General features: G+C 32.7%; 5 protein-coding genes and 1 pseudogene across 31 annotated transcripts; 5 read left to right on the top strand and 1 right to left on the bottom strand.

The window, feature by feature from the left end:
- The first annotated feature begins 10,947 nt into the window (after positions 1-10,947).
- LOC125419052 (disease resistance-like protein DSC1) lies at positions 10,948-21,220 on the top strand. The gene is made up of 7 exons (XM_060817990.1): positions 10,948-11,008; positions 18,206-18,359; positions 18,682-18,866; positions 19,305-19,436; positions 19,553-19,746; positions 19,925-20,239; positions 20,327-21,220. Exons 1-7 carry the CDS (start codon positions 10,948-10,950, stop codon positions 21,218-21,220), a joined length of 1,935 nt encoding a protein of 644 aa, XP_060673973.1.
- A 9,580-nt stretch (positions 21,221-30,800) lies between these two features.
- LOC107435894 (TMV resistance protein N-like) lies at positions 30,801-48,785 on the top strand. Of its 8 annotated transcripts, none has more exons than XM_048463388.2 (12): positions 30,801-30,964; positions 31,038-31,554; positions 32,774-33,558; positions 33,641-34,872; positions 37,032-37,135; positions 38,025-38,136; positions 38,316-38,838; positions 44,470-45,586; positions 45,755-46,102; positions 46,200-47,267; positions 47,354-48,146; positions 48,430-48,785. In XM_048463388.2, exons 5-11 carry the CDS (start codon positions 37,133-37,135, stop codon positions 47,984-47,986), a joined length of 3,804 nt encoding a protein of 1,267 aa, XP_048319345.2. In that variant the 5' UTR covers positions 30,801-30,964; positions 31,038-31,554; positions 32,774-33,558; positions 33,641-34,872; positions 37,032-37,132; the 3' UTR covers positions 47,987-48,146; positions 48,430-48,785. The 8 variants fall into 8 exon arrangements, with proteins under 8 accessions (XP_048319345.2, XP_048319348.2, XP_048319347.2 ...); XM_048463387.2 differs by having other exon boundaries at positions 30,804-31,554; positions 33,641-34,356; positions 34,755-34,872; XM_048463386.2 differs by having other exon boundaries at positions 30,805-31,554; positions 33,641-34,356; positions 34,749-34,872.
- A 6,790-nt stretch (positions 48,786-55,575) lies between these two features.
- LOC107435895 (disease resistance-like protein DSC1) lies at positions 55,576-64,856 on the top strand. Its single transcript, XM_048464526.2, has 8 exons — positions 55,576-56,397; positions 57,623-58,742; positions 58,947-59,258; positions 59,355-60,293; positions 60,376-61,176; positions 61,436-63,600; positions 63,900-63,976; positions 64,113-64,856. Exons 1-5 carry the CDS (start codon positions 55,919-55,921, stop codon positions 61,030-61,032), a joined length of 3,507 nt encoding a protein of 1,168 aa, XP_048320483.2. The 5' UTR covers positions 55,576-55,918; the 3' UTR covers positions 61,033-61,176; positions 61,436-63,600; positions 63,900-63,976; positions 64,113-64,856.
- Positions 64,857-82,000: 17,144 nt separating this feature from the next.
- On the top strand, positions 82,001-98,806 carry LOC107429745 (protein VARIATION IN COMPOUND TRIGGERED ROOT growth response-like). The gene is made up of 5 exons (XM_060817989.1): positions 82,001-82,509; positions 96,195-96,720; positions 97,217-97,315; positions 97,485-97,570; positions 98,311-98,806. Exons 1-5 carry the CDS (start codon positions 82,001-82,003, stop codon positions 98,804-98,806), a joined length of 1,716 nt encoding a protein of 571 aa, XP_060673972.1.
- Positions 98,807-115,469: 16,663 nt separating this feature from the next.
- Positions 115,470-123,550, top strand: LOC107429747 (disease resistance protein RML1A-like). Of its 20 annotated transcripts, none has more exons than XR_009639321.1 (9): positions 115,470-115,936; positions 116,686-116,831; positions 118,036-118,162; positions 118,508-118,930; positions 119,369-120,482; positions 120,632-120,943; positions 121,030-121,839; positions 121,933-122,839; positions 123,062-123,550. XR_009639321.1 is itself a non-coding variant. In XM_048463902.2 (6 exons), the coding sequence occupies exons 1-6, from the start codon at positions 115,923-115,925 to the stop codon at positions 122,632-122,634; spliced, it is 3,459 nt and encodes a 1,152-aa protein (XP_048319859.2). In that variant the 5' UTR covers positions 115,470-115,922; the 3' UTR covers positions 122,635-123,043. The 20 variants fall into 20 exon arrangements, 1 of the variants encoding a protein (XP_048319859.2); XR_009639320.1 differs by having other exon boundaries at positions 116,686-117,746; positions 118,036-118,148; XR_007237961.2 differs by having other exon boundaries at positions 115,471-115,936; positions 118,036-118,148; positions 118,424-118,930.
- A 15,867-nt stretch (positions 123,551-139,417) lies between these two features.
- LOC107403332 (disease resistance protein RPV1-like) lies at positions 139,418-141,257 on the bottom strand (annotated as a pseudogene).
- Between the last annotated feature and the right edge of the window lie 2,922 nt (positions 141,258-144,179).

The raw sequence follows: 144,179 nt of genomic DNA, 5'->3' as shown, positions 1-144,179 counted from the left end.
AGTCAACAATAAATAAGTGGTAAAATGATATAAAGATAAATAAAATAAAATAAAATAAAAAGTTTTTTTTTTTTTTAAATTTCGGCTGCTGATGTCAGCAGATGACACATCATGTTGATGTCATCAAGCTGACGTCAACAGACTACCCCAAATGACAAGTCGTGGAACTTGTCTTCTTCTTTCAACTGGGTCTGTTTTGACCCGATTCTCTGCTAAACGGGTCACCGACCGGTCAGTTTGACCCGTTGGTTTCTCTCACCTCCAGCCACCGTTTTCAACGATTTTGGCAGGGTTTGAATCCTCTTTTTCTTGGGCAACCATAATCCAGCCTCAATTTTGGTCAATTTCAACTCAAAAATGAAGATTTATCTTAAAGAACATATACGGGTTTTTATAATGGGTTTCTATTGGGTTTTCATAAAATTGTGTATTTTAGAACAAAATTAGGGCTTAGATAATATTCTATTCAAGATAGTAATCAAGATCCCACAATACCCAGGCGATAAATTCATGCGAAACAAATTTTTTTTTTCTCAATATTTTACAAAAACTTTAAACGGTTGATACTTTATATATATATATATATATATATATATTATTGGAAATAGCAGTCGTACATGTATATATATTCACAGAATATGTAATTTTGAATCCCACAAATTCATGCACAAAAGAAAACAAAATAAAGAACATATATTTGAATTGCATAGATTATTCAATGGCCACATACAGTTCAATCCAATCATCATAAATATAAACTCACCAAGAAAATTTATTATGTATATTAACCTTACGCTCTGATACTAATTGTTAGAATTAGCGGATCTAAAACATACATAATAAATTCCATTAAACATAAATTACTAATCTCCAAACGCAGCTATTGATAAATTAAATCTTTAATCCTGTAAAATGGAAAACAATATAAAGTAGTGTTTATGGACATACTACTTTCAAACCACTCTCAGATCTCTGAAAATCCTAATCATAAAATACCGTATGGCATATATCTGTTTGCTTACCCTAGACCTTATATAGTCTCTGTAAGTCAAACTTACCCATTAATTTTAACACACACAAAATAATAATAATTTAATAATATAATAATAATAGAAAAAATATGGGTAAGTCAATGGGCTTATAAATAAAGTTGGTCCTCCAGTTTAATGGGCCAATTGGAGTCTTATAGAGAGTATGTGACCAAGAGTCCTACTACAAAATAATAAATAAGCCAGTCCCATTAATGGTATAAATGGACCCTGTAAGTGAATAATTGATTATGCTAAGTCCACAATTATTTATTTATTTAACATAAGCTATATTGGATGCATGATTTGTTGTGCCAAATGGGTCGGGCAATTATACTTGATGAAGATAATGAACTGGGCAATCGCAGTAGGTTATGGGACACTATGTACACATTACTCTTAAACTACTCTCAGATCTTTGAAAACCCTAACCATAAAATACCGTACGACATGTATCTGTTTGCTTGGTCTAGACCTTATATAGTTTCTGTAAGTTAGACTTGCCTATTAATTTTAACATACACAAAATAATAATAATAGAAAAAATATGGGTAAGTCAATGGGCTTATAAAGAAAGTTGGTCCTCTAGTCCAATGGGCCAACTGGAGTCTTATAGAGAGTGTGTGACCAAGAACCCTATTATAAAATAATAAATAAGCTAGTCCCATTAATGACATAAATGGACCTTGTAAGTAAGTAATTGACTATGCTAAGTCCACAATTATTTATTTATTTAATATAAGCTATATTGGATGCATGATTTGTTGTGCCAAATGGGTCGGGCAATTGTACGTGATGAAGATAATGAACTTGGCAATCGCAGTAGATTATGAGACACTATGGAAGTCTGCGAGGTATTGGAAAATAGTATGGTAAGTAGAAATGCATTATCGATTTCTTTTAAAATTATTTGATTAATTCTGCTTACAAAACCATTTCAAACAAACAAAATTAGATCCATACCAACAAGCTCTGAATAAATTTCCCTTTATTGTATCCTTATATGTATATGCTATGAATTTTAAGATGAAAATTCAAGAACCTAAGTCTAAAAAACTAACATAAAAAATTTATCAGTTAGAGTTAACCTACGTCCTCGTGCTTCGGTGTGAAGCTTCTGCACTATATGAAAAGTATGTGTTTACAAGCTCAATTTAGACCAACAATGTAACACCCCGTCCCAAGGTACAACGGAAATTTTCCAACTTTGACCGTTGACTTTGACTTTGACCATTGACAATGGGTTAAAAGTTGACTTTTTTGTTTCGGTTGGAATTCTAGGTTGAATGAGGTACCGTTACGAAGTACACGTTGGCACGAGTTCGTAGACTAGTAGCACGTTGAAAACGGAGCTACGGTTTGAAAGTTATGAGCAAAACAAGTTGAGGTCCAAACTGTCCAAGGGGTGCCGGAGTTGACTTTTTTATTCATGCAAATTTGAGCTTTGACTCATGCATATTTGTGAAGTACTAGTCTATACGAGTCTGTAGACTAGCGGCACGTCTGATTTGGACATGTGGTTTGAAAGTTATGGATCTGTAGAGTTTTTTAAATACTGTATTATTTTAATATTATTTTTAAACGCGTAACGATGTGCCACGTGTGACTTAATAAATGTGACCATGTGTCACCATGTTGAGATGCCACATGTCAACCATGCTTAATATCATATTATTTTATTATTGTTATTTGTTATAATAATATTATTTAATTAAATTATTTTATTCTCTTTTATTTCTTTTTTCTTTTCTTTTTTCTTTTTTTCTTCTTTTCCCCCACGTGGGAAAAAAGGCCACGGGGCTGTTCTTCTTCTCCTTCTTCTTCTTCTTCTTCCTTCTTCTTCTTTTCTTCTTCCTTTCCTTTCCTTTCTCCCTCTCGGCCTCACCGTTTTTGTTCTCACGGGCCACCGGGAGGAGTCATGCGCCGACCACCATCTAAGACCACACACCGGCGAGCTCACCAGCCAAATTTGGCTGCCGGCCGGCCGGCGACGCGTCCAGATCAGGCCGATGAAGTCGGTGGCGGCGGCTTGAAATTTTCCAGCGATTCCGCCGTATTCCGGCCAACCCAGCCCAAATTAAACCTCTTTTTCCCCTATTGTGGGTCTTCTGATCCCAAATATGGCCTCCAATTTCCAAAATTCGAAGCGGTTTACGAGATATGAGGAATTGAATCTCGGTCGAAACTTTCCGGCCACCGCCGGTCGAATTGAGCCCAATGGAGGTCGGTAATGTGATCTTCGTCTCACAAGCTTTCCATAGACATATAATTTGTCAATTTTAGTTAACGTTTGTGTTAGACTCCCCGGGTACCGGGTATTATTTATCCGAATAAAATATTAATTTATTTGACTGTGTGTGAATTGTGTTCTAGGAGCACGGGTGAGTCGTGGAATTGATCTCATGGAGGATTTTAGATTAATTGCGTGCTCCAGGTGAGTGACCCATCTTTAAAAAATGTTTTGGGGTAATTAATTATAATTATTTGGTGTTTAATTGATATCTGCAATTATGCTCATGTGGTGAAATTTAATTATAATTATGCAAAATATTATTTTATACGTACGTGTATGTTATTGGTGTTAAATGGAATTTTTGGGTTATTAAGAAATTCCCGATTATTATTTTATTGTGATTTAATTGTATTTATTATACATGAGCAAGTATTTTCAGTAATTAATTGTGTCTAGATTTTATATTATTTTGGGCATAATTGGTTTGAATATTTTAAGAAAATTATTTGCTTAAATTGGTGGTTTCGAATTTTATAATTATGCCCGTAGAATATTATTTGTTGAACCTCGTGTTACGAGAAAAATTATTGTTTTACTGTTATCGATGTTTTCGTACCGGGTTTATTAAAAGAAAATATGTGGGATGGTAAATGTGAAAATTGGTATATTTTCCACGGTGATTTTGGAAAAAACGGTACGGTTATAATTAATTTAGTAATCATTTTAGACGCACTTATACAGTATTGGTGTTCTGGTGTATATGTGGTTAGCGCGCAAGTTATTATGTCTCCCGTGAGTTGCCATTGGACCGAGGGCAGGTAAGTCTTATATATTGCGCATCAGTCGCCCCCCTCCTTGGCCGGGATGACGGTTTCAGCAGCGGTACTGTCGGGACGCCAAAGTGCCGTTTGCAAGTTTCTCTCTTTAATCTCCTCGCCAGTCGGTGCTCGGGACGCTGGGTATCGGAGGGCATCACTGGTATATGGTGTGGTGCGTCAAGTATAAATTTTTGGATGGAAATTTCAAACCCCAAAAGTGTTCAAAAATTATTTGTTATATTTATTTACATTTTATTTATATTTGGGGTATTTATTTATTTGTTGTTTATTAAATTATTTGATCCCTTGGTTTTCGGGAAGTACGAACATCGGGTTTTGTGAAAATGTTTTAAAAGGGGAACATTTTCAACGGAGTGAATAGTGAGAGTTTTGAGTGAAAGTATTACTTTCAATTGTTTATTATTTATTTACTTATTTAATTGTTGATATTAATTAAATTCCTTTATTTGGTATATTATTAATATTAAAGGTGTTCAGTAGATAGGGTCACTCACTGAGATGATTAGCATCTCACGTTTTTAAATTCCGTTCCCCTAGGTCCAGGTTGGGAGACGTTGATTGTCCGGGACGAGCCCAACGTCTCAGTTCGTTGCCGAAAGTCCAAAAAATATTTCTTCCCTTTTTCCTCTCCATCTTGTATTGCTTCTTTATCTGTCATTGTATTAATTCCATATTTAATTGTATAATGCTCTGTATACTGTATTGGACATGTAGTTATTATTTGAGCACTGGTTTACTGTTATTCATTTGGAGTGCTGTAAATTTGTGGAATCAACTTGTAGTAATGTGGGAGGAATAAGGGGACGATTATAGAAGTGTGTTTTCAGTGCAGGAAATTTGTGGTAAGTCCTACCCTTAGGGGAGGTGCTGTTGGATTTTCCATTGGAAGGTTCGGTGGTATTTCCCTCTAATCAGGGCTTGTCTAGGGTTCCGGGGAGGAATCTTGGACGGGTCCTGACAAACAATGGAGGTCTCACACAAGAAACCCAAGAACCAATCCCAAAGCCCCAATTACTCATGTGTTTCACAAAGAAACCACTCAATCTCACATAGAGACGCAAGGTGTAGAAAAACCCATACAAAGAACTTTGGAATTTCTCTTTCTAAAAGTTGGTCTGAAACTTTCTTTCTCTAAAACTCAGAGTATATAATAATATGAATGTTCATCTTAAATGCCAGGGAACCACAGCAGTTGAAGTCATATCATTGGACATGTTTAAAATGAAAAGAAATGTGATTGTATGTCGTGGAGCCTTCTCAAATATGAGCAACCTACGAATTCTCAAAATTTATTATTTTGATGATATTATTGGAAATTACTTTAAGCGCAACATTATTGGTGGTGTCAAGTTCAAACTATCCATTCCTCGAGATCTTGATGCTTATCTTTCAAATAAGATAAGCTGTTTTCAGTGGGACTTATACCCTTTTAAATCGTTGCCATGGAACTTTATTCTTAAGAATCTTGTAATTTTTTTTAATCCACAAATTATGTTAATAAATTGTTTTGTGTGCTTCATGTTTTGCCCTATAAAGTAGCAGTGAAATACAAAAACTGCAGCCATCACTTTGCTATATAAAACCGTAAGTTTATCTCATGAGCCAAAAATGAGATAAAGAATTAATTTCTTAGAGCATATCATAAGCAGAGAAGACAAACATACAAAAGCAGAAGCTGCTCTCAAACAACTAAGTTGCTCTCATACAACCAAGTATATAAAATCGAAGATCGATTAACTTTGTTTTGCTACAACACTATACTGGACTTTTTGAAGTTCCTGACATAGGAAAACAATCTAGTAGGTCATAAAAGTTGATCCACTGCAATGAATATCAAAAGTATCAGAAATCGTTTGCCTTGGAGACAATATTATGATTCCAGCAGCATCAAAATCAAAATTAACAATAGCTTTCCTCTTCTGAGCTTCTGAACTTGTTTTTTCACCTCAGCGATGCAACTCAAGGGCTCTGCTTCCTTTAGGTGGTGGGACACCATGGCTTGAGCTTCAGCTACCACTGTTGCATCATCATCTGTAGCATACAAAATCTTCTTTATAGCTTCAAAAATCTATATGTTAAACAGAAGTCATATAATATCACCACCATTCTATAGTCTTGTAAAACATAACTTCTTATTTTAACATTTTATCATATATGTATATGTGTGTGTATGTGTAAATGTATGTATACAGAAAAAGGCCCCAAAATATAGTACCAGAAGGTGTTCTATTTCAAGAATCTGACATTGTATCTCAATATCCCTCAACTTAGCAAAGTAGAAATCCTTTTCCTTAAAGGCTATCCACTGACAACTTCAACTCAGTGATCTCCATCAGGATTAATGTTAGAACTGAACAATCCGAGCGGAGCGGGGGCCTCCTCTCTCTCTGATTCACCTTCGGGATTGTTAAGGAGAAATTCAAGACTTGAACTGAAAGAGACTCTACAAACAAAGCTTTCCGACTAGGCCTTAAGAAGCTTGTATCCTTTGGATTATTGGGACCTAATGAGTTACCTTAGTCCTTATATGGGCCTATCCCTCAGTCCGGTATGCCGGTAATCTTGTTTTCGGTCTAGCACCAACTATTTCTTCATAAGTGAGGTGAGGTACTTCTTTCGGTTTGAATAGGGGTAGCCCTTTTTTTGGTTGAAGTAGACCCGACTTTCCCCTTTTCATAATAATAAGGTAAGTAGTCAAGCCCAGAAAGAAAAGGCCTCACTATGGGTAGCGCCTTGTAAACACCAAGCTATAAAATTATCGTTCCTGAACTGATTAAAAGTGTACCTTTTCATCATATGCAGTAAACCAATTTTCTCAACAAAGATGAAGCAAAACCAAAAAAATAGAAAATTCACTAAAGCCATAGCTCCTGATTCTCTTCAACTATCCAAAAGCAAAATTGTAATCAAAAAGTTAAAAAATCAACAAGGTAAGTAATATAGCATGTATGAATGAAAAAGTGTCTATGAAATGACTATGAAACGAGCATTTATAGAACACATTTTAGACACTAATTATTCAAGTGTCTTTGAAACACTAGACACTAATTTTTCTTCTTTTGCTAAAGCTCAAACACCAGAAAACTAAACTAACTTTAGATTTAATAGCAACCAGTTTCAATTTTAAGGAAATTAAGAAACAGAGAACAAATAACTTCTCAGAAGCATTTCATCAAACACATAGCAATCATAGGCGAAAATAAAACAAAAAACAAAAATAATTTAGTTAAAATGTAGATGACCCACATAAAAAATTTCTAGGATGCATAATCAAGGAAAAAAAAGAAAAAGAAAGAAATATGCCAGATCAAAGGAGAAGAAGAACGAAGAAGAGGAATATGGCAGATCGAAGCCCTAAAAAGAAATTAAATGAAAAACGAAGAAGAAGAAGAAGACAAAGGTAGGTCAAAAAAGAAAAAGAAGAAGAATGCAGATGAAGAAGAAGAACACAGAAGATGAAGGAGACATTACAGATTGAAGAATGGGAAGAAGAAGAAGACAGAGAAGAAAAACTCATGAATTCAAGAAGCAGAACACTACTCATCGGGGGGTTTCAACTCCGAGAGCTGCGAATAGTCTGGTAAGCTTGATCTAGCCAGAGATACCAGCGGGAGACACCAACGAGAGCCTTCGATGAGCTTTGGATAAAAACTTGACACAGGGGGAGGGGCGAGTCAGTTTAATCCTCCTTTAGGGGGATTATTTCACTGTAGCGGTTAAGTTATCCGCTTCTCCATTGCTGCTACCAAACACCCGATTGGGACACAATCCTGTCCAATACGGTGAAACAAACATGCCCTTGGTTTCAAATAGAGACAATTGTGAGTAATTGAATGATAATTCGACACTGCAGATAAAATTAAGTAAAATCAAGCAACTTTAAAAATTATTAATTATATATATATATATTCATAAACATTCTTCTCTGTTTTTTGTCAATTTTAATGAATATTATTTTACCAAAAAAATTTAATGAATATTAATCCAATGTCATCGGGTGGGCTTGGAGTACCGATTGCATAGTTAAAATGCCAATTTTAATATTTAAATCTTATTATTATTATTTTTACATTTTTCGTTTACACATTTAGGTGGGAGCATTTTTTATTTTTTGAAATGTTTAGGTAGGAGAATTCAAATTTTGAATCTTTATAAGAGGTAATAGGTAATAGTTTCTTAAAGTTACAATCTTACGTTAAGTAATTTTCTAAAATCAAATCCGAAGCAAGAAATATACTTTATAAATTTAAATAATTTTTCATTACTTTGTTTAGGTGTCAATGTTTATTTTTTTTTAAATTCTTCAAATCTTATGAAATTTACAAAAGATTTAATAATAGAAAATTTTATCATATGGATATCCATATTTTATTAATATGCTTGATACTGTAGATTTTTGTATTTTTTTTACTGGATTATATGTAATTATCCTATTTTATTAAACTATGCTATTTTATATGTTAACAAGACTATTCAACAATATGTTGCATCTTTTAAATGTAAAAGTGAAACTAATCACGGGATTAAATTTAAGTCACCTTTTTTTTTTTTTTTCCTTTTATAAAATATGGAACAATAAAATGATTAGAGAAACGAAATATTTAATCAATTTTGCTAATTAGAAAATATTGTTAAAAATACTTTAATGGGTTTGTTTTTTTCGAGGCTTCCAGTTTCAAGGAAATTGCTTGAAAGGAGACACATGATGAAAGATTCTCGCAATGGCGGGCTCCTCTTATAATTCACTACCGCGTGACCACGACAACATGTAAAATATAGTTGGTATACCAGAGCTTAATTTCCAACTTTCTTTCTTTTTTTTTTTTTTTTTGTGGTGTTTACCAAGGAGAAAAGTGTTTAATAAATTATATTTTCTTTGATCTAAACATTACAGTGCCATCATATTTTGATCATCTTTCTTTATCCTTCTTCACTGAGGAGAGAGTTTCTGGATCTGGCATAAGTATGCTATTCATTCAAAAGCCAGCTAATTAGAAAACTTTAATTTAATTTTCATCGATAATTACTGTTTTACATGTGGATTTGCAGGTTATATTGTGAACATGGCCTCTTCTCCTTCTTCTTTTTCTTCAACAATCTCCCTTTTAAGAAAAATACGATGTGTTTATCAGTTTCAGAGTTAGGATACCCTGCAGAGGAATATACTTTATGAATTTAAGGGAATATTCCATTTAAATTTTTTAAATTGTTTTTAAAGTGTGTGAGTGAAATAATAAAAGAAGAAAATAAAATTGCTTGTAACCTAAAAGAAAATAAATAACATTTTAAAAACTATAAGAACCAAATTATATTTAAATCAAATTTAAATATATAAATAAAATTAATTCTAAATTTAAATAATTTCTCATTACTTTATTTAAGTGTCAATTCTTAATTTCTTTTAAATTCTTCAAATCTTATACAATTTATTAAAGATTTAACAATACAAAGATTTATCGACATCCATATTTCATTAAAATGTTCGATACCGTATATTATTTTACTGAATTATACGTAATCAACCATATTTTATAAAATTGCACTATTTTACATGTGAAAAAGACTATTTAATAATATGTTGCATTTTTTAAATGTAAAGGTGAACTAATCAAGGATTAAATTTGAGTCACCCAATTTTTTTTCTTTTATAAAATATGGAACAATCAATTCATTAGAGGAACGAAATATTTAAATAATGTAGTAATTAGAAATTACTGTTGAAAATACTTTTTTCGATCTTAGATCGTCCAGTATCAGTTAAGACTAGTGTTGAAATGCTTTAATGGGATCGTTTCTTGAGGCGTCCAGTTTCCGGGAGAGAACTTGAGGGATACACACGATGAAAGATTCTCGCTATGGTGGGCTTCTCTTATCATTCATGTAAATTTTCAGTCAATTTCCCATAAAATAATGTTTTTTTTTTTTTTGGCTGTCCCCTATGCCCCAACCCAAATGTCTCGAATCCGCGCAGCTGAGGCGCCGGCAGCGGCGCTCGACCACGCGAGCTAAGTACGCTTCGTGCCTTAAAATAATGTTTTTTTAATCTTGAAGCAGAAAGACATCACATATTTGATATGACAGTTCTGAGAAAAAGAGTATTCAAATGGGTTTATTAGAAAAATAAGGATATGCAAGCGTATATTCTTGAACTTTGTACAAAAACAAACAAACAAACAAGCACAACAAGATCAAAAAAAAGAAAAAAAAGAAAAAAAAAAGTACTTTATGTTGTATGTAGCAAAAGAACCTTAATTACTAGAGCTCTCTCCGTTGAACTAAAAATATATTTACAAAAATTTGTTCATCCTTTAATTTACTAATTCAACAAAGTTTTTTTTTTTTTTTTCGCAGTTTTAATGCGTCATGATACTCTATCCATCTCTACTACTTCATGGCACTCCATGATACTCTCTAGAGAAGGTTTTCAACCTTCAGCTTTTTGTCTGCCTCTATCAATCCCCTTCCAAACATCTTCCAAACTCTTCCCTCTGATCTTGTGCTGAAGCATCAATCACTCTAGCTCTTCTTTTGTCACAACAATCTTAACCCTCACTCTAGCTCTTCTCTTTCCTTTCTTCTTCTTCTTCCTCTTCTTGCTGATTCTGCTTCATTTTCATTTCTCTGTTTTCTGACTCTGTCTCCATATTTCAATGCATTTCCTCTGTTATCTCTTCCTTCACAAACCCATTTTCTCCGATTGATCTAGCTAGTATATAGTAAAGTGTAACTATTTTCTGATTAACTCTATCTCTGCCATTCTACACTGAAGAGAGAGTTTCTGATTAAGGTTTAATTTTCCCATCAAATTTTCCTTTTACTCGTGGATTTGCAGCCGGTTATAGCAAGCATGGCTTCTTCTTCTTCTCTTTCTTTTCAAGACAAGTACGATGTGTTTCTCAGTTTCAGAGGTGAGGACACACGCAATACATTCGCTAGCTATCTTTATGCAGCACTTTCAGCAAAGCAGATCTTAGCTTTCATGGATCACGAGCTCAAAAGAGGGGATGAAATTTCACCAACACTTAGCAAAGACATCAAACAATCCAAGTTTTCGGTGATCATTTTCTCGAAAAATTACGCTTCATCTGTTAGATTTTATGGATCTAAATATACATAATAAATTCCATTAATCATAAATCACTAACCTCCAAATGCAGCCATTGATAAATTAAATCTTTAATCCTGTAAAATAGAAAACAATATAAAGTAGTGCCTATGGACACACTACTCTCAAACCACTCTCAGATCTCTGAAAACCCTAATATCAAAATACCGTATGGTATTTTCTTTGTTTGCTTGCCTAGACCTTTTATACTCTCTGTAAGTCATACTTACCCATTAATTTTAACACACATAAAATACTAATAATTTAATAATATAATAATACTAGAAAAAATATGGGTAAGTCATTGGGTTTTTAAAGAGAGTTGGTCCTCCAGTCTATTGGGCCAACTGGAGTTTTATAGAGAGTGTGTGACCAAGGGCCCTACTACAAAATAATAAAATAAATCAGTCCCATTAGTGGCATAAATAGGTCCTGTAAGTGAGTAATTGATTATGCTAAGTCCATAAATATTAATTTATTCAACATTCTCCCACTTGGACTGCATAATCATCATCATATAAAATCCAAACTCACTTACTATATAATCTCCCAAACCATAATGCCATTTCATCCAAATATATAGTATACCGACAGGGCACAACAATATACTAGACTAGGCAGTAGAGATTCTCTCAGTAAATCTCCCAAAACATTATACCATTTCAACTGAGTACTTTGCATGCCATAAACTCAGTCTAGGTAGTAGAGATTTACCTAACCATGTGCAATCCTCAAACACACAAAACCATTTCATTCAAGCACATTGCATATCGATAGGATACAACAATATATCCAAACTAGGTAGTAGGGATTCACCATGGTATCTGTGGATCAACATACATATACATAGACTAATAGTCTCAATAGGCCTGTAAATACAAGGAACAATAATATGTATAATAAATCATCTCATAAATAAATAATGATCTACATACATCAATGTATTAAAATATTCAAAAAAATAAATAATACTCAACATGGATATTACTACAGAAAACATAACAAACTCCCACTGACCCACAGCAGTCTCAACTGTCTAACAATCCCATACGGGACACATGCTCCTCAAATATGCCTACCGGTAAAGCCTTGGTCAGTGGATCTGCCACCATGCTATAAGTCGGCGTGTGAATAACAGTAATGAGGCACTCTTCAACTTTCTCCTTTACCACAAAATATTTCACATCAATGTACTTCGAACCAGGAGTACCTTTTAAATTATTGGAGAAAGACACCACCGCAGTATTATCGCAATACATCATAATAGGCCTCTCAATGGAGTCAACTACTCCTAAATCACGGATAAAATTCCGTAGCCAAACTGCATGACGGGTAGCTTCATAACATGCCACATATTTTGCCTCTATAGTCGAGGATGCTGTCACTGACTGCTTGGCACTCCGCCAAGACACAGCACCTTCTGCCATGATAAATATATAACCAGTGGTAGATTTCTTATCATCCACACAACCTTTATAGTCTGCATCACTATAACCCACTACTTCAAGAAAGTTGATGCGACGATATGTCAACATATGATCTTTAGTACCCTGAAGATACCTAAAGACCTTTTTAACTACTTGGTAATGAATAGGATCGGGATTGCTTATAAATCTACCAAGCACACCCACAGCAAAAGCTATATCAGGCCGTGTACAAACTTGAGCATACATCAAACTACCCACTGCTGAAGAATAGCGAACATTCTTCATTGCCATCCTTTCTCTATCATTCTTGGGACATTGATCTTTAGAAAACTTTTCACCTTTCTTAACCGGTACACTTCCAGGAGAACAATTATGCATATCAAATCTCTTAAGGATTCTATCAATATAAGCTCTCTGAGATAATTGCAACACATAATTAGTCCTATCTCGAACAATCTTGATGCCCAAAACAAAAGAAGCCTCACCAAGATCTTTCATATCAAAATGGTTGCACAACATCTGCTTTGTCTCAGCTAATAGATCAGTGTCATTAGTAGCCAAAAGTATGTACAACATACAACACCAGAAATATAAAACTGCTCCCACTGACCTTCATATATATGCATCTATCAACAACATTCTCCTTAAAGACATTTTTGGTGACAACCTCATCAAACTTAAGATACCATTGTCTTTAAGCTTGCTTAAGACCATAAATAGATTTCTTAAGCTTACAAACCAAATTACCATTCCCTGTTTGTTGGAAACCAACTGGTTGAACCATATATACATCCTCATATAAATCACCATTCAGAAAAGCAGTCTTGACATCCATCTCATGCAACTCCAGGTCAAAATGCGCCACAATCGCCATAATGATTCTAAAAGAATCCTTTATGGATACAGGAGAGAAAGTCTCTGCATAATCAATTCCTTCATTCTGGCTAAACCCTTTAGCTACAAGTCTAGCCTTATACCTCTCCACTTGACCATTGGAATCCTTTTTAGTCTTAAAGACCCATTTGCACCCAATAGGCTTGCTACCCTCTGGTAACTCAACTAAATCCCAAACTCCATTTAATGCCATGGATTTCATTTCATCTTCCATTGCATCCAACCAAAAATTTGAGTTTGAACTGCTTATGGTCTCCTCATAAGTGACTGGATCTGAATCATCACTTATGTCAAACTCATGCTCCTGCAAGTAAATCTCATAGTCATCAGGAATAGCTAATCTCCTAGTCCTTTGTGACCTCCTCAAAGGTACATCAGCATCTGCAATAGCTGGAATATCCTGCTCTTCAACAATGAGTTCATTCTGACCAACTACTGGTTCATCAACTACTGGATCAACAATATCTCTATCAGGAACAACTATACTGGGAATGAAAACACTTTCTTCTCTAAATTGAGGCACCCTTGTTCCATTATTATCATTAAATCCAAAATCATCTTCAAAATAAATGGCCCTGTCTGATTCCATGATCCTGGTGGTGCGAGAAAGACAAAAGAATCTTGAACCCCTAGATCCTATACAATAGCCAACAAAATATCTACTAATGGTTTTAGGATCCAACTTCTTAATTTGGGGATTATAAATCCTTACTTTAGCTTTGCAACCCCATATTCGAAAATGGTGCAAATTAGGCTTTCTTCCTGACCAAGACTTAAAAGGTGTCTTAGGAATGGACTTACTTGGAACTTGATTCAAAATATAAGCCGCCGTCCTTAAAGCCTCTCCCCACAACTAATCTGGCAACCTAGAATTTGCCAACATAGACCGCACCATATCCAACAAAGTCTTATTCCTTCTCTCAGCTATGCCATTTTGCTGAGGTGTACCAGGCATCGTATATTGCGCATCAATGCCACACTCACGCAAATAAATAGCAAAAGGCCCTGGGTTCCTTCCAGTCTCATCATATCTACCATAAAACTCACCACCTCTATCAAACCTTACAGCTTTTATTTTCTTATTCTTTTGAAGCTCCATCTTTACTTTAAACTCTTTAAAGGCAACTAAAGAATCTGATTTCTCACGAATAAGCTCAACATGTCCATAATGAGAGTAATCATCAATGAAGGTAATAAAATATCTATAACCACCCAAAGTAGTTGGTGTAAAAGGTCCACATATGTCAGTGTGTATTAACTCCAAAACATCTCCACACCTAGCTAACTCATCCTTTTTTACCTTGGCAGTTAACTTCCTTATCACACATTCAACATAAGTCAACAGATCAGAGAAATCAAGATTAGGAAGTATCCCATCCTTCACTAACCTTTCCATTCTGTGCCTAGAAATATGTCCCAAACGTTTATGCCATAACATTGAGGAATTGTCATTAACTCTTGGGCGTTTGGAAGCAACAATAGGAGCAACAATAGAATTAACAGAGAAATTGAGACCATTATTAAATAAATAAAGCTTATATAAATTGCCACATAAAGTTCTAAAACCAACAACTTTACCATCATTAAATAATTCAACTTTGTTATTTCCAAACAAAAAACTATAACCTTGACTATCCAAAACAGAAATAGACAACAAGTTTCTTCTTATTGAAGGTACATAAGAAACTTCTTGCAACTCCAAAGCATATCCAGTGGCAAGCTTCAACTTGATTGTTCCCACAATGTTCACCTTCACTCTTGAGCTATCTCCATATAAACATGCTGCTCAAGATTGGTTGGGCCCCTTCGGCTTATCATCCCCTTTCTTCTCTTGCTTTCCCTTTAAGGTCCAACAGTCTATCTTATTGTGTCCAACTTTATTGCAGTATCCACACCTTCCATTGAAGTACTCTTTCCTTTCTCTAATCTGAAAAACACCATCCCTCGGCCCTTTAGGCTTTATACCAGAATATTTCTTCCTATTGGGGTTAAAACCCTGCCCAGGCTTGAAACCTTGTCCTGGTTTGAATCCTTGTCCCTTCTTTTGGAAAAACTTCTTGGACTTATCTACCTGATGTGAAACCATAGCAACAGACCTAGACTTACTTAATTTAATATCATCCTCTTCCTTGACAAGGATAGCAGTCAATTCCTCCAAGCTACAACCTTCTTTCTTAGTTTTCAAACTCGACCTTATATTATCAAACTGTGATGGAAGACTCCTCATTATAGAATAGGTCAAGAACTCCTCTCTAATGTCCATCTTAAGATCCTTCAGCTTATTATAATGGGGGGAAAGTAGCATAATATGGTCCCTTACTCCTTTAATATCATCATACTTGGTATTATTCAATAGATCCAAATAATGATGCTTCTCATTCACATCAAACTTGATAAACTTCTCTCATATCTCCTCAAGAAGTCCCTTTGCAGTATCCACTTTAGGAATACTAGCATATATGGCCTCATCCATGTAATTCTCCATCATTATCATACAGCACTTATTAGAGTGCTTCCAATCCTCATAAAGTTTCTTAACTGCTGCAGTACTCTCATCAGTCGGTATCTCTGGTGGATCTATCTCCAAAGCCAAATCCAATTTCATGAAGGTCAAATTCATAACTAAGGTTTTCTTCCATTTCTGATAATTTTTCCCATCCAATTTCATCATAGCAGTCATGGGCAGAAGGTTTGGGGTGCTACTAGCTGTAAAAATAGTAAACAACAAGACATTCAAAAATTTAAAACAATTCAATTACTATTTTCTAACTTCTCAACACAAAAACACAAACATAACTATCGCTTAAGGTCTTTGTAGCACTAAAGATACCCTTACGCGGCCCAGGGACAGTCAATCAAATAACAACAATCAAATGCATTGAACTGAATCAGCGACAGGGCAACTTAGAACCTGCAATACATGGCATTTAATTAACTTCCACTGCCATTCCAAGCGTTATACAAAGCAACTAAAACTACCGACAGGGTAGCCTAGTTACCCGTATAGACCCTGATTAATAAGTGGGAGAATAATAACATATTGGCAATTTCATGATATAGGTAAATAAAAGATAACCCATCCACTATGCCAACACACATTACATTGGTACATATGATGCAGACAAAATAAGTCTCACGGCAGGTGAGTACCTAAAATCCCACACTACTATACCAACTAGGTACAAAGCCTCTTTGGGTAAGCTCACACAATCCAATTTTCCAATCACAAATATTTAATTTAATTTAATAAAATTGGAATGTGATAATTAAACAAATAAATAAACAATAAACAAATAAATTGAACAATTGAATCATTAAATTAATTAATAAATAAACAACAAATAAATTAATAAAAAAAATAAAATATAAAAAAAATAAAGAGAATAAAAATAAATAAGGTTTTTTTTTTTCTTGGGGTAATTTAGGTTGCTGACGTCAGCAAAAGGGACGCTGACGTCAGCGTCTTCTTCACTGAGCCAGGTCGCACTTCCTGGTTAACAGGTCGCATGACCCGCTTCCCCAACCCGGTCGAAAAACCACAAAAATGCCCACCGTTTTCTTCAATTCTGGTGTCTATAGATTCCTTTCAGTGTAGAAAATATTATTCATGGATCAATTTGGCCTAAATACCCAGAAATTTTAAGACCGAATCATAATGAAATTCGGCCGCCGAACTCCATTTTTGTTTTCACCCAAATTAACTCAAAAATATTCCATTCAATCCATAAAAGAAATTCCACAAAGAACCCAGGTCACAATTCGAACTAAAAACAAAAAATTCACATAATTTGCACAAACTCAATATAAACCAGATATTGCGCAAGAGAAAAGAAATTAATCAATAAAATTCAAAATTAAAATTTGGATCTCCAAACAATCAATAGCCGCAAACACAAATGAATATCACATATTGGATTTCAGGAAACAAGCATGTAATAATAGAATCACGAGGACGAGAGAATAATTATAAAATAAATATCATGTCATCAATATACATGATGAAAGTTCAATGGCCGCATATCAATATAACAACAAATTTCAAAATAATTTATTATGCATATTAACCATGTGCTCTAATACCAATTGTTAGATTTTATGGATCTAAATATACATAATAAATTCCATTAATCATAAATTACTAACCTCCAAATGCAGCCATTGATAAATTAAATCTTTGATCTTGCAAAATAGAAAACAATATAAAGTAGTGCCTATGGACACACTACTCTCAAACCACTCTCAGATCTCTGAAAACCCTAATATCAAAATACCGTATGGCATATGTTTATTTGCTTGCCCTAGACTTTTTATAGTCTCTGCAAGTCACACTTATCCATTAATTTTAACACACACAAAATACTAATAATTTAATAATATAATAATACTAGGATAAATACGGGTAAGTCATTGGGCTTTTAAAGAGAGTTGGTCCTCCAGTCTAATGGGCCAACTGGAGTCTTATAGAGAGTGTGTGACCAAGGGCCCTACTACAAAATAATAAAATAAGTCAGTCCCATTAATGGCATAAATAGGCCCTGTAAGTGAGTAATTGATTATGCCAAGTCCACAAATATTAATTTATTCAACATCATCCACATGGTGTTTGGATGAACTTGCGCAAATCCTTGAATGCAAGAAAATAAGAGGGCAGATTGTTATTCCAATCTTTTATGGCGTAGATCCATCAGTTGTACGAAAGCAGACGGGGAGTTATGCAGTTTCATTTGCTGAACTTGAAGAGCGTTTCAGAGATAGAATGGAGAAGGTGCATCAGTGGAGGGCTGCTTTGACAGAAGTGTCTAATCTTTCTGGGTTGGATTCAAAGGAATTCAGGTAACTTCTCTATTCTACAATCATTAACTAAATTTCTTTAAATGAATGAAAAAAATAGAGAAAATTGATAAATTCCATTTTATGATGATGAAAGATATTAAAATATAATATAATAATAATGAAATGCAATCGATAAAAAAAAAACAAACTCGGTTTTCATTCTAGATTGGTAAGAACCGCAGTGAAAATATATAAATTGTGTAATTCAAATAAATAGATAAATATACTACTAAAGTTGCTCCATTTCCTTTTTCATATAAGACACTTAATGTATATCAGTTCTACTTTTTAACAATTATATTTTTCTTGATCATTTTTTTAGGCCTGAAAAAAAGTTAGTTCAAATAATCTTTGAAGACATTACAAAGAAATTGCCGAAATATCTTTCATCAAATATGCATACGAATGGGCACCTCACCCGAATTGAAAAAGAGATCAAGGAAATTGTATCAATATTATGCATTGGCACAGAAGATGCTCGGATTATAGGTATTTGGGGCATGGCAGGTATTGGTAAGACAACCCTTGCTAGTGCTGTAATTCAAAGATTGTCATATTTTCAATTTGAAAGTTCTTGCTTTCTTTGGAATGTTAGGGAAGAATATTTAAGGCGTGGGCCAGATTATATGAGAAAGAAACTTCTGTTTGACTTATTAGGGGGTGAATCTATTTTCAGTATGGATACCCCGTTTGCAGTATTACCTTTTATTTATAACAAATTCTGCCGCAAAAAGGTGCTCATTGTTTTAGATGGTGTGGATAGTTTAGACCAGTTTGAAGCTATAGTTTGACCATACGACCACTTTGCACCTGGGAGTAGAATCATTGTCACAACTAAAAACAAGCAAGTGCTAGAAATAAAAGAAGTTGATGATATTTACAAGCTTGTAGGGTTAAATGACATGGAATCTTTAGAGCTGTTCAATTTTTATGCTTTTGGAAAAGGTTCTCCTGCAAAAGATTATGAAAAGCTGGTAAACCATGTGATATGCTACGCTCATGGAAATCCACTGGCTCTTAAAGTCTTGGGTTCTTCCCTTTGCTCCAAAAGAACAGATGTATGGGAAAGTGCATTAAGTAAATTGAAAACAATTCCCCACAAGGACATTCTAAATGTGCTGAGAATCAGTTATGAGGGACTAGATAAAGGGGAGTAAAATCTGTTTCTTGACATTGCATGTCTGATTGATCAGCCTTTGTGATAACAGAATTGACTGCTCTTATTGATAAGTCTTTAATCGAAAGTCATATAGACAACAAGCTACGGATGCATGATTTGTTGCGGCAACTGGGTCAAACAATTGTTCGTGATGAACACATAGAACCTAGTAAACGTAGTCGATTGTGGGATGTTAAAGATGTTTGCCATGTCTTGGAAAAAAATATGGTAAGTGCTAATACGCCATTGATTTCTTTTAAAAATAACTAACATCTTCTTATAAATGAAACACTAGATCCAAAATTGTTTGCAAGAAAGAAAATTACCAAGTGTATATAAGAGTTCTTAATAGACATCCTTAATTATATTGTATCCTTAAATATATTAGTGTTCATTTGATTTTCAGGGAACCGCAGCAGTTAAAAGCATCTCATTCAATGTGTTTGAAATTAGTAAAGATGTAAAATTGTGCCATGCAGCCTTCTCAGAGATGCATAATCTACGAATTCTCAAAATTTGTTGTGACAATATTGGTAACGACAAGTTCAAACTGTACCTCCCCCAAGGTCTTGGTTCTTATCTTTCTGATAAGTTAGCATATCTTCGATGGGATTTATATCCTTTAAAATCTTTGCCATCAAATTTTTCTCCTGAAAATCTTGTTGAGCTGGTGCTACGTGGCAGCCATGTTCAAAAACTTTGGAATAATCATGAAGTTAAGGTATGCTTAATATATATGCTGTACTGTAATAAGATATTATGAACTTGCATACCAATAAACTTAACCATTTTTCTCCTTCTATTACAGTCTCTTCCAGTATTGAGGAGGATCGATCTTAGTTGTTCCAAGTTCCTCACTCAACTACCAGATCTGTCACAGTCTTCAAATCTGGAAAGTATAAATCTTGAAGGCTGTAAGAGCTTGGTTCAGGTGCTTTCATCTCTTCAAAATCTTGAAAAGCTTACATATCTAAATTTGAGAGGCTGCTCCAAACTTAGAGATTTTGAAGAGATATCAAAGAGAACAGAGGGGTTCCTGGATGTTGCAAGGTTAGGAGGCATTAAGAATCCTTTGAAGATTTTCACATATCTCAAACGTTGCATCCAAAGTTTTATAGGCAACTTAAATCTCTACTCATCTCCGGATCACATTTCTCAAAAGTTTGCACCCAATTTAAGATATTTAATTTTAAGGGAGACAGCAATAGAAACAGTGACCCCATCAATTGCGTATCTATCGGTTCTTGTTCAATTAGATTTGCGGGATTGTAAAAGACTTAAAAGTCTTCCAACAAGCATTTGTCATTTGAAATCTCTTGAATTATTAGTTCTATTGGGTTGTGCGAAACTGGAAACGTTTCCAGAAATCTTGAAGCCCATGGAACACTTGAGAGAACCTGCGTTAGATTTCTCGGGGATTCAAGAGTTGCCGGAGTCCATTGAAAATCTAGTATCCCTCAAAAATTTATCTCTAGGAAATTCCGAGGATCTTGAGTTTCTCCCCAACAGTCTATGTAACTTAAGGAACCTTGAGTTGATATGGCTTTGCTCCTGTTCAAAAATTCAAAAATTGCCTGCCCTTCCACCATCTTTGCCCGAGTTGGTGGTGAATGATTGTGAGAAATTGAAATCTATAGCAGAGATTCCATCCCTATGTTTGCGTTTGTCTGCAACTGGCTGCACGTCACTGGAGAACATTTGAAACTGGAGGGCTCCACTATTAGATCATCTGGCCGATGCCATTGTAGATATGGCATATAATGATGCTGTTGATTCAATTAACCTTTACGGGTGTGAAAAACTGGATCAGAATACACACAGCACCATGATAGCTGATCGTGCAGTAATTCAAATTTTGGCTCGTTTAAAATCTGGAACTGTATGTATATCTATTTCTCTTCATTTGCTGAGATGGTTTATTAATTTTTGAGCAAGTTGACTAATTTCCCATGTTCATGAAACAGCTCATGCGTGATAATACTATTTGCTATCCAGAAGATGAAATTTCAAAGTGGTTCAACCATCAAACTTGTGGGACCTCAATCAATAATATTGCGCTTTCTCCATATTGGAATAATGACGACTTCTTGATTTTGGCTTTCTGCATTGTTTTTCGTTGGAACAACAATGGCAAAAATGCACGGTTAAATATTGGTTGTGAATTGAATTTCAAAACAATCGATGGTGGTAGTCATTACGAATATGAACGTTGGAATTGGAGCAAGCATAACGAGTTTAGTTCCGATTACGTGCTCATATGGTATGAAACAAGACATTTTTTGGAATCTTGCAAAGAAATGGATGGACCAGATTGGCCCTTTACTTGTAGCACTGAAGCCTCTTTCCATGTCTATCGTATTTGTCATATTTTTGACAATGTCAATATCAATGGAAGTGAGTATGCCGAGATTAAGAAGTTTGGGGTTCGGTTTGTATACAAAAAAGACGTGGAGAGATGTGATCAAGAAACTGAAAGAAAGAATAAGAGAAGCTTCAATGAATGTTGTGAATCAAGTGGAAGTGAAGCTGTTGGCTCTCTTGAGGAAGAAGACGATGATGAATACTACAGCTTATGTGACTGTTTAGAAGATGCAGAGCAATTGGAAGTCGAGGAACCAAAGAAACAAAACAATTTTGTGCTTCAACTTTGAGACATGCTTTGCTGCTAATTATGAAATAATTGTTGGCTCTGATGGATAGGGAAGAAAAAAATCAAAAGCATATTCCGTGTCTGCTAAGGTAAATCCTTTTAAACTGGTTCTTTTTTCTTTTGCAAAATTTTGTAGGAGTTAGCATACTCTGTTTACAACATGCATTTTGTAGTATTTTAGTTGTATTAATATATAAACTAATAAGTTTAGAAATTGTCAGGTAATTTTTTGAGGAAAATTTTGTTTTTTGTTTGGAATTTTACGCGGAGGGAAAATAAGAATATTTGTTACGGAAAGTACTTTGATGGATTTTTCATGTATATGTTGGTGAACTTTGTTTATCACCATTTGGCGTGTCTTTATTAGTTTCAGGCTTTGAAAGATATGTGCATAAGCTATGCAGACACCATGGCACGTAGCTTCAAATGAAGTTCTCTTAGTCTCTTGTCTTTCTTCTTATTTTGGCATTGGATTACTTGTTTTTGTCATATGGATATGAATTTCTTTAATAACGTCTATGGGCCATTTTACATAGATTTGCAGAGAAAATTGAATAAAATAAAGGATGAATTACCTTAGAATTATGACTCTTGAGTTTTTCATAATGCATTTTATGGGTAAATACATGTTTACATCTAGTTGAACATTCTTAACTGGCTGAGTATAATTCTGTTTCTGAATTGTTTGACAAAATGAATACACACTAATTAAATGGTATGTGTTTGTCCTATAAAATAAAGTAGGAGCATAAATGTTTTTGATTAGCCAAGCTGTATAAAGAAATTCTAAAGCAATGTCGTTATATTTGTCTGGCATTTTCTTGAGATTCTCGTAGTCATTGACCTTCAAGATAATGAAAAATAAATAAATAAATAAAATTGGCTAAAAGATAAAGAAATCAGCAACTACTTTAAGAAGCATAAGCTTTAATCGAACCTTCCATTTCAATTTTTTGTTATTGTTTTCATTATTTCTTCTTAATCTGGGATAATACTCTGGGACCTGTGCTCCTTCATTTATACATATACCGTTATGTTTTTTCAATTAAGAGGCTTTTATCACTTGTGGAGCTTTTGATTTTTCTTTTTAAAGTATGCTGGGGGAACTATATATATATTTCCTCATTTCACTTTGACTAGTTTTGTTACTGATAATGATTGTGAAAGTATGAATTGTATTTTTTTTTTTTCCCCTTTGAGGGAAATGGATTATGCTCATTATCAAGATTTTCCCCTTTTTCCTTTTTGAGGAAAATGGATTATGCTCATTGTGGAGTCTTGATTATGTGTCAAATAAATAGTATAAATATTATGGTCCATGGAACTGGCAATGCTGCATTGCTTAAGACTATATGAAGAAGTTTAGCTGTACTTGTTCCAGCATGGTAGTAATAGACTCAATAAGCAGCACTGGTTACTATAATGTAACTTAATTACAATGTTGGCATGCCAAGTTTAAGCATTTTTCCTATTTGTCATGACCAATATGGTATGAACTTTCCAAGCGTAATGGTATATAAAGTTCCTACAGATTTTAACCACTGCTTGACAATGAGATTCAAATATCAAAAGTGATATTTTGGATATGCAGTGGGAATTTGGTCCATATACACTAGAAATGGTCCTATAGGCTTTCAAACTGGTATTAAATCCTTCCCATTGTTGGACTCTTTATTCCTTGGGTTCTTTTCATTTCCTTTTTTTTTTTTTTTTTTTAGTATCCTAGAAGTACTTGGTTTCCCATGGAAAGAATGCCTAAGATAAAACAGGCCCCTAATAGAAACTACCTTCATTACTGTAAGATCTGCAAAAAGGCCTCTGATTCTTCAAACTTTGCGTGTATAACATGTGATAAAGATGAGCACAACTAAAGCAACAATCACCGGTCTCAGCTTATTCATTATTTCACTTTCTTTCCTTTTGTATCAGATTGAACATCGCATGTGATAAAATTGCAGATCATCAAAATTCTAGAAAATCATATCTATGATCTCAGTTTGAATCCTGATCCAACTTGATCGGTAAGTTAATATGATTTTGAATTGTCTGACTTTTATCATAGCTATAATTCAATTCCACATATCCATTACTAGATATGTTTTGACTACTTGACCATATATTGACGAGAGCTACAGTTAATTGTCTCTTATGTAGCTAGCTTAGAAATTTTTATTTAATTTTTTTTCTTTTAAGCTAAGATGACTTTTAGTATGTATAAAAACTAGTTGTCTAACTAATATTCTGTTTGAATACTAATGGACGTAAACTTAACAATAGTTGAAATCTTATGAGAATGATAAGATAAGACAAAAGTTGAGTTTTGTGCTACTTTTTCCTCTCTGCCTTAAGGAGCCCAGGATAAGATTATACAAATTATAGTATCATCAACTTCCTCTCTAGTTCTTCATAGAACTCTGTTACACTCTGCCTCTATCAATCTTCCCATAAGAAACAGAGATGTTACTGACTATTTCAATATATACAAATTTTGTTAATCATAGCTTAAGGTTCATTTCAACAACACCTAGTCCTACCTAGAAACATAAGTTTTGTCTATTTCACACTTTTGGACAAGTTTTTCTTTAAAAACTCTAAGGTTAAGTTTGGTAGACAGGATTAAGTGATGGAATGGAATAGATAATCTTTATTCCTTTGTTTGGTTAAATTTGTTGATAAGGGTTATCTATTCTTAGGAATTACCTATTCCTATATTTAAGCAATTACTAATCCTTCTATAAAGAATGTCAAAATATCTATTCCATATGATTATGTGAAAAAAATAATACGCTTATCTTTAAAAACCTTTTAAAATCTGTTCAATCTGTAAATATATATATATGAATATATATTTTCTATTGTATCTTCACGTTATTATTCTTATTATTTGTCATCTTTCTTCTTCATCTTTTCTATAATGGGTCTTTTTTTTTTTGCCTTTATTTTCTTTCTTCTTGTTTTGTTATTTCTTCATCACATGTATATATATATATATATGAATATCCTTTGTCATCGTCTTCATCAGTTTCTTCTTTTGGGTTTTTTTTTTTTTTTGGGTGCTATTTTCAAAATTAATAGAGCTCCATGTGGATGTTGATTATGCAGAGACGGGTGAATGGTTTTTAATTTTAATTTTGGATTTGAAAGAAGAAAATCATGTAGAGATATGGAGATTGAGAGGAAGAAGATAACATATCTCCTTTTATTTTTTTATTTTATATTTTTTCCCTATCCAAGGTTAAAATCCTTTGTTGTAGCCAAACTGAATAATAATTCTATCCTTTTGCTTTTTATTATTAGAAATAACTAATCCCAATTTATCGGGAATAATGAATCTATCTACCGAAGGTACCCAGTGTACAAAGATTTTATTTTAAAGAGAACCTTATTTGGAAAAATAATTAACAAAATTGAACAATAGCTTCACCCTCCTCACTAGCGGTGTACAAAATCCAATTTAAACCATTTAAACTTACAAATTCAATCCATTTGTAGCGGTTTGGATTGGATTTTTTATATAAATAGATTGGATTGGGTTCAAAATATCATTGGATTGGAAATACAAACCTAATCCAATCTAAATCATATATTATATAATTAAAAAATTATATATTTTTTATATATTAATTTTTAATATATCCCTAAAATCTTCAAATGAAATGAAACCCTAAACAACAGCCTGTCATATCATTATGTTGCCTTGCTGCCGCTCCCATCATCATAACCATTAACCAAGTTTCGACCATCATAGCCATCAAAACTCACGGCACAACAAGCTATTAGTTGCTGTTCATTCTTCATTTCTTTGCTTCAATACTCAGCTACTAGTTGCTTATTTTTCATTTTCTGCTTCAAAACTCACGGCAGCTTCAAGATTCATGGCAACTTCACAAGCAACACGTATTCTTTGCTTCAATACTTGGCATCAACTTGCTGTTTTTTATCAGCTTCAAGACTCATGGCAGCTTTACAAACAATACTCATTCTTTGCTTCAATACTCGACATTAGCTTTGTGAAATTCCACATCTGTTGGAAAAGGAAACGAAACATCCCTTATAAAGGGGTGTTGATACTTTTCCCTTAAAAAGCCTTTTAAAATCTTGAGGGCTGGGTTGTAAGAGGATTCTTCAGGTCCAAAGAAGACAATATCTCATGCGGGTGGTCTGGGTTGTTACAGTTAGTATCAGAGCAAGTACCCGGATCGGTATGCCAGCGAGGACCCTGATCCCAAAGGGAGAGGATTGTGAAGTCCTACATCGGTTGGAAAAGTTCCAAAGGAAGAGGATTGTGAAGTCTCACATTGGTTGGAAAGAAGCTTTTTAAAACCTTGAAGGCTAGGTTGTAAAAGGATTTCCAGGTCCAAAGAGTATAATATCTCATGCGGGTGGTCTGCGCTGTTACAAGCTTGTTGTTCAAAATCGATTAACCAATCCAAACCAAACCGATCATAAATTGTTTGGATTTGTTTGGGTTTAAAGTTTCAATGGTTTGGATTGGATTGTATTTTGATTCAAAACCGATCCAACCAAATCCATGTCCACCCCTACTCCTCACCTTCATTCTTCAAATCCTATTTATCTAATCGTTTTCTGTAACACCCCGTCCCGAACCATGTTAGAATTTTTGTACGTTGATCGAGGTTGACTGTTGACCGTTGACCGAAGGGGTCAAAAGTTGACTTTTTGACTCGGTTGGAATTCTAGGTTGACTAAGGTACCGTTACGAAGTACACGTTGGCACAAGTTCGTAGACTAGTAGCACGTTGAAAACGGAGCTACGGTTTGAAAGTTATGAGCAAAACAAGTTGAGGTCCAAACTGTCCAAGGGGTGCCGGAGTTGACTTTTTATTCATGCAAGGTTGAGCTTTGACTCATGCATGGTTGTGAAGTGCTCGTTGATATGAGTCCGTAGACTAGCGGCACGTCCGATTTGGATATGTGGTTTGAGAGTTATGGACCTGTAGAGTTTTTCAAATACTGTATTATTTTAATATTATTTTTGAACGTGTAACGATGTGCCATGTGTGACTTAATGAAGGTGACCATGTGTCACCATCTTGAGAAGTCACATGTCAACCATGTGTAATATCATATTATTTTATTTTTATTTTAAATAATAATACTATTATTAATATTATTTAATTAATTTTAATTTATTTCTTTTTATTTTCCTTTTTCTTTTTTCTTTTTCTTTTTCTTTTTTTTTTCTTCTCCCCACGTGGGAAAAAAGGGCACGGGCCCTTCTTCTTCTTCTTCTTCTTCTTCCTCTTCTTCATCTTCTTTCTTTTCTTCTTCCTTTCCTTTCCTTTCTCCCTCTCGGCCTCACCGTATTTTTCAAATTCCGGCCACCCATAAGCTACACGCGCCGGCCAGTGATGAGCGGAGGGAGGAGGTGAGCTCGGCCGCCAATTTTCACGGTCACCGGCCCCCGGAGGCGCCCCGATCGGGCCGGAGAACCCGCCGGCCGGAAAAATTTCTCTCTCCTCTTTTCTTGTGTTTTCCGGCCAGCCCAGTCCAAATTGCCACCCCTCTCCCCCTATTTTGGGTCCTCTGAGTTCAAATATGGCCTCCAATCTCAAAAATTCGAAGCGGTTTGCGGCCAAATTCCGGCCACCTCCGGTGGAATTGGGGTCGATGGAGACCGGTAATGCGATCCTCGTTCCACGAGCTTCGATTCGGTATATTATTCGACCATTTTGGTTAACGTTTGTGTTTGACCCCCCGGGTACCGAATATTATTTACCCGATTAAAATATTAATTTATTTGACTGTGTGTGAATTGTATTCTAGGAGCACGGGTGAGTCGTGGAATTGATCCCATAGTGGATCGTGATTTAATTGCGTGCTCCAGGTGAGTGACCCACCTTCAAATTAATTTCGGGAATTAAATTTGTGATTATTATGTGTGATTTTAATATTTGGAATTTAAATTCTATGTGCCAAATATTTAATTGATTTATTGTGGAATTATTGGTGAATTTATTTTGATTAAAGAAAATATGCATTATACAAATTTATGCAAATGTGAAAATTATTTTATGGTATTGAGAATTGCAAAATTCTTGTGGTTTTAACATTAAATTGGGCATGATTTGATTTTCAAATATTTCAAGGAAAATATTTGTTTATGTTGGTGACTTCAATTTTATAAAGTATGCCCATGGAATATTATGTGATTTAATTATTATATTTCGAGAATTATTTATGCTATTGGGAAAATGTGAATATTTAAATTGGTGGATTTGAGAGTTGGTGAATTTGAAAATCATGAAATTTATGATGATGATTATAAGAAATTGTGGAGAATTTCCGGGTTCAATTGGATGGAATAAATCCGTTATGTTTATGAAAAATTTGCGATTTTAATATATAAATTAAATATGTGGATTTTATGATTTTTAGATACACCGTACACGTACTGGTGTTTTGTTTATATGTGATATGGTTAGTGTGCACACGGATGTGATTAGCGCACAGGTGGGTGTGAGTAGCGCGCGGGTGATTTTATGAGGTCGTCCTGTGATTGCCATTGGATAAGAGTAGGCCGCCCCTCCATGGCCGGGACACCAGTTAGCAGCGGCGCGGTGGGACGCCACGCGACCGTATGCCGGTTTCTCTCTATAACCTCCTGTCTGGCGGTATCTTGGGACGCTGGGTACTGTTGGCGCCACTGGTATATAGTGGGTGCATCAAGTGATTTTCAGAACTGGGATTTTAAAATAAATATTTTGAAACTGTATTGGAATTAAAAATATAATTATTACTGTTTCTGGTATTTATTTGATGTCTTGGTTTTCGGGGAATACGAATAAAGGGTTTTGTGAAAATGTTTTAAAAGAGAAACTTTTCCAACCGAGAGAATTGTAAGGGTTTTGAGAGAAATTATTATTTCCAAGTAATTATTATTTATCTACGTTATTACCGTGATATTATATTGTATAGTAGATAGGGTCACTCACTGAGATGATTAGCATCTCATATTTTAAAATTCTGTTTCTCTAGGTACCAGGTTTGTCGGTATTCATCTGAAGCGGACTTGATCTTCATCGCTGTCTTAGTTAGTGAAGCATCCTGTTCTTCTTTTATTGCAGTTGTAATATTTCTTTCATCCATGTTGTATTCCATACTTAGTAGTACTTCATGAAGCTCTGTATACTGTATTGGATACTTATGTATTTATTACGCAATGAATTACTGTTATTTATTTTGAAGTGCTGAAATTTGTGGAATCAACTTGTAGTATTGTGGGAGGAATAAGGGGATGAATATAGAAGTGTGTTTTCAGTGCAGGAATTTGTGGTAAGTCCATCCTTTAGGGGAGGTTCTGTCGGATTTTCCATTGGAGGATCCGGTAAGGTTTTCCTGGGATCAGGGCTTGTATAGGGTTCCGGTGAAAAATTTTGGACGGGTCCTGACATTTTCTCTCATTCATTCTCTAGCAATGTTGAACTCTTTTTTCTTGCTTTCTCCAACAAGTTTTATGTGGTTGAGAGATTTGACGGTAAGAAACCCCATGCCACAAACATTAAATTCAGAGATCATCAGCTAAGGAAAAAACTTATCACCAAAGACAAAAGAAAGTCATATTCTTGAGTTTAATGATTCGGGTTTCAAGATTGTATAAATCCCATCGAATCATGTTAGTATTCTGCCCCCAGCAGTGGCAGTGGCAGTACCAGTGTAGTGCTTAAGACTGTCGCTGAAGAAGTTTAATAAGTTGTATTTGTACCAATGCAGCTTGTCACTAATTGTACTCAAAAGTAGCAGTGCTGGATCAATTCTAAGCGACAGTTTCATTTCTGATTCTTGTTTAACATGATATAATACTAGTTTTCTTTGTTGCTTTTTTAATAGTACTAGGCTTTAATAAACTTTCTTAATTTGGAGTTAAATTTATAATTTTCTGTCATTAATGTGTGTAACATATTTGAACTGGGCAGTCTTATAAATATATGATTTTGTTATAAAATACATTCAAAATATTCAAAAATTTATATAAAATTCATTAAAGTATAAAATATTATTTAATTCGATTATATATAATATATCAAAGCCAGAGATGCTGTTGATGCTAAAAACATACATGCATTTTATAGGAAATTTCTGCATATATACATATTTCTACAAAAAAAAATTTATGAAAAAATTTTAATACTGAATATGATCAAATAAAAAATATAAAATTATCAGTAGTCATAATTTATATTGACATAAAACAACGCTTTAGCAAAGCTTTTGTCGGAAAGAAGACAGAGAAAGTTAATAATTGAGAGACTTTTGCCGTTGAATGAGATACGGGATTATTCCTCATATATGAGGTACACATGCCCGGTAAGCGAAGACAAATATTGCAACGACCAGTTTATCATTTGTCTCGAATATTCCTCGATTAAAACGCCCTTTGCATCCATATTAATCAACCATACTCAAAAAACGAAAGAAAAAAAAAACTCATACCACGGACAAAATTTAATTTATTTATTTTTACATTTAAAATAAGTCACTTTTTTTATTTTTTACTGTACCTTTTTTCATTTTTGATGTGATTCTTCACGCGTGGCATAGGAAAGAGAGCACTAAGATACAAAACAGCACTGTTACCCTCTAAACGCCCGAAATCGAGACAAATTCCACGGCTGTTGATGCTTTTTAAAAAGACATTATGAGAGACTCTTGATGCAGTCGGCTCCACTTTTCAGTTTATTATAATCACAACTACATGACAAAGTCAAAAAAATCTTGCTTTACCTTTCTTCGCAGAGAGCGAGTGTTCGAAGTTTGGTTCTGTCATTTCTGAAAGTAAAGCTAGCTAATTAGAAAACCTTTGTTTTCATCGATTAATTACTCTTTTACTCGGTTGTTTTGCTTGCAGGTTGTATCGTAAACAATTGCTTCTTCTCTATCTTCGGCAATATCCCCTTAAGAAAAGCATGAGATTCAAGAAAAATACGATGTGTTTCTGAGTTTCATGAGGTGAGGACACTCGCAATACATTTGCTAGTTATCTTTATGGAGCTTTATCAAATAAGCAGATCTTAACTTTCATGGATGATCATGAACCTGAGAGAGGCGATGAAATTTCACCCACGCTTCGCAAAGCTATCGAGGAATCCACGATTTCGGTGATCATTTTCTCAGAAAACTATGCTTCGTTAACATGGTATTCGGATAAACTGGTGCAAACATTTGAATGCAAGAAAGCAAAGAGGGCAGGTTGCTATGCCAGTCTTTTACGGCATAGATTCATCAGTTGTACGAAAACAGAATGGGTGTTATGGAGTTGCATCTGCTCAACCTCAAAACCGTTACAGAATGGAGAAGGTGAATCAATGGAGAGCTGCTTTAACTAAAGCGTCCAATCTATGTGGGTTGGATTCAAAGGATTTCAGGTAATTTAAATGTTCTATCTTAATTATTAAATTAAAGCTTGCTTGGTAAATGTTTTTTTTTGTTTTTGGAAGCCCTGCAAAAAAAAAAAAAAAAAAAAAAGTGTATATCATCGTTTCATTAATTATTGTCCCAATTATAAAATACCAATCCAAGATATCCGTACACTTTCCATCTTTCATTGCATTTTTTTTCCTCCCCTTTTCTTTGCTTGCTGATTATCTATCTATCTGTAAGTTTGAGAACAAAATCTGTGTAAGTTCATACTAAAATCCTTGGTTTTATTTTTTCTTCTTTATTTATATATATATATTCAGATCACTAAGACAATCTCTAAGCTAGCAAAAATTGACTTTTTTTTTTTTTTTTATCCTTTTTTCTCTTCTGTGAAACTCTCTCTTAATTACAATATCAATGGGGCTATAGGCACCAAGTTTTATAACTTGTTTACCAAGTGATGAAGCAAGATAACTTTGTTATTACAGTATTGGTTGAACATATATATATATATATATACACTCTGCTATTATGCACGCCAGTCCCGCATCATAAAGCAAGATTTCATCGTGATTGCAGTATTGGTTGAAAAAATGTATATATATATATATATATTTACAGCTCTGCTGCACATTGTTTTAGCAAATGTGTATATATATATAAACTATATATAAATAAATGAATTTTTAAAAAGATAAAGTGAAAGTGATACAAACCAATAAAATAATAACATAATGTCTCATGGTAACAAGTTGGTGAACAACTTAGTGTCCATAGCATTTTTTCTTTTTTTTTTTTGGCTGATAAATTGGGGAGGAGGATTAATTATGTCCATGGCATTGTTGATTACCATATATTCTTCTATATTCTTTGGGAAGTTTTGCACGTACTTTGGTCAATTTGCTGTGTAACGAATTTAATCCCAACATGATACAAAATGGGCGCCACTAGAAAATGAGATCCAATAATGTCTTAATATTTTACACCTCTAATTAATATATATGCATACTTTTCTTCACAAAAAAAAAATAAATAAAATAAATAAATAGCTAGCACGCACCTTTTAAGTTTCGTCACAGGTTACAAACAAAATATGAAAAGTTATCATTAAGTACGTTATCTAAGTGAATTAGAAAAGGATGGTGGTTCTATATATTTTTTCTACGAGTTATCATTAAGATGTTAGTCCTATTTTTCTAACTGTTTTTTATTTGCTTTATGCAGGCCTGAAGCCAAATTAGTTCAAAGAATTGTTGAAGATACCTCATTGAAGTTACCTAAATATCTATCTCTAAATCATCATTTCAAGGGGCATCTCGTTGGAATTGAAAGAAATATCGAGAAAATTGAATCATTACCATCCATTGGCTCAAAAGTTGTTGGAATTATAGGTGTTTGGGGCATGGGAGGTATCGGGAAAACCACCCTTGCTACTGTTGTATTTCAAACATTGTCTAATTCTCAATTTGAAGGTTGATCTTTTCTTTCAAATGTGAGGGAAGAGTATGAAAGACATGGAATAAATCATTTGAGAAAGACGTTTCTCTATGAGTTATTAAATGATAAAGCTATTCTAAAGATGGATACCCCATTTGTAGCATCACCTTATATTTTTGACAAACGTCATCGTAAAAAGGTGCTTTTGGTTTTGGACGATGTGGATAGTTCGATTCAATTAGATGCTTTAGTTGAAGGATATGGTCAGCTTGCTCCTGGAAGTAGAATCATTGTTACCACCTGCTTTGTTAACATTGGAGGTCCAATATTGTGACAGCTTGGAATCACTAGTGGATCTTCCATTATTTTGTAGAAGTTTGAACGCAAGACATTGCACATCACTGGGGAAAATATCAGATTGGCCTGCATTCCAACATGAACTGATGAGCTCTGGTTTTTACAACTTCCCTGCATATAGAAGATCTGTTGACTTTTTTGGTTGTGGAAAGTTAAATCAGAATACATGCAACACCATCATCGCTGATTATGCAATTTTTAAAATGCTTGAACCTGTATGTTTATCTCTCTCCCTAGCTAATTTCCATTTAACAAGTTTTTTGTTACCCAGTTGCCTAATTTTCATTCCTGGTACAGGACAAATCAGATTTCAAAATTTATTATTCGGGTGATGAAATTCCAAAGTAGTTCAGCTATCAAACTTCGGGGAGTTGCTTCCTACATTATGGAATAATGACAACTTCTTGGGTTTGGCTATTTGCTTTGTTCTTGATCTGAATAAAATTAAACCTTCTCTAGATATTTTAATTAATTTTAAACTCAATTTCATAATAAATGATTATGATTATCCTTTTGAGTTCTGGTCAAGGTTGTCTTTTAAGGCAGACAGAGCATGTTTAGATCAACAAGTGATGCAGTATTTCTCAAGAGGGTTATGGCAAAATTTAAAAAATCTGCCTGAACTAAATTGGCCCTCTAGTTATAGCAGTGAGGTCTCTTTGCATGTCTGGCCTTCGTTCTATGATGACTTAGGACTAGGGGAAGATGTCATCTTGGGGAATGATCATTGCAAGATAAAGAAGTGTGGGGTTTGGTTTGTAAACATGGAATATTTAGAGAGACTTAATGCAGAAACTATTAAAAGAGAAGGAGACGAGGCTTTGATGGTGAATGTTGTGAAACAAGTGTAAGTGATCAATTTGTATCTTCTGGCTCTCGTGAGGAAGAGGACGATGATGAATCACATCCTACCGGTGAATGATGAAGATGCAGAGCACTAGGATTCTAAATACAGGGACATAATATCCTACGATTACTTTGAAGAAAATGATGCATATTCTATGACTCCTTGGGTAAATCAATTTAAAGACACAAATTTAATTCTACAAGCTAGTTTTCTTTATTTTCTATAAGCATTTTGAGGTATTTTAATTATATTAATTTGTATGCTAAGTTTACAAAATTATAAGGTAATTTTAAATGAAAAGCTTATTAATTTTCTTTCATTTGAAATGATACTGGAAAAAGATAATGCTTATGAAAAAGTACTTTTTTCAAATTTTTTTATGTTAAAATGCTGAACATTCTTATCTTCAATTTTACTTATTGGAAGCTTTTATGGAACCATTATTAATATTTTATATAAAAATGATAGTTTTTTCAAAATTGTTATCTTTTTGGATATCCGCATAATAAAAACATGTAGATGTCCGCATTATAGAACTGTCCTCTACTTATCTTTCAGTTTCAGGTTACGAAGAACCTCTATGAGCTATGCAGGCACCGCCACACATAGGAAAGCCCTCTCTCTTTTCTAGTCGTGGTATTGAAGTTGGGATTCTTGTTTGTGTGCATATATCGGTATTTCGGTATGAATTTCTTTAAACACTCTTAACTTGTCTTTCTTGGTATCATGTTGCTACAAAAAAGATTTAATTTTTCTTTTTTTCATTAAAAATTGATTCAGTTTATCAACAATTCTTTTTTATGTGGACTTTCATTTCACACGTCGCATAGAAAAAAGAGCAATAATTTGATAAAAGAACACAAAAAAAAAAAAAAAAAAAAGAGCAATGAGAAACAAAATGACATTCTCACCTTCCAAACACACCAAATGGGGACAATTGGCTCCAAACGGAGACAAATGGTGAGTAATCGAAATAAAATCAAGCAACTTTTAAAATTATTAATTATGTATATATATATATATATATATATATATATTAATGAACATTCTTTGTCTTTATCAATTTTAATTAATATTATTTTACCAAAAAAAATTAATGAATATTAATACAATTTCATCGGGTTGGGTTTGGGGTACTGATTGCATAGTTGAAATGCCAACTTTATTATTTAAATTTTATTTATTATTATTATTATTAGCATTCATTCGCACGGGCATGTATAATCATAATAGATATATATAGATTTTAAAAATAATCTATAATAATTAATTATATTTGAAAACTTATTTAAAAATTTTATTGTTAATAGGTATAATTTGATTGTTTTTTTTTTTAAAATCTATAATATAAAGGTTTGTTAATAACTATAAATTTAATTTCTCTATATAATATTATTCAATTATAGAATTTATATTCAAAAATATTTATCTATATATTTTTTTTCATTTATGAAATTTTCTTATCTAATTTTTTCTATATGTGAAATTTAAATTCAAATTCAAAAGTATTTATATAATTTAATTTAAAGTTAAATGTTTTCTATTTATAGAATTCAAATTCAAATATATTTGTTGATTCTGTATAAATAATTAATTTTCATATATTAAATACTCATAATATAATTTAATTATTTAATTATTCATTTATTTATTTTTATTTTTATTATTATTATCTTGTAAATATATTTTTATCTTATAAAATAAATTATTTATGAAATTCAAATTATAAAATATTTACCAATTTATTTTTTTCCATCTATAAAATTGAATATCAAATTCAAATAAATTAATAATTTGTTTTAGATATAAATCTTGTTTTGTTATATTTATAATATTGTATTTTTTATATCCAAATAAAAATATATCTTTATTAATTTTCATATAATTATATTTGTATATGTAAAAATATTTGAAATATGCTTAATTAAAGAAACTATATATATCCAAATATATTTTAGGTATTTAACTTATTTGGTATATAAAATATTTTATTTATTTAAAATTTATTTTAAAACAAAAATTGATTTTATATATAATTAGGTACAAACATAAAAAGTAAGATATTAAATAAACAAAATAAAACAAAATAAAATAAAAATAGAATAGATGATTTTGGAGAGAATTTGGAAGAAAAGTATATTGACACGTGACACATATTCTTCTTCTTTTTTTTATTATATAGATTATTTCTATTTGTTATGTAATTCACTATTTTTTTTCAATTTTGAATAAGTAAATGACATTTTTCTTTTACACATTTAGGTGGGAACATTTTTTTTTTTCAAAATATTTAGGTGGGAGAAATCAAATTTTTAATCTTTATAAGAGGCAATAGTTATTAAAGTTACAATCTTAAGTTGAGTAATTTTCTAAAATCAAATCTGAAGCAAGAAATATACTTCATAAATTTAAATAATTTCTCATTATTTTGTTTAGGTGTCAATGTTTATTTTCTTTTAAATTCTTCAAATCTTATAAAATTCACAAAAGATTTAATAATAGAAAAATTTATGATTCATACTGTGTATTTTTTTTTTACAGAATTATACGTAATTATCCATATTTTATAAAATTACAGTATTTTACATGTCAAAAAGACTATTTAATAATATGTTGTATTTTTTAAATGTACAAGTGAACTAATCAAGGGATTGAGTTTTTTTTTTTTTTTTTTTTTGGCTAAACATCAAGGATTAAGTTTGAGTCACCCTATTTTTTTTTTTTCCTATTATAAAATATGGAACAATAAATTCATTAGAGAAACGAAATATTTAATTAATTTTGTTAATTAGAAATTATTGTTAAAAATACTCTAATGGGTTTGTTTTTTGAGTCTTGCAGTTTCAGGGAAATTGCTTGAAGGAGAGACATGATGAAAGATTCTCGCTATGGTGGGCTCCTCTTATAATTCACAACCGCTTGACCTAGTCAACATGTAAACTATGGTTGGTATACCAGAGCTTAATTTCCAACTTCTTTTTTAAAGTTAGTGTTTAATAAATTATATTTTCCTTTGATCTAAATATTATATTGCAATCATATTTTGATCACTTTCTTTATCCTTGTTGATTAAGGCAATAAATATATGATTCATTGCCATCTTTTTAGACAGACTCTGAAAACTTTTCACACCCCTACCAAACAGATTCGCAAATTTGAATTATTTTTTAGAAGGGCTCCGAAAAATTTATTTGCCCCTTCTAACAAATTTTTTTTCTAGTTTGCTATTTTATCTTCAAGAAGGGGTTGGAAAATTTTCACCCCAGCTAAAAGCATTTGCAAATTTTCACACCCCTTCTACCAAATATTCACAAGTTATAAGAGCCAAGGTTTACTTAGTAAAAATATCAATTTTTGAAAAGGTGGCTAGAGTTAAAACAAAGGTTACCACAAACTATTTTGGATTGTATAATATTTTGAAAATTATTTAAAAGTAACAAATAAAAATGAATAGATGAGAAGTTAAATTTTTCTCAAAATTCGATTGAAATGCAATTAGTAGAAAATCAAAGGTCTAAATGAAAATTTTTCAAAATTTTAAATTATTTTACATTAAAAATTGTCACCTTTTTGACTAAACCTTTTTTTTTTTTTTTTTTTCTTTGTGGAATTTTCACGCGTAGCATTGGAAAGAGGGCATTAAGAAGCAAGAAGACACCGTTACCCTCCAAGTGCCCTTAATCGAGACAATTAGCACTTAATTGAATTGAAAATTCTACGGCCGCAGATAAACAAACAACTTTAAAATAATATTCTTTTTCATTTCTTTATCATAATATTTTAATCAGCATCAATTCAATATGATCAAGTTCCGACGTGGCAAAAAATTTTTAGGTCGAGTGCTCTTTAAGTCCTAGACACATGACGAGGGATTCTCGCAGCGGTGGGCTCCACTTTTCAGTTTATGATAATCACAATGGCATGACCAGCAGAGTCAACATACAGAGTATATAGTTGATCTAGTTTGTAGAGTAATTTATATTTTGATAATCTTTCTTCACCCTTCTTCACAGAGAGGAGAGTTTGGATCTGGCATCAGAGAAAGTATGCTATACAGTCAAAAGCTAGTTAAGAAAACATTAATTTTCATCGATTAATTACCTTTTTTTACTTCTGGATTTGCAGGTTACGTTGTAAACATGTCTTCTTTTTCTCTTCCTTCGGCAGTCTCCCCTCAACAAACGCATGAGTTTCAAGAAAAATACCATGTATTTCTTAGTTTCAGAGGTGAGGACACTCGTGATCAATTTGCTAGTTATCTTTATGCTGCTTTATCTGCGAAGCATATCTCAACTTTCATGGACCATCATGAACTTGAAAGAGGCGATGAAATTTCATCCACACTTAGCAAAGCAATTCAGGAATCCAAGATTTCGATAGTCATTTTTTCCGAAAACTACGCTTCGTCCACATGGTGTTTGGATGAACTGCTGCAAATACTTAAATGCAGAAGAACAAATGGACAGATTGTTATGCCAATCTTTTACGGCATAGATCCATCCACTGTAAGAAAACAGAAGGGGAGTTATGGAGATGCATTTGCTCAACTTGAACAACGTTTTAAGAACAGAATTGAGAAGGTGCATCAATGGAGGGCCGCTTTAGTAGAAGCATCCAATCTGTGTGGGTTGGATTCAAAGGATTTCAGGTATTTTTTTAGTTCTCTCGTGATTATTAATTAAAACTTATTTAAATAATTACATATATATTTACAAGAGAAAACAGTACTGTTTTTTTGAAACCCTTGCAGAAAAGAATATTTGTTTATCATCATTTCATCAAGTATTGTCTCAAGTTATAAAATATCAATCCACAATATATGTATATGTACACATAGAAAGTCTTGTTCACGTAAAGAGACTTAATGGATAACATTAGCTCCTTTTTTATTAGTGTTTAGATAAGTGTTATGATTTAAAATTTAAAGTGGTCAAATAAAACTTTAGTGAGCTATATTAATAAATAAATAATGTTGAGATCGATGATTTATAAATGTGTAAAATATCCAGATTATACCTCATAAGTTGAACATTACTAAAGTAAGTTGAGCATTACTAAAGTAACTACTATTTACATAAGAAAAATGTAAAAATTTTAAAACTTTTCATAAATAAATTAAAAATCCTATTTAACTCTCATACCCTAAATGTAAAATAACATTTTCAAAATCATATTTAAATTAAATCAACAAGTGACTTAAAAAATTTAAAAAATAAATAACTAAATATTTAATCTAACTAAAAATTTAAGACAATTAAATAGGAGTAACTTTAAGCAACTTTATTTCCTAATATAAAATTATTATATAGTGGTTTTCAAGTGTTGCCAAAATGTTCTGATGATCTAACAAGATGAAAAATCAAGCTTACTCGATGTCATTAAATAAAAAAAAAAAAAAAGAAGAAGAAACAAATAAAGAGTTAGCTTATAAGTAAACTCGGTAATTTTTCAAATTATAAAGAAAATATATATATATATATATATCTATCTATCGTGTAAACATACAAAAAAATAAACAATATAATTCTTATTATATAATGCATGTGACATAATGATAACATAAACTGACCATAATAATTAAGTTAATAACTGTTCCATATCATATGTACACTAATATGAATCATTTTAAAACATATAAAGTTCGTTATGCGTACAACGTATATTCCACGACATGTACAAGTCCATTTGATCCATATAAAAGTATAAGTAAACACAATCTAAACAATGCAAAGACTATTAAGTCAAAATAACATATGAATACTAGATCAAAAATATATATATATAACACATCCTAACTATCATCTATAACAAGAAAAAATATCTTGGTTCTTCACAAATCAAAATCCCTTCAACTATGAAAAATAAAGAATAAAAACCAAAATAAAATAATATTAGTTTCTATACTAGATTAAAGCATCTAAAACTTTAATCAAGATTCTAAGGAATAAAAATTCACCTCAATTTTTCTATAGACCTTCAAACTTCTCTTATCTTCTTTTGGAAACCCTAGAAAACTATCAATTTTTTTGTTTTCTCTCTTATGAATTCTCTCTCTCTCTCTTCCTACTTAGGTTTAAAAGGAAATGAGAGCATCATCATAACTTTTAAATGCCCTTAAGATTTTCCAAAATCTATTCCTACTAGTAATAAGAAAGACAATTAAAAGAAAATAATAAATATTTCTTTTTTGTTATCTTATATCTACTAATTAGAATAAAAAAAAAGGTGAAAAAACGTTTTTTTTTTTTTTTTCTAACCAAAATCATCCAACCCAAATACCACATAACCATGGGTCATATGAATCCAAAACCAACTCTAAATCCCATCCAAAATCAGGTAAACCCGTCAACAAATACATACAGGCACTAAAACCATCAGAACTTCCTCTAGAAAGCTCAAAAAATCAATCCCTAAAATTATTTGGAATGCTGACTTCTGGGTCTAATGGTCCATAACTTATAGGTTTCTTAATTCCTTTTGTAGCCTTCTAGAGAAAATCATGAAATTGATTTATATGCATAAGTTTGACCAACTCTACTCGTGCTTACTTGGTTGCAAAATCATGAATTTACCATTCAGACTTGGCCATTTGTTCACTCATTCCCACATCAAGAAGCCTAATTTGAAAATAAATACAAATAAATAAATAAATATATAAAAAAATCATTATACCCCTACTATGTGTCAAATAGATGAGGCAAAATCATCTTTTTACACAAACACACAATAACACTCCTAAAGAACCTCCTACCATAAACATTCAAATAGAACAACAAAATATTTAGTTCTTCTGATTTTAAGATCTACAAAAACTGTTGATCTTATAAAATGTAATTTTAAATTTTACCACTCCATGCAATCCAAGACTTAAAAAGAAAGTTATGATATTAAGGATTTGATTTTAGCCAAACTATATATATATATATATATATCTGTATGCTCTCTATTTCATTGCTTTGTTTTTATTTTTATTTTTATGTACCACAATAGAAAGCACTTTTAATTTTATTTTTGGTATTTTTATATTATAATTAATGCATTGAATGTCTTTTCCTTCTTTTTTTATTTAATACAGAAAACACTTCCTAATGTTTTGCCAAACATTTAACGATTACTTTTTCTATCTTCATAACACTATTTTGGCTCAAATAGCACTAACAATATGCCGTAAATTTTTTTAAAAAAAATTGGCATAAGTTCATACTAAAATGCATTTTTAAAAAAAAAAATAAATAATTTTTTGTTTCATTTATATATATATATACACACACACACACAATCAAACTCCTATGAAGTTGACTTGATGGTAAGCTCTAGACTGGCAATGTATCATGTTATATCTTGTTTATATTGTGTTGTCCTACTTCAAGAAAACTTAATACTTTAAATTTTCATATTGAAATAAACAAAGCCAAACATGTTCGTTAAATTATTATATAACCTCTTACTTGACCTATTAGCCATTAAACTTAATTAGAAAATTATTCTAAGAAATAAAAAATTATAACAAAAAAATATTTAAATGAATACAAACTAATATAAATTGTACTTAATTAATAGTTTAGACTACAAAAAAATAATTAAAAATAATTATATTTACAAAATTAAATACAATAGAAAATATAAAATTAAATAAACAATAATAACTATAATAAATCCAATGGATATACTTAATTGTTAATAATTGCTGGAAAAAATAGCACATACACATACACACATACAACAACAATACCTTCAAAAGAAACAAAACACACAACACACATACTTAGTATTTAATACTTATATCCTTTTATAAACTATAAGTACAATAAAAAAACTAAAACAACATACTTAATATTAATTCCTATTAGAAAAAAGGAATAAAATATATACACATAACTAATATTTATATTCTCTTACAAACCAAGGTACGAGAATAAAAAACTAGTAAGATTGTTTGAAATAAAAGAATGATAATATATAATATGTATAAACATATTCAACCAACTGGAGATTGAGGAATCAGTCTTGTTCGGTTGGTTTGGCAATGCCCAAGTTGGTTGATTCACCTAGCTCGTGGGAAAATAAAGATGCTTTAGTCCTGTTTAAGTGGGTTAACACCTTAATGACCTGTTTGTTATGTTAATAGGTCTTAACAGGTTGGCCTGTTATTGTCCTACTCGTCATACCTAAACCTAACCCCTTAAAAATGCAGGTGGGTTTGTGTTGTGTTAACGGGTTAGGTTGAAATTTGCAAGGTCTAGGTAAAACTATAAGAATTTCCTTTTTTAATCATTGATTAAGATTTAAAAACACAAATATGGTTCACTAAGCCCCAACAGGTTTCACTTTTTTTATAAGATAAGATTTTAGTTTGTTACTAAACTCATGTTTAACGAAAAATTAACTTTAAATTTTAACTATCGATGTGATCTAATGGCTAGTAAAGCAATATCTGATTCTAAATCCATCAAGTTAACTTGATGTGAGACTGATTGTGTGTGTGCATACAAATTTACTATAAAGGTTAGGCACCTTTTGTTACTGAATGTGTGTTTGGCCAATTACATGTAACCTACCAGCTATAGTAGGTTATATAATAGGATTACATGTAATTCATTGGTTATATTCAATGAATTACATGTAATTGACTAGGTACGCTTTTGATACCAACTGTGTGTCCATTTTTTATAGCAAAAATATATGTATATATATATATAGATATATGTTTATATTTCTAGATCACTAAGACAATTTCTAAGCTAAAATTGAATATAGTTTTTTTTCTTTGCTGTGAAAGGCTTATCTCTATTACAATATTAATGGAGTTATAGCACCAAGATGTATACTGATTTGTTTATCAAGTCATGAAGCAAGATAATAGTGTTATTGTTGTATTAAGTTTAAAATATATATATATATATATATATATATATAAACTAGGTATGGTTGGAAGAAGGCTCTCACTGGGTACAGGCATTCTTGGATAATGATGTAACTACTCTAGTTTATCAATAGAAATAATTGTTTTTCTTTTTTCTTTTTTTTTTTAAAAAGTGAACTTTTAAAAGAGATAAAGTGAAACAAATACAATCAATAAAATGATGACATATCATCACATGTTAAACAAGTTGGTAAAAAACTTATGCCCATAGCAATATATATATATATTTTTTAAATTATGGAGGTAATGATGCTAGAGATACTATATAAATCTATCAAAATATATGAAGTATCATTTGTTAATATTTGATTGGTTTATCTGATAAAATATATATATATATATATTTATATTTTATTAGCTTATATGTTTAGTTGGACTTGTCTCTTCAATGGTTCATTTATCTATAACTAGATTACAATTTAATAAATTTATTTGATAACTTTAGCATTCTATTTTGGAGGACTTATGTCCATAGCATTGTTAATTACCATATATTCTTCCATATTATTTAGGAAGTTTGTCAACATAATTAGCTCAATTTGGTGTTGCAAACTTAATGCCACCAGTATACTATAAAATGGGCTCCACTAGAAAATGAGGGCTAATAATAGTGTATCTGACACTTCTTATTAATAAATATGTATTCTTATCTTCATAAATAAATAAATATATATATATATATATATATATATATATATAGAGTTCTGTTATATTATAGATAGCATTTATCCTCTTTTATATTGTACATGTCTAACATCAAATAATATACTGCGAAAATCTCTATCAAGTTCAAACAACATATTTTCTAACTTTAGACACTCGTACTATGGAGGGGACCATGTGCTTTTTATAGCAAAATAATATATATGTTTTGCTATGAATATGATCAGATTTACTCAATAAATCTTCCATGAAATTAAAGTTCTTAAAATGATGTTTAGCGTTAAATTCTAAACTTATAAAGTAAACATGGTCTTCTTTATAGGAAAATCGATATATATATATATATATATATATATTTATGCAAGGTAGTTAGTTAGCACCCTTTAAGTTTGTCAGAGTTTTACAAACGTAATATAAAAAGTATCCATTATCTAAATGAATGAGAAAAGGATGAATGGTGAATTCCATTTTACAATATAATAAATCAATGAAATAATAGAAATTTATAATGAAAATCACTCCAAAAATAACACAATTAAATATATAGAGCAGAAAACTGAATAATGCAAATAAATTACTAGAGTATTTATTCGTATTGTTCCATCTTTTTTAAATTATTATTATTTTTTTGGAAACATATCTAACTTAGATTAAGATGTTTCTAACAACTGTTTGTTTCTTCATTTTATGTAGACCTGAAACCAAATTAGTTCAAAGAATTGTTGAAGATATTGTATTAGAATTGCCTAAATATCTATCTTCAAATCATCATTTCAAAGGACATCTCGTTGGAATTGAAGGAAAGGTCAAGGAAATTGAATCATTATTATCCATCGGCTTAAAAGATGTTCGAATTATAGGTATTTGGGGCATGGGAGGTATTGGTAAAACCACCCTTGCAAGTGTTGTATATCAAAGATTATCATATTCTCAATTTGAAGGTTGTTGCTTTCTTCGGAATGTTAGGGAAGAATATGCAAGACATGGACCAAATCATTTGAGAAAACAACTTCTATCTAAGTTGTTAAACGATGAAGCTATTCTTCAGATGGATACCACAATTATAGATTCACCATTTATTCTTGATAGACTGCGATGTAGAAAGGTACTGATTGTTTTAGATGATGTGGACACTTTAATCCAGTTAGATGCTTTAATTGAAGGATGTAATGAACTTGCTCCTGAAAGTAGAATGATTGTTACGACTAGAAATAAGCAAGTGCTTAAGAAAGTAGCCGACCATATTTATAAGGTTGATGGGTTAAATGACATTGAATCTCTTGAGCTCTTCCGTTTGCATGCTTTTGGTAAACATTCTCCAGCAATGGATAATGACTTGGTGTTAGAAGCGACAAGTTATGCAAGTGGCCATCCATTAGCTCTTAAGGTCTTGGGTTCTTTCCTTTGCTCTAGAAGTAAAACAGAATGGCAAAGTGCATTGATGAGGCTGAGAAGATTTCCAAACCCAGAAATTCAAGATGTGTTGAGAATTAGTTATGAAGGACTAGATGATAAGAAGATGAAGGATATGTTTCTTGACATTGCTTGCTTATTTAATTCATCTTTTAAAAGTGACCAAGTAGAAAGAATGTCAGATGATTGTAATTCATCTGTGAAAATAGAAATAAGTGTTCTCATCGATAAGTCTTTAATTGAAAATATCAAAGGTCACGAGGACAATGAGCTATGGATGCATGATTTATTGCGCCAAATGGGTCGGGCAATTGTACGTGATGTAGATAATGAGCCTGGCAATCGTAGTAGGTTGTGGGACACTATGGAAGTCTGCAAGGTATTGGAAAATAGTACGGTAAGTAGAAATGCATTATCGATTTCTTCTAAAATTGTTTGATTAATTATACTTACAAAATCATTTCAAACAAACAAAATTAGATACATACCAAGAAGTTCTGAATAATTTCCTTTTATAGTATCCTTATATGTATATTATAATATCAATATTCATCTTAAACGCCAGGGAACTATGGCAGTTGAAGTCATATTATTGGACGTATCTATAATGAAAAGAAATGTGAAAGTGTGTCGTGGAGCCTTTTCAAATATGCGCAACCTACGAATTCTCAAAATTTATTATCGTAATGATATTGTTGGAAATGACTTTAAGCCCAACATTATTGGGGGAGTCAATTTCAAGCTATCCATTCCTCGAAATCTTGATTCTTATCTTTCCAATAAGCTGCGGTATCTTCAGTGGGACTTATACCCTTTGAAATTGTTGCCATCTAACTTTGTTCCTGAGAATCTTGTTGAACTTGTTCTTCGTGGCAGCCATGTTGAAAAGCTTTGGAATAATCGTAAAGATCCGGTATATATGCTTTATTTACTTATATTGTATTAGATGTTAAAGTATATGCACATATGGATGAAGTAATAATTAACCCATTTTCTCCTTCATTTTACAGGCTTTTCCTGTGTTAAGAAGGATGAATTTTAGTCATTCCAGGTTCCTTACTCAACTACCAGATATGTTGCAGTCTCCAAATCTGGAAAGTATAAATCTTGAAGGTTGTACAAGCTTGGTTCAGGTTCTTTCATCTCTTCAAAATCTTGACAAGCTTACTTTTCTAAATTTGAATGGATGCTCCAAACTCAGATATATTTTTAAAGAAATGTCAAAGAGAACAGATGGGTTCTGGGATGTTGTAAGTTTTGGAGGCATTAAGAATGTCCTGAATAATTTCACAAATCTCAAAAGTTGCATCCAAAGTTTTACAAGCAATTTATGTCTCTACTCATCATCGCAGACTCATATTTCTCAAAAGTTTGCACCCAATTTAAGACATTTACTTATGCGTGAGACGGCAATAGAAACATTGCCCCCATCAATTGGGTGTCTATCGGGACTTGTTAAATTAGATTTGGGGTTTTGTAAAAGACTTAAAAGTCTTCCGAGAAGCATTTGTCTTATGAAATCTCTTGAAGAACTTGATCTGTTTGGTTGTGAGAAACTGAAAACATTTCCAGAAATCTTGGAGCCTATGGAACACTTGAAATTACTTTTGTTAGATTACTCGGGGATTAAAGAGTTGCCAGAGTCAATTGAAAATCTAGTATCCATCAGAGATTTGTATTTAACACAATGCAAGGACTTAGAGTTTCTCCCAAATAACCTTTGTAAATTAAGGAACCTTGAGAGGTTATGGCTCGAGGCCTGTTCAAAATTTCAACATTTTCCTTCACTTCCACCGTCGTTGCTCGACTTGTCGGTATCCGGATGTGAGAAATTGAAATCTTTACCAGAGCTTCCATCACAATGTTTGAGCTTGTCTGCAAATGGCTGCATGTCACTGGAGAGTATATCAAATTGGAGGGCTCCACTATTAAAAGATCTGGATATCATGGGAAATAGGTTTTCCTCTGGACATATCGACTTTTTTGGTTGTGACAAACTGGATGAGAATACAAGCAACATCGTGCTTGCTGATCATGTAGCAATTAAAATTCTGTCTCGCGTAAAAGTTGGAAGAACTGTACGTATATCTATTAATTTCCCATAGTTTGTTGAGATGGTTTATAATTTTTGAGCAAGTTGATTAATTTCCCGTTCATGTAACAGGACCTACATTCTCATTTTCGATATACAGGAGATCAAATTCCAAAGTGGTTCAGCTATCGAACTTGTGGGACTTCAATTAATAATATTATGCTTCCTCCATATTGGAATAATGACGACTTCTTGGGTTTCGCTTTCTGCTTTGTTCTTCGTGGGAATAAAATTGACCCTTATACATGTCGTGGTATTGATGTCAAACTCATTTTCAGAACCATCGATGATAATCGTCTTTATGGATATTCTGGTTGTACTGGTTACTTGTGGGATTATAATAAGGCTTTTAGTTCAGATCACGTGGTCATATGGTTTATAGGAAAGCTGTCTTTGCAATCGGAGGGTAGACTAAATTGGCCATTTGTTTGTAATACTGAGGCCTTTGTCCATGTCTGTCCTGCTTATTTTGATAAAAGTTTCGACCATGTCAACAACATTGAAATTGAGTATGGCGAGATTAAGAAGTTTGGGGTTCGGTTTGTGTACAATCAAGACATAGAGAGATGTGATGCAGAAACTGAAAGAAAGAATAAGAGAAGCTTCCATGAATGTTGTGAATCAAGCGGAAGTACTGAAGCTATTGGCCTTCTTGAAGAAGAAGACGATGATGAATCACATTCCAAGAAACTCAAGTTTATGTGACTGTTTTGAAGATGCAGACCAATTGGAAGTTGAGGAACCAAAGAAAGAAAACAATTCCGTGCTTCAACTTTGAGTCATGTTTTGCTGCTAATTATGAAATCATTGTTGGCTCTGATGGAAAAGAAGAAGAAAATCAAAAGCATATTCCGTGTTTGCTAAGGTAAATCCATTTAATTTTTTTTATTTTGCAAAAATTTGTAAGAGTATTTTTATATACTCTGTTTACAACATGCATTTTGTAGTATTTTAGTTGTATTAACATACAAACTAATTAGTTTACAAATTATAAGGTAATTTTTAAAGGAAAATTGTCTTTTGTTCGAAATGTTACACAGAGGGAAAATAAAAATGTTCATTATAGAAAGTATTTTGATGGATTTTTCATGTACATATTGGTGAACCTTTTTTTTTATCATCGTTTGGCGTGTCTTTATTTCTTACAGGCTTTGAAGAGTATGCGTGTAAGCTATGCAGACACCGCGGCACGTAGCTTCAATGAATGGTGTGGTACCTTGGAGAAGTTCTCTCATTCTCTTATGCCTTTCTTCTTATTTTGGCATTTAGTTACTTGTTTTTGTGATATCAATATGAATTTCTTTAATAACGTCTATGAGCCATTTTGCATAGATTAGAAGAGAAAATTAAATAAAATAAAGAATATGTTACCTAAGAATTAGTTTTTTTATGATGCATTTTATGGGTGAATACATCTTTACATCTAGTTGAACATTCTTAACTGACTGAGTATAATATTTGTATATTTTATTTAATTTGCTAGTTTGTTGTTATTCTCTGCCAAAGTGTTTGATAAAATGTATACCTGGCAATTCGGGTTGGTGGGTTGTGTTCGTGTCAACCCGTTTAATAATCGTGTCAAAAATGCTTAACCCGAACACGACCCATTTATTAATCGTGTCAGGTACCTAAAACACTAACCCGACCTGTTTATAAACAGGTCAACACGACACGATCCGTTTAACACGATTATTTTAACGGGTCGTGTTGACCTATTAACCCGTTAACCTGAAATTGACCTATTAACCCGAAAACTAACCTATTAATCCGTTAACCCGAAAATTAACCTATTAACCCGAAATTTTTTTTTATTTTATTTTTATTTTTATGTTTTTGTTTTATTAAAGTTGTATTTTTTGTTTTTAAAAAATTAGTAATAGAAAATTATTTTTATAAAATTTTTAATTTATAATATTTTTTAGTTATTAAATATTATATTAGTGATAAAATATTAATTTAAAATTAAATTTAAATGGGTTGTAATAGGTATATAATCGTGTCGGGTTGAAACTGACACGTTTAATAAATGGGTCGTAACGGGTCAATTTCGAGTTAAACAGGTCAACCCGAAAATGACACGATTAATAATCGTGTTAAACGGATTGACCCGATTATGATCCGAACCCATTTATAATAAATTCAAACCCATTTATTTCGTGTCGTTTTCGAGTCGTGTCGCCGTGTCATGATCCAAATTGCCAGGTCTAATAAAATGTGTTTACGCATGGTGGTCATTTGTTTGTTTTTGAACTATACTTTGCCATAATGAATACTCTTTTCATCACCAGCTAAATAGTAGATTCTGACTCAGCATATAGATTTGCTTTTAAATTTGATAATGTCAATTTGCCAGGATATATTCACTTTTTATGATCAGTTGCTTCTAGTATGCATGCATTAATTTGAAATATTTATTTGATTACTACCAAGAAGTTAAGCACCCAAGTATGATATCGGTATGAATTCCTCTCTTCCTCGGTCCTTTTTCTGGTCGAAGCATTTGAACACCCTGTTTATGTGATATCAGTATCAATTCCTTTAACTAGTATGCTTCTGAATTGATTATGTTGCAGTTTGCAAGTACATACATAATCTTTCTGAGTATAATTTTATATATGTGTATTAATTTGAAAGGTTATATAATTCGGTTTCTTGAAAAATATTGTTTAAAAGGAAATGAAACAACATTCTTCATTGAATTTTCTTTTTCCTAGGTTTGTACTTATATATCTACCAAGTGTGACTGCGTTTACGATGGGTAGCCATTTTTCTGTATGAATTGTTTGACAAAATCAGTACGCACTACTTAAATGGTATGTGTTTGTCCTATAAAATAAAGTTGCAGCACAAATGTTTTCGATTAGCCAGGCCGTACAAAGAATTTCGGAAGTAATATCATTGTATTTCTCAGGCATTTTCTTGAGATTCTCGTAGTCTTTGATCTTCAAGATAAAAAGAAATGGCTAAAAGATAAAGAAATCAGCAATTACTTTAAGAAGCATAAGCTTTTAAATAGAACCTTCCAGTTCAATTTTTTGTTATTGTTTTCAGTATTTCTTCTTAATCTGTGATCATACTCTGGAACCTGTGTTCCATTTATACGTATATGGTTATGTTTGTTCAATTGAGAGCTTTTATCACTTGTGGAGCTTTTGATTTTTCTTTTTAAAATATGGTGGGGGGACTTTATATATATTGCCACATTTCACTTTGACTTGTTTTGTTACCGATAATGATTGTTAAAGCATGAATTGTATTTTTTTTTTTTTTTTGGGCCCCCCTTCTTCCTTTTTGAGGAAAATGGATTATGCTCTTTGTCTTGGTTATGTGTTAACTAAATAGTATAAGTATTATGGTCCATAGAACTGGCAATGCTGCAGTGCTCAAGACTATCTGAAGAAGTTTAGCTGTACTTGTTCTAGCATGGTATTAATAGAATCAATAAGCAGCACTCTTCACTACAATGTAACCTAATTACAATAGTGGCATGCCAAGTTTAAGCAGCTTTCCTGTTTGTAGAGACCAATATGGTATGAACTTTCTTAGTGTATTTGTATATAAAGTTTCTACAGATTTTAACCCCTGCTTGACAAAGAGATTTAAATATCAGAACTGATGTTTTGGATATGCTGTGGGAATTTGGTCCATATATACTAGAAATGGTCCTATAGGTTTTAAACTTCTATTAATCCCTCGCATTGTTGGACTCTTTATTCCATGGGTTCTTTCCTGGTTTGTTAATATCCTAAAAGTACTTAGTTTCCCATGGAAAGAACGCCTAAGATAAAACGGGCCCTTAATAAAAACCACCTTCATTATGTAATATCTGCAAAAAGGCCTCTGAGTCTTCAAACTTTGCATGTCTAACATGTTATGAGGATCCGCACAACTAAAGCACCAATCACCGGTCTCAGCTTATTCATTACTTCACTTGCTTTCCTTTTGTATAAGATTGAACAACACGTGACAAAAATGCAGATCATCAAAATTCTACAGAATCATATCTATGATCTCAGTTTGAATCCTGATCCAATCTGATCTGTAAGTTAATATGATTTGAATTGTTTGACTTTTATCATAGTTTATAATTCAATTCCACGAGTCCATTACTAGATATGTTTTGACTACCTGACCAGATATTGACGAGAGCTACTGTTAATTGTCTCCTGTGTAGCTAGCTTAGAAAATTTTATTTAATTTAATTTAATTTTATTTTTTTTAAATCTAAGATGACTTTTAGTATGTGTAAGAACTAGTTGTCTAAATAACATTCTGTTTGAATCCTAATGGACCTAAACTTAACAATTGTTGAAATCTTATGAAAATGATAAGGTAAGACAAAAGTTGAGTTTTGTTCAACTTTTTCCTCTCTGCAGCCTTAAGGAGCCCAGGATAAGCTTACACAAATTATAGCATCATCAACTTCCTTTATACTTCTTCAGAGAACTCTGTTATACTCTGCCTCTATAAATCTCCCCATAAGAAACAGAGATCTTACTGACTATTTCAATATATACAAATTTTGTTAATCATAGCTTAGGGTCCATTCTAACACACCAGTCCTAGCTAGAACATAAGTTTTGTCTATTTCACGTTTTTTGGACAAGTTTTTCTTTCAAAAACTCCAAGGTTACATTTCCTAGGTAGGATTAAGTGATGGAATAGAACAGATCATCTTTGTTCCTATGTTTAGTTAAATTTGTTGGTGAAGCTTACTCTCCTTAAGGGCTAACTATTTCTGTATTTAAGGAATTACTAATCCTTTTAAAATGAATATCAGAATACATATTCCATATGTATAGATGAAAAAAATAATGCGTTTATCTTTGGAAGCCCTTTAAAAACCGCTCAATTCTTGTATATATATATATATATATATATATATATATTTAAATTTTTTTTTTTTTCTATCGTATCATTACGTTATTATTATTACTCTCATCATTTTTCATCTTTCCTATAATCGGCCTTTTTCTTTTCTTTATTTTATTTTTTTTCTTTCTTTTGTTCGCTATTTTCAAAGTTAATAGAGATCCATATGGATGGTGATTATACAGAGATGGGTGAATAGTTTTTAAGATTAATTTTGGTTTTGAAAGAAGAATTCATATAGAGATATGGAGATTGAGAGGAAGAAGATAACATATGTCCTTTTATTTTATTTTATTTTGTCCCTATTCAATTTTTAAATCCTTTGTTGTAGCCAGACTCATGAATAGAAATAATAACTCTATTCTTATGCTTTTTATTATTAGGAATAACTAATCCCATTTTATTTAAATTGGGAATAGTGAATTTGTCTACCAAGGGTATCCTGTGTATTCTAAGACTTTATTCCAAAGATAACCTTATTTGGAAAAATAATTAACTAAAAAGCTCATACAACGGACAAATTAAATTTTTATTTTTTTTACATTTAAAATAAGTTACATTTTTTACTATATATGTATTTTTAAATTACAAATTATTTTAAATTTTATTTTTATATATTTTTATAATATAGATAAAAATATTCAAATATTAAATCAAACATTAAACATTAAGGGATTTTCTTTGTCATCATACTTTTTTTTTTTTTTTTTATGTGATTTTCGAAGCGTGGATAGGAAGTTAAAAAACAAAACGGCACTATTACACACTAAAAGCCCTGACATATTCCACGTCCGTACATATAAAAAAAACTTTAAAATAATTATTAATTAATATTCTCTTTTCCTCATCACGTGCTGACGTGTTGAAAATAATTTTTTAATTCTAAAGATGCTTTTAAAAAAGGCATTATGAGAAACTCTAGCTGCAGTGGGCTCCACGTTTCAGTTTATTATAATTACAACTACGTTATCCAGTCAACGTGTCGTGTAGTGTTTGGTTGACGTGATGTATACTTCACAGTGCAATCACGTATCATGGCAATTCAGATTGGTGGGTCGTATTCGTGTCAATCCGTTTAATAATCGTGTCAAAAATGTCTAATCCGAATACGACTCATTTATTAATCGTGTCAGATACCTAAAATACTAATCCGACCTATTTATAAACAGGTCAACACAACACGACCAGTTTAATATGATTATTTTAACGGGTCGTGTTGACCTATTAACCCATTAACCTGAAATTGATCTATTAAGCCGAAAACTAACCTATTAACCCGTTAACCCGAAAATTAACCTATTAACCCGAAATTTTTTTTATTTTTTTTAATTTTTATGTTTTTGTTTTATTAAAGATGTATTTTTTGTTTTTAAAAAATTAATAATAGAAAATTATTTTTATAAAATTTTTAATTTATAATATTTTTTAATTATTAAATATTATATTAGTGATAAAATATTAATTTAAAATTAAATTTAAATGGGTTGTAATAGGTATATAATCGTGTCGGGTTGAAACTGACACGTTTAATAAATGGGTCGTAACGGGTCAATTTCGAGTTAAACAGGTCAACCCGAAAATGACACGATTAATAATCGTGTTAAACGGGTTGACCCGATTATGATCCGAACCCATTTATAATAAATCCAAACCCATTTACTCCGTGTCGTTTTCGAGTCGTGTTGCCGTGTCATGATCTAAATTGCCAGGTCTACACATATCTTTATACCGAGAAGAGAAATCTCCCTTCACTTTAGCCAAAATAAGGGGAAAAAAAAAAAAAATCTTCGCAGAGTGAGATAACTTTGGTTCTGTTATCTCTGAAAGTAGGTTATGCAGTTAAAAGCTAGCTAATTAGGGACACTTTTGTTTGCTTGCTGATTATCTATCTATCTGTAAGTTTGAGAACAAAATCTGTATAAGTTCATACTAAAATCCATGGCTTTATTTTTTCTTCTTTATATATATATATATATATATATATATTCAGACCACTAAGACTACCTCTAAGCTAGCTAAAATTGAATATGCTCTTCTCTTAATTACAATATCAATGGAGCTATAGGCACCAAGTTGTGTAACTTGTTTACCAATATGAATGGAGCTATAGGCACCAATTTGTATAGCTGCAGTGAAAGGAATTAGGAGCAAATCTGTGCTGTTTGATGCTTGTAAACTCTCGTAGCAGCTCCAACATTTGACGGAAGAAAAGTGGAAGCTGATGAGCAGTGTTTGGGTGGAAGTAATGTCCTATGAGCTATTAATTGCAGACCAATCTTGGTTGCTCATGAATCATTTTGGCTTGGGATCTCAGTTTTATGAACAGGGACAGCAAGCAGGAAACAAAGTTCTAGTGGTGAAGTAAGGATTCAAATTCATGCACCCAACATAATATTATACATGATCATTAATAATTTGCAGTATAAGATAAGTGGAGTTGCAAAATGTAGTATTTGCTTAAATCATTTTAAACTCCTTTACGTTACAATACGTTTAATTAGTGCTTAAAAATTATTAGGGAAAAAGTTTATAAAGATCATTTATAACCTTGGAAATGAGAAACCAACATTAAGGCAGGCTGTAATGCAATGCTTGAAAATGTGGCTTGCACAAAAATCATCCTGAGGGACATTTCACAAAATTTTGCTAAAACATTTCTATGTTCCGAATCTGAATGATTGATCCAACCAGAACTTGAAAAAGAAGGAACCACTCTGTTTAAAGGTTTCCTATTAGACTAGTTTTGACCTGAAGTTACATAAATCGAGACCCAGGTAGCCAAAAATTTGAGTCAGTGAGAGATGGCGTGAATTTGAAAGACATAAACACACAAGCAGAGAGGCTTAAAAACCTTTTTGGGACATCTTACAGATGATGCGTTTTGACCATTTCAGTGAAAAAACATGATTTGAGGTTGATTGGCATTTTTTTTTTGGCTGGGGACCGTGAGATTAATATACAAAATTTACAATGTTTTCATCAATACATATATATATATATATATATGAAATCTCCAAGTGTTTCCCTATATAAAGTTTGAACAAATTTCAACTACTGCTTGACAATGAGAAGTCCTACAAATGACAGTTTGGCTATGAACTTAGATATTTGGTTCATTCATGTGGGCCGGACCTACAGGCTTTTCAAAATTCCAATTCCTTCAACTAGAAGTACTGGATTTTCAAATCTTATAAAAATAATAACTTAAAACCTCATCATTTTGATCTGCTTTTTCCTCTGTGTATTGAGAAGCCCTGAGTGGTTCAATTTGGTGGAATGTAGGAGAGATATCCCTCCATCCCCACAAAAAAAAAAAAAAAAAAAACAGTGATCTTATTGACCATTTTCAATATATATAAATTTAGAAAATCTTAGCTTAAGCCGTGCACTTCAGGTCCACAATGGTAAAGGTAAAGGGGAAAAAGGAAGAGAATCTTTTGCAAAAAGTCGAAATGCGTGGAGAAAAACCGAAAAAGTTGGTAACGATAACCCCACACGGACTGGTTTCGTAGCTTAATTTCTACGTTCAGGTCCAAACCGAATCAATAAAGTACTAAAAGTTGGTCTGCTTGCAATGCTCATGCTAAGCTTAAGCTTTATTATATTTTCTCCGATTGATGTAGCTAGTTTATGGTAAAGTGTAACTATTTTCTGATCAACTCTATCTCTGCCCCTCTTCACAGAAGAGAGAGTTTCTGAGTAAGGTTTAACTTTCCCATCTATATTTTCCTTTTACTTGTGGATTTGCAGCTGGTTATAGCAAGCATGGCTTCTTCTTCCTCTCTTTCTTTTCAAGAAAGGTACGATGTGTTTCTCAGTTTCAGAGGTGAGGACACACGCAATACATTCGCTAGCTATCTTTATGCAGCTTTATCAGCAAAACAGATCTTAACTTTCATGGATCACGAGCTTGAGAGAGGGGATGAAATTTCACCCACACTTACCAAAGCCATCGAAGAATCCAAGATTTCCGTGATCATTTTCTCGGAAAACTATGTTTCATCCACTTGGTGTTTGAATGAACTCGTGCACATACTTGAATGCAAGAAAACAAGAGGGCAGGTTGTTATGCCAATCTTTTATGGCATAGATCCATCAGTTGTACGAAAACAGAATGGGAGTTACGGTGTTGCATTTGCTCAACTTGAAAACCGTTTCATGGATAGAATGGAGAAGGTAAATCAATGGAGGGCTGCTTTAACTGAAGCGTCCAATCTATGTGGATTGGATTCAAAGGATTTCAGGTAATTTAAGTGTTCTATCTTAGTTGAATTAAAGCTTACTCGGTAATTTTTTTTATTTTTTTTTCCTGAAAGCCTTGCAAAAAAGAATTTGTATATCATCATTTAATTAACTATTGTCCCAATTATGCAATTCCAATCCAAGATAACCGTACACTTTCAATCTCTCATTGCATTTTTTTTTTTTTCCCCTTTTTCTTTGCTTGCTGATTATCTGTCTATCTGTAAGTTTGAGAACAAAATCTGTATAAGTTCATATTAAATCAATGGTTTTATTTTTTCTTCTTTATATATATATATATATATAGATATATCTACATATATTCAGACTACTAAGACAATCTTTAAACTAGCTAAAATTGATTTTTTTTATTTTTTTCCTCCAATCTCTAAGCTAGCTTAAATTGAATTTTTTTCTCTCTGCTGTGAAACTCTTATCTTAATTACAATATCAATGGAGCCATAGGCACCGAGTTTTATAACTTGTTTAACAAGTGATGAAGCAAGATAACTTTATTATTATAGTATTGGTTGAATATATATATATATATATACTCTGCCACAGCAGTCCCGCATCATAAAGCAAGATATCATTGTTACTACAGTATTGGGTGAAAAAATGTGTATATATACAGCTCTGCTGTACATTTTTTAGCAAATGTGTATATATATAAACTATATATGAATAAATGAATTTTCAAAAAAGTTAAAGTAAAAGTGATACAAACCAATAAAATAATAACATAATGTCACATTGTAAATAAGTTGGTGAGCAATTCAGTGTCGATAGCATTTTTTTTTTTTTTCTTTTTTGTGATGAATGGGGGAGGAGGATTTATGTCATGGCATTGTTGATTGCCATATATTCTTCTATATTCTTTGGGAAGTTTCCCATATACTTTGGTCAATGTGCTGTGTAACAAATTTAATCCCAACATGGTACAAAATGGGCGCCATTAGAAAATGAGATCCAATAATATATTAATATTTTACACCTCTAATTAATATATACGTAAACTTTTCTTCACAAAAATATATATGTATGCTAGCTAGCCAGCACGCACCTTTTACGTTTTGTCACAGGTTACAAACAAAATATAAAAAGTTATCATTAAGTACGTTATCTAAATGAATTAGAAAAGGATGTTGGTTCTATATATTTTTTCTACGAGTTATCATTAAGATGTTAGTCCTATTTTTCTAACTGTTTTTTATTTGCTTTATGCAGGCCCGAAGCCAAATTAGTTCAAAGAATTATTGAAGATATCTCATTGAAGTTGCGTAAATATCTATCTCTAAATCATCATTTCAAAGGGCATCTCGTTGGAATTGAAAGAAAAATCGAGAAAATTGAATCATTACTATCCATTGGCTTAAAAGATGTTCGCATTATAGGTATTTGGGGCATGGGAGGTATTGGGAAAACCACCCTGGCTAGTGTTGTATTTCAAAAATTATCAAATTCTCATTTTGAAGGTTGCTCTTTTCTTTCAAATGTGAGGGAAGAGTATGAAAGACATGGAATAAATCATTTGAGAAAGACGTTTCTCTATGAGTTATTAAATGATAAAGCTATTCTAAAGATGGATACCCCATTTGTAGCATCACCTTATATTTTCGACAAACTTCGTCGTAAAAAGGTGCTTTTGGTTTTGGATGATGTGGATAGTTCGATCCAATTAGATGCTTTAGTTGAAGGATATGATCAGCTTGCTCCTGGAAGTAGAATCATTGTTACAACTAGAAATGTCCAAGTGCTCAAGAAAGTTGCTGATAATATTTACAAGGTTGAGCGATTAAGTGACATTGAATCTCTTGAGCTCTTCCATTTACATGCTTTTGGAAAAAATTCTCCTCTGATGGACGATGAAGTACTATCAAAAAGGGTGGCAAGTTATGCAGATGGAAATCCATTAGCTCTTAGAGTCTTGGGTTCTTTCCTTAATTCCAAAAGCAAAGAAGAGTGGGAAAGTGCAATAAATAAATTGCAAATATTTCCAAACAAGGACATTTTAAATGCGTTGACGATTAGTTATGAAGGACTAGATGACAAAGGGATCCAAAATATATTTCTTGACATTGCATGTTTATTTAATCAATCTTTTTCTAGAGATGATGCAGAAAGCATATTAGGTTTCCATGATTCATTTGTGAAAATAGGAATAAGTGTTCTTATTGACAAGTGTTTGATTGAAAATGATGCAATTTCCACACACGGTGACCTACGGATGCATGATTTATTGCGCCAAATGGGCCGGACCATTGTCCGTGACGAGCATAAAGAGCCTGGAAACCGTAGTAGGTTATGGGATGCTGAAGACGTCTGTCGCATTTTGGAAAGAAATAAGGTAAGTGCAAACGCCTTATTGATTTCTTCTAAAAATGACATAAATGTCGTAAAAAAGCAAAACTCTTATGTACTAAATCATTTCCAACAAACAAATTAAAATAGATGTGCAAACAAAGAGTTATTATTTATTTATTTTTTTTTTTTTTAGTGAAATTTTCTTATATTGTTTCCTTCTCTATATCAATTTCCATGTGATTGTCAGGGAACTGAAATGGTTGAAGTCATATCATTCAATATGTCTGACATTAGCAGAGATGTGAAAATTAGTCGTTCAGCCTTCTCAAAGATGTGCAATCTACGAGTTCTCAAAATTTATTGCGATCGTATTTTTGACACCAAGTTCAAACTATACCTTTCTCAAGATCTTGATTCTTATCTTTCGGATACATTAAGTTATTTTCAATGGGACTTATACCCTTTGAAATTGTTGCCATCAAATTTTAATCCTGGAAATCTTGTTGAACTGATACTACGTGGCAGCCTTGTTCAAAAACTTTGGAGTCATGAAGTTCAGGTATGCTTAACTTTTAAATTTTTTTTATTGTATTAAATGTCAAGTACATGAATTTATGCTTAATAAGTAGCCATGTTTCTCCATGGTGCGTCGCAGTCTCTTCCAGTGTTAAGAAGGATGGATCTTAGTCATTCCAAACTCCTTACAGAAATACCAGATCTGTCTCATGTGGCTCCGAACCTGGAAAGTTTAAATCTTGAAGGCTGTACAAGTTTGGTTCAGGTTCTTCCATTCCTTGAAAATCTTGAGAAGCTTAGTTATCTAAATTTGGCTGGTTGCTCCAAACTTGGAGATTTAAAAGAGATATCAAGGAGCACATGGTATTGGGATCTAGTAAAGAGTGGAGGCATTAAGAACTTTCTGAGTAATATTTGTCAGCAGAAGTTGAGATTTCTCAAAAGTTTTACAAACAATATTTTGTCTGTCTCGTCACCCGAAGCCCACATTTGCAAAAAGTTTCCGATGAATTTAACAAGTCTAAATTTGTCTGGGATACCAATAGATGCACTGCCGTCATCAATTGGGAGTCTCTCTGGTCTTGTTCACTTGTATTTGTCTGAATGCGAAGAGCTTAAAAGTCTTCCAACCAGCATTTACAAGCTGAAATCTCTTGAATCACTAGATTTGTCTGGTTGTGTAAAACTGGAAAAGTTTCCTGAAATCCTAGAGCCTTCAGAACACCTAAAAATTGAGTCTATCTCAAACAAGTTGTGTGATTTAACGAACCTTGAGTGTTTGTGGCTCGAAGGTTGTTCAAAACTTGAAAGATTGCCTCCCTTACCACCTGCTTTGTTATCATTGGACGTCCAAGATTGTGAGAGCTTGAAATCACTAGCGGATCTTCCATTATTTTGTAGAAGTGTGAATGCAAGACATTGCACATCACTGGAGAAAATATCAGATTGGCCTGCATACCCACATGGACTGTTCCCTGAGTATAGCAGAGATGTTGACTTTTTCGGTTGTGGAAAGTTGGATCAGAATACACGCAACACCATCATAGCTGATTATGCAATTTTTAAAATGCTTGAATCTGTATGTTTATCTCTCTCCCTCGCTGATTGCCATTTAACAAGTTTTCTGTTATCCAGTTGCCTAATTTTCATTCCTGGTACAGGAGATATCAGATTTAGTATTTTGTTATCCGGGTGATGAAATTCCAAAGTGGTTCAGCTATCAAACTTCAGGGAGTTTACTGAATATTAAAAAGCTTCCTCCATTATGGAATAATGACAACTTCTTGGGTTTGGCTATTTGCGTTGTTCTTGATCTGAATAAAATTAAACATCCTCTAGGTATTTTAATTAATTTTAAACTCAATTTCATAACAAATGATGATGATTGTCCTTGTGAGTTCCGGTCACACCAGGTTATTGAGACAGACAGAGAATGTTTAGATCAACAAGTGATGCGGTATTTCCCAAAAGGGTTGTTGCAAAATTCAAATAAACCGTCTAACCTAAATTGGCCCTCTAGTTGTAGCAGTGAGGCCTCTTTGCATGTCTGGCCTTCTTTCCATGACTTTGAGGAAGATGACATCTTCGGGAATGAGTATTGCAAGATAAAGAAGTGTGGGGTTTGGTTGGTAAACAAGGAAGATTTAGAGAGACTTAATGCAGAAACTATTAAAAGTAAGAGAAAGAGACGAGGCTTTGATGATGAATGTTGTGAAGCTAGTGTAAGTGATCAATTTGTATCCTCTGGCTCTCGTGAGGAGGAAGGCGACGATGAATCACATCCTACCATTAGTTCAAAGAAATTCAGGCTTATGTGATGTCACTAGTGGCTTAAAGTACAAACAACCGTGTGAGCTTGAGTTGGTGAATGATGAAGATGCAGAGCAATTGGATGAAAAGACAGAGACATAATATCCTAAGATTACTTTGATGAAAATGAAGTATATTCTATGACTCCTTAGGTAAATCAATTTAAAGACAAATTTAATTGTACGAGTTAGTTTTCTTTATTTTCTATAAGCATTTTGAGGCATTTTAATTATATTAATTTGTATGCTAAGTTTACAAATCATAAGGTAATTTGAAAAGAAAAGCTAATTACTTTTCTTTCATTTGAAATGATACTGGAAATAGATAATGCTTAGTTGTTTAAGTACTTTTTCCAAACTTTTTATGTTAAAATGGTGAACATTCTTATCTTCAATTTTACTTGTCTTTCAGTTTCAGGTTATGAAGAATATGCAGGCACCACCACACTTAGAAAAGTCCTCTCTCTTTTCTACTTGCGGTATTGAAGTTGGGATACCCTGTTTGTGTGCATGTATCCGTATGAATTTCTTTAAACATTCTTATCTTTCTTAGTATCATGTTGTAAATGTGTACTTTAAAGGCTTTCCTATATTTCAAGAAAACTAGAGTTAAAGGAAAAAGAACTGTATTCTTGATCTATTTATTATTTATTTTTTTTCCTACTTCCTATCAATTTGGTGTTATTCTCTGCCTAATGGTTGATAAAATGTGTTTGTGTATAGTTGGTGATCATTTTTGTGTTTGGAAGTTGTTTGCTTGCATGAATACTATTTTCATCACTAACAAATCGTAGACTCAGCATATGGCTTTGTACTTGAATTTCATAATGTCAATTTGGTATATGCTTGTTCTCTAAAACGGACATGGCCTTTCAGAAATGGTCCAATAGGCTTTTAACCTTACATTAATCCTTCAGATGGTGGGATTCTTAATTCCATTTGTTCCTTGTTTTTTTCACATCCTAAAAGTACTTAAGATATATAAGACAGGCCTTAAAAATAAATTAAAAAAAAACAAAAAAAATCAAGTTCACTGATGCAAGATCTGCAAAAAGGCCTCAGATTCTTCAAAATTTGCATGTGGAAAGGATAAGCACAACTAAAGCAGCAATCACCTGTCTCTGCATATTCATTATTTCACTAGCTTTCCTTTAGTGCCATGGAAAACAGAAATCAACAGAATTCTACAAAGTTATATGGATAATGGGTCTGGTTGTCTAAAACTTGACAATTTAGAGCCTATGGAACACTTGACAGATCTTTGGTTAGATGAAACAGGGATTAAAGAGTTAGCTGAGTCAATTGAAAACCTAGTTTCCCTCAGAGATTCATATATACAAACGTGTAAGGACATTGAGTTTCTACCCAATAGCCTGTGCAATCTATGGAAACTTGAGAGGCTAAGCCTCGCATCATGTTCAAAGTAAAGAATTGTCTCCCTTCCACCTGCTTTGCTGACTTTGCGGTAAGTGGTTGTGAGAGCTTGAAATCAATACCAGTGATTCCATCATTACGTTTTGGGCCATTTTCAAGAGGGTGCATGTTATTGGAGAACATATAAAATTAGAGGCCTCCACTCTTAAAAGATTGAAATGTTAGTAACCGTAGTTCTTAATCTTTTTGACTTTTATGTTGTGAAAAATGGATCAGAATACATGCAAGGGCATACTGGCTGATCATGCTGTCATTAAAATTCTTTCTTGTACAAAATTTGAAAGTACTGTGCTTTAATCAGTTATGAAATGTTTATATTTTTCAGCATGTTGATTAATTTTAGATATTCTTGATACAAGGCCCAAATTCTCATGAATGCTGTTATCCAGGAGATGAAATTCCACAGCAGTTAAACTATCAAAGTTGTGGGACTTTGAGTCAATAATATTATTCTTCCTCCATTTTGGAATAACGACAACTTCTTGGGTTTGGCTTTTTGTATTGTTCTTGTCCAGAATAAATTTGCTACCGGTTTACGTCTTGGTAGTGATAGTAAACTCAGCTTCAAAACAATCCATGATGAGCATCCGTATGAATATCATGATTCTTTGGATCCTAAGGAAATTGGGGATGAGGTTGAGTCAGATCACTTGCTCATGTGGTGTTTCCCAGAACCAACTTTGCAACATTCAGACGAAATGTTTGGTATAAATTGGCCCTCTACTTGGAGCACTGAGGTCTCTTTGCAAGTCTGCCCTGCCTACGGCCCTACTGTAATTATAGAGTTTGGGATGATGTCAACAACTTTGGAAGCGAGTGTGATAAGAAGTTTGGTACTCAATTTGTATACATGGAAGAAATAGAGAGATTTAATGCAAAAATTAGAAGTAAGATTAAGAGATCCCTTTGATGAATATTGTGAACCAAGTGGAAGTGTTGGCTCTTATGAGGAAGATGACATTGATGAATCACGTCCTACCATTAAGTCTAGGATACTCAAGGTTATGTGACCGTGCGCAATTTGATGTTGATGATGATTGTGGAACCAGTTTATAATGTGAATTTGATGGCTTTGACATATGAGGAAGAAGAAAATACTATGAATAATTCGAAGAAAATCAAGCATATTCTGTGATTCCTTAGGTAAACCAGTTTAAACTGATTTATTTTCTTTGCAAACTAATCTGTAGAAGTAAATTTATATACTCTGTTTTGAACTTGCATTTCTAAGTATTTTAATTATATTAGTTTATAAATTAAGCTACAAATTTGAAGCTAATTTCTAAACGAAAGTTTGTTTTCTTTTGTTTGAAATGAAACAAGCATGACTGCTCCTGAAAAAAAAAAAAAAATCCCTCATAATTTGTTACAAAAATTGTTTTGATGGATTTTTCATGAATGTATTGGTGAATTTTGTTAATCCACAATTTGGCATCTATTAGGTTCAGGGCATGAGGAAACTGTGTGATACATGCAGCATGACCTGATGACCACTCTTTAGCTTCAAATGAATGATGTGGTACGTTGGAAAACTTCTCTCTTTCTCATATTTTTCTTTGATTGCTTGGGAAATGTAGGGAGGCCTCATTTGTTTATCATTTATTTATTTATTTTTTTTCTGTTTTCTGGTTTTAACAAGTCGATTCTCTCTACAGGATCTCATCAATATCTTTGTTAAAGCTTCTCAGCACTACCATTGAGTTAATACATGGACAGCATACCCTTGGGACCCTCAGATTTATTCTTTCTAAAATATGGTGTGGGACTCCATATATTGTTTCATTTCTCTTTGACTGATTTTATTAATGATATTTTCTAGCTTTCTTCAACAAGTTTCTTTTGGATGAGAGAACTTAAGGAATCCAATGCTTGAAACATTATATACACACGGAGATAAGCTAAGGAAAAAAACCATCATCAGAGAAGACAAAGAAAAGTCAGATTAATTCTTAGAGGCTTCTGAAGCATATTGTGTAAGACTACGTCAAAAGAAGTGAAAATCTGTGTTGGAAGAAACTGTGGCAACTCTGCAGAAGAGAAAGGAGGAATTCGGATTAAAGTAAAGACGACAAAAGAAGAAGCAGCTCAAGTGCTATTAAAGTGTAAGAATGGCGGTGTTCTTGAGTTTAAGGATTTGGCGTCTGAGCTCGTATAAATCCCATTGAATAGTGTTAGTGCTCTGCCTCCCAGCAGCGGTAGTGGTGTATCGCTTATGACTATCCCTAGAGAAGTTTAACTTTAGTTCTATCTATACCAGTATGTATATATATATATACATATATATGCATGTATATTTGTTGCTAATAAAGAGTACTCGAAAGCAGTAGTACTTGATAGATTCCTAGTGCGACGGTTCTCATTTCTGAGTCATCTTTTATATATAAGCTGATTTAGTTCGAGTTTTCTCTGTTGCTTTTTGCTAGTACTGGCCTCCAGAAAAGCTTTTGTTGTTGTAGTTCATTTATAGGAACTAGGCAGTCTTGACAAGTCGTCGAGGTTAATTACATTATTGGTACATGTGTCCGATTTTAGTTGTGCTACCAAACTGATTAATTACATTTTACTCATTCATATAAACAAGAGAAGACCAAACTGATTAATTACATTATACTCATTCATATAAACAAGTAAAGACCAAGACCAATTCAAGGGGTAAACAAAATTTAAGTCAGCCAGTACTCTTGATTGTCACTTTGAAAAGAGTGAAGATTAAGACTGGTAAAAGTAGCCATCTAACAAGGTTGATAGGCAACCAAATTAGGACAAAGGAAATTGACATGAATGGAACTTCAACATATAAACTCTATCCCTTGGAATTTGATTGAGTCAGGATTAGAAAGTTCTCTATATTTATCGCATAGCTAATATTTCAAAGTATTGACTGCTTCGTCAATTTTGATTATATAGAAAATATATATTTGATTTATATATATATATGTTCTTTTACTGCTTCAATTATAAAAGTATTATTATGATCTAGTCTTGACTTAATTAGTCTGGTGGTTGAAGGACTTTTTTCAGTCTTAATTAAAAGGAAGGTTATAATACATAACTAAATGGGCCAACAGTATATGGCATATACTTTGAACTTTCAGTATTCAATTAATTTAATTTTAATTGATAAAGTGCAAATTTCAGGATTGTTAAAATATAAACAGGATTTAAGTGGACTCCTTGGTATTTTGCATGGTCATGATGACATCATTGACTAGTCAAAAAATATTTATACGTAAAGGTTTTTCTAATTGCTGTAATCGATAATGATAGAACTCTGTAACTTAAATTTCCTCTGACCAAGTCTAGTCCTTGACCGCGTTATTGATTCCAAAGCGCGTAATTATATGTGTATTACTAAACATTGGAAAGACTACGCGTAAATTAATCATGTCGCTTTCTTTTATTTATTCTTAAAATAAATACGCAGTTAATTTAATTAGTGTTGGCTTTTCCTTGATAATTGGTTATGCAGAATCTTATTATTATGGTTGTGTTACAAAATAAAGCAATATGGAAAGATAGAAAGCTGTAGAAAGATATAGAAAATAATGAGGAAATTTCAGTATTTCATATATTATTTATGTTTGTAACTTAATCTATTCTTATATAGATAAAGATAGAGATGCAGTAGTAGTATTAAATCTCTCAGCAATATAAATTCATGTTGGTTTCAATAATCTACATATATCCCTATATTTCATAAAATGTTGCTTTTTTAAATATTAATATAAATTTTCAAAAATACAAATGTTTATATATATATATAGTTATTCAAAAGGAAAAGTTTTAAAATTATATATCTTCAATTTTTTTTTTTTTTGGTTATGTTAGAAATATATGATTCAAATTCTTGTTTAGACAATTTAAATTATCTTAATTGAATTGATGTTTTTACGCTTTTACTATACTAATATTACTTTCAAATATTCGAAAATTAGACCATACTGAACAAGAAAGATTGAAATTCATATGAATTTTGAAACAATATAGTGTTCGACAAGTTAGAAATTCTCTGTCATACAAAGAAAATAATAAGACTCGTTCAAACTAATAAGTAGGGCCTATCATCTCAATCCCATCGTGTTTCATCTTTGTCTCCGTTAATTTAGTCCACTAATATCATCTTTCTAGACTCAAGAGGCATGTGAGGTGGGAGAGAGAGATTAGGAAAACTGACAAATAGATCTACTTTTTTATTCCAAAAAAGTGCAAAAGAAATCTCTATGTAATTGCACTGACCATTTCAAAACTAAAAATAAAAAATAAAAAATTATTTATTAATCTTATCTTAAGGCCGTGGATTTCACGGTTTGATTTTGACACCACCTGAAGCATTGCTTTCTGTTTCATGCCCCCAATTGGACAACATTAATTATATATATATATATATATATTTTACACGAAATACCTAAAAGAAACTTTATTTCCATAAAAGAACCTGATTGGCAAATTTTTTATGTTGGACTTGGACGATCAACTACTACTTTAAATTCTTAGACTAAAAAAAATAAAAAGAAAAATTACATTGCATGCCGTACACAACGCTCTAGTCAATTAGTCAATCACCACTGTATAGTCATCCACAAAACTGAGATTGTTCTATATATATTCACCTCTTCTTAGCCTCTATTCCTCAAATTAATCCCATTTAATATCTGATCTGAGTGCTCTCTTTCTCTTCTTCTTCTTCTTCTTCTTCAACTCTCTCTAGAAAAATGTTGAACTCTTTTCTTGCTTCATTCAAAAAGTCATCTTCGGATGACAAACTTGAAATTCAGAAACCCAAAGCCACAAACATTATATACAGAGATGAACTAATTAGGAAAAAACCATCACCAAATAAGACAAAGAAAGTTAGATTCGTTGAGGCTTCTGAACCATTATTGTTGAAGAAAGAAGAAGAATTGAAAGTCTGCCACCGCGGAGTAATAAGCTGTGGCGGCTCTGGAGAAGAGAAAGGGGCTAGAATTCGGATCAAAGTAAAGATGACGAAAGAAGAAGCGGCTCGAGTGCTATCAAAGTGCAAAAATGGAGGTGTTCTTGAATTTAAGGATTTCGCTGCCGAGCTAGTACAAATCCCATCGAATCGTGTTAGTGTTCTGCCCCCCCCAAGCGGTGATAGTGGTGTTGTGCTTAAGACTGTCCCTGAAGAAGTTTAACTTTAGTTCTATCTATCTATCTATACCACCATATATATATATATATATATATATAAATTTTTTTCTTACTAATATATAGCACTCAAAAGCAGTAGTTCTTGATAGATTCTTTAGTGAGAGTTTTCATTTCTGATTCGTGTTTATAGAAGCTGATTTAGTACTAGTTTTGTTTGTTGCTTTTTGCTAGTACCGGCCTCCGGAAAATGCTTCTGTTTGTTGCAGTTAATTTTTATGGTTCTGCCATAGTCTGTAAAATATATGAACTAGGCAGTCTTGAAGAGTCCTCGCATGGCCAATTTAAGTTGTACTTCCAAATAGATTTGAGATATATTTATATATTTTTTTTATTTTTCATTTTTATCATTTATAATAATTTTTTTTTAATTTATTATTATTATTTTTTTTGGGTGAAAGAAGTTAGTTTTATAAACCAAAAGACATCCCGAAGGCAAAGGCCTACAATATGGAGTTGGCTTGACAACCACTCTCCTGGGATACAAAAGACGAGAAAATATGAATGAAATATCCATTGAACCAGTCTCGCCTCCCAAATTCTAGCTTTGAACTGCTGCTTCACAGTAAGATTTAAGTATTAAAAACATGACACTTTGGATGAGAATATTGGTTCTGTTGTATATATAGGCCTCTGGATATGGTCCTATGGGCTTTTAAACATCCATTAAGAATTGGTCTTTCAGATTTGGGATTCTTAATCTCATGTTGTTTTTATTTTTTTTATTTTTACTTTTTCTTCTCATATTCTAAAGGTACTCGGTTTCTTTTGGAAAAAGACAGTAGAATAAAACAGGCCATTATTTAAAAAAAAAAAAAAAAAAAAAAAAAAAAAAAAAAAAAAAAAACAAGTTCATCAATTCAAGATCTGAAAAAAAAAAAAAAATTAGAAAAAAGAAACTCAGAAGTCTTCAAATTATGTTTGTCAAATGAGCACAAGTAAAGCAGCAATCAGGACAGATCCAAAATCATTCAGAAATAAATAAATAAATAAATAAAAATTAACGTAATTCTGATCCAATCTAAACTTGTAAAAGAAACGACTAATAGGTTCAAAGGGCACACGAACACACCATATATCATACAACTAATTTAATTTTATCCAAGACAGTGGTTTAGATAATTTCCATATATATGTTTCATTCATCATCAGGATCATACTGACATATAATTATTAATTCAATGCATAAATTTTTGTAGATGGTTCAATATTGGGAATTTGCATGGGTTCACATATACACAAACTTGATTCTGTACCAGTTCTTTTGTTTCTTTTAGATACTTGGCTTGACCAAAAGGTTTTGTTGTCCAAAAGAAGACCAGGAAATTAATTAATAATCGATATTTTAGTCATTCAGAAATCCACCATATGAATTATAAAATATAATTCGTCGTATATGAAATCACATGTCATGTGAGAAAAAGACTCATGCAACTTCATCCAACCATACCTCCCTAAAAGCCAAAAAAAAAATAAAAAAAATAAAAAAAATAAAAAAAATAAAAAAAATCCAATCATACACATACTAACAGAAAAAAGATTTAATTTTTCTTTTTTTTTACATTAAAAATTAAATCGCTTTATCTTTTTCACAATTTCTTTTTTTCTTTTCCCATGTGGACTTTCATTATACACGTCGCATAGAAAAAACAAGAGCAATAAGATACAAAATGACATTCTTACCCTCCAAACACCCAAAATCGAGACAATTGGCAAGCAATGGAATCGATAATTCCAGGCTGCAGATAAAATCAAGCAACTTTTAAAATTATTTAATTATATAGCATATATATATATATATATATATTTCGATGAACATACTTTATCAATTTTAATGAATATTGCTCTACAGAAAAAAAAATAATGAATATTAATTCAGTATCATCGGGTTGATTGCATAATTAAAATGCCAACTTTAAAATGTAAATATTATTATTATAAAATTTAAATATTATTATTATGTCTGTTATGTAATTAACTATTTTTTTTTTAATTTTGAATAAGTATCACATTTATCTTTTACATATTTAGGTGAGAGAATTTAAATTCTGAATCTTTATAAGACACAATAGTTACTAAAGTTAGAATCCTACGTTGAGTAATTTTCTAAAATCAAATCCGAAGCAAGAAATATACTTTATAAACTCAAATAATTTCTCATTACTTTGTTTAGGTGTCAATGTTTATTCTCTCTTAAATTCTTCAAATCTTATGAAATTTACAAAAAAATTAATAATAGGAAAATGTATCATATGGATATCCATATTTTATTAAAATAGTGATATTGTATATATTTTATTGAATTATATGTAATTATACATTATTGGCAATTTAATAAAATATTAATATTTGCATCCTAAAAAAACTATTTAATAATATGTTGCTGACAGGACCCGTCCTAGGACCTTCCGGGTGGTCCCGCTTAATGAAGTTCCATTGGACAATTTCTAGAGAATATCCAATGGAAACTCACCTTAAAACGTGGACAACCGAACATAAACATTAACAATAATACCTCAAAATATAAATATAAAAATAAATCCACAACAGTATAAAGTCCACAACTAGCCTACTGTACTACAGGCCATAACTACACACATAAGTACCATAGTCTCTACTGTGTCCCATAATTAAAATCAAAGCATTCTAAAAGTGTCAACGAAGTCTAAGAGTACAAATAAAAAATAAATAAGTCCGTAAGATAATGATAAATAAATAAAGGATAAATATGGCTCCTGTCATGGAAGGAACTAAGCGATAAACTATGCGCAAGGTAGACTGCTACTAGCTGCCTGGGTCTAGGGGAACAAATTTAAAACAATAAAACGTGAGATAAGAGAATCTCAGTGAGTGGTATAGTATAATATAAAAAAATAATAATTTATTTATGTAAAAAAAATCTTTCTCTTAAGACCTCTCAATCTGCTCTTTTGAAAAGTTCCCCGTTTAAAAATCATTTTACAAAATCCAAACTTGCATCCTAATTTAATATCATGAAATGGATGCTAAAAAGGTATAAAATAAATGATCAATACAATATTATAAATGCCTTAATCAAGATGTAAATTATGAATATAAAATCTTGTAAACACATCTCCACAAGATAAGTATGAAAATACAGAAATAATCACAATATTTGTAAATCATCAATATCATTAAACGTATACAATATAACATACAATGTACCAATCAATAAACCGTGGGATATACCCACCTTATGACCCTCAATATACAAAAAGTGTCGTGGAAATAACAATTAACGTTCAAAACATACCCACCCTCACGGTCCGTGGCAATAATAGACTGTTGGGTGAAACCAACCTTACGACACCGTGGTAATAATAATAAACCATCGGATAAACCCGACCTCATAGTCCATGACAATAATAAACTGTTGGATGAGACCAACCTCATGGCATCGTGGTAATAATAATAAAACCATTGGATAAACCTGACCTCACGGTCCCTGGTAATAATAAACTGTTGGGTGAGACCAACCTCATGGTATTGTGGCAAACCTAGCGCGCTGTAATATAATACTGAATCGAAACTTTGGTACTATATGGTACATGAATTAAAAATAACCGATATAGTATCCTTAAAACAATCTTGTAATATCTCAACTACTTTTCCGAACAATACTGTATCGTAAGTCCTTATTTAATTTCCAAATTTATCTACTTATTTAAATATTTCAAATCATCATTTTCTACTAAAATCGAAAATAATATAGTGAAATATGCTCACCATAAACCGATTTTAAGCACATAAAATTGTAAAATATTTGAACATGCTTAAAATCATATAAATTTTCAATCTGCTCCTCAGATAAAATATTTTCCCAAATGATCTAAAATGTCAATTCAAATACCAGAATGTTTCGTTAACATAATTCACAAGTTCACTATGAACTCATCAAAATTAGAAATCATAAAAAATCTTATTAAAATCCGCGTAAAATGATAACTCGTGTATATGAAAGCAAATATTTTATATGCATAAAGCAACCATTTCAATTAATTTATATATATGTAAAATACCCAAAACACAGATATATATTATCCTATATATCCCAAAACATTTTAAAAATAATAACCATTTATAGTACTGCAGATGCTCACTCCTGCTTCCTTGCAAGACCACCTCCAAACTCAACACGATATCTGTAATATAATAAAATATTTATCAGGCTCCAATAACTGAACCAAAGACATTTGTATGACCCAAAGGTCTCAAATTGATTTATACTACTATAAAATTATATAAAATGAACACTGGGAGGTCCAACCGTGTGCCCTTAGGATCCAGTATCCAAAATTGGGGCTTTTCATTCGTAAGCTCATTTTTTGAAATTGAACATTCTAATGGGGCCTCATAATATCTAATTTCACTAATCCAACTTCAATTTTGTCCAATTTCATCCAAACACAGTTCAAATTTATCCGAAAATTAACTAATTTATCCAAAAATGCAAAAATTATCAAACGACCTCCAAAATTCACAACTTTATATTGATAGAAATTTCAAGAAACAAGGAACTCACCAGTATGCTCACCTTGGTCGAAAAGTCCCTCCGGCAGTCGAAAAACATGGTTGAAGCTTCGGCTGATGTCTAAGTTGATGTATCTCTCAAACGGTGAGGAATCCGAAAAAATGGACCATGGAAATAAATTCAAAGGGACCAAAAATGGTAGGAAACATCTATGGGTTGGCTTGAAATGGCTAAAAAATGGGAAAATCCAGTGACCCACTCACCGTCCACCGCTGCTTTGCCAGCCAGATCCCGGCGCGTCCAACCTCCGTTGGCCGTGAAATTTTACATCCAAGCTCACCGCAATGTGGTCTTCCTCCATGGCTGGCACATGTAACATCTTGGTAGCCGGAATGGGCAAAAACGGCGGTGACACGGTTTGACAATAAATGGGTTAAAACGACTCAGTTCAGATCTATAGGTCTGGGGGGAGAATTTTTTGGGTTTTGGGGATAAAATGGATATTTTGGGCTATGTTTCTGTTGGAGCGAATGCTTACCTAGGCTTATATAGAGCCTTGAGTCACTAATAGACAAAAACTAGGACCGGTTTGGATACTGGTATAAAACTTATACTGAATACTTCTCAGAACCATAACTTTTTATTCGTAATTCAGAATTTAGCATGCCGCCAGTCTATGAACTTATATCGAAGAGCTCTACACAATGGTAATCAATCAAACCAAAAAATCTTATCCATAAAAAAATTCAACTTTGGCCCCACGTACTGTTCACTGGTCAAACCTAATCAAACTTGTTAAAATATGTATATTTTTGGTATGGGATGTTACAGTTGCATTTTTTAAATGTAACTAAAACTAACCAAGGGACTAAATTAGAGCCACCGTATTTTTTTTCTTTTCTTTTATAAAATATGAAACAATAAATTCATTAAAGAAAGGAAATATTTAATTAGTTTTGTTAATTAGAAAATATTGTTAAAAAATACGGTTTTTTAAGGCTTCCAGTTTTAGGGAAATTAATTGAAGGGGAGAGATGATGAAAGATTCTCACTACAGTGGGCTCTTTTTTGCCGATAGAAGCAGTGACTTTATCAATTATGAGTCTCTTTGGTGTTGTTGAATTAGACGTGGGTTTTTGCAAAAGACTAAAAGTCTTCCAAGCCAACGTGAAATCTCTTGAATCACTAAATCTGTATAGTTTTAGCGAATTGGAAAAATTTCCTGGAATCTTAGAGCCTATGGAACACTTTACAGATCTTACTATATCTATGTTGAAATACCATTAATCCTAAAAGCTTAAACTTATGGAAGGTGGGCTTTCATTTTGATTTATATTTTTCTCTAACACCCCTCAAATGTAGATTAGCCTTTTTGCTTTTTTCTGGATCCTTACATGTATTTTTAATTTATTATTTATTTTGGATGGAATTGTTGCGATTTGACTTAGGACCTCTGGCTTTGATACCATATTGAAATACTATTGATCCCAAAATCTTAAGCTTACTAGAGTCCATTTATAATCTAATATCCCTTGAAGCATTGAAAGTAGGATGTTGCAAGGAAATTGCATTTCTCCCAAACAAGCTGTGTGATTTAAGGAAACTTGAGCAATTGCTCCTCCAAGGCCTTCCCTTCCACCTGCTTTGTTATTTTTGGAGGTCCAAAAATATGAGAGTTTGAAATCATTGCCGCTCCCTCCATTTTGGAATAATGGTAGCTTTTTGGGGTTTTCTCTCTGCATTGTTCTTGATCAGAATAAAATAAAACCTTCTGCAAGTTTTTGAATTAAATTTTAAACTCAATTTCAAAACCATTGATGGTGAATATCCTTGTGAATTTCGTAGAATTCGGTTGTTTCGGGTAGACAAAGAATGTTTAGATCACGCGTTCATTATGTATGTATGTCCATAAATGCTTATTGCAGTTGCAACTTTATAATTGTAGTAGCTAGGCCTCTTTGCATGCTTTGCCTTCGATCTTTACCGAGAGAGATTTGTTTAAACTAAATGTTGAACTTTTCAACTTGAAGAGTGAATATTGCAAGATGAAAGAAATGTGGGGTTTCATTCGTAAACAAGGAAGAATTAGAGAGATTTAATGTAGAAACTATTCAAAGTAAGAAAAAAAGACAACCCTTATCTGTATTTTTCATTTGAAATGATTACCAAAAAAATGATAATGCTCATTTGAACTTTTTATGGAATAGCTTCAGGTTATAAAGGAAGTGCACCACAACTCTTCTTTTTTCTGGTTATGGTATTGGAGTTGGGATGCCCTTTTTTCTTGCATATATCTGTATGAATTTCTTTAAACATTCTTAACTTATCTTCCTGAGTATCATGTTATAGAATGTGTATTTGAAAGGCTTTCCGACTTTGGTTTTTGGAAAAATTTTTGGAATAAGGAAGAAACAGCATTCTTGATTGATTTCCCCCTCTGCCACCCATAGTTTGGTGCTATCCTCCGCCTCATGGTTGACAAATATAGTTGATAATTTTTGTGTTTGGACATTGTTTCCTTAAATGATACTATTACATTTGAATTTGATAATGTCAATTTGGTATGCATTTGTTCTCTAAAACAGATATGGTCCATGATAAAAGGTCCTATATGCTTTTAAACTTCCATTTATCCTTATGTTAAAAAAAAAAAAAATGGTTCACCTCCTCAAGATCTGAAAAAAAAAAAAAAAAAAGAGCGTTAGATTCTTCAAAATTTGCTTGGGAAAGCAAGTGCTATAAGCATAATCACAACTAAAGCAACAATCACTAGTTTTTGCATATTCATTACTTCAATTGCTTTCCTTTTGCACCATTGAAACATAAATCATCTGAATCCTACAAAATCATATGTATAATCTATCTGGTTGACTAAAACTTGATAACTTTTTAGAACTATTAGAGCCTATGGAGCACTTGACAGATCTCATGTAAAATTTGGAAGAACTATAAGTTCATTTTCTCTTCCTTTTCCTCTTCCTTTTCCCTTTACTCAGTTATAAGAATTTTTATAATGTTTCAGCATGTTGATTAACTTCCAGTGTTCATGATATGGGCCCACATAAGTCTCATAAATTTTTTTATCCAGGAGATGAAATTACAAAGTGGTTCAACTATCGCGCTTGTGGGACTTCAATGAATATTATGCTTCCTCCATATTGAAGTAATGACAACTTCTTGGTTTGGCTTTTTGTATTGTTCTTGTTCAGAATAAATTTGATCTTAATATACATCACGGTAGTGATAGTAAACTCAACTTCAAACCATCCACGATCATATGTACGAATATCATGATTCCTTGGATCTTAAGGAAAAAGGGAATGAGGTTGTTTCAGATCATGTGCTTATGTGGTGTGTCCCAGAACCGACTTGCTACATTCAAAAGAAATGGTTGGTCTAAATTGGCCCTTTGCTTAGAGCACTAAGGTGTCTTTGTTACGAAGAACATATAGAGAGATTAAGAGTTTAGGGTGATGTCAACAACTTTGGAGGTGAGTATGATGAGATTAAGAAGTTTGGATTTTGGTTTGTATACAAGGAAAATATAGAGAGATTTGGATAATTTGATGCAGAAACTAAAAGAAAAAGTAAGAGATGCTTTGATGAAAATTATGAACTAAGTGTAAGTGAAGTTGTTAGCTCTCATGAGGAAGAAGACATTGATGAATGGCATTCTAAGAAACTCAAGTTTATGTGACTGTTAAGAAGATGCAGAGCACTTGGATGTTAAGGAACCAAGAAAACAAAAAATTTGGTGCTACAGCTCTAGAGATATGCTTTGGTGAGAATTATGAACCCAGTTAATGTGAAGTTGATGGCTATGATCCATGAGGAAGAGGAAAATCTTAGACTAATTCAAGGACTTAAGCATATATTGTGATCGGTTTATGTATTTTCTTAGCAAATTAATTTGTAGAAGTTAACATATATACTTTGTTTACAGCTTGCATTTTGTAGCATTTTAATTATATTTGTTTATAAAATAAGATCACAAATTTGAATCTAATTTTTGAAGGAAAGTTCCTTTACTTTTGTTTCGAATGAAACAAGCAGAAAAAATAAAAAAAATAAAAAAGAAGAAAGAAACTTATAATTTGTTACAAAAGTATATTGATAGATTTTTCATGAATGTATCGATGAATTTTGTTTATCCACAATTTGGCATGTCTTAGGTGAAGGGTATGAGGAAATTGTGTGAGCTATGCAGCATGAAAACCCTTAGCTTTGAATGGATGGTATGGTACGTTGGAAAACTTCTCTCTTCCTCTAGTCTTTTTAGTGATCTTGGCTCTAGAATAACCTTTTTGGGTGATATAAGTACTCTGATGGATTTCCTTGATTGCTTAAGAAATGTAGAGAGGTCTCATTTGGTTTTTTTATTATTATTATTATTATTATTATTAGTTTTTAGTTTTTACTGAGTAATTTTATTGGGAGGTTCCGTTTAAATCCAATTATTTAGTAAAGAATGGGCTAATTAAAATCATTAGTATCAAAAACACACAAAAAAAAAAAATGACATGAGGGTCAACTTGGAGCTGTTTTATATATCTTTTAATTTGTTCCTTCAAACAAACAATTCTCTCTAGAGGGTCTTGATAGGACCCATCCAGGGAACCCTCCCAGGATTTCCAAGGTGGTCCCGTCTGGTAAAGTACCACCAGACAATCCTTAGAGAATATCCAATAGAGTCTCACCTTAAAACGTGGCCAACGAACACAAGCGATAACAATAATACCTCAATATATATATATATATAAATAAATCCACAACAGCGTAAAGTCCACAACCGGCCTACTGTACTACAGGCCATACTACACACATAGGTACCATGGCCTCTATTAAGTGCCATATTTAATATATCAGAGCATTCTAAGAGTGTCAACGAAGTCTAGAAGTACAAATAAGTAATAAATAAGTCCAGAAGATAACAATAGATAAAGAAAGGATAAATATGGCTGCTGTCGTGGAAGAAAACAAGTGATAAGCTGTGCGTAAGGTAGACTGCTACTAGCTGCCTAGACCTAGGGGAATGAATTTAAAACAATAAAACGTGAGATAAGGAAATCTCAGTGAGTGGTATCATATAATAGAAAAATAATAATTTATTTCTAAAAAATCTTTCTCTCATGACCTTTCGTTCCACTCGTTTGAAAAGTTTCCTGTTTAAAAATCGTTTCACACAACCCAAACTTGCACCCAAATTAATATAATAAAATCGATGTTCAAACGTATCAAGTGCATGATCAGTGTAAGATTATAAAATGTCTTAATTAATATATAAATATTTAGCATAATATATAATAAATGCAGTTCCACAAAATAAATATGAAAATGCAGAAATCACCACAATATTTGTAAATCAACAATATATTCATACGTATATAATGTACCATTTGATGTACCAAATTGTAAACTGTGGGATACTCCTGCCTCACGACCCTCAATATCCGAAAGGTATCATGGAAATAGTAAACCGTCGGGACGTACCCAATCTTACAGGACCGTGGCAATAATAATCTGTGGAATAAACCCAACCTCACACTTCGTGGCAATAATTTCCTATGGGTTGAGCCCAATCTCGTGGTACCGTGGCAATAATAATAAACCATTGGATAAACCCGACCTCACGGTCCGTGGCAATTATATCCTGTGAGCTGAGCCTAACCTCACGATACCAAGGGAAAAACCCAGTGCGCTGTAATATAATATAATATAATACTGATCCAAGATATTGACATTATATGGTACATCAATTTAAAAATAATTGATACAGTATCCTTAAAACAATCTTGTAAGATCTCAAATACTTTTCCGAAGAATATTGTATCATGAGTCCTTATTTAATTTCCAAATCTATCTGCTCATTTAAATATTCCAAAAATTTCCAATCATCATTTCATATAAACCAGAAATACCAGAGTGAAACATATTTACCATAAACTAATTTTAAGTATATAAAATTTTAAAATACTTGAACATGCTTAAAATCATATAATTTTCAATCTACATTCTCAAATCAATCATTTCTGAAATGATTAAAAACCCAATTCAAATACCAAAATATTTTAATACCACAAGTTCACTTATGAACTCATTAGAATTGGAAACCATTTAAAAAATTATCAAACATCACATAAAATGACAACTCATATTTATAAAAGCAGATTTTTATATATATGCATAAACCAAACATTTAATCAAATGGTATGTACACAAATTATTCAAAGCACGTATATATTATATTATACCCCAAACAATTTTAAAAATTATAAAACCACTCATAGTACTGCAGATGCTCATTTCTGCCTCTCTGCAGGATCACCTCCAGACTCAACTTAAGTGCCTGTAATATAATAAAATATTTCTCAGGCTCCAGATAACTAAACCAAAGACACTTTTATGACCCAAATGTCTTAAAATAATTTATGGTACTATAAAATTACATAAATTGGACACCGAACAGTCCAATTATACCGTGTACCCTTAAGATTCGGTACCAAAAATTGGGGATTTTCACTCGAAGCCTAATCTTTCAAAATTGAACCACCTAATGGGTCCTAATAATATCCAATTTCACTAATCCAGCTCCAATTTTAACCAATTTGACCAATGTTATCCATACATAGTCCGAATTTATCCGAAAATTAACTAATTGACTCAAAAATAGAAAAAATTATCAAACGACCTCCAAAATTCACAAACTTTATATTGACGGAAAGCTCAAGAGATAAGGAACCCACCAGTATACTCACCTTGGTCCAAAGATTTTTCCAATGGCTGGAAAACTCAGTTGAAGCTTCGGCCGAACTTCAAGTCATCGTATATACCAAACGGTGAAGAATCTGGACAAAATAACCATGGGGAAGATTTCAGAGGGGTCAAAAATAGTGGAAAAGGTGTATGGGTTGGTCTGAAATGGCCAAAAATTGAGAAAATCAGGTGACCCACCTCGTTGGCCGCCACCGACTTCACCAGCCCGATCTGGGCCCATCGAGCTGCCTCTTGCCGTAAGATTTCACGGCTAAGCTCTCCTTCAAGTGACCTTTTTACATGGCTAATGTGTGTATGTTGTGGTTGGTCGAAAATGGGCAAAACGGCGGTGATCCGGTTCAATGGTAAACGGGTCAAAATGAACCCACGGGTCTGGGGAAGAATATCTCGAGTTTTGGAGATGAAATGGATATTTTGGGTTTTGCTTCTTGTTTGGCATGCTTTGTAAAGTCCCACATCGGTTGGAAAGGGGAACGAAACACTCCATATAAGTGGGTGTGGATACCTTTCCCTTGAGAGGCCTTCTCATGAGGGAACGTAAAACCGTAAGGAGTAGGATTGGGCTCACCACCTAGCTTGCAAAGTGGACAATATCTCGGTTGGGCCAGGGAAGCCCGGGCCAATGGGACTAGCAGGTAAGAGTTGGAAGAGAATTCCCCCTAACCACTGAGAGGCATTTTAAAACCTTGAGGGCTGGGTTGTAAGAGGATTCCCTAGGCCCAAAGAGGACAATATCTTATACGGGTGGTCTGGGCTGTTACATGCTTACCGAGGCTTACATAGAGCCTAAGGTTACGAACTGACAAAAACTGGGGACTGGTTTGGACACTAATATAAAACTTATGCTTAAAACTTCTCAGAATCATAACTTTTTATTCATAACTCGAAATTTGGCATACCGCCAGTCTATGAATTCGTATCGATGAGATTTACACAATGGTATCTTAGTCAAACAAAAAATATTGGCCATTGAAAAAGTCAATTTGGACCCACATATTGTTTACTTGGTCAAACTTGTTAAAATATGTGTATTTTTTGGTACGAGGTGTTACAGTCTTATCAAGTATCTTTCTGCATAAGTAGTACCCCACTGAGTTAATTCATGGACAACATCGTAACATCAAGCTAAACACCTGGGATCCTCAGTTTTTTTTTTTTTTCCTCCCTAAAATATGGTTTGGAACTTTATATATATATATATATATATTGGTTTATTTTCACTTTTGACTAATTCTGTTAATGATTTTGTACCGCTTCTTTTGTTGTTTTTGATTACTTGGTGGCTTTGGGGAGTTTCCAATGCTACTTTAGGATTTTTTTTTTTAATTTTAATTTTTTTTAAAAATTCAATCTCAAGTGCAAGCTGAGTAAACTTCAGTGCCGATTTAAGTATAAGGTGGGTGAGGCAATCGCTTAGGACCCCATAATAAGAGAAAGGCCTCCAAAAATTACTTAATATATGTAATTTATTTATTTTATGAAATAGAGTAAATTTGCTTTTTTATAAATATAGAGACTCTTTTTTAGAAATTTTGGAATCAATCAAACATTTACATCCATAAATACCTCCAATCATTAATTATTTTTTTTTTTGATAAATAATTAAGCTAATTGAATTGTCATTATTTTTTTACATTCAATATACGTTAAGGCACTCTTACATTAGTAATAAACAGAATTTTTTCCTTTCGAAAAAAAAAATCTATAATTTAACTAATAATTTTTAAAATAAAAAAAATTATATATTTATTAATTTATTTATTTTTAAAAACGTTTATTTAAGACCTTTTCAATTCTTGCCTCAGAAAAAAAATTATATATTATTTCTTTCTTTTTTTAACAAGCATTAAGAAACTAAAAGACGCTATTACCTTCCAAGCGCCGCGAATCGAGACAATTGGCATTTAATTGAAATGATATATGATTCCACGGCTGCAGATAAACAAACAACTTTTAAATTATTAATTAATATTCTTTTTTTTATTTGGTTATTATTAATTAATATTCCCTTTTCATTACTTTATCATATAGTTTAATGAAGTAATGTTCAATATCATTAGATTCTGTTTTACCAAAAATATCATTAGATTCTGATGGGCAATTGAAAATGCTCTTAAAAAAAAGGAGCAGCCCATTTCTAATACTTAAGGAATGCACCATCTGCCTTTCACAATGGAATAGCACTTATGCATATATGGGTCCCACATCTCTGAAAAATTTTGTATGCATCGGACAAGTCAATTAATCCACGTGCTTAAAAAATTGTTAGGTTTATTATTTTATTTTTAAATTTTCTTTTTTGGAAAGGTAAAAACTTTTTGCATGGGCTGGTTTTTGCCTCTCCATCTCTAACAGCTACAGAATACAGAGAATTTTTTCTGAACCATCTGAAGCTCTTCTTTTTCACCTTGCTTTTCCATGGAGTAAACTCCCTTCTTCTATTTCAGAATCATTTTCAATCTGGATTTGAGTTACATAAACTTTAATGAAGTGGCCCCGGATGCCCATTTTTTGAAAAGGTTAAAAATGGGTACCATAATAACTCACATTTTTTAACCACGTGAAGCTCCTCTTCACTTTTGACGTTTATTGTATTTTATTTTATTTATATATAAATAAAAAAATCATATTGGGATAGGTGAGAGTTGGCTTCTGATGTGGCAAGTTTTAACACATTTCAACAAATTATTTGAAGGCGTACCAGCCTAGGATTTTTTATTTTTTATTTTTTGATAGGAGGAGAGGCAGGAAATGTACCAGGATTTTTCCTTAAAAGATACAAGATAAGAGATTCTTGCTGTGGTGGGCTGCACATTTCACTTTATTATAATCACAATGGCATTGCTTTTTTTTTTCTTTTTTTTCATTCTTTTTTTTTTTTTTTTTTTTGATGGTTCAAAATGCAGTGTATATAGTTGACCCAGTCTTTAATGCAATTATATTTTGATAATCTTTCTTCACCCTTCGTTACAGAGAGTGACAGAGTTTGGATCATCTGTCATCTCTGTAAGTATGTTACACATTTAAAAGCTAGCTGAGAAAATTTTAATTTTCGTCCATGAATTACGTTATTTACTTGTGGATTTGCAGGTTACATTTTAAACATATATGGCTTCCTGTTCTCTTTCTTCCGCAATCTGCCCTCGAGAAAAGCATGACTTTCAAGAAAAATATGATGTGTTCCTCAGTTTTAGAGGTAAAGACACTGGCAATACATTTGCTAGATATCTTTATGGAGCTTTATGTGCAAAGCAAACCTCAACTTTCATGGATGATCACGGAATTGAGAGAGGAGATGAAATTTCGCCCACATTTAGCGAAGCTATCGAGGAATCTAAAATTTCGGTAATCATTTTCTCGGAAAACTATGCTTTCTCCACATGGTGTTTGGATGAACTGTTGCAAATTCTTGAATGCAAGAAAAACAATGGGCAGATTGTTATGCCAGACTTTTATGGCATAGATCCTTCGGTCATACGAAAACAGAACGGGAGTTATGGAGTTGCATTTGCTGAACTTGAGCAACGTTTCAAGGATAGAATGGAAAAGGTGCAACAATGGAGGGACGCTTTAGCAGAAGCATCCAATCTATGTGGCTTCGATTCAAAGGCTTTCAGGTATTTTAATTTTTTTATTCTAATTATGTTACAGGAGTAGCATAAAATAGGCTACCAATTTTTAATTGTACGCTACTGTTACAAAAAAAATAACATAAAGCATTATTCTTAGGACGCTAATTACTCTTTGTAAATGAACGAAAGAATACACGGTCCAAAAAAATATATTAAAAAAAAAAAAAAAAGAATGAGAGAAGATTATTATAAATTCCATTGATTTTAAATAACAAATAGTGCAACTAAATAATAAAACAATAATTCTATCAAAAGAACAAATGAAAATAAGTACTCAATAAATAACAATATTTTTATTTTATTTTTTTTAAATACATTATATATTTTTATTTTAGTGGAAGCAGTAATAGTAAGAACAAAAATAAGTTTATATATAGTTAAAAATTGAATCGTATTAAAATTAAAAAGAATAAAATATTAATTAAAACTTCTCCTTTTTTTTCTTTTTTTTTTCCACTTTTGCTTTGAATTGTTAGTGCTAACATAGATTAAATCAATCAATAAGCCCTAGTCGTATAGATTAGTTAACAATGATATCACTATGTCCACAAGATCTAACATATAATCATATAACGTACTAGAGATATATCCAATTTATTAACCTCTAAAAATGCAGCCATTGATTTTCATCAAATCCTTTTGAATTATTTAACCTACACAATGTGAAAATTGATATTTAGCGACACTTACTTAGTGATGCTAGAAAACAAATGCATTTGAAAAAATAAAACCGCGACTCTAAGGTTAACACGTCAGTAAAAATTTAAAAAATATTCGACACATCCTAAAACAGTCGATGCCAAACGGTCTCTAAAAACAACAACACGCGACACATCTGTTAAAAGTTACTAAATATGCAGCTGAACAAAGTTGCCTTTAATACTGTGCGTATATTTTATCTAAATTGTATTGTTTAAATGCTAGACTTATGAAAAATAATTAGCCATCCACTTATCTGTGTTTACATAATAACAAAATTTAATTATACGAGATTGTTGTTCAATTATATAATTTTTCATGTACAGTTCATTCTTGCAAATCTCTTACAGTTTAACAAAGAGTTTACAAATAGATGAAAAGGGGATGCATTTTTTAACAACTGCGTTGCCTTTCTTTTTTCTTTTTTTTATAATTTTTTTTTATTTACACTTGTACAAACCCATGCATTTCTTAACAACTGCGTTGCCTTTCTTTTTTTTTTATAATTTTTTTATTTACACCTGTACAAACCCATAAAAAAAAAAAATCAGATAGAACCATATCAAAAATTGAACCCAAAACCTCTTACACTTTCAAAGAATCACTACACCACCAAGCCAAATTACTTAGACGTAATAATACAACAATAACTAGTTAATATAGTTTTAGGCAGCGCATTCTTTTTTTATTTTAATTTTTTTATTTAAACATGTACAAACCCATTAAAAAAAATAAATCAGATAGGGCCATATCAAGAATTGAACCCAGAAACTTTTATACTCTTAAAGAATCACAATATCACCAGGCCAAATGACTTAGATGTAATAATAAAATAAGAAGTAGCTAACATAGTTTTAGGTGACGCATTCTTTTAACAAAGAGTTGCCAAATAGATGAAAAGGCCACGCATTTTTCAACAACTATGTCGCCTTTTCTGATAGGGCTATGTTAAGAATTGAACCCAGGACTTTTTACACTTTGGAGGAATCACCACACCACCAGGCCAAATGACTTGGATGTAATAATATAACAAGAATTAGCTAATATAGTTTTTGGCGACATATTTTTTTAACGAAGAGTTGCCAAATAGATGAAAAAGCAATGCATTTTTCAACAACTGCATCACCTTTTTTTTTTAATTTTTTTATTTAAACATGTACAAACCCATAAAAAAAAGAACTAGCTAATATAGTTTTAGGCGACATATTTTTTTAACGAAGAGTTGCCAAATAGATGAAAAGGCAATGCATTTTTCAACAACTGCATCACCTTTTTTTTTTTAAAATTTTTTTATTTAAACATGTACAAACCCATAAAAAAAAAAAATCAGATAGGGCCATATCAATAATTGAACCCAGGACCTTTTATACTCTTAAAGAATCACCACACCAGCAGGCCAAATGACTTGAATGTAATAATCCAACAAAAAATAGTTAATATAGTTTTAGGTAATGCATTCTTTAATAAAAAGTCACCAAATAGATGAAAAGGCGATGCATGTACAAACCCATAAAAAAAAAAAAAATTAGATAGGGCCATGTCAAGAATTGAACCCAAGACCTCTTACCCTCTCAAGGAATCACCACACCACCAAACCAAATGACTTGTATGTAATAATACAACAAGAACTAACTAATATAGTTTTAGGCAACACATTCTTTTAACAAAGAGTCTCCAAATAGACGAAAAGGTGATGCATTTGTCAACAACTGAGTTGCCTTTTCACTCAACCAATTTTTAACTTTTTTTGAATTTGAAAGTTGTTTTTAGTAATTTTTTTAATTTTGCAAATATGCTTTTTTTTTAAAAAATTTGTAGATGAGCAATCACAAAACTAATTAAAGATAAAAAATAATAATAAAACATGGAATAGGCAACGCATTTTAATGGAATTGCGTCGCTTGTTCCTTCACTTTTTATTTATTTATTTTTTTAAAAAAAGCAATTTAATATACTTTCAATTTTTAAAAACAAGTAAGCTATCATTGACCACAAGCGCATGAAAGTTAAGCCCATTTAACATACTTATGTAGATAAATTGGTCAATAGATGTTTTTTGAATTAGAATTCTATATTTGATACTCTATATCAAATTAGGTCTTGAGATCTTTTGTGTCTAGTCTATACATATATATGTGAATAATTGATAAGAGCATTGACAAAACTATTTTCTGTTTTTAGATCAATGGAATTTATGTTCATTGGATTGCTACATGAATATATTTGTAGATGAACAATTAAAAAACTATTTAAAGATTATAACGAAAATATAAAAATTGGAACAGACGACGGCTTTCGACTATAATGCGTCGCTTGATCCCACAATTTAAGAATAGACGACCTTTCTTGAAAAGAATGCGTTGCCTATTCTCTCAATTAAAAAAAACAAAAATTTCAAAAGACATGCAAATTTTATAAAGAATAAAGGTGTACATGAAAAACAGAAAAATAAACAGCAATCTTCGATATTTTGCTTCGCATTTTTAAGAGATATTTTCAGTTTTTATTTATAGATGAAAACTAAAAAATTAATCAAAGAAAAAAATGAAATTGAGAGAAAATGCACGTTTTTGCCATTTTTTGAAAATTTTTATCTGCGCCTTTGAATCCATTTTCTTTTTTAAAATTACATCAAGTACACTATCTAACAAATATTAGATTTGGAAGTAATCTAAGAGAGACTTATAGAGTGAGATATTTCGGGTTTCATTTTTCATTTCCCTATGTTGTCGTCAATCGGGAAGCTGGATTTCTCTGTGTTGCATGATTTTATTTAATTTATTTGATAATTAATTTGTTATGAAAAAATATTTATTTTAAATTTTTGCATTCTAATTATTTTGGATGAAGCTAGTTTTATTTTTCTTTTTGTATTTTAATTATTTTTATATTTTTACTATTTTAATCACATTTCACAAAATTAAAAAAAAAAAATTTTTTTTTAAAAAAAAGAAGAAGCGACACATTAACACATAACAACATCGTCTAACATTTTTGGCGACCTTTAATTGCCTATTTTTAGAGACTCATATATTTAGCGATGCTTTAAAATAAGTCACTAATAGCTTTTTTAGTGACTCTCCCGAACAGCATCACTAAATAATGCGGCGCTATAAGTGGACCATCAAATCTGACACATTGCTGAGAGGGTCGCTAAAAGCATCGATGCATCACTAAATAGGCGACTCTATTAATGTGTCACTAAATAAGCGACTCATTAGTGACGAATATATTTAACGATGCTATATGAAACAGTCGCTAATATATTTTTAGCGACATTGTGATGAAGCATCGCTAAATAATGGGTCGCTATAAGTGGATTGAAAGAATGCATCACTAAAAGTCAATATGCATCGCTAAAAACTCAAAGATAGGCGACTTTCATACTGCGTCGCTTGTTGTCGTATGGCTTTAGCGATAGGACATTAGGCGACGTCGTGCGATACATCGTTGTTTATTTTGTGGGATGCATTTATTGCGTCATTTATCAATGCGATTCTAGTAGTGCTATAAAATAAAACATAGGAGCATTGCCTATGGATATACTCCTCTCTAACATATTTCATTTAATTTTTCACCAAACAAGCATTGTAACTGCCTCAATCCCTAATCTTTCAATATTGTATGTATCATATATCTATTAATTAATGACTTATTCCCCAATTTATATGCATATATATATATATACACAAAATAATTAATAAATAATAATAGTAATAGTAGTATTAATAATAATAATAATAATAAAATAGCAAATAAACCAATTAGGATTTTAGAAAGATGATACGAACATAGTACGACCTGTTCCTAAACCCGTATTATATTAGTCCGGATCTAATTATGTTTAAGTTCTAATGGTCATCTTGACCCCTAACCAACCTGTGATTAAAAATCTTAGTATATAATGAAGACGCCACAATAGGGGATGAAAGTCCTATTGATAAGTCAAACTAAAACACTTACTCTCTAATGATGTTTTAGGTGTTTAAAAGAACAAAGAGAAATTCAATCTCACAAAATAAATTCTAGATATTATTAATGGTGTGTTCTTCCCAAAAAAAAACCTTTTATAGTCTAAGAGAAAACAAAATAAAATCATAAAACAAAAAGGAAAAACTGGCCATGCAATGAAGAACCCTAATATGGCCGAAAGTCTCCTTCTTTCCTAATCTAATTTGGATTAATTAAGTCCTTTATTTTGAATTAGGAATTAATTAATTTACAATAAAAATAATAAAATAATAACTTTTCTAAACTTATTTGTCCAGCAAATAAACAAATAAAAATAAAAAATAATGGTAATTTCCTCAAACAAAAAATAGAATCAAATTAGGAAACTAAAATACTAGCTTTTTGACTAAGTTGACTTTGACCAATTTTGACCAATTTGAGCTCCAAATCAGCTTCTATATGCTTTGTTGGATGCCAAATAAGATTATTATGGAGTCCCACACGTTTCCCTTGCTTGGAGGAAAGAGAAAAAGCCAACTCGGTAAAATACAGTAAAGCCAGCAAGCAATACAACAATATTTATTTCTGCCTTGACTTGTTTCCATGACCTCTTAGTGATATTTATTGAATCCATAAATATTAGAACAATTTCTTGCTACCCGAACTCCATAAATGCACCAAAATCACTATCCGGGTCTGTATCGGCTTCCACCACTTGTATGCTCAAAATAGGTCTTAGATCTTCGGGTATGAACAAGTCCTCTTGAGAATGAATTACTCCCTGAATAAAGGTAGTAAGGTTGTCCTTAAACCTTTTAGCTTGAGCCCTAGTGATTGGCCAGTTCTTCATCCGTATTGAGTTAGCACCCCAGTGGGTTGATGGTTGTGCAGGCACAGGCGGATTCACATCAAAAGAATAGGCCTTTTAGTCTAATGGATCAATTAAAATACTATAGAGAATGTGTGTCCAATGGCCTTACAATAAAAGTCAGTAAACAAACCAGTTTCATTACCGATTTTGACTAGTTCACATTAAAAATATCTAGCAATCTCCCATTTAAATTGCATAATCATCACATATAACAAGAGACTCACTTATTATAGAATCTCCCAAAATGATATACCATTTTATCTAAGCATATTGTATACTGATAACTCACGATAATACACCAGACAGGATAGTAGAGATTCTTTCAATAAATCTTACAAAATTGGATGCCATTTCATTTGAGTACATTGCATATCATAAACTCAGTCTAGGTAGTAAAGATTTATTTCTAGGAGGTCACCCATCTTTGAAATTTGTGACATAAAGATAAAAAGATGGCTCTATGTGCTCCAATTCATTATGTGAATTCCAATCTAGGAAGAAGGATGCTTTGATTCATTATGTGAATTCCAAATTGGGAAGAAGGGTTATTCTAATGTTGTCTTGCTTCTAGCTTGGATCAATTTAAGTTAAATGAACACTAGTGGTATTTTTTTTCCCCTCTTTTTTGTTCAGTGTTTTTCAAGAGATCACTTATCCGTGGATTACTCTAGCCTAAGCATGCTTAACTTTGAAGTTCTTTAAAATCCTAAAGCTAACCACTTTAAAAAGGATTCGGGGTTATGAGAGTAACTATCGTTATATTTGAACCGTTCCCTATGCCACACCTGGAAGATATGGGATGGAATACCAGATAACCTGCCAATACCACTCCCACACTAGTTATCATAATTCATCACTTAGGGTTCAACATCTTAGCTGGCATATTTTTGATCGAGTATAGGCTCCAATACCATTTATAACACTTTGGCTCCATTTGTGAAGCTTTCATTCTCTACTGATATTGTCCCTAGTTTATCCACCACATTTGGTAAGGTTTTTTTTTTTTTCTTTTTTTTTTTTTTTTTTTGTTCAAAGCTTCCTTGGTGATTGCCCATTTTAGATTATCCTATCTTGAGCAGTCTTAACTTTGGAGTTCTTTCAAGCTTTAAAACCAACCACTCTAAAAAGAACTTGGCGCTATAAGTGTAACAGTCAGTCCCAAGACCATGAGATTTTTCTCACATTAATCGAGTTTGACTAAATTGACTGACATTGATCGGGGGGGCCATGTTGACATTTGTTTTGAATGGATTTTTTGCGTTGATGAAAGCATCATTGTGAAGTATGCATCAATGCAAGTTCATAAGCTAGTAGCATATAAAAAATAAAATTGTGATTTGAAAGTTATAAGTGAAACAAGTTGAAGTCCGAACTATCCAAGTAGTACCGCATTTGACTTTTTATTCTTGTAAGTTTTGATTTTGACTTGGCCATGGTTGTAAAGTACTCGTTGATACGAGTTTATAAACTAGAAGTATGCTTAATTTGAAAATTTTGTTAAAAAGTTATGGACCTATAAATTTTTTCTAGGATACTGTTTAACATGTATCGATCTATGTGTGCACAATGTCCACTAACACTATGCCACATGTCAGAAATCTAATCAATCTTGTGAGTGCACAGTGGCACCTACGGGTGTTTTAGATTGGGTGAGAGGGGTGTGAGAGAGGAGAGAGAAGGAAGGAGAGAGAGAGAGAGAGAGAGAGAGAGAGAAAGAGGAGACACCACCGACATGCAGCCCTAGACCAGCAGGTCAGCAACAGTGAAACCGGCTAGTAGGTCGGTGTCGTGTCAGGATCGGGGAGATTTTTTTCATTCTAGCCATCCATTTTTGACACTTCCCACACCACTGTGTTATCCATCCTTCAATCTACCTTACCAAGTTTCATGGCCAATGGCCGCAAGACACACTGTCGCCCATGATGTTCACCGGTGACCATAGTGGCTCGTTGGAATCCTTGGTTTTTGCAAGTTTCCAACAACACCACCCACCTATCCCCCTATTTTGACCTCCCTAAGTCCAAATCTGAGGTCCATTTGCTCCAAATTGCAATGGATTAAGGACATTTAGTTCCTAATCTTCCCGATAAGATTTCAACCACCATCGGTCCAATCTCTAAGAGGTAAAACCTAATCTATAATCCTTGTGTTACAAGCTTTGTTTTGGTATATAATTTGTGTATTTTAGCAAACGTTTGTATTAGCTCTCCCGGTAGCCATGCATATTAAACAAGATTAAAATATTATTTTCATCGGTATTTAGTATTGTTGATATTTTAGACACATATGTAAATTGTGGAACTGATCCCATGGAGGATCTCGAGTGACCACGCATTTGAGATGTGTGATCCTCTTTCAAAAACTATTTTGGGGCTATTAAAATATTTATATTTTGTATTATTTGAGTTTCTGAAAAAATAATTTGTGTTAAATATTTTAGATAAATTGCTATTTAGATTTGTAATGCCAACTTATGTTGATTTTAATATATGTGTTATTGCCTATTTATATCCTGGGTTTTAAAAGAATTATAGTTTTAAATTTTTGTTAAATTATTATTATATTGTATTGTTGAAATTATTGACCATAATAAAGATGCATTTATGTGGATTTAAGTATATGTGGATTTTATGTAATTTTACATAATTTTCGCACAAATTAATTTTAAGGTTTTGAGAAAATATTTTTACTAAATTATTGTTTCAAAAATATATTTATGCATTTAAGTATTTATGGATTTGGATTTTTTTATGGTAAAAATTCATGTATCTAGATTGGTAGATTTTCGAGGGTTTAAAAAGAAAATGTGAATTTTATGGTGTTAAAAAGAGGTGATAAACTCGTTGCATTTTATGAGATGATGATTTATTAGTTTTAGCTGCATCATATAGTACTAGTAGGATGCAAGTTTGTATTGTCATCATGTGGAATGCCATGGACCTAAAACTTAGCAAATATTATATAGTGAGCATCAGCAGCTCCCTTCCATGACCAAGATGATTGTTATTCGCATCAGCATCATTGGGATGCCAAAAACGACCATTTGTAAGTTTCTCTTTTTAACCTTTCTATTATAGTGGTATTTAGGATGCTGGGTACTGTCTGGCACCATTGGTATGTAGTGTGGTGTGTCTAATTATTTTCTCAATACGTTTTTCAAACAAAATGTCTTAAAATGTAATTTTCATATTTTTATTTTCTACTTAAAATTGCGGTTTTAAAAAATGCATTTTCTCCTGTTTTATTGTTTATTTCAATTTGATGTTTTAAAATGCATTTTATCATATTTTTATCACTTATTTTATTTCAACTTGATGTTTTAAAATACATTTTATCATATTTTTATCATTTATTTCAAATTAATATTTTACAATGCATTTTATCATAATTTTAATGTTTATTTTAAATCGTTGTTTTAAAATTCCATTTTATCATGTTTTTATTATTTATTTCAATTTGAGATTTTAACTTGAATTTTATTGTATTCTATTATCTATTTCAAATTGAGGTTTTAAGTTAACTAAAATATTTCTTTTATTATTTCATTGAATTAATTAATCAAATTTTATAAATTATATATTGAGGTTAATTTTGTTTTTATGCCAAGTTTTTCTAGTACAAATTTTCTTTATTATTTTATTTTATCTTATAACATTTTATTATAAATCTAACAATTTGCTATTAAATTATTTTCAATGTAATTTTTATTTTAGATTACTTGTATTTTATTTGTATTTTTGCTTATTTAATTATTTATTTCCTTGATTTTGAGATATAAAAATGAAGGGTTTTGCGAAAATTATTTTAAAAGGGGAACCTTTTCAACTTAGTGAAATTGTGAAGGTTTTGAGAGAAAATTTTAAATCTCACTTATTTATTATGATATATTTATTTATTTATTATTAATCACATTTATTCTATATTATTATATTATTATTATTATTATTATTATAGTAGTTAGGGTCACTCACTGAGATTATTAGCATTTTATATTTTTAATTCGTTCCCCTAGATCCAGGTTAGTAGCCGTTGATCGTAAAGGAAAGAGCTTAACCTCTTTTATCAATCCCAAAAAGTCCTTTTTCTTTTCTTGCTTCCTTGTAATATTTCTTCTTTATTCCTTTGTACTATATTAAACTATGTATTCATTTATAAACTCTATGATGCTTTGTATAAGGTGTTAGATATTTGTTTAATTAATATTATGCCTGTTTTCTATATTGTATTATTATAAAGTGCTGAAATTTGTGGAATTATTTATAGTAAGGTGGGAGGAATAAGGTAGTCTTTTAGAAGCATGTTTTTTGTGTAGGAAATTTTAAGACTTCTCCAACCCATAGGAGAGATACTATCGAAGTTTTCATTAGAAGGTTCGGTAGGATTTTTCTGGGATCAGAGCTTGTCTAGAGTTTTGGTAAGATATCTTAGATGGGTCCTGATAATGAGAGTGACTATCATTACATTTGGTGTAGCAATGTGGGATTAAACACCAAATAGGGTTGCCAATGCCTCTCACACAAGCCCACTAGTCATCACAATTGGTATCAGAGCCTGGTTTTAATCTAAGGACCTGTGGGTTATAGGATCTTTCACTCTTTGCTAATTATTCCCAATTTACTCATGATACCAGTATGCAATTTTTTGTTTAGAGCTTCCCAAGAGATTACTTATCATTGGATTACTTTTGCCTAAGCATGCTTATTTTCGAAGTTCTTTGAACCTTAAAGCCAATGGCTTTGAAAAGTCTTTAGTATTATGAGAGTGACTATTATTATATTTGAATTATCTCCTAGAGCATGCCCCGAGCGATGTGGGATTTAACACTAAGTAGCTTGTCGCAACTCCTTTTGGGCACACTTCTAGCCAGATACAGGCTCTGATACCATTTGTAACACCCTATCACCACTAGTTGACCTATTACTCTCTACTAATATTATCCTCAATTTAGTTGCGACACTTGGTATGGAGTTTTCCTTTAAGAGCTTTCTAAGAGGTCACCCTATGTTAGTCCTTTTGAATTCTAAAGCCAATTATTCTTAAAAAAATCTCATCAATATGTGGAATTAGACATAAAATTGCCTGCTAATGCCTCTTACATTCGCTCATACTGGTCGTCACAATCCACCCCCTTGGGATCCAATTTTTTCACTGGCATACTTCTGGTCAGGTACAGGCTCTGATACCATTTGTAGTGCCCTGCTACCATACTAAAGCGATGTGAGATTGGATACCAGATAGCCTATCAATGCCTCGTCCATCGATCCATACTAATCGTCAATATCCACACCTTTGTGTTCCTGTTTCTTCAATGACACTTCTGATCTAGTACAAGCTTTGATACAATTTGTAACTCTCCACCACCATTGATGGAGGTGCCATTATTTTCCAATAGTATCTCCAATTTAGCCATTACATTCAGTATGAGATTTTTTTATTCAGAGCTTCCCATGAGATCACCAATACTTGGATTATTCTCATCTCATACATTTAACTTTGAAGCTTTTCAAATCCTGAAACCAGCTGTTTTAAAAGGCATTGGCCTTATGAGAGTGACTATCATTACATTTGAATCACCTCTGTGCCATACTTGGGTGATGTGGGATTGAACACCGGTAGCCTACTAATACCTTTTGTACCCACCCCCATTGGTTATCACATCATGTGCAATCTCCAAATACATAATATCATTTCATTCGAGTATATTGCACACCAACAAGATATAACAGCATACTCAAATTAGGTAATAGGACTTATTATGGTACATGTGGATCAATATACACATATACACAAAGATTAAAAGTCTCAAACAGGCATGAAAGCATGAAGAGCAACAATATACGCTGATGACAAACCACTTTTTATGCTAATAAGACTTTGCATCAAAATTCTTCTTGTCAACGAGCTTCAGACCTTGTTCATTCTTTGCAGCAAAAGGATTTAGATCTATTCAACTTGATGTCATCCTCTTCCTTAAAGAGAATAGCAGTTAACTCATTTAAACGACATCCAAACTTCCTAGTATGTTGAGGCTTGACCTAGAATTGTCAAAAAAGGATGGAAGATTCTTCATTATAGTGTAGGTTAGATACAGTTTACCAATGTCCATATCAAGGTCCATGACCTTGCTATAATATGAGAAAAGTTTCAAGTTAAGCACTTTCTCCTAACTCCATCGTACACAATAAAGTTCAATAAATACAAATAGTGGTATTGACCTTGTTATAATATGAGAAGAGTTTCAAGTTAAGCTCTTTCTCCTAACTCCATTGTACACAATAGAGTTTAATAAATACAAATAGTGGTATTTCACAATTTATCAAACTTGATAAGTTTCTTACTAATCTAAAAGAGCTTATTGATAGTGTTCATAAAACAGGATATTGAAAATATGTAATCATGCATGTGATTTTTTATGACCATCATACAACATTTATACAAGTGCTTTCAATCCTTGTACTTTATTTTAGCCTCAGCACATTATCTTATATCTCCGCTGGATCAATTTCTTAAGCAAAATATAGCTTCATGAGAGTCAAGATCATTATTAGAATCTTTCTACATTTTGATAATTATTCTAATAAAACTATACCATGACATTTATAGGCAGAGTACAAAGGCTGCTCCAAGCTATGGAAATAACAAAAACATGAATTCATTACATCACAAGGAGTAGGCAAATGCTATTTTCTTAGCCATTTCAATCATATCAAAATATATAATTTGGCTAGAGTCCTCGTAGCACAAAAGATACTCATATATGGGTCAAGGACAATTAATTAAATCACCACAATCACATGTATTGAACTAAGTCACTAATAGGGTAAAACTACGATTCATGATATTTAGTCAACTTCCATTGTCATTCCAAGCATCCTACCGAGTAATTAAACCATCGATAAGGTAACTTAATCACCGGTATGGGCCTAATTTATAAGTGGAAGAGAAAATGTTATATTGGTAATTTCATGAAACAAACAAGCAAGCTCTTGGGATAGACAAATACTCAGCGTCCTATTTACTATATCAATTCTAAGTTGACATCTACAAATTGAACAAATTAAACATCACTATAGGTGAGTACATAAAATTCTATTTATTATGTCAACTTTTATTTCATTGGTAATTTCACGATATGGATAAATAAGCCTCACGATAGACGAACACTCATAATTCCACACCCTATATCAACTGGGCACTAAGCAAATTTTTGCAGAGCTTTATGTGCAAAGCAAATCTTAACTTTCATGGATGATCATGGACTTGTGAGAGAGGATGAAATTTCTCCCACTTTAGCAAAGCTATCGTGGAATCAAAGATTTTAATAGTCATTTTTTGGGAAAACTATGCTTCCTCCATATGGTATTTGGATGAACTGATCCAAATACTTGAATGCAAGAAAAAATATGGGTAGACTGTTATGCCAATCTTTTATGGCATAGATCCATCAGTTGTGCAAAACAGAATGAGAGTTATGGAGTTGCACTTGCGGAAATAGAATGGAAAAGGTGCTACAATGGAGGGATGCTTTACCTGAAGCATCCAATCTATGTGTGGCTTGGATTCAAAGGCTTTCAGGTATTTTAATTTTTCTATCCTAATTTTGTTCCAGTAGTGGCATAAAATAGGCTACCAATTTTTAATTGCATGCCACTGTTAGAAACAATATATAGGAGCACTTTCCTAATAAATATAACATTATCTTTAAGGCGCTAATTCCATTTTCTAAATGAATGAAAGAATACACGTTCCAGAAGAACCAAAAAAAAAAAAACAAAAAAATAAATAAATAAAAAAAACAAAAACAAAATGAGAGAAGATTGTTATAAATTCCATTGATTTTAAATTAGTAAATAGTGCAATTAAATAATAGAATAATAATGAAAATCATTACTCAATAAATAACAATATTTTTATTTTATTTTATATTTTTGAAAGACACTATATATTTTTATTTTAGTTGAAGCCGTAACATAATAAGAATAAGTATACAAAGAGTTAAAAATTGAATAGAAATTTTTTTAAAAAAAAAAGTATTAATTAAAATTGCTTCAATTCTTTTTTTTTTTTTCTCCTTTTGCTTCGAATAACTAACGTTATATGTTTTCCTACTTAAAAAACAATTGTAATTTTTTTCCCCATTTATGTGTAGACCTGAGGCAAAGTTAGTTCAAAAAATTGTAGAAGATATTTCATTGAAATTGCCAGACTACCCTCCTTCAAATGAGCATTATAAGGGGTGCCTCATGGGAATTGAAAAACATATCAAGGAAATTAAATCATTATTATGCATTGGCTCAATAGATGTTCGTATTATAGGTATTTGGGGCATGGGAGGTATTGGGAAAACCACCCTTGCTAGTGTTGTATATCAAGAGCTATCATATTCTCAGTTTGAAGGTTGCTCTTTTCTTCCGAATATTAGGGAAGAATATGCAAGATGTCGACCAAATCATTTGAGAAAGAAGCTTCTATCTGAATTATTAAATGATGTAGCTATTTCAAAAATGGATACCCCATTTGTAGCTTCACCATATATTACTGACAAACTTCACCATAAAAAGGTACTCATAGTTCTGGATGATGTGGATGACTTAATTCGATTAGATTCTTTAGTTGAAGGTTATGATCAACATGCTCCTGGAAGTAGAATTATTGTTACAAACAGAAATGTGCAAGTACTTAATAAAGTTGCCGGTAAAAATGTTTACAAAGTTGAGATTTAGTCACATTGAATCTCTTGAGCTCTTTCGTTTGCATGCTTTTGGAAAACATTCTCCTCCAACAGATGATAAACTACTGTTAGAAAGGGTGGTAAGTTTTGCATATGGAAATCTATTAGCTCTGAAAGTTTTGGGTTCTTTTCTTTATTCCAGAAACAAAAAAGTCTGGGAAGATGTATTATATAACTTGGAAACATTTCCAGATCAAGAAAAAAATTTAAATGTGCTGAGAACCAGTTATGAGGGACTAGATAAAAGGATCCAAAATATATTTCTTGACATTGCATGTCTATTTAATGGGCCTTTTCCTAGAGATCATGTAGAAAGTTTACTCGATGATGGTAGTTCCTCAGTGAAAATAGGAATAAGTGTTCTCATTGAAAAGTCATTAATAGAATATGATAAATATTTAACTGGCAATAAGCTATGGATGCATGATTTGTTGGGACAGATGGGACAAAAAATTGTTTGTGATGGACATACAGAACCTGGTGATCGTAGTAGGCTTTGGGATGTTAAGGATGTTTGCCACTTATTGGAAAGAGATACTGTAAGTGCAAATGCATTATTGGTTCCTTTTTGAAAATGATAAAAAATTTATTTTAACAAGAAGCAAATTATTAGGTGTGTACATAGTGTTTTTAATATATTTTATTATTTTTTATTCTATGATATATTAGCTTATGTAGATTATGTATTAATGTACATTTGATTGTCAGGGAACTGTAGCAGTTGAAGTCATATCATTCAACATGTTCAAAATGACTAGAGATGTAAAAATGTGTCGTGCAGCCTTATCGAAGACGTGCAATTTACGAATCCTCAAAATTTATTGTGGCTACATAAATATTAGTGATATTAACTTTAAGCTGAACCTTCTTCAAGGCCTTGATTCTTATCTTTCTGAAAAACTCAATTATTTCCATTGGGATTTATACCCTTTGGAATCATTGCCATCCAATTTTACTCTTTAAAATCTTGTTGAATTGATACTACGTGGTAGCCATGTTCAAAAACTTTGGAGGCATGAAGTATAGGTATACTTTAATTTTTATTTTTTTATTTTTTATTTTTGTACTTGTCCTATTATATTAGATGTCAAGCACATGAATGTATACTAAATAAATGTAGCCCTTTCTCTCCCATTTTGTCACAGTTTCTTCCGTTATTAAGAAGGATGGATCTTAGTAATTCCAAGAACCTCACAAAAATACCAAATCTGTCTCAGCTGGCTCTGAATCTGGAAAAGTATAAATCTTGAAGGTGGTACAAGTTTGGTTGAGGTTCTCCACTATCTTGAAAATCTTAACAAGCTTACTAATTTAAATCTGAATGGCTGCTCCAAACTTAGAGAATTTGAAGAGATATCAAGAAGCAGATGCTATTTAGATATGGTAAAGTGTGGAGGCATTAAGAATTTTATGAGCAACATTTGTCAGCAGAAGTTGACATTTCTCAAAAGTTTCACAACCAACATTTTGTCCCTTTCCTCACCTGGAGCCCGCATGTCTCAGCAATTAATTTAAGTGTTTTATGTTTGCGTAGGACACCAATAGAAACATTGCACTTGTCAATTATGAGTCTTTCTGGTCTTGTTGAATTAGATTTGTGTAATTGCAAACAACTTAAAACTCTTCCAACAAGCATTTGGAAGGTGAAATCTCTTCAATCATTCTATCTGACTGGTTGTGTAAAACTGGGAAAGTTTCCTGAAATCTCAGAGCCTATGGAACACTTGACAAGTCTTTGGTTACATGAAACAGGGATCAAAGAGTTACTGAAGTTCATTGATAATCTAATTCCCCTCGAATCGGTAGACCTAAGACGTTGCAAGGAAATTGAATTTCTCCTAGACAAGTTGTCTGATTTGAGGAAACTAAAGTATTTGCTCCTCAAACATTGTTCGAAACTTCAAGAATTGCCTCCTTTAGCACCTGCTTTGTCATCATTGTCGGTTGAAGAGTGTGAGAGCTTGAAATCAATACCAGACCTTCCACTATTTTGTACATTATTGGAAGGAAAATATTGCTTGGCCAGCTGATTTTCAAATTTTTGATTGGTAAGCTGCATTCCAATCTGGAGAAATTGCCAGATTGCAAAGCTGCACTCCAACCAGGACTAAGTCATCATCGTAGACATGCTGAGTTTAGTGGCTGTCGTCAAAAGCTGGATTAGAATAAATCAAAAATCGTCCTCCCTAATTTTGAAAATTTTCAGATACTTGAACCAGCTGTATGTATATCTCTCTCTCTCTCTAGCTAATTGTTGTTGTTAAAGTCGATGACCCGAATTCTTGTTGACCCGATCCAAAAAGCTCGCGGTGCGACCCGTTTGATGAAATCTATTTTGAGAGAAAAAATGGGCTCTGTGGTGGTAGCGGAGGTCAATGGCTGATAGGCTCCAATTTTTGTTTATTCCGTCCGTACAATATATATATATATTTTTCGAGGTTTTTTTTGGTTGTAATTTTTTTTTTAGGGTTTTAATCACTCTATTTTGCTCACCTATTGTACCAATCTTCATTAATAAAAAGCTTGCCTCTCTTTGCCCATGGTTTTTTCCCGTCAAGGGTTTTCCACGTAAATCTGTGTGTTCTATTTTATTCTTCTATTGCTATTGTTTTATTTTATTTTTCGTAACAAGTGGTATCAGAGCCAGGCTTGTTTTTTTTTTTGACAATGACATCCATGAAGTATGATATTCCGCTATTGGATCGCGACATAAGATTTACATTATGGCAAGTTAAGATGCGAGCTGTTCTTACGCAGATGGATTTGGAAGATGCGCTATTAGGGTTTGATAAAATGCCCTCGTCTTGGACAGCGGAAGAGAAACAACGAAGGATCGTAAAGCCTTAACTCAAATTCAACTTCATCTCTCTAATCAAATTCTGTAGGACATTTTGAAGGAGAAAACTGCCGCTGCGTTATGGCTGAAATTGGAGCAATTGTGCATGACGAAAACTTTGACTAGCAAATTGCATCTGAAGCAGCGACTGTATTCTCATCGTATGTCTGAAGGTATGTCTTTGGCTGATCACTTAATTGTATTTAAGGAAATTGTTGCTGATTTAGAGGCTATGGAGGTTAAGTACGAGAATGAGGATTTAGGGTTAATTTTGCTATGTTCGCTGCCTTCTTCATATTCGACTTTTAGAGATACGATTTTATATAGTCGTGATACTCTTACTTTGGAAGAGGTTTATGATGCTTTGTTCTCTAAGGAAAAGATGAAGCAGCTTATAGTGGGATCCGAGATTCAGGCAGAAGATCTTGCTATTAGAGGTAGGACGCAAGAGAGGAATTTTGGTGGTGACGGAAGAGGCAGATCAAAATCAAGTAACAAGGAAAAGGTGTGTAGGTATTGCAAGAAGAAAGGACACATTAAATCAGAGTGTTATAAATTGCAGAATAAGAATAAGAGGGCTACTGCTAATCAAAAGGGAAGGCAATAGGACAATTCAGGCCAAGCCAGTGTTGCAGAAGATAATCACAGTGATGGAGAGCTCCTTGTTGTCTCTGATAACTCGAAACCTAGTGATGAGTGGATTCTGGATTGTTTCATATGTGTCCCAATTGGGATTGGTTTTCAACATATGAAACTGTATCTAAAGGTGCTGTGTTGATGGGAAATAATGCATCTTGTAAGATTGTAGGTGTTGGAACCGTCAGGATTAAGATGTTTGATGGAATTGTCAGGACACTGCGGGATGTGATACATGTCCCAAATTTGAAAAAGAATCTCATTTCATTGAGTACTCTTGATTCAAAAGGGTACAAGTACACTGGTGAAGGTGGAGTTTTGAAGGTTAGCAAAGGTGCTCTCGTTGTGATGAAAGGGCAGAGAAAATCTGCCAAGTTATATATCTTGTAGGGCTTTACTGTTATAGGTGATGCAGCTGTTGCTACGCGTACTCTGTCAAATTCTGATATCACTAGACTTTGGCATATGCGTCTTGGTCATATGAGTGAGAATGGTATGGCTAAGTTGAGCAGAAGAGGACTTCTTGACGGTCAGAGTATTAGTAAATTAGAGTTTTGTGAGCACTGTGTCTTTGGGAAGCAGAAGAGAGTCAGATTCGCAAAAGGCATTCACAACACCAACGAGATACTTGATTATATACATTATGATCTATGGGGACCATCTAGAGTGCTTTCTAAAGGAGGTGCCAGCTATATGTTAACCATTATTGATGATTTCTCTAGGAGACTTTGGGTATTCTTTTTGAAACAGAAGAGTGAAGTTTTTGCTATGTTTAGAGATTGGAAGACCATGATAGAGAAGCAAACAGGGAAGCAGATAAAACATTTGCGCACTGACAATGGCTTGGAGTTTTACTCTGATGAGTTTAATGGCTTATGCAAGTCAGAAGGAGTTATGAGACACCATACAGTTCGTCAAACTCCACAACAAAACGGTGTAGCAGAGTGAATGAATAGGACAATAATGGAGAAGGTGCGCTGCATGCTTTCTAATGCTGGTTTGCCAAAGTCGTTTTGGGCTGAAGCGGCTTCTACAGCTTGTTTTCTCATTAATCGGTCTCCTTCAACTGCTATTGACAAAAAGACTCCTCTAGAGGTATGGTCTGGTACTCCTGTTGATTACTCTAATTTAAAGATTTTTGGATGTCCTGCATATGCTCATGTAGATAATGGAAAACTAGAACCCAGATCTGTTAAGTGTGTTTTTCTGGGTTATAAGTCTGGTGTTAAAGGATATAAAATGTGGTGTTTTGAAACTGGTAAGATCATAATTAGTAGAGATGTTGTTTTTGATGAAAATGCTATGCTGCGAAATTTGCCTTCTAGTGATTTTTCTGATACAAGTTAGCAAAAATCAAGTACACAGGTTGGGTTTCAGATTGGGTCCGGATCTACATCAAAGTTGACATCTCAGCCTAGTTCAGAGACACATGGTGGTGCTGTCCCTACATCACCACCTCCAGCACCACATTATTCGATTGCTAAGGACAGGCCTAGAAGAGATGTTAGACCTCCATAGAGATATGCTGAGGCTGATTTGGTTGCCTATGCTTTGAATGTAGCAGAGAGTATTGATTCAAATGAAGAGCCTTCTACTTATTCAGAGGCAGTTAGTTGTGATGATTCTTATAGGTGGATGATTGCTATGCAGGAGGAGATAGAGTCTCTACATAAGAATGGCACAGGGAGTTGGTAAGATCGCCCACGGATAAGAAAGTTGTTTATTGCAAATGGGTGTTCAAAAGAAAGGAAGGGATACCTAGAGTTGAAGAAGCCAGATATAAGGCAAGACTAGTTGCAAAAGGTTATAGTCAGATTCCAGGTGTTGACTTTATAGATGTGTTTTCACCAGTTGTAAAGCATAGTTCAATTAGAGAGTTGCTGGGTATTATGGCTTTGCATGATTTTGAGCTTGAGCAGTTAGATGTGAAGACAGCATTTCTACATGGTGAGCTTGAGGAGGACATCTACATGCAATAACCAGAGGGCTTTATAGTTTCAAGTAAAGAGGACTATGTGTGCTTGTTGAAAAAGTCCCTTTATGGTCTGAAACAGTCTCCCAGGCAATGGTACAAGAGGTTTGACTCATTTATAATCTCTAATGGTTTTAAGAGATGCACTTATGATAGCTGTGTTTATTTTAGGAGGAGTGATGATGGGTCGTTTGTTTACTTACTTTTGTATGTGGATGACATGCTGATAGCAGCCAAAGATAAGAGAGAGATAAGAAAGGTTAAAGCTCAACTTAGTAGAGAGTTTGAGATGAAAGATTTGGGAGCGGCAAAGAAGATTCTAGGAATGGAGATTCTTAGAGATAGATAGGCAGGCAGATTGTATCTAAGTCAGAAAGGATATATTGAGAAAATACTTAGTAGGTTCAATATGCAGAATGCCAAACTTGTTAGTACACCATTAGCAGCTCATTTTAGGCTTTTATCTACTTTATCTCCTCAATCAGATGATGATGTTGATTATATGTCTCGAGTTCCATATTCTAGTGCAGTGGGATCTCTCATGTATGCTATGGTTTGTTCATGTCCAGATTTGGGATATGCAGTTAGTGCGGTTAGTAGATACATGGCGAACCTTGGTAAAGAACATTGGAAAGCAGTTTAGTGGATTTTCAGATACTTGCGTGGCTCTTCTGATGTTTGTTTGCAGTTTGGGAGGACTAGAGATGGAGTCATTGGGTATGTAGATTCTGATTTTGCTGGAGACTTGGATAAAAGAAGATCTCTCACTAGATATGTGTTTACTATTGGTGGCTGTGCTATTAGTTGGAAAGCTACTTTGCAGAATACAGTTGCGTTGTCAACTACTGAGGCAGAGTACGTGGCTATTACTGAAGCTTGTAAGGAAGCTATTTGGTTGAAAGGATTATTTGGTGAGCTTAGTGATGATTTGCAAATTACCATAGTATTTTGTGATAGTCAGAGTGCAATCTTTCTCACGAAAGATCAAATGTTTCATGAGAGGACAAAGCATATAGATGTTCGGTATCATTTTATGCGTGATGTTATTGCTTGTGGTGATATTGCTGTTCGCAAAATGAGTACTCATGATAATCCTGCTGACATGATGACTAAGACACTTCCAGTAGCTAAGTTTGAGCATTGCTTGGACTTGGTTGGTGTTCGTTGCTAAGCTTTGGTTTTGTGTGGAAAAGGATGGCAACTTTTATCAAAGATTGGAGTTTTGTGTGTTTTATTCCTTATATGGAATTCGTGTCAAGGTGGAGATTGTTAGAGTCGGTGACTCGAATTCTTGTTGACCCGATCCAAAAAGCTCGCGGTACAACCCATTTGATGAAATCTATTTTGAGAGAAAAAAAGGGGCTCTGTGGTGGTAGTGGAGGTCGAGGGCCGATAGGCTCCAATTTTTGTTTATTCCGTCCGTACAATATATATATATATATATTTTTCGGGGTTTTTTTTTGTTGTAATTTTCTTTTTGCGGGTTTTAATCACTCTATTTTGCTCACCTTTTGTACTAATCTTCATTAATAAAAAGCTTGCCTCTCTTTGCCCGTGGTTTTTTCCCGTCAAGGGTTTTCCACATAAATCTGTGTGTTCTATTTTATTCTTCTATTGCTACTGTTTTATTCTATTTTTCATATCAGTTGTTTAAACAGTGATTAATTTCTAATTATAAACCGATTCATATATGGCACAGGGAAATTTAGATGTCCATTTTTGTTATCCGGGTGATGAAATTCCAAGGTGGTTTAGCTATCAAACTTGGGGGAGTTCACTGAAAATTACGCTTCCATCATTTTGGAATAATGACAACTGTTTTGGTTTGGCTCTCTGCGTTGTTCTTTGTCTGAATAAAATCAAACCTCCTGTAGATGATTTTATCAACTTCGAACTCAATTTCAAACCAAATGATGAATCTTACACAAGAGGGTTGGTTTGGGCAAAGGAAGAATGTTTAAATCATGTTCTCACGTAAATCATGTTCTCACGTGGTATGTCCCAAAATGGTCATTCAAATGTGAAAAACAACTGTCCAAACTAAATTGGCCATCTGATTGTAGCAATGAGGGCCTCTTTGCATGTCTTTCCTCTGTTCTATGGCCATAGAGTTAAGAAATATGTCAACTTAGGGAGTGAATATGAATATTGCGAGATAAAAAAGCTGGGTGCTAGGTTGGTAAACAAAGAAGATACGGAGAGATTTAAGAAACAAAAAAAAAAAAAAAAGGAGACAACGCTTTGATCATGAATGTTGTAAAGCAAGTGGAAGTGGAAGTGATCAATTTGTTCCCTCTGGATCTAATGAGGAAGAAGACCATGATGAATCACATCTTACCCATTAATTCAAAGAAAATTAGGGTTATGTGAAGTCCCTACTGGCTTACAATTATGAACAAACATGTCGGGCTTGCTTGGTGAATGACGAAGATGCAAGAACTCCGTGAGCTATGCACATTGCTTATCCTCAAATAGAATTTTTCACGTATATATGGTGAATACTGCTTATCCTTAATTTTACTTGTCTTTCAATTTCAGGTTATACAGGAATTCTGTGAGCTATGCAGGCACCACAACACTTATTAGACAAAGGGTGGCATGACGTTTGAGTTGGGATAACCTGTTTGTGTGGATATATATCTGTATCAATTTCTCTAAACATTCTTAACTTATCTTTCTGAGTATCAATTATATAAATGTGTATTTCAAAGGCTTTCCTACTTTGCTTTCAGGAATAATAGTGCTAGATGGAAAAAGAAAAAGATTGGCATTTGGTTTGTACAAGGAACTTATAGAGAGGTTTGATGCAGAAGCTTAAAGGAAGAACAAGATAGTGAACCGAGTGGAAGTGAGCAGTTGGATTTTACAAGAAAGAAGACGATGGTGAATTACATTTTAAGAAACTCATGGTTATGTGACAGTTTAGAAGATGCAAAGCACTTAAATGTTGAGGAACCAAAAGAACAGAACAATTCTGTGCCATAGATATAGAGATATGCTTTGGTGATAATTATGAAACCAGTTAATGTGAAGTTTTTGGTTTGATCTTTGAGAAAGAAGAAAATCCTAGACTAATTCAAAGACTCAAGCATATTTTTTGATTGTTTAGGTAAATCATTTTAAACTGGCTTCTTTTCGTTGTGAATTGATTTGTACAAGTTAATATACTCTGTTTACAACAAGCATTTTGTAGTATTGTACTTATATTAATTTCTAAACTACTTTGCAAGTTACAAGGTAATTTCTAAAGGAAAAGTTCACTATCTTTTGTTCGAATTTATTTGTTATGAAAAGTATTTTGATAGATTTTTCATGTGTGCTGAATTTGAATTTGGCGTGTCTTTTTTTACTTTCAGGATATGAATGATTTGAGTTTGAGCTATGCAAACACCGGAACACTTAGCCTTTAATTAAATAGTGTGGCACCTCGGAAAAGCTTTTTTTTTTTTTTTTTCCCCTCCTGATAATGGCAATTGAATGCCCTATTTTTGTGATATCATTATGAATTTCTTTAACTACCATGAGCAATTTTACATATAATATTATAACAAATTAATAAAGTAAATACTAGATTACCTATGAGTTGCTTATGATGCATTTTTATGGGTAATACATATCTACCTCTAGTTGAACATTTTTCACTTAACTTACTATGGGTGGTGAAACCGGATTACTGCCATTAGATGACTATAAACATGCACACAGTTTTTTAGCTTGTAGTGCATCCCAGGGTAAGAAATGAGATTCTTTCTTTTACAGCCTCTGTTTCTTTACTTCAATTATAACAAGAGACGCTTTAAATTGATGAGTTTAGTGTAGCTACGTGGAAGAAAAATTAAATTTTATGTGACCGTTTATAAATGAAGGCAGGGCAATTGGATGTTGAGGAACCAGGAAGCAGAACAATTTGGTGCTACAAAAATAACTTTTAAAGTAATTTAACAAACTTTAAGGTTAATTCATGTATATACATATACACATTATATTATAACTACACATATTTATATACAAAAAAAAAAAAAAAAAGTAAATTTTGATGAATTTTTCATGTAAATATTGGTGAAATTTTCTTATCCTCAATGTGACTGCCTATAAATGGATGCAGGGGAATTGGATGTTGTGGAACCGGAAGCAGAACAATTCGGTGCTTCAACAATAACCTCTAAAGTAATTAAACAGACTATAGGGTGAAAATTCATGTATAAATATACATATGTTATAAAGAAAATATTATTAAAAAAAAGAAAGAAAACAGTATTTTGACGAATTTTCCATGTACATGTATTGGTGAGATTTTCTTATCCTCATTTTGGCCTGTGTTTTAGTTTCGGGTTATGAAGAAACCGTGTGTGAAATATCTGTGCACACACGTATAACACTTGGCTACAAATAAATGGAATGGTGCCTTGTCTTTTTATGTAAGGACATTGACATTTTCTAGGAGGGTATAATAAAAATTATGTATATACACACTTGGAAGCCACAGATATTTTCTTTGCAGAATTTGGTGGGAAGACTAAAAATATATATTGACTTATTTCATTTTGATTGGTTTTGTCAATGATTTTGAAAGCGTGAAAATGTTGTTGGTTTTTGAGGCAAATAGAATGGACTGTAATATTTAGTAAGCAAGTTTTTCTGTTTTTGTTACGTATTAAATAAAAGTATTAAATATTTTCTCCACGGGAGTGGCAATGGTGCAATGGTTGTAGAACAACTTATTAGCAATTGGAAAATAAATATTTTATCCAAAAATAAAAGGGAAAATGAATAACAAAAGAATTTCTTTTCATCATAATAATTACAATAATTTTTTAATATAAGAGTGAGAGGCATGACTTGAATCTGGCTAAAGGTGTGGATATGGACGCAAAGAACATATATAACACTGGGTCAAGCTCATTCGTCAAATAATAAACAACTACAATTGTACATGACCAAAGGGAGTGTAACTTGTAGAACAAGAAAAGAATTTTTTCCGAAAACCTGGTAAGTGTAAAAGCAAAAATAGAGTTTCAAAACGTTAATTCACTTGTGGAATACCGGATAAGCCAATATCAGTTGTGTTCATATCGAATTTATTTTTCTTCTATTTTTTTATTTTTTTTTATTTTTGGTAATTTCTTTTATTTCTTACTTGGAGCTCAAAGTTGCAGTACAAGAATTTTTTTTTTTTCCCCCTTTTACTTTATCAGCGATGAGAAAAGGAATCATAGAATTGATGAATAAGAAAAACACTAAAAGCAATAATTGACGAACTTTAAGAATTAATATTCAGATTTGAGATAAAAACTGAGAAAAAAGAATGATTTTTATTGATAATGATGGAAATGATAAAAAGCAATCCAGGCTTTAGACTTTTATACAATAAGAGCAGCTATGCAGCTGTAAACCAACTAACAGAAACCAAGAAATAAGACTACAGATGATCACCAATCAAAAGAGGGCAGTGAATTCGAATAACTAAAAGCAGATGTGGAATGCTGAGGTGGAAAATTTCTAAGTCCCTCCCTCAAAAGAAACCGCACCAATTCACCAAGCAACACAAAAACCAGCAGCTCTAACTTCGAATAACAAAGACATGAGACAGACAGCAGAATTGTACAAGCAGACGTATAAGAAATCGAGGATAACTTGCAGCAAAAGAAAATATCTTAAAGCTTAAAAAGCATGGGAAAACAGGAAAGTCCAGTCTAGATGCTCATATATATTAATTATATAGAAAAATTCTACTATTCAGGAATTTTTTGTCCAAGGATTAAGCTAGTATGGGTGTAATGTGTAACTTTTAAACAATTATATGTAGAAATACCAAAGGTAGTACAAATCTATGAACTTGAAGAATGTTTCAAGGACAGAATGGAGAAGGTTGGATGGCTTCTTTAACAGAAGCATCCAATATATATCAATTTGGCTTGGATTTATAATATATATATATATATATATACCAGAATGGACATTTTTCGTGCTACCTCTGCCAGTCTCCTCCAAAATCCTCATCACAAAATTAGAATTGAGACCCTCTTTTTTTTTTTTTTAAGGAAAAAGAAGAAAAAATCCTCTTTCTAGCTATATCTGTCTTCCCCTCTCATTCTTTCCATGGCCACTGATCGAACAGCATATTTTACAAATAAGTATACGCAAGATGTTAATTACAAGCTCTTTTTTTTTTTTTTTTAATTTTTTTGATCCTTTTTTCTTCTTCGGTCTTTCCTTTGTGGAAAAGTTTCTAATTCTTAGCTAATTAATGCCTCTTGAACTATTAGTAAAGTAGTAAACTTTTTTCTGACTCGTCGTTGACGCGGCTGTGATTATAGCATTTTTTTTCCAGAAAACACAAACCAAAGAAAGTAGATGGAAAATTTGCATGAAACAGAGGAGGAATTTCTTGGTTTACCAGTGACATCAGATCACTCGTTATATGGAAAAGAAACAGAGGAACAAGACACAAAATGACTTTATAGACCTCCAGCCACCCCAAATTGATAATCCAATATTAGATAAACACAAGCCAACCGCGAATTTATTCATTACATATTAATTAGCATTCATAGTTAGTATAGAGTCATATAATAAAACTTAAACATAATTACTAGAAACCAATATATATTTTTATTTTTACAGCGGAATTGTAAACGATAGATGACGTAGGGAGAGTAACTTGCAGAACAAGAAATGATTTTTTTTTTTTTCTGGTCACCTAAAATGTCAAAAAGAAAAAAAAAAAGTCTGTATAGGTTTTTTTGTTTTTCTCTACCAAGTTGTAATAATTTATATATTTTCAAGGGAAGGGAAGTATGCTTCGAATCCAAAACCTCCTAAGGATAAGCGTGACCGACATTATCATTGGATCCATCTCACTTGACAAAAAGAAAAAGTAGAGGTGCAAAAGGTCAAATCGTGCATGGAAAGACAGTCTCATGTGTTCATAGCTCTCTCTCTCTCTCTCTCTCTCTCTCTCTCTCTCTCTCTCTCTCTCTCTCTCTCTCTCTCTTGCTTATATCTTAAAGTTGTAAGAAAGATTTTTTTTTTCTTTTTTACCAAATCAAGACCAGATAAACGAAACTTAATTTAAAGATAGGGTTGTTAATTGTCTCTTTGTAGCATACATAGTTCGCTCCCTTTTTTTTTTTTTTTTTAAAGAAATTTTAAACCTTTTTGTGGGTTTTTAATTTTTTTAATGACTTAAATTAGTAACTAATCTTTTCCTTGAAACCTTATATGTGAGATCCCACATTGGTTGAAAAGGAGAACGAAGCATACGTTATAAGTGGCTGTGGATACTTTTCTTTTGGGAGGCCTTTTAAAACCGTACGGACGAGTCTAAAGCGAACAATATCACATGCTGGTGGACTGGGCTGTTATTTTATGATCAGACTTAAAATTAATCAAGTAAAAAATATTATGAAATTGATGAGGTGAGAGGAAAGTTGAGTTTGAGTTTCTTTTTTCTCAGCTGCCTAGATGTGGAAAAATGATCCACCTGGCCCCCTATATAAAAATTCCTAACAAGAAACAAGAAAAAGTTGGCAAATTTGAATAAATGACTCATTACTTAGGGCTTTAATGAAATATAAAATCATCTTTGTAAACAAAGATAACTCATTTATCAATGTGAATATTACCAATACCCTTACTTATCGAATATAATTAAAACACATTTATTCCCTAATTTCTCAAATTTTCCAAGCGTCTATTTCATCATCTATTTCCAATTTTTGGGTTGAAGCTTGTTATCCTTTTGTTGATTTTGCATGGTTTTATTGGCATCAAACTCATTATCCATTGTGCCTTCATTGGTAGAAGATATTTTCATATATCATGACCTTTGGCAGTTAAAAGTACATCAAACATAAACTCATATTTCTCTTTTTGTCGTAATGAATTATATATTTTATGAGTTTTATTTCTACTTGATCGTTCTTGAATTTTGAACCTTACTAATTTTTGGAATCTAGCTTTTAATTTTTGGGATTTTAAAGAGTTTAATAATTTTATTAAAATGATTTAAAGGTTTATGACTTACTATTAATAGAAAACAGTTTATCTATTTATTTTTTAATATGGTTTGGATGTTGAAAATGAAGTTTTCCAATTGTTGCTTCGAAAATCCAATAGAGTAAGTCTCTATGGTAGTGTAGAGTAATTCTACCACATTAGAGGATTACATTGCAATGATATAATATTGATCTGCTATGGTAGATAACACTGCTAAGTAAATATTATGTTATAGTAATATAATGTTAATCTACTATGGTAAACGACAATAGAGTATTACTCTACTATAGTAGTGTAAATTAACAACTCGACTGCCGTAATACTCTACTGTAGTAATGTAAATTAATTAACTTGTAATTTATGAAGTTTTAACTTTTGTTATTTTTTCAAAAAAATTGTGTTAAATTGATGTATTATATGTTATAGGTTTAAAATCCATATTATCATCTGGCAAGGTGGAGAATGGATTACTTATAAAAACAACTTTGTTTAATGTGGTTTAAAAAAAAAAAAAAAAGCCTCTATTTATTTATTTGTTTATTCTTCAATTATAATGAAGGAAATGCCTGATAAACTCTATTAACTTCTTGTGGTCAAACAGATGAGCACAACATGAAATTGAAATTCGTGTATAATTCTCATGTACCAACCCTTCATATAGAGATAAAAAATTATGATATTGATGTAGATCATATATGTGACAAAAATGTCGATCATCAGAATTCTGCAGCTGGCAATAGAAGGCAGAGTAGACTATTGATAAAAAAACTTAGTTATAGACGGCAAAAAGATGGAGTTAACATGCTAATTAGGTTTTGATACTTCAATTTTTAGAAAAGAAAAGTGACATGGCAACCATTTATTGGCTGGCCAGTATCAAAGGTCCCTATATAAACACACCCATTCGTTAATGCAAAGTGTGCTAACCTTTTAACCATTCCAAAGACATTAGTAATTTATTGAAGATAAAATATGCACTCGCAGAAAGCTACAATCTTGGAGGGATATCAGGTACTTTGTATTAATTAAATAAAAATATTCACACATTACTATGCAACGTTCAATTTGGTAAATATTTTTGACAAACAATTTGGTATCAGTAGCATATAGTGTCATATTTAAATGGATACGTCCTAGTATTCATTATTCGACAATGATGAGAGAATTAACTAAAGACAGAGACATAATATTCTAAAATTACTTTGAAGAAAATTAAGCATATTCTGTGACTGCTTAGAAAAATCAAGTTTAAAAGCACAAATTTAATTGTACGAGTTAGTATTCTTTATTTTCAATATGCATTTTAAGGTTTTATTTATATTAATTTGCATGCCAAGTTTACAAATTATTAGGTAATTTTAAAAGGGCAGTGAAATTATTATTATTATTATTATTTTTTTTTTAAATGATACCAGAAAAAATCTAAAAGTGTTTTTCAGTTTGTTACTAAAAATATTTTATTATTTTTATGGATTTTTCAGTTTCAGGTTATGAAGAAATTCTGTGAGCTATGTAGGCACCACAACACTTAAGAAAAGTCCTCTTTCTATGTCTTTTCTGGTTGTGGCATTGGAGTTATGATACCCTGTTTGTTTGCATATATGAATTTCTTAAAACATTCTTAACTTATCTTTCAGAGTATAATGTTATAAATATGTATAAGCCATTCATACTTTGGTTTCTGGAAAAATATTGCCAAAGGAAAAGAGACGGTATTCTTTAATTGAATTTTTTCCCCCACACTTCCTGTTGGTGTTATTCTGTGCCTTTTGGTTGATAAAATGTGTTTGTGTATAGTTGGTGATTATTTTGTGTTTGAAAATTGTTTGTTTGAATGAATACTATTTTCATCACTAACAAATAGTAGACTCAGAATATGTGTTTAGTTTTTATCCAAAGTAATGTTCAAAGGCTTTAAATATTCTGTTTTAAGCTAAACAGCACCTTTATTGGTTATAACAAATACAACTAAGAGCTTCAAGTTGTATGAATGATGTGGTGAGAATCGGTTACAGAAAACAGTCATATAAAACCATCTCTCTTCCACACGCATTTGATCATTCAGGAGCTTACAATTTTCTCTCAGTTTTCAGAGTTCTTATTCTTCATGTAGTCTTATTCTCTTTTCTCTTCTGTTGGGGTAGGATTTTTAGAAAAGTTCTCTCTTTCTCTTGTCCTTATCCTATCTCGGCTTTGGAATACCCCATTTTTGTGATATAGATATGAATTTCTTTAACTACTATATACAAACCAATTTTACATATATATATATATATATATATATATAAATATATATTTGAGTTAATATATCAGCAGAAACATGCCGCTAAGCACTTTGAGAGCCTTTGATTCTTTTCATCGTAAAATGTTGTGTTTTTTATGTCATGTTATAAGCATGAGCACAACTAAAGCAGCAACTTTGTGATCGTATAATATTCAGCAACTTTATTTAGAATGAAGTCTTGGAAGAAAACTTGTGATTGGCTAATATTACTAAAAAAACAAAAAAGAAGTATTGTGATGATTTTTTTCATGTAAACATTTGTGAAATTTGCTTATCGTCAATTTGGCTAGTCTGTTAGTTTCAGGTTATGAAGAAACTGTGCGTGAGATATGTATGCAGACACATAAACACTTAGCTAGAAATGGAAGGTATGGTACCTTGTCTTTTTATGCAAGTATGTTCAAATTTTCTAGCAGGGTTTTAAAAAATAGATATATACGCTTGGAAGCCTTAGATTTTTTCTTTGTAGAATAAATATGGTCGAGGACACTGTACACACTATATATGTTTGACTTAATTCACTTTAACTGGTTTTGTAAATGATTGTGAAAGCATGGAATGTTTTTGGTTTTTGCGGAAAGTCGATTCTAATATTTGGTAATAAGTTATTCTAATGTGTAAAATAAAAAGTTTTAGGTATTTTTTTCCCTAGCAATGGCAATGGTGCAATGCTTAAGCTTAAAAAATTGAGGCTATTTGCTTCACTACTTTTTGTTACTAATGGTACAAAATAAGCAGCACTGAAATTTTTTTAACTAAAATCTTATCTGTGTTTCATGTTTATACATAACCTGATTTTGTGCTGGTTTGCTTTGTTGCCTTAGTAGTACTGGACTCCAACAAAGCTTTAGTTATAGTTAATTTATATGGATCTGTCATTCTCTCATGTGTTAGCTAGCTCACATATACAGTTTGTCCATTTCCTAAGAGCTTATTTTATTTTTATTATTTTTTTTAACATCAAAATTTGGTCCATATATATGGCCCTCAGGGAAATGGTCAGAGTATCTTCATCAACTTCCTTAATTTTCTACTTCTTGAGGGCACTCCCTGTTAGTATATGATACTCTGCCTCTCTCTGTCTCCCAAAACAGAGATCTGATTGACCATTTTTCTTTTTTTCTTTTCTTTTTTTTGATAAAATCTAATTGACCATTTCAATATATGCAAATTTTGTTAATCTTAGCCTAAAGTCCATTTTGCAATTTTTTTTTTTTTTTTTTTGGAAGTTAATCTTCACCCCTTAAACAGAGAGAGGGAAAAAAAAAACAAAAAGGAAACAGAGGATGCTATTACTGTCCAACACCCCAAATGGATAATCCCATGGTACATAAAACGTGCTAACAAAAAAATTATTAATCACATATTAATGAACAATTATAGTTATTATTGATTAATATAATAAAATGTACTTGAAACTAATTACTTGGTGTTAAAAATAAATAATATGCAATTTAGAAGCTTCTAGGAAATTATTGAGTGCTACCTTCTTCATGAAACTGACCATAGGATCTAGAATATACTAGCTTAAGCTAGCTAGTTAAGTTAACCATTAAGTAAATTATGTGGCTGTAAATTAGGTGCTTGTAGAGTAGTAAAAGTAAGCCAAAAAGCCTACAGACTGAGTTAGCAAAGCTTAACCATTTAAAGCATTTTTCTTCTCAATCTATTTCCAACACCTCTCGGTCCCTCTCTTCCTTTTTATTAAAATATAGCCTTTCGTAAAATTAGCCTCCTTCAATAAATCATTAAATAACCAGGTCTCCATCACTTGAAACAACTAAATATTACGTAACACATAATTAATTAATTACAATGTATAGTGGTTTTTGTAAACGATTACCAGCATGACCTTAATGCATCGGAAAATGGTTTCAAGCTTCCAAGACCTTCATGTACTACTTATTAGCAGTGGGAAAATAAGTATTTTACCAAAAAGTAAATGGGAAAATGAATAACAAAATATATATTTTTATCATAATTACAATAATTTTCTAATACTAGCTCTGAAAGTCTCCTTCGAAATTCCCATCATAAAATTATAATTAGGAAATTCCCATAACAAAATTATAATTAAGACCCTCCATTTGTTTTCTGAAAAAAAAATAATAATAAAAAAAAAAAAAAGAAACCTCTCTCTAGCTATCTCTGTCAACCCCTCCCGTTCTCGCCGTGGCCACTGATCGAGTAGGACATTTCACAAACTGCGTACATGCACTACAATCTCTCAGATTGCAGTGACAGTTAAAGAAAATGTTAATTACAAGCTTCTTCTTTGATCTATCTGTATGTGATTCTTATCCTACCTCATGTAATAATATCCCTTTGAAATGTCCAGTCTGAAAATCTTATGAGGGAAATTGATTGCCATCTGAATTTGTTCTTGTATATTATATTTTTACTTTTTATTTAAATGAAAGTATATTAAATATTTTAAAACTGTGGAAAAAAAAAAATCAATGCAAAGTTTTTGTTTTGCAGATGAAAATTAATATATTTGCGCACAGAAGCTACTAGAAAATATTTGCAAAGCAATTTCTGTTTCTGGAAGTTTCTTAAATTGTTCTTGCAGCTAGAAGATAAGATTAAACTAAGAAGAAAAAGAAAAACTCTTTGTGTACATGGTGGTATATATGGGAAATATTCACGTGGTGACTAGCAGGCGAAAAGCAAGCATGATTTAAACCAAAAATATAATAATAATAATAATAATAATAATTTCTCTTTTATTTAAATGGTTAGCTTCTCCGTCTGTTTCTATCTCTGTTTTTGTTTTTGCTTATTTTTGTATGCTAATTTTCAAATGGAGTGCACGTGTCATCAAATGGAGTGCACGTTTCAGCTATAATTAATATTATATTAATTTATTATTTTTATATTTATATTATATTTTCATTTTAATATTACTTTATATATATTTATTTTCTTTTTCTTTTTCTTTTTCTTTTCTTTTTTTTTTTTTCTCTCCCACGTGAAGAAACACTTTATCTTTTTTTATTCTCCCTTCTTCTTCTTCCCGAGCCCGACAAAGACAAGAAACATACAGAGACTTCTCTCTCTCTCTCCTTTGACTCTCTTCCCCTCTTTCCTTTGACCAGCCGTTTGGCCGTGTTTCAGTGGCCGGAAAGCGACACGCGCCGGTGGCTTGAGAGCCCACGGCCAGGCGACACAGGTGACAAAAATATCCGGCCATTTGGTCAGCGGGCACGCCGAGATCGGCCATCGAAAGCTGGCGACCGGAGGTCCTCCGGTTGACCCATTTTCCGGCCGTTTTTGATCGTGAGACCGCTCTTCCCCATAGTTTTGGATCCCCTGGTTCCAAAAAAGACCTCCATTAGCAGTTTGTGAGATACATGGAGTGGAGTGTTTGGCCGGAACTTTCCGTTCATTTTCCGGTCAATTCCGGCGGCTTTGAGCTCAATGGATCAATGGAGGTTGGTAATGTATTTTTTGTCTCATTACCTTTCTATTAATGTTTGTTGGTGTTAAATCGTTCCGGCACCTGTGTATAAAATATTCTATTAAAATATTAATTTAATTGGTTTTTTGTAATATTGATGCTTTAAAAGCCCATGGGAGTCGTAAATTCGATTTGATGGAGGATGTTGATTTATTAGTAAAATTTTTATATGAATTTAAATCGTCAATTTATGATAAATTTTAATATATGTTTAATAAAATTAATAAGAATCTGAAACTATTTGGAAATGAAAAATTTTTTTTATTTGAATAATTTTTGAAAGGAAAAGTTTATAGAACTTAACAAAAAATAAATCTTACTATATCAAAAACTAAAAAGTAAAATTGATCCGTTTAAAAAGGTATCAATTTAAAATTTTAAAAAAAATTTTACTTATTTTTTAAATATAATTTTATTTTTTAATTTTAATATATAAATTTATTTAATTTACAAATATTATATTCTTCTATTATTAACCACTAAATATTTTAAAAAGAATTTCAAAAATATTCATTCCCGAAAAACTAATCATCATTTGAATTCAAGTACCAGATGCATCGGGACGATATGGTTTCTTTCTGGAGGCGGCTGAATTCTCAGCCCAATACTCTGGCAACTTCAGAAATTATCTAGAACTGCCTATAATTCTTATCCATATCTCCCTACACAACGTGCAGGAAGCTTCTTTTTATTCATTTTATTATTCTTATCCCTTTGCCGTAGGATCCCTATGAAGATATATAGGAATAAACACTGAAGATTGAGACGTCCATTCCTACATCGCGGCGCAGAATACCTTTCTCTATTTTCAAGGCTTTAAATATCGTTTTAAATATCAGACAATTCGTACTTTTTCTTCTACCAAACAGGTAAGATTAATTCAAACCCAGTCAACATATTTCGTGATTGCTTAGGTAAATCATTTTAAACTCGTTTCTTTTCTTTGCAAATTAATTTGTAGAAGTTAATATATTTTGTTTACAACATGCTATTCATAGTATTTAAATTATATTAATTTATAAACTACATTTACAAATTATAAGGTAATTTCTTAAGGAAAAGTTTTATTTTCTTTTACTTGAACTTATTTGTTAAGAAAAGTATTTTGTCAGAATTTTCATGTCTATATTGGTGAATTTTGTTTATCCACAATTTGTCGAGTCTTTTTTAGTTTCAGGCTATGAAGAATCTGTGTTTGAGCCACTGCAGACACCAAAACACATACTTCCCGGGAAAACTTTTCCCTTCGCCTCGTCTCTTTTTCTTCTTTTTCCTTTCCTTTCTTATCATAGCATTAGAATGCCCTGTTTTTGTGGTTTCATTATGAATTTCTCTAACCAATATAAGCCTTAATTTTACATACATTAGAAGAACAAACTAAATAAAATAAACAGTACATTATCTATGAATATGATTATGAGTTGTTATGACCCATTTGATGGGTAAATATCTTTACATCCACTTGAACATTCTTAACTAAATTCTATGAGTATAATATAACATATGTACTTTTTATTTTTTGGCAAATAACATAATATGTGCATTTGAAAGTGTTAGCTCTTAACTTTATGTGCATTTTTACCATAAAAGCCAAACCAAAGAAAGTACGTTTAAATTTGCAGGAAACAACCGAAAAATTTGTACGTGTAAATTTGCAGGAAACAACCGAGAAATTTCTCGGTTTACCATGTCAGTCAGTCTTTTACATGTTAAATGGAAAAAAGTAGAAGAAGAAACAAAATGATGCTATAACCTTCCGAACACCCCAAATTGATAACCCCATGGTAAATAAATATTAAATACAAGCCAACTTCGAAATGACTTAATTAACCAAAGTTTGAAAAAATCTTATGAAATGATTAGGTGAGAGGAAAGTAAAAGTGAGTTAAAAAAAATAATAATAATAAGGGGATTAAATGAGTCACCAGGCCTTTTTTTTTCTTTTTTTTCTTTTTTCTTTCATAAAATATGGAACAATAGGTTCATTAAAGAAACAAAATATATACTTAATTTTGTTAATTAGAAAATATTGTTAAAAATACATTAATGGATTTGTTTTTTCGAGGTGTCCAGTTTGCGGGAAATTATTTGGAAACACGTGATGAAAGATTCGCTACGGTGTGCTGATCTTTTCAGTTTACTATAATCATAACCGCTTGACAGAGACAACACTGCGCGTAGAGTAGGTGGTACAGAGAGCGTAATTTCCAACCCTTTTATTTTTATTTTTAAGTTAACCAAGAAGAAGAGTGTTTAATACATTATATTATATATATCTATATATATATATATATATAAGTGCAATCGTATTTTGATCATCCTGCGTTACCCTTCTTCACTGAGAGAGTTTCTGGGTCTGGCATCTCTGAATGTATGTTATATATTCAAAAGCTAGCTAAATAGGAAAAAGCTTTAATTTCATTTTCACCGATTAATTGCTCTTTTACTGGTGGATTTGCAGGTTATATTGTAAAATGGTTTCTACTTCTTCTTTTTCTTCGGCAAACCCCCCCCACAAACAATTCGATGTGTTTTTGAGTTTCAGAGGTGAGGACACCCGCCATGGATTTGCTAGCTATCTTTATGGTGCTTTATCTGCAAAGAGTATCTCAACTTTCATGGATGATCATGAACTTGAGAGAGGCGATGAAATTTCTCCCACACTTGACAAAGCGATCAAGAAATCCAAGATTTTAGTAGTCGTTCTTTCAGAAAACTATGCTTCCTCCACATGGTGTTTGGAGGAACTGGTGAAAATACTTGAATGCAAGAGAAACAATGGACAGACTGTTATGCCAGTCTTTTATGGCATAGATCCATCGGTTGTACGAAAGCAGAATGGGAGTTATGGAATTGCATTTAATAAACTTGAAGAACGTTTCAGAGACAGAATAGACAAGGTGCACCAATGGAGGGCTGCTTTAACAGAAGTTTCTAATCTACGTGGGTGGGATTCAAAGAATTACTGGTAATTTATTACTAACGGTTATTAATAGATTTCAAAATTTTCTTAATATATCGGCACTAGCACTTTGGATCCTGTTTGAAGAGCTCATATTTTGCTTATGTCTTAAGTTTTTTATTATTTTACCTGCAGAAAAAAAAAAGAAAAAAAAATTATTTTTGAGTACAATTTTTAAATGATTGACAAAGGATCGATAAATTGATAAATTCCATTTTAATAAAATATTGAGACTATGAAATAGTATATAATAACAACAATGAAAATTAATCAGTGACTAAATTAATAACTCTACTTTCATTTTTAAACGGGCCGGTAACAACCAAAACAAACATACAATAGTGTTAAAATTGCTCCAGTGTCCTTTTATTTTAGTTTTGTCTTTTTATACCTAACTTTTTATATCCTATTTGTCGAACATTATTTATTTATTTATTTTTGTAGGCCTGAGTGTAAGTTAGTTCAAAAAGTTGTTGAAGATATTTTAAAAGAATTGCCTAAATATCGATCATCATTTGAGCATTCAAAGGAGTTGCTTTTTGGAATTGAAAAAAATATTAAGGAAGTTGAATCACGATTATCCATTGGCCCAAAAGATGTTCGCATTATAGGTATTTGGGGAATGGGGGGAATCGGTAAAACCACCCTTGCTACCATTGTATTTGAAAAACTATCTGATGAGTTCGAAGGTTGCTGCTTTCTTCCGAATGTCAGAGAACAACATGCAAGAAATGGATTAGATCATTTGAGAAGGAAACTTCTATCTAATTTACTAGATGATGAAGATATTTTAACGATGGATACCCTAGTTGGAGCGTCATCTTTTATTCTTGACAGGCTTCGACGTAAAAAGGTGCTCATTGTTCTAGATGATGTGGATAGTTCTATCCTATTAGATGCTTTAGTTCGAGAAAATCACCAACTTGCTCCTGGAAGCAGAATCATTGTTACATCTAGAAATAGGCAAGTGCTTAAGGGAGTATCCGATGATATTTACAAGGTTCAGAGGTTAAATTCCTTTGAATCTTTTCACCTCTTCTGTTTGCATGCTTTTAAGTCTGATCCTCCGGCAATTGATGATCAAAAAATGATATCAGAAGTGATAAGTTATGCGTATGGAAATCCATTAGCTCTTAAGGTATTGGGCTTTTCCCTTCACTCCAGAAATAAAGAAGCATGGGAAAGTGCACTGAAGAAGCTGAAAAGATTTTCAAACCCAGATATTCAAGATGTGTTGAGAATCAGTTATGAGCAACTAGATGATAAAGGGATGAAGGATACATTTCTAGACATTGCTTGCATCTTTGATTCATCTTTTGCTAGAGATTATGCAGAAAGCATATTAGTTGATAATCCTTATGTGAAAATAGATATTACTGGTCTACTTGATAAGTCTTTAATTGAAAATAGTGAAGTTCTTAAGGACAATGAACTATTGATGAATGATTTGATACGTCAAATGGGTCGGCAAATTGCTCGTGATGAAGATGAACAACCTGGTAATCGTTGTAGGTTGTGTGATGCCAAGGATGCTTGCTACGTACTGGAAAATAAAACGGTAAGTAGAAATGCATTATTAATTCTTCTTATCGAAAAAACATGAAACGCAACCATTTCCACCAGACATATTAGGTGTCTGTACCAAGTTCTTAACAAATTTACATTTGTATCCTTGTCTATAATATTAATGTTCGTTTTAAAATGCAGGGCACTGCTGCAATTGAAGTTATATCATTCAACATGTCAGAAATCACACAAAATGTAAGAGTGTGCCGTTCAGCCTTCTCAAATATGTGCAACCTACGAATTCTCAAAGTTTATTGTGACAATATTGGTGGCTATGGGTTTAAGCTGTCCATTCCTAATGGTCTTGATTCTTATCTTTCTGATAAGCTAAGATATTTATGGTGGGATTTATATCCTTTGAAATCATTGCCATCAAAATTTAATCCAGAGAATCTTGTTGAACTTGCACTTCGTGGCAGCCATCTTGAAAACCTTTGGAATTATAAAGTTCAGGTATGCTTAATTTAATTATATTGTATTAGATGATAAGTACATGCATACAGAGTAAATGTAATTCCTTTTCTCCCTCCTTTATACAGTCTCTCCCAATGTTAAGAAGGATTGATCTGAGTTATTCCAAGTTTCTCACTCGACTACCAGATTTGTCACGGATTCCGAATCTGGAAAGATTAAATCTTGAAGGCTGTACAAGCTTGGTTGAGCTTCTTTCACCAATTCAAAATCTTGACAAGCTTGCTTATCTAAATTTGAATGGTTGCACCAAACTTAAAAATATGAAAGGTACATCAAGGAGCACAGGGTACTTGGATTTTATTCTGCATGGAGGCATTAAAAATCTTTTGAAAAACATTTGTCAGCCGAGTCTCACATCTCAGGCCCACATTCCTCAAAAGTTCCAAGTGAATTTAACATGTTTAATTTTGAGTGGGACAGCAATAGAAGAAGTGGACCCATCAATTGGGTATCTCCCAGGTCTTGTTCAATTAGATATGAGTTATTGCACCAGACTTAAAAGTCTTCCAACCAGCATTTGTAATTTGAAATCTCTTGAGATGTTAAGCCTCGCCTTCTGTTCGAAACTTGAAAAATTGCCTCCCCTTCCATCTACTCTGCTCCACTTGGGGCTATACTGTTGTGAAAGCTTGAAATCTTTATCAGAGCTCCCATCATTATGCTTTAGTCTGTCTGCAAATTACTGCAAGACACTGGAGAAAATATCGACTTGGAGGGCTCCACTATTACACAATATGAAAATCATTAACTTTAATTTTTTCTGTGGACATATTGACTTTTATGGTTGTGAAAAATTGGATCAGAATACACGCAACAGCATACTCGTCGATCGTGCCGTACTTAAAATTCTGTTCCGTATGAAGTTTGGAATGACTGTATGTCCATTTACCTTCCTTTTCTGTTTAACAGGATATGAGATGTTTATAATTTTTCAGCAAGTTGATTAATTTCTCATATTCATGATGCAGGGCCCAAATTCTCATGATTTTCGATATCCAGGAGATGAAATTCCAAAGTGGTTTAACTATCAAACTTGTGGGACTTCAATCAAAATTATGCTTTGCCCAAATTGGAATAATGCCAACTTCTTGGGTTTGGCTTTCTGCATTGTTCTTGATCAAAATAAAACTGACCCCAATATATCTCTTTGTATCAATTGCAAACTCAATTTCAAAACCATGGATGATGATCATCTGCATGAATATCATGATTCTAGGGCTCTTCTGGAAAGGAAGGTTAGTTCAGATCACCTGCTCATGTGGTACGTTGCAAAGCTCGCTTTGCAAAGATCAGAAAAAATGGTTGGACTAAATTGGCCATCTACTTGTAGAACTGAGGCTTCTTTCCATGTCTTGCCTTGCTACTATGATTGCATAGAATTGAGATATGTCAAAAACTTGGGAAGTGAGTATGGCCAGATTAAGAAGTTTGGTATTCGCTTTGTATATATGGCAGATACAGCGAGGTTTGATGCAGAAACTAAAAGTGGAAATATAAGACACTATGATGAATATTGTGAATCAAGTGGAAGTGAAGCTAAAAGAAAAAATGAGAGCTACTTTGATGAATATTGTGGCTTTCATGGTGAAGAAGATGTTGAATGGCATCCGACCATTAAATCTAAGAGACTGAAGGTTATCCTACCATTATCTAAGAGACGGAAGGTTTAAGTATGTCACTGTTTGCAAGTTGCAGAACAATTGGATGCTCACAAACCAAAGAATACAACAATTCCAAGATGCAGCTAAGGGAGATGCTTTAGCGATGAATATGATCATGAAACCAGTTAATCTAAAGTTGTTAGCTCTGATGAACGAGGAAGAAAATCCCAATGCTAATTCAAAGACAACGAAGCATATTCTGTGATTGCTTTAGGTAAACCAGTTTAAAATGATTTATTTTCTTTGCAACTTAATTTGTAGAAGTTAAAAAACTCTGTTTACAACGTGCACACATGTTACACGCAGAGGGGGGAAAAAAATAAAAAAAAGAATGTAATTGTTACAATAAGTATTTTAATGGATTTTTCATGCATATATTATATTGTTCATTTTGTTTAACCACAATCTGGCATGTCAATTTTTCTTTTCTGGCTAGGAAGGTACTGTGTGACCTATGCAGACAATCTTTAGCTTCAGATGAATGGTCTTGTATCTTGGAAAGGTTCTCTGTTCCTCTTCCGAAGAGTCATCTGTCAGTCGCACAAAAGACCTTTTCTTTGTAAAATATGGTGGGGGACACTTTATATCTTGACTTATTTCACTTTGACTGGTTTTTTTAATGGTTGTGAAAGCATGGAATGTTTTTGGTTTTTGAAGCAAATGGATTCTAATATTTGGTAAGCAAGTTTTGTGGCTTCATTTTCAAGTTTTTCTTATGTGCCAAATAAAAAGTTAAAGTATTTTTTTCCATAGCAATGCCAAGGTGCGGTGCTTATGGTCATTTCTGGGGAAGTTAAGCTGTATTTGTTCTACAACTTTTGTTACTAATAGTACCAAATAAGCAGAAGTAGGAAAAACTATAATCTTATCTGTGATTCATGTCTGTATATTACCTGATTTAGTAATAGATTGCTATGTTGCATTTTATTAGTAATGGGCTCCAACAAAGCGTTTGTTGTAGTTGGTTGATATGGGTCTCTCATCTGGAAGCTATGTCGCTGTCTTTAATTATTATTATTATGTATGAATCCACCAAGTGTTTTTCTATATATAGTTTTTACAGGTTTTAACTAATGCTTGACAGAGATTCAAATCTAAAGCATGACACTGAATATGGAGTGAGCGGTCCTATCCTATAGGCTTTTAAACATCCCTTAATCTTTCAGATTGTGGGATTTTGTTATTCCTTGTTTTCCTTCTTGTTTCTTTTATATCCTAGAAGTTCTCAGTTTCCCAAGGAAAGAATGCGTTAGATAACAGGCCCCTTAATAAACGCCAAGTCCATTATTACAAGATCTTCAAAAAGGCCTCAGATTCTTCAAAATTTGCCTGGGAAACATGCTATAAGGATGAGGACATTTAAGCAAACAATCTCCAGCCTCAGCATATTCAACATTTCATTAGGTTTCCTTTTTTACCAATTAAATAGAAATCATCCCAAGAGAAAGGTCTTGAGACAAAAAATGAAGATCATCAGCACCCTGCAAAATCATATCTATGATCTAGTTTGAATCTTGATCAGTAAGTCAATATGATTTGAATTGTTTGACTTCGATCATAGTTTCTAATTCAGTTTCTCTAGTCCATTACTTGATCTGTTTTGGAGTATCCGACCATATATTTAGAAGAGCTACAGCAAATTATCTCTTGTGCTAGCTAGCTTACACAGCTTGGTCCATTTCTGAAGAGCTTAATTTTTTTAAATTTTTTTTAAGGTAATAATAACTTTTAATATCCATCAAAAACTAGTTGTCTAACTAATATTCTGTTTGACTCCTAATGGACGTTAAACTTAACAATAGTTGAAATCTTATGAGAATGGTGAGGTAAGACGAAAGTTGAGTTTTATGCTGCTTTTTCTTCTCTGCCTTAAGGAGAACTGAGTTAGTCTATCACCAACTTCCTTTCTACTTCTTGAGGGCACATAATCTGCCTTGATCAATCTCCCCATAAGAAACAGAGATCTTACTGACTATTTTAATGTATAGAGATTTTGTTAATCTTAGTTTAAGGTCCACTTTAACAACGCCTAGCTAGAACACGAGTTTTTTCTATTATGTACATTTGGGCAAGCAGGGTTTAAAAAATAGTTATATACGCTTGGAGGCCTTAGATTATTTCTTTGTAAAATAAATATTGTAACACCCCGTCCCGAATCGCACCGGAATCCGTGCACGTTGACCGTTGACCGAAGGGGTCAAAAGTTGACTTTTTAACTCGGTGGGAATTTCGAGATGACTAGGGTACCGTGGCGAAGTGCACGATGCCACGAGTTCGTAGACTGGTAGCACGTCGAAAACGGAGCTACGGTTTGAAAGTTATGAGCAAAACAAGTTGCGGTCCAAACTGTCCAAGGAGTGCTGAGGTTGACTTTTTGTGTATGGGGAATTGAGCTTTGACTTGTGCATGGTTGTGAAGTGCTCGTCGATACGAGTTCACAGACTAGCAGCACGCTCAAAACGGACATCCGGTTAAAAAGTTATGGACGTTTGAAGTTTACCGGATACCGTATTATTTTAATATTTTTTTGGGTCGGTGAACAGTGAAACGCCACGTGTCAGTTTCTGATTGGTCCACGTGGCATGAACAGTGTCACACAGGGTTTTAATTTTGAAAAACTCTCAGGGAAGAGAGAGAAAGAGAGAGAAGAGAGAGAAAGAGAGAGAAGAGAGAGAGAGAGCCACCGCCGGCCACCGGATTTTGCCACTGTTCCGGCCGCGTTACTGTACACGCGCCGGACAGAAAGCTTGCCCACCTCATTTCCGGCAAAACCTCCAAATTTCACGGCGAACGGCCGCCGGACGCGCCCGGACCGGACGTCCGAAGTTTGGCGGCGATTTTTCCCCCTCCACCGCCGGCCACCGCGAATCGGCACTATTCCGGCCGATATACAGTACACGGGCCATACACCCAGCATCCTCTCCTCAAGTCCGGCCTACCCACCAAAAATCACGGCCATCGGACCACCGACGCGCCGGGATCGGAGCGTTTTCCGGCGAGGGGTCGAAAATCTTCAAACGGTGATTTCTCCGCCGTCCGACCTCCGTTTTGCTCACCGTCGGTCCCGTTGGATTGCTCTCCTCACGATCTACAAATCTGCAAAATTTCACAGCAAACGGCCACCGTCGGAAGTTACTGTTCCGGCGACGGTTGCCGGTGACGTGGCGGCCCGCCGGAAAATACTGTTCCGGCGAGTACCCGAAAATTCCGGCCAGCTCCAGTCTGCAGTGTTCGACCTCCTGAACCCAAATCCGACTTCCGTTTCCGCCAATTCGCGACGGTTTGGGAGAATTGCGGAGCCGAAACCCGAAAAGCTTCCCGACGAAATTCAAACCCCGTCGGGTACGATCATCGGAAATTAAGACCGGATCTGTGATTAGCATCACTCGAGCTTCGATTCGGAGCACCGGTGAGTCGTAGAATTGATCCCGTAGTGGATCATGGGTTAATTGCGTGCTCCAGGTGAGTGACCCACCTTCAAATTAATTTTGGAGAATTTAATTGATGAATATATTATGTGTGAATTAAATATTTGGAATTTAATTTCTATGTGCCAAATATTTATTTGAATTATTGTGGAATTATTTGTGAATTTATTGGATTTAAGAAAATGCGTATTTCACCAATTTATGCCATGTGGAATTATTTTATGGTTTTGAGGATTTTGAAATTGGTGTGGTTTTAATGGTAAATTGGGCACGATTCGATTTTCAAATATTTCAAGGAAAATATTTGGTTATGTTGGTGATTTCAATTTTTATGAAATATGCCCATAAAATATTATGGGATTTGATTATGATATTTCGAGAAATTATTTATGCTTGGAAAAAATGTGGATATTTGTATTGATGGATTTGGGAGTTGGTGGATTTGAAAATCATGGAATTTACGGTATGGATTATAAGGAAATTGTGGAGAATTTCCCGGTTCAAGCGGATGGATTATGCCCGCTATGCTTATGAAAAAAATGTGAAATTTGTTTTATGATTTAAATTTATGGATTTTATAATTTTTAGATGCACCGTGCACGTACTGGTGTTCTGATTATGTGATATGGTATATGTGATATGGTTAGTGTGCACACGGTTGTGATTAGCGCGCAGGTGGGTGTGAGTAGCGCGCAGGTGATATTATGAGGGTGTCCTGTGGATGCCATCGGAGAGGGCGGCCACCCCCCTTTGGCCGGGACACCAGGTTAGCAGCGGCGCAGTGGGACGCCACGCGACCGTATGCCGGTTTCTTTCTATAACCTCCTGTCTGGCGGTACCTTGGGACGCTGGGTACTGTTGGCGCCACTGGTATATAGTGGGTGCATCAAATGATTTTCAGAACTGTGTTTTAAAAATAAAATGTTTGGAAACTGAATTGGAATTAAAAATATAATTGTTACCGCTTCTGGTATTTAATTGATGTCTTGGTTTTCGGGGAATATGGATAAAGGGTTTTGTGAAATTGTTTTAAAAGGGGAACCTTTCCAACTGAGAGAATTGTAAGGGTTTTGAGAGAAAATATTATTTCCAAATAATTATTATTTATACTTATTACTGTGATATTATATGGTATAGTAGTAGGGTCGCTCACTGAGATGATTAGCATCTCACACTCTTAAATTCCGTTCCTCTAGGTTCCAGGTTGTCGGTGTTCATTCGGAGCGGACTTGATCTTCCTCGCTGTTTTACTTCGTGAAGTACCCTGTTCTTCTTTATTGCGGTTGTACTATTTCTTTCATTCTTGTTGTATTTATTTTGCACTGGATTACTGTATTTTGAAGTGCTGGAATTTGTGGAACCAATTTGTAGTTTGTGGGAGGAATAAGGGGATATTTTTGAAGTGTGTTTTCAGTGCAGGTAAATTTGTGGTAAGTAAATCCTTTAGGGGAGGTGCTGCCGGATTTTCCGTTGGAAGGTTCGGTGGTATTTCCCTGGGATCAGGGCTGTCTAGGGTTCCGGAGGAGGAATTCTGGACGGGTCCTGACAAATATGGTCGACGACACTATACGCACTATATATGTTGACTTACTTCACTTTAACTGGTTTTGTAAATGATTGTGAAAGCATGGAATGTTTTTGGGTTTTAAGGGAAATGGATCCTAATATTTGGTAAGTTATTCTTATGTGTAAAATAAAAAGTTTTAAGTATTTCCTCCATGGCAATGGTAATGGTGCAGTTCTCAAGCTTAAAAAATTGAGCTGTATTTGTTACTAATGGTACAAAATAAGCAGCACTGAAATTTTTTTTAACTAAAATCTTATCTGCGTTTCATGTTTATACATAACATGATTCAGTACTGGTTTGCTTTGTTGCCTTAGTAGTCTGGACTCCAACAAAGCTTTAGTTAGAGTTAATTTAGATGGATATTTGTGATTCTCTCGTGTTTGCTGGCTCATGTCAGGATCTGTCCAAAATCCTTTATCGGAACCCTAGACAAGCCTTGATCCCAAGGAAACACCATTGAATCTTCTAAAAAAAATCTAACAGCATCTCCCCTAAGGGTAGGATTTACCACAAAATTACTTGCATAAAAAAAAAAAAAAAAACATTTCTAACAATATTTCATTCTTCCTTCCATTTACTACAATTTGATTCTACAATTTCTAGTACTTCAAATAACAACAGGGAATAAATGAAATATTAATTAAATAAATGCAGTACAATATACAGAGCATCACATGATCTACAATTAAAAAATAGAATTTCTTACAACACAAGATAGGAAATTTACAAGATGAAAGGAAAAGAAAGAAAAGCTTCTTAGAGTGCAGCAACGAATGAAGGCGTCAAACTCGCCCCGAACGATCAACGTCTACTAACCCAGGTCTAGGGAACTGATTTAAAAACATGAGATGCTAATCATCTCCGTAAGAGACCCTAGCTACTACACAATTATAATAACAATAATATATCAATAAAATAAACTTAATAAATCAATATTAAATAAGTAATTAAATAATATATAGTTAAAATAATGTTTTCTTTCAAAACCCTTACAATTCACTCTGTTAGAAAGGTTCCTCTTTTCAAAACGTCTTCACAAAACCCAATATTTGTACCCCAAAAATTAAGGAATACTTAAACGAATAAATTGATAATAAAATACAATAAATTAATGATCCAAAATTTATAATGAGAAATAAAAAGTTTTTTTAATAACAATTATTAAATTGTAACACATTGTCATAAATAGAATAAAACAAATTACAATGAAATTCACAGCAGAAATAATCAAGAGAATATTAAATAAATAAAATGCAATAATTAAAATACACATAAAATACAAATGATAATTTAAACTCAAAGTTTACATTGGAAACACTTTAAAAACCATTTAAAATTATTATCAATTTAATTGGTAAAATCATGGTAAAAGGCATTTTTAAAATATCAATTAAAATACTTGTTGAAAAACATCATTAAATTAAATACATTTTAAATACGATTTTAAAAGATTTTGTTTCGAAAATCATATCGAGAATACCTTGACGCACTATACTATATACTAGTAATGCCCCATTGTGCCCAACGTCCCAAAGCACTGCCTAACGGGAAGGTTAAAGAAAGAACCTACATCCGATCACCATGTTGTCTCACTAGGCCGATGTTATCAACAGTCATCCTGGCCATGGAGGGGCAACTGATGCTCACTGCATTATATCCTGCCATTCTTCAAGTCTAATCGCCTAATTATGCGCCCTAATCATATCCATGTAAATACAGTACAGAACATCAATACTGTATGAGTGCGTATAAAATCATAAATCATTATATTTTCAAACCTTGAAATCTCATAAATTCCACTTTTCAAATCCGTTGGTTCACATCACGTTTAAACTCATAATATTTTCACATTTCTCTTTTAATCATCTGTAAAATTCATCACTTAAAACCAATGATTGAAACTCCATCAATAATCAAATATTTAAATAAAATATGTTTAAAGCATAATAAATTTAAATAATTATTTCCCTTCAAATCCGGAAAATCAATTTAAATTAAATCTATCACATAAAATTCATGCATGATTAAATCCACAATTCATCAATACCTTAAAATAAATTCCATCATTATTTCTATGCATAATAAATTAAAATAAGTAATTTCCTTCAATTTCATAAAATCAACTCATAACAAAATAATATTTTAACCTCATGAAATTCATATATTTTTAAAATCATATAAATACATTTTTCATGCATCATAATCCCAAAACATTAACAACGATAATTTAATAAAAAATTAAATACGAATTTACTCAAAATCAAAATATAATTCATATGCACATATATTTTATTCTACCCCAAATTTTTGGCATAAAAATTTCCAAATAAAATTTATCAAATATGTAGCACATACAACATATTTTTAAATTAATCAATTAAAACAAAATACACATAATTTAATGCCCAAAAATAAGTTGAAGGTGAATCACTCACCTCGAGCATATGTATCAATCAAGATCTTCCATAAGATCAATTCCACAATTCACACATGCTCCTAAAATATCAACATTACATAACAATAAATAAATTAATATTTTTTTCGAATAATTAATACACGGTATACAGGGGAGTTAACACAAAACCATATCCAAAATTCACAAATAATATACCAAATTGAAGCTTACAATGCGAGAATCATAAATTTAGTCTTACCTTTTGGAAATCGGACCAGTGGTGGCTGAAATTTCAATGGAAAGCTTACAAATTTAATATCCTCGATTCTCTCAGACCTTCGCGAATTGGAGGAAACATATCTCTGATTTGGGTTCAGGGAGGTCGAAATAGTGGGGAAGGGTAGGTGGGATCACCGGAATGGCATCTCCGGCGAGCCGCTGTGCCCACTGAAAACCTCGCTTCCGATGGGATGTCCAGTGGCCAGTGGCCGTATTTTTGCCCGGGAGATAGATCGGAGGATGTGTTTTCTAATGGGATCGGCGGTGAGAAGAATGGGTGACTGGTTTGGGAGAAATCACGGGAAAATATGATCGGCGCAGTGGACGAAAAAGTCCCAGATCTCGGCGCGTGGATAGCCGTTTGGAAATGAAATTTGGCTGGTCGGCCGGGTTTGAACGGGCGTGAGGGGTGGCTGGCACGTGTAGTGGAGGAGGGTCGGAAAGGGTTGAAACGGTGGTGGCCGGCGGTGGGGTTCCTCTTCTCTCTCTCTCTCTCTCTCCTCTTTCTCTCTCTTCCCCCCATGGGCTCACATGCATTTCAGGCTATTAAAGCCACCCGTGGGTGATACAACACGTGGCACACACAGTTTATACTGTTCACATATTTAAAAATATATTAAAATAATACAGTATTCGGAAAATTTTATAGGGCCATAACTTTTCAATCAAATGTTCAAATTAGGCATGCCGCTAGTTTATGGACTTGTATCAACTAGTACTTTACAACCATATAAGAGTCAAACCAAAATCTTACAAAATTAAAAAGTCAAACTTAATATCCTCGGACAGTTCGGACTGGATCTCATTTTGTTTGTAACTTTCAAACCATAGCACTGTTTTTAACATGCTACTAGTTTACGGACTCGGGTCGATGTGTAGTTCACAATGGTATCTTGGTCAAAATGAAATTCCATCCGGAGAAAAAAGTCAACATTGACTCACCTATCAGCGGTCAACTCAGTCAAGCTCGGTCAACGTGCAAAAATTCTGATGTGCTTTAAGACGAAATGTTACAGCTTACACATACAGTTGGTCCATTTCCTAAGAGCTTTATTTTATTTGTTTATTTTTTTTAACATCAAAATTTGGTCCATATATATGGCCCTTGGGAAATGGTTAGAGTATCTTCATCAACTTCCGAAATTTTCTACTTCTCGAGGGCACTCCGTGTTAATATATGATACTCTGCCTCTATCTCCCAAAAATAACAAAGATCTAATTGACCCTTTTTCTCTTTTTCTTTCTTTCATTTTTTTCTTTTCCTTTTGGGTGATCAAATGCAGTTGATCATTTCAATATATGCAAATTTTGTTAATCTTAGCTCGAGGTTCATTTTGCAATTTTTTTTTTTTTTTTTGAAAGTTAGTCTTCACCCCTTAAATAGAGAGAGGGGAAAAAAGAAAAAAGAAAAAAAGGAAACAGAGGATGCTAACTGTCCAACACCCAAAATGGATAATCCCATGGTAGTTAAAACGTGCTAACAAGGAAATTATTAATCACATATTAATGAACATTCATAGGTATTACAAATTCATACAATAAAACGTACTTGAAACTAATTACTTGATGTTAACAATAAATAATATGTAATTTAGAAACTTCTAGGAAATTATTAAGTGCAAGATTCTTCATGAAGCTGACCGTAGGTTCTAGAATAGACTAGCTTATGCTAGCTAGTTGAGTTTTAAGTAAATTGTGTGTAGTAAAAGTAAGCCAAAAAGCCTATAAACTGAGTTAGCAAAGCTTAACTATTTAAAGCATTTCTCCTCAATCTATTTCCAACACCTCTCGATCTCTCTCTTCCTTTTCATAGAAATATAGCCTTTACTAAAATTGGTCTCCTTCAATAAATCATAAAATAACCAACTCTCCATCTTCATCCAAACACCTTCCGCAGATAACCCAACACTTGAAACTACTAAATATGACGTAAAAAATAATTAATTAATTACAATGTATGGTTGTTTTTGTAAACGATTGCCAGCATGACCTTGATGCATTCGAAAATGGTTTCAAACTTTGGAGACCTTCATATACTACTTATTAGCAGTGGGAAAATAAATATTTTACCAAAAAATAAATGGGAAAATGAATAACAAAAGATTTTTTTTTTAATCATAATTACAATAATTTTCTAATATAAAAGTGAGGAAAGCATGGCTTGAATCCGACTAAAGGTGTGGATATGGATGTGAAGAACATACAATTGGGTCAACCTCATTCACAGTAAAAGAAATAATGTAGACGATAGACAACTACAATTGTACATGACCAAAGGGAGGGTAACTTGTAGTACAAGAAAAGAACTTTTTGGGAAAACCTGACAGTGTAAAGGGAAAAATAGAGTTTCAAAACATTAATTCACTCATGGAATACCAGACAAGCCAATATGGATGGTGTTCATAGAATTTATTTTTCATTTTTCATTTTTATTTTTTATTTTTTATTTTTTATTTTTTATTTTTTCGCTTAAAGCTAAAAGTTGCAATAAAGAATTTTTTTTAGCCAAAAAAAAAAAAAAAGCAATGCACGAACGAAATGACGTTAGACAGCAGAATCGTACATATTTATATGTGGACATATTTTCACACTATCTCTGAAAGTCTCCTCCGAAATTCCCATCATAAAATTATAATTAAGATCCTCTTTTTGTTTTCTGAATAAAAACAAAAAAGAAACCTCTATCTAGCTATCTCTGTCTGTCCCTCCCGTTCTTGCCGTGGCCACTGATCGAGCAGGACATTTTACAAACTAAGTACATATACTACAATCTCTCAGATTGCAGTGACAGTTAAGGAAAATGTTAATTACGGGCTTCTTCTTTGATCTACATGTCTGTATGTGTTTCTTCCTTTACCTCATGTAATAATATCCCTATGAGTTGTTCAAGTCTGAAAATCTTATGAGGGAAATTGATTGCCATCTGATTTTGTTCTTGTATATTATATTTTTACTTTTTATTTAAATGTAAGTATATTAAATATTTTAAAAGTGTGGAAAAATAAAATCAATGCAAAGTTTTTGTTTTGCAGATGAAAATTAGTATATTGATGCACAGAAGCTACTAGAAAATATTTGCAAAGCAATTTCTGTTTCTGGAAGGTTCTTAAATTGTTCTTGCAGCTAGAAGATAAGATTAAACTAAGAAGAAAAAGAAAAGCTTCATGGTAGTATATATGGGAAATATGCATGTGGTGACTAGCAAGCCAAAAACAAACATGATTTAAAGCAAAAAATAACAATAATAATTTCTCTTTTATTGAAATGGTTAGCTTCTCCGTTTGTTTCTGTCTCTGTTTTTGTTTTTGCTTATTTTTGTATACTACTTTTTAAGTGCTTTTCTTATGTACAGATGTAGCAATCCTGTCTCCATGGTGATGACAGTGTTCTTGATCATCTTCATGTTTCAATATCTCCAAAGATTTTACCTCTTGTGTCCATCTGCCTCGTCTCACATGCAAAACCCTTTCCAGTTATATTTTTGGAACTGTTTGATGGGGAATTGCCCTCAAAATGTAAGGTTCCGAGGCAGGGACTTTTGAGTTTTTCCCCAACGGTCTCTGTAATTTAAGAAAATTTGAGATGATAAGCTATGGCCCAGGCTGATCTGAAATAACAATTTTGTCCGCAAGAACATTATAAAATTCATATTCATACAGAAAATCACCATTGATAGTTTTGATATCGAGTTTATAGCAGACACAAAGTCCCATATTGGGCTCAACTTTTTTTCTGATCATTAACAATGCAGAAAGCCAAACCCAAGAAGTCCTCAGTGTTCCAATATGGAGGAAGCATAAATTAGGCTTTTCAAACTTCCATTGATCTTTTAGAGTGTGGGAGTCTAATTTATTCCATATGTTTTTTTTTTTCTTCCATAGAGGAAGCATAAATTAGGCTTTTTAAACTTCCATTGATCTTTTAAAGCTAATTTATTCCATATGTTTATTTATTTATTTTTTTTCCTTCCATATGTGCTAGAGTCAGTTTTCTATGGAAAGAAAGTCTAAAATAAAGCAGGCCATAATCAGAAACAGGTAGCTAAAATCTAAATCACAGGACATTTCTACAATCTGGGAACCCCCTAAACAATAAAAAGCCTCAAAGCAATAATATTGTTAAAAAAACAAAATAAAAATAAGAACATATCTGTCCAGCCAAAAGCCATACAAACTGCTCAAACAAGCCGAAGATGGACTCCCTAAAGAGGGCATGAAAAATAAAAAATAGAAAAGAGAATATCCACTGGCCTCATTAAAATCCATGAAGTAAAAGCCCAATGAGAAAACCCTCATGGGAAAAAGTGTACCAGAAATACAAGACACCCCCAAAGAAAATAAAAAAAACCAAAAACAAAACTATGACAAACAAAAGCTCCTATCTCCCCAAATGTCATTAACATGATGATGGAAACAAATCGAAGGAGGCTGAAAAGACCAATGTTCCATCGATGAAGAAGTAGCTATTTTTTGACAAACCATCAGCCACCATACATCCCTCACGATTGGTATGAGTCACTTTGAAAGCAGCAATGGCAATAAGGAAATCAAGACAAACAGACAATTGGCTGCATAAACACGAAGGAACTTGCAAAGGAAAACTCCGAAGTAACTGCACAGCATATGAAGAATCACTCTCAATCCAAAGACAAAGCCAATCATAAAGCTTAGCATACTTCACAACTAAAATAACACCATAAATCTCAGCCTCAAAAGCCAAAGCAGAAAGAATGAGAGACCAAAAACACCCATATATACATGAAAAATCTAACAAAATACTTTTCATAACAAATAATGATAATAATAATAATAATAACAACAATAAAACCAAATTCGTTACTGCATTGCAAAAAGATGGTCCCAAGGGAAAGGTCATGTAATAAAAATAAAGATCATCAAAATTCTGCAAACTTTTGTTATCTGGTTTATACAGTTTATTATGTCTCTTAAGAATTTATAAATTTTTTGAGCAAATGATAACTTAAATATTGTATCAAAGCTAGTTGTCTTGCAAATTTTTTGTTTGAATCCTAAACCTAACAAAAGTTGAAATCACATGAGTTGTGAAATTGATGCGCAGAGAGGAAAGTTAAGTCTGAGCTACTTGTTCTTCTATCTCTTAGAGAGATTTTAGCGAGTTTATACAAATAGTATTATCAACTTCATTTCTGCTGCTTCAGGGCAATCCATGATATTCTGCCTCTCTCAATCTCTCAAAAACAACTGCGATCTTATTGACCATTTCAGTATTTACAAATCTTGTTAATCTTAGCTCAAGGTTCATTTTAACCACACCTAAAACATTTGCACCTCAGGGTTTGGACAACATTTTTCTTTCAAAAGTAGCATATTGTAAAAGTGTGCAACAGAACTGGATTTGACTATTATATATTGAGATTCACATGGATCGTCAAATACTTATATATGCTTGACTTAAACATATAATCTCTTATCATCTTAAAGCTAATCTGGCTAAAGAGAAGGTGTATGTATATCGTTAAAGTTTTGATTTTTCAATGTTTTGTTTATTTGTCAAATAAAAAAGGATAACTTTTCAAGTGCGATTCTATACAAAGTTTGTACAGATTTTAACTAGTGCTTGACATTGAGAAATTTGGTCCATATTTGATGCGCGGGAAATATCATAGATTTGATTTAAGGTATTTTATTTGTAGAAAATATTATTTGTTAATATTTGAATTTAAATATTAGTTTTAGTTAAGAAAGTAGGAGATATTATCTTATTTATTTTCATTTATTAGTGGTTAGCCTAATAAGGAAATTAGAATATTAAAAATTAGGAGATGTTTTCCTTATTTTATTTTTGAATTATTTTAGTATTTCAATTTATTTCTTTTATGTTTTATGTTGCCTATACATAGATAGCTTTGGATTGTAAAAGACAGTTGTATGGCATCCATATGTATGGCCTTTCGGAAATGGTCCTTGTATAATGTTACAAAAATAAGACAAAAAACAATAGCAATAAGAGAACGAGAATGAAAACAAAACACACAGATTTATGTGGAAAACTTTTGATGGAAAAAAACAATGGGCAAAGAGAAGCAAAATTTTATTAATCAAGATTGGTACAAAAGGTGAGCAAATAGAGCAGTTAAAAACTCATACAACCGACCCCCAAAACGTAAATATATATTGTACGGAATAAATCTAAAAATCGGATCGGTCCGTACCGCAGGGACTCTCTCGAGACCTCCGCTGCCTCCAAATTTTTTCACAAAATAATTTTCACCAAACGGGTCACACCGCAAGCTTTTCGAATCAGATCAATAAGAATTCGAATCGCCGACTCTAACATATAAAAAATCAAATTTCATTTTAGTAAGATTGACAGAAAATGGCTAGGATTCTTCAAAATATGAATTCAAGCATGTTATAAGGATGAGCACAAAGTAACAGTCACCAGTCTCACCATATCCATAATTTCACTTTCTTTCCTTTTGAACTAGATAAACTTAAATCATCCTTTACAGGACAGGTCACGTGAACAAAATGCAGATCATCAATCCTCCGTGAAATCCTTTAATAAGATCTTATACTGAATACTTGATCCAACCTCAACTTGTAAAAGAAGCGACTTATTTGTATGAAACTTGACTGCAGTTGTCTAAATGAAGAGCAGGTATACAAAAATCAATGCCACTTTAACTTTAAGTAGTGTTTCTGTCGGTGGTCACAAGTATGTATGGACACTCCCAAGTATTTTCTCTATAACTTTGTACAGATATAAACTAAAATGCTTGACAGTGAGATTCAAATCTAAGAAATGACACCTTTTACATATGTAGTGAGAAATTGGGTCTATATATATGGGCCTGGGAAATGGTGCAATAGGTTTTTAAATTTCCATTGGTCCTTCAGATTGAGGGATTCTTAGTTTATTCATTGTGTTCCTTCCTTTTTCTTTCATATAACAGAAGTACTCAGTTCATGTGAAGGTTATGAAAACAGTTAATATTGTTAAGAGATGACACTTTTGCTGCCGTCATGTAGTTTAATTTTGTGATTGTTTAATTTGTGTTTTATGGTGGTTTGTGTAGCTATCTTGCTGGTTTGTAACTATGTGTCTTTGATAATATATATGTATTAGGTAGCCAAGATATGGCTTAGCATGTAGCAACATGGTTGCTGCAGTTTTGGTGGGATTAGGTGAAAAGTTACTATTAAAAATTGTTCACACATTTATATTTTGCTATCAGATGAATGAAACAGCAGCTGGTTTTTCCTCCTACTTTCCTTTTTTTTTTTTTTTGGCTTTTTTTTTTTTTGGCACAGTTTTCATCTCTTCTCTAAGTGTTTTTTGCTCTGTAAAAACCAACAAATGTTAAGAGGTAGGCTCTGTGGCCTATGAGAAAGTAGAAAATCCTAAGACTAATTCAAACCCAATCAAGCATATTTTGTGATTGCTTAGATAAATCATTTTAAACTCGTTTCTTTTCTTCGCAAACTAACTTGTAGAAGTTAATATACTTTGTTTACAACATGCAATTCATAATATTTTCATTATATTAATTTATAAACTACATTTACAAATTATAAGGTAATTTCTTAAGGAAAAGTTTATTTTCTTTTGCTTGAACTTATTTGTTATGAAAAGTATTTTGTTAGAATTTTCATGTATATATTTTGGTGAATTTTGTTTATAATTTGGCGAGTGTTTTTACTTTCGGGCTATCAAGAATCTGTGTTTGAGCTATACACCACAGACACCAAAACACTTACTTCCCTGGAAAACTTCTCTCTACGCCTTGTGTTTTTTTTTTCTTTTTTTTTTTGTTTTTTTGTTTTTTCTCCCTTAATCATGGCATTAGAATGCCCTGTTTTTGTGATTTCAGTATGAATTTCTCTAACCAATATAAGCCTTAATTTTACATACATTTGAAGAACAAATTAGATAAAATAAACAATAGATTTCTATGAATATGTTTCTGAGTTGTTATGACCCATTTTATGGATAAATATCTTTACATCCAGTTGAACATTCTTAACTAAACTCTATGGGGGCGTTTGGTACGCAGGATAGGTCCGGATCGGACGGGATCGGACAGGATAGGTTCGGATTGGACAGGATCGAATAGTGCAGTAGTGTGTTTGGTATAGTTCTGGACTGAATGTTGGACTAGTTGTCCCATGTTTGGTATAGGATCGGATTGGATTGGATTATTTTATAATTATAGTATTTATTTTGTTATATATGAAAAGATTTAAAATTATATTTATATTTACAAAAAAATTAAATATTATATTTAATTAAAGTTTTATTATTACTTATATTTAATATGTTTTGTATAGATATTTATATGTTCAATTATAAATTATTTATAGATATTTATAGGTTTGATATAAATTATTTGTATAATAATCTGAATTCTAAATGCTATATCAAACAGGCTTAAAGTCCAATTTATAAGCATAAAGTCCTAATTAAACTAGAAATAAGAAACTAAACAAAGACAGAAAAAAGAAACTAAACAACATAGGAAAAAGAAACTAAACAAATACAAAAATAGAAAACTAAATAAATAATCATAATAAAATCGTAAAAATAAATTTTAAAAGATTAGAAAAATCTCATAGCTTCTGCAACAACTACGCAACCCAGCCAATCCACACTGTCTAAATATGAACCTGTTCACAAGATTCGCATGGATAAAATCCTACTGAAATAGAATATAGCTACACCATGGATTTTAACCAAAAAAATAAAAGATAACAAAAAAAGGTTCAATACTGAACAACTCAAAATAAGGATGCTTCACTCGAAGTAAAATCTGAGGCAAAAGATCAACTAGAGAACTTGTATCCAACTTAATTTCCATAAATACTTTATAAATACTTTATTTTTTTTGTAGAAATTTCCATAAATACTTGATAGTAGTGTTTATTATATATATATATTTATTTGGTAATGTCTCAATAGTGGTTCTTGCTTTAACAGAACTGGCATCCATAAAATTCAACTCGAGTAGATTATAACAGTTTTTGCTTGAAGAATCACTTAATATAATCTCAAAAAGAACTCTCTTAATATTGAACACATTCAAGAATGAAACCCAACTTTACAGAACTCAATTCCAAAGAATTTCTCAATAACCAACTTCTACTAAGCAAGAAAATGATCCAAGTCCTCCCCAATTTGGAAAGATTTTATTTTCATATAGCAGAATATGTCCTTTTTCTGTACCCAAAAGATGATATGTTGTTCTGAGAGTGTAAGGTAATCTTCTGAAAGTTTATCCCTCTTAAAACCATTCCAACTAAAGAGTTCAACAGCTCTATAATGATCCAATACTCGTGCCTCATATATTCCATCAGCTCCATGAGTCGTTAGCAAGTGCTTATTTCTAGTAGTAATAATGATTCTACTTCCCAAGCCAAACCACTCATGCCCTCCAGCCAATGTCTCCAGCTGATCTAGTTCATCAACATCATCAAGAACTACAAGTACTCTTTTGAAACAAAGCCTTTGCCTTATGATATTGATACCTCTATGACATTGCCAACCTTCAAATTTTTATCCCCCAGCATGTCAAACAGAAGTTTTCCTTGTAGTTGAACAAAACCAAGATTCTGCTTCGATGTTTCTATTACATTTGCGAGGAAGCTGGAGCCTTCAAATTCATCAGCAAATTTATTGAATAAAGCTTTGGCAATTGTGGTCTTACCTACACCACCAATTCCATAGATCCCTATGAATTTCACATCATTCTTTCCAGTTCCAACATCGATTAGGGGTTTCGATTCCATGAAGCGGTCTTCAATTCCAACTGGATATTTGGCAACATGTAGAGGTACTCTACGATTGATTTTTCTTAGTGCAGCTTCTGCAGCTTCAACAATTCTTTGGATCAGTAGAGATTCATATCTGCTCATTAAGAAAGACATCACTAAGAGGGTAGATTTGATCGATATATTGATATATATATATATATATATAAATTTTGTAATTAAAAGTACCAGTCACAAAATAATTTCAACCATATGTTCTAATCTAAAATTCATGTGGCCAAAAGTTTTTGAAGCAGTGAAGTGTTTGATAACATAAATATAAGCAAAGTTACATACCCATCACCTAGATGCCACCCAGATAGACTGGAAGCTTGGGTCAAAGCATCCTTCCATTTAGCAAGCTTTTCCTTCTTCCTATCTGAACTTCCTTCATATTCAGCCAATGCTTTTTCAAAATTGCCTGTCTGGTTTATTACTTCAGAAGGCTTCACTCCCAAGAAGACTGGCCAAACTAGTCGCCCAAATGATTTCCAACATTCAAGGATCTCAACCAGTTCATCCAAACACCGTGCTGAAGATGCATAGTTTTCAGAGAGATAATAATGGATATCTCTGATTCTCCAATTGCCTTAATAAGTGAGGGTGATGTTTCTTCTGCCTTTCTGTGAAACCAATCGTCAAAGAAAGCAGAAATTCCTTTGTTATCTAAGGTTTTGTAATGGTGGGCTATGAAATTGTTTCTGGTATCTTCGCCTTTGAAACTCAAGAAAACATCATATCGAGTTCGAGGGGCATTGTAACGATCGATGGAAGCTAACATAACGATGAAAAATGCAATATATTTCAGTTTCTCCTCTGCTGTCTAAGCTTGAAGATGATAAAGGTAAAATAAAAAAAATACAGACATTGGAGAGAACACGAAGAAGAAGAAATCATACTAATCGGCTGTGTTTCTTCCTCAGAGGGATGCAGAGGTCTCAAGAGGCCATGGACGTTCACCGGGGAAGAGCTGCTTCGATTGTTGAGACGATCTGGTGGACCTGCTTCGGCGAGAGATACCAGCGAGAGACACCAGCGAGAGAGAGGAGAATGGGACGATGAGTTTGGGACAAAACTGACCCAGGTGGAAAACGGGTCAGTTTAATCCTGCGAAAGTGGGACTCTTTTACTGTACAGGTCAAGTTGTCCCATTCTCTAAATGTTGCTACCAAACACCGGATTGGGATATAGTCCTGTCCTGACCTGCCCAATCTGGTGAAACAAACACGGCCTATGAGTATAATATAATATGTGTACTTTTTCTTTTCTTTTTTTGTTGGGGGGGGTGGGGGGGTGTGCAAATAATATAATATGTGTATTGGAAAGTCTTTATAATCTTTCACTACTGGTCTGAATAAGCAGCACTGGAATCTTTTACTACATCTTACCTGTGATGCATGTTTTATATAACGTGCTTAAGAATTTAATTTATGATATATATTGAGGTCCACTTGGACCGTCAAATACTTATGTATGCTTGACTTTTTTTTGGGCAATAATATATGCTCTGACTTAAAACATATTATCTGCTTGTCTTTTTGATAATATCTATGTATTTGGTAGCCAAGATATGGCTCAGCGTGTGGCAACATGGTTGCTGCAGTTTTGGTGGGATTAGGTGAAAAATTACTACTAAAAAGTGTTCACACACATATATTTTGCTATCAGATGAATGAAACAGCAGCTGCTGGTTTTTCCTCTGATTTTTTTTTTTTTTGTTTTTTTGTTTTTTGGGCACCAGTTTTCATCTCTTCTCTAAGGGTTTTTGCTCTCTAAAAACCAACAAATGTTAAGAGGTAGGCTCTGTGGCCTATGTGAAAGGAGAAAATCCTAAGAATAATTCAAACCCAATCAAGCATATTTTGTGATTGCTTAGGTAAATCGTTTTAAACTCGTTTCTTTTCTTTGCAAACTAACTTGTAGAAGTTAATATAATTTGTTTACAATATGCAATTTATAGTATTTTAATTCTATTAATATATAAACTACATATTTACAAATTATAAGGTAATTCCTCAAGGAAAAGTTTATTTTCTTTTGCTTGAACTTATTTGTTATGAAAAGTATTTTGTTAGAATTTTCATGTATATATACTTATTTGTTATGAAAAGTGTTTTGCTAGAATTTTCATGTATATATTTTTGTGAATTTTGTTTGTCCACAATTTGGCGAGCCTTTTTTACTTTCAGCCTATGAAGAATCTGTGTTTGGGCTATACATTGCAGACACATTCCCTGGAAAACTTCTCTCTCCGCCTTGTCTTTTTTTTTCTTTTTCTTTTTCTTTTTTTTTTTTTTTTGTTTTTTTGGGTCTTAACTAAACTCTATGAGTATAATATAGTATGTGTACCTTTTTTTTTTTTTTGTTTTTTGGGCAAATAATATAATATGTGTATTTGAAAGTCTTTATAATCTTTTGATAAATATCAATGCCGACTCGCTTCTCTAGAAGGATCTAAAGTCATTTTGTTTTCTCTTTAACAATGGAGAACAAGTGTATTGGGAGTGATGAGAAAAATATCTATAATTAAATATTAATATATTATATATATATGGAAGCATCCACTAACTACTTTAGCCTGTATAAATAGGTGAAAGGATGGGTCCCTTGTGTGTAATGTCCGATAGCAATAGAAAAAGAGTGAGCCACGTGTGAGTGTGTAAGAAGAGTGTGAAAAGGTATTTTGTGTCCTAGCGTGGACCATCAAAATTAAGTGAGTGTGTGTTGCTCATTTATGTTGTGGGTAAGTGTGAGTGAGTGAGTTGCTCTCTTTATATGTGAGAGTGTAATAATCTCTATTAATTAATAAAAATCAATATTTTGATTTGCTTTTTAGTTCTCTATCTCCAACATTTTGGTATCAGAGCAAGACAGTCTAAGTTTGACTTTGTGGAAACTTTTTGTTTGTGGTCATGTAGTCAAGATTACATTTGCGTAGTGCTGCAGGAATTTTCAGCAACCACAATGGGAGACCTTCAATGGAGGCATTAAGAAGCTCAACAGTCAAAATTACAGCACATGGTCAACATGCATGAAGTCATATTTGAAGGGCCAAGATCCCTGGGAGATCATAACTAGCAATGAAGTCGAGCAACCGCAGGATGCTGAGGCTTTGAAGAAGTGGAATATTAAAGCTGGTAAGGCAATGTTTGCCCTTAAATCTATAGTTAAAGAAGAGATGTTGAAGTACATAGGGGATATTGAAGTTCCAAAAGAGGCCTAGGACACATTTGCAAGACTTTTCTCAAGAAGGAACGACACACGATTGCAACTTCTTGAGAGTGAATTACTGTCAACAACACAACAAGGCATGACAATCCAGAAATATTTCAACAAGATAAAAATTCTTAGTCGCAAAATTACTGAGTTAGATCCTAGTTCTCCTATTACAGAATCTAGAATGAGGAGAACAATTTTACATGGGTTGAGATTCGAATTTAAGGGATTTATTTCAGCCATTCAAGGTTGGCTAGTCCAACCTTCATTGATTGAATTAGAAAATTTACTTATTGATCAAGAAAATATGATCAAGCAAATGGTTGGGGTCTCACTAAAGAGCGATGAAGAAGAGCTTTTTAGCGAAAGAAAAAAGGCCGAGCCAAACAACAAAAATATGCTAGTCTAAATCAACATGGAGAAGATTTTAGAGAGAACAAAGGAATAATAGAAATATACAACAATTTTTAGAAAATAAAAGAAATAATGGACGATTCTTAGAAAATAAAACCGATGATGGAAGATGCTTCAACTGTGGAAGAAAATGACATTATAATAAAAACTGTAGACTGAAGAAGAAATTTATAGAAAGTAATATAGTTATCCCAAAGCCTCAAAATAATATAAGTGAAGATGAATGGGATGTTGAAGCATCTTTGACTACTACTGAGTTTGTGGATAACTCAAGTTCAATGCAAGAAAGGGAAACCGCACTCGCAGTGGTTATCCCTGGACGTATTGATTATAAAAAAAGATTAGATTATAAACTCAGGAAGTTCAAATCATATGACTGGAGACAAAGAAAAGATGTAAAGTATGACAGAATATGAAGGAGGGCATATGGTGGTGATAGTAAATGACTCAAGATTGCCGATAGCTCA

The sequence above is a fragment of the Ziziphus jujuba genome, chromosome 6 (genome assembly GCF_031755915.1).
Source record: "Ziziphus jujuba cultivar Dongzao chromosome 6, ASM3175591v1".
Lineage (NCBI taxonomy): Eukaryota > Viridiplantae > Streptophyta > Magnoliopsida > Rosales > Rhamnaceae > Ziziphus > Ziziphus jujuba.
The sequence above is the reverse complement of the archived record's forward strand: the minus strand, read 5'-3'. Positions and strand labels throughout refer to the sequence as shown.

What these genes read in the sequence shown, in the direction of transcription:
- LOC107435894 (XM_048463388.2), top strand. An exon ending in CAGCAGAGTCAACATACAGA is followed by an intron (nt 38,137 to 38,315) that starts GTATATAGTTGA and finishes CTGGATTTGCAG; the next exon opens with GTTACGTTGTAAACATGTCT. An exon ending in GCGTAAAAGTTGGAAGAACT is followed by an intron (nt 47,268 to 47,353) that starts GTACGTATATCT and finishes TTCATGTAACAG; the next exon opens with GACCTACATTCTCATTTTCG.
- LOC107429745 (XM_060817989.1), top strand. Translation starts at nt 82,001, where the DNA reads ATGGCTTCCTGTTCTCTTTCTTCCGCAATCTGCCCTCGAGAAAAGCAT. An exon ending in TTCGATTCAAAGGCTTTCAG is followed by an intron (nt 82,510 to 96,194) that starts GTATTTTAATTT and finishes ATTTATGTGTAG; the next exon opens with ACCTGAGGCAAAGTTAGTTC. An exon ending in ACTTATTGGAAAGAGATACT is followed by an intron (nt 97,316 to 97,484) that starts GTAAGTGCAAAT and finishes TTTGATTGTCAG; the next exon opens with GGAACTGTAGCAGTTGAAGT.
- LOC125419052 (XM_060817990.1), top strand. Translation starts at nt 10,948, where the DNA reads ATGGCTTCTTCTTCTTCTCTTTCTTTTCAAGACAAGTACGATGTGTTT. An exon ending in TTGGATTCAAAGGAATTCAG is followed by an intron (nt 18,360 to 18,681) that starts GTAACTTCTCTA and finishes TCATTTTTTTAG; the next exon opens with GCCTGAAAAAAAGTTAGTTC. An exon ending in TGTATGGGAAAGTGCATTAA is followed by an intron (nt 19,437 to 19,552) that starts GTAAATTGAAAA and finishes CTGATTGATCAG; the next exon opens with CCTTTGTGATAACAGAATTG.
- LOC107435895 (XM_048464526.2), top strand. Translation starts at nt 55,919, where the DNA reads ATGGCTTCTTCTTCCTCTCTTTCTTTTCAAGAAAGGTACGATGTGTTT. An exon ending in TTGGATTCAAAGGATTTCAG is followed by an intron (nt 56,398 to 57,622) that starts GTAATTTAAGTG and finishes TGCTTTATGCAG; the next exon opens with GCCCGAAGCCAAATTAGTTC. An exon ending in GCATTTTGGAAAGAAATAAG is followed by an intron (nt 58,743 to 58,946) that starts GTAAGTGCAAAC and finishes TGTGATTGTCAG; the next exon opens with GGAACTGAAATGGTTGAAGT.
- LOC107429747 (XM_048463902.2), top strand. An exon ending in ACGTACTGGAAAATAAAACG is followed by an intron (nt 120,483 to 120,631) that starts GTAAGTAGAAAT and finishes TTTAAAATGCAG; the next exon opens with GGCACTGCTGCAATTGAAGT. An exon ending in GTATGAAGTTTGGAATGACT is followed by an intron (nt 121,840 to 121,932) that starts GTATGTCCATTT and finishes TTCATGATGCAG; the next exon opens with GGCCCAAATTCTCATGATTT.